This window comes from Astatotilapia calliptera, chromosome 7 (genome assembly GCF_900246225.1).
Source record: "Astatotilapia calliptera chromosome 7, fAstCal1.2, whole genome shotgun sequence".
NCBI lineage: Eukaryota > Metazoa > Chordata > Actinopteri > Cichliformes > Cichlidae > Astatotilapia > Astatotilapia calliptera.
The window spans coordinates 1-112,681 of NC_039308.1; the positions used below are offsets into that span (position 1 = coordinate 1).

A 112,681-nucleotide genomic window follows, 5' to 3' on the forward strand; every position below is an offset into this window, starting at 1 on the left:
AAGAGAGATAGAGAACGAGAGTGCAGCAGTTTGGTGAAAGGAACAGGTGAAGAAGAGGTGAGCATCCAAGAGACGAGCAAGAGGACAGTTTCAAAGCAGACATTATGGCACAATAAAAGCTGTGAGAGCAGAGATTCATTCATATCTTTACTATTTTTCTTTAGCTTCTACTCCCGCTGCTTACAATAAATCTGAGATAAAGAACAAACAAGAACAACTCACATGGCATTGATTGTTTAGTTCAGTGTCACTCTGTGATTGTTTGACATTTCATATAAATGTGACTCTAAAATATAGTCAATAATATTAAAAAGCTGCTGTTACTGAATGAAACTTGAAGGATTATGATAAACTTCAGTTCTTACTGAATCTGTAACATTGCTTTTTTTTAAAAATTGTTAAATGACTTTTGTGTCACTGTGCACAGTGAAAAGCTCACCTGATGTAGTGGTGAGGCCATGTTCACCACTAGATGGAGACAACCTGGCACAGGTATTTTCTATACACTAAATTTCACACTGAAAAGCCTTGGTGGGAATTGTTGTTTCATAGAAAGTAAAGGAAAACATGTCTTGAGGTCTTTTTCCAGTGTTTTCAAAATTGTGTTTTTCACATACACATCAAAACTTCACACAGACAAACACACACACAAAACAACAAAATATGTCAAATTAGGGAGGGCAGAGAGGGCAGCCTTTACATTGTTTTATTGTAGAGTGACAGGAACTGCCTATGAGCTTCTAATCAAGCAGAAGTGTTGACGGAAAATCTATCAAAGGAAATACATTGATGAAACTCAAAGAAGAGAAATATTTATATGATGTTCCATTTTCCTGAGAGCTGATTGGCTTTGATGACCCCTTCAAGTACTACATGCTACTTTGTCCTGCTAGTTAAGCCTGCTGTCTGTTCTCAGGCCTCCTCCTGTTTCACTGCCATATATCCACCACCAGAGGGCTCCACTGACCTGCCTGCCGACATCAGAGCACACCCCTGTGTCATGTGACCTGGCAGGAGTAGCAAAGCTGGACTCAGACCTGGCCAGGCAAGTTCAAAGGCAGCTGTGGTAGAGAGAGTATATGGGCTCAAATTGTGCTCATAAATATTTTGTACTTGTAAATCAATTTGTGTGTGTATGGGATCAGAACGATGCCACCTTGAAATGAAACCGAAAAAAATATTGAAACTGAAAAAAATATTGAAACTGAAATAAATGTACAGCGCGGCTGCGGTCACGGACAAACTTGCATGTGTCTGTTCGGGAATGGCAGATGCTGAGAGGTCCAGCGTTTACATTACCGGCTATTTCAAAGTGACAGCCTGAGGTGTTCTTCAGTAAATTGGACTACCAGACAGGAGGACCTGAGGCCCCACCGTATTCTTTTCGGTAAGTTAAATGTGTGTGTAAGCTAATCCGTAACTTAGGTCCTTAGGTGAGCACTCGGCTGTCGGGGAAACTTGTTTTGTAAAGTTCGTTTAGCTAACCCGTGCAGGTGAATGAATTTACCCTGACTAAAGAAATCAAGAGAAACGCACCGGGCTGCTCAGTGACTAACCACGCTTACTGTACTTTTATTATGAGTATTATACTGTAAGAGCAACAGGCTGGACTCTGCTTCTGCTCCTGTGCAGAGCTGATTATTAATAAGAAGCTCGGTATACAGACAAGGATAACGCAGTACCCGGGCTAGAAAGACAACTCCAGTTTGAGGCGCATGTCCTCCTGACATTTGGTGTTTGTGTTAACGATCCAATGGAAAAGCTTTGATGGGAGTGAGCTATTCACTTGCACTATAGCACACAAAACGCTGCGCTGAGCACTGAGTGTTGCATCCGTGTACACACTGCATTGCTTCATATTTCACTCGTAAAGTAGGAAATGGGTGGAGCAGTTTATTAAAAGGGTAAACGTACATGGGTTTGATTGTAAGGCCCAAACAGAGCTGGCACAGGTCTAACAAGCTTGTGCATGAAGGGACAAACTGAGTGTGACATAAGGAAATGCTTACATGTGTAATTATCTTGATTACTGGTGAAGGACTACGTCACATGTAATCAAACATGACTCATTACTTATAAAAACCCTTTAACTAAAAGTGTATCAGAAACTCTCCTCTACTGTTTACTCTGTTTATCACCCAACAGTGACCTCGACCCTCTTCAAGCTCCTCACTGGTCAGTTCGAGTCAGGACGGCTGAAAATCCTCAGTGTTTACTGGGTAAGTTAAACTGATCAGTGGGACACTCAGGAACGGAGACCATGATGCTTTGGGGCTGACCACAGAGGTTTTACTAGTCAGTACAGATTTCAAACACACCGCTACATACTACATTAAGGTCAGTGCATTAAGTGCACTGACCTTAATGTTGTATTTTTCTGGTTGCTAATACACTTGGATCCATTACAAACATACACATTGTTGTGTGATGTGTGAAGACTTTTTATGGCTTTGTTTTTTGTCCGAACAGCACAGAGGAAACTATTTCTATGCCAAGAGGCTGAAATTCATGCACCAAATGATACGCAGCAGATAAGATGGATGTAATCAAGCTACCGATAGAAAGAACATAATAAAGGACAAATAAAGTGTCTTTTTTTCCTCATTGTTCTCTGTGTGGGCCTCCTACTTCCTCCGTCTGGTAGTTTGACTCGTACTGATGTGGCTCCTCTGCTTCTTTTCACAAACAGTTTTTCCTTCCTGGTTACTGTTGAGCCCGTCACACTCAGCAGCTCGAGCTCGAGCTAAGACAACCTTGAATCTTAAAACTACAGCCGTAATTGCATTTATGTCTTAGAGTGCTGGCCACAGATATTGATCCCATCTGACAGCAGCTCAGTAAAGCACAAGAGCGTCATCTTAAACAGGATATCAGGCAGCGTTCTTATTTTTATTGTCTACTTCTGGTCACATCCTGCTTTTGCCACTGAGCGATCAGCATCCTGTGTTTTATCATGAAGTGATGACTACGTGAGCTCCACTTGTTTAATTCTTCTAACATCTATAAAACAACAGAGTTTCTAAATGACAGACTTATTTATTTGTGTTTGTGTCTCTGTTTCCAGATGCTGCTGTGGAGAAGTCTGACTTTAAGAATAACACTCAGCTGTCCAACTCCAGTGGGACATCGGAGCAAGGGAAAACCTCTGATTATGTATGTTTGCCTCTTCACCACTCGCACACTCAAGGTTACACTCAGGTCAGGTCCAATATAAGTTTCAGAGTGAAGACGGGCTCAGTGCTGTCAGTACTTTGTCAGGATTTTTATTAGAATGTATTAAATTTAGTGTCCTGCTGTTTGATTTCATGCTGGTCTTTTCCCTCGTTGTAGAACCTTTTCCACCAGCTGAAGTCAGCCCCCAGTGACAGTCTGACCTACCGTCTGGCTCTGTGTGTGTGTCTGGTCAACTATTACTACGGTGGGCTGCGGGCTGTTGGACACCTCTGGCAGGAGTTTGTCCTTGAGTTGCGTTACCGGTGGGAAAATAACCATGTTATTTGTGGGTGGGTACCTCACAGGCTCGTGCTGCTTTGATTTTAAAGATGTCACACATATTAACATTTTCATTTTATAGCAGGTAAAATAAGTATTGAACACGTCAGCAGTTCTCTAAGCAAATATATTTCTAAAGGTGCTTTGATGTGAAATTATCACCAGATGTCGGTAACACAGGGACATTAAACACACAGACATTTATTTATTACTTTATACAAATGTTGGTGATGACAGTTCATGGCAGCTTCTGTATGGAGAAACCAGTCCCATCATTGCTCATGACTTTGACCCACTCACCACACAAACAGTCTATAAATCCCGAATGCTCCGTGGATCCTTCCCACAGATTCAGCTCAGGTGATTGGCTGGGCCGTTCCAGCAGCTTTACTTGATTCCTCTGAAACCAACAGTTTCCATTGGCTGTGTTTGTGATCATGGTCTTGCTGAAACATCCATCCTTGTTTCATCTTCATCATCCTGGTAGATGGCAGCAGATTTTAATCAACAATGTCTCCATTCATCCTTCCTGGAGTTAGATTTAATGGCTCAGTCCCTTTTGCAGCTTGTTATAAAGTTTTTATGCATAACTTTTCTAAGCAATCACACATTTTTTTGGGAACATCAAAATCATAATGCTCCCACCTCCAGACTTCAGTGTTGCTGTGGTGTTTTTGGGATGCAGCCACCCAAACACGGTGTGTTTACAGCATTCAAAGAGTTTTGCTCTTAACAAAGGCAGTCGCACTTTTCTCCTCTCCCTTAGCTTCCCTGCTTAGCCTCTTGTGTCCTTGTTTACTCTCGTGTTTTTTGTATTACTTTTTCCCTGGAACACTCTCTCACAGTCTGTTCTCTAAAACCTAAAAGAGGAATTATGGATTTGATCAACTGGTCCCTGAATGCAATTGACACCCCTTTCTCAACGAGAAGTCTCGGCTCGGGTGAGCCTGAGTGCTGAAGATATCTACCTGTTCGGAACCATGGTAACAGGGTTCTGGCTGATCGGAGCTAGCTTGGCCCTGACTTATCGAAGAATTAAGAAAGCGGAACCGGCTGTTCAAACCCCCACAAGGCTGCCCGCTGGGATTCAAACGATGGGAAGAGGCGTGAGTTTCTCAAAATGAGCTCATTGAGTGCAGCATGGATAAGATCTAGGAGAGGCTTACGGCTGCTGTGAATACTCAGAATAAGACTTCTGAGTGCAAATTGGATCACATCTTGGAGAAGCTCACTGCGGTCGTTGTTAACTTGTTATTTTCTGTTATACTGCGAGAGTACTGTTGCCCGCGAAGGGTTGTTGTTGGTGTGGAGAAAAATGGCGTAACAAATAAAGCGCTTGGAGTGAGACTACGACGTCGTGTCTTTGAGTTCTCAGAATCGGCTCTCTGAGCACAAGAATGACAACATCACGGAGCGCAAGTTTGATAACATCATGGAGAAGCTCACGGCTCTCCAACGGGAGATTGAGAGACCAGTGTCGGAGTGTTAGAACAGCTTTGAAATTCATATGAGCTGTTCGCACTAAAGTAAAAACCTCCATCACTTATGCGGATACCCCTTCGGCCCCAGCCGTGGGCTCAAGGCTGGAGCCGAACAACAACTCCCTGATAACGACTGTGTTTAGACTGTTCTTCCCACTCCATGCAAGGCCACCTGGGTTGGCTGGAAGACTGTTTACTTAGCCTGGCAGGGAGGAGGACACTGTCTCAGCTGAACTCTGGACACGCACACACTTACACAGACATATATACACATGCAGATGTACACTCCTCCCCCCTCCAAACGCCTTCGACGCTTATTCCCCTCCGATGCTGACGGTGGATCAAGGAGACCAGCGCACGCAGGCCTGGATGTACTGTCTACACTGGCTGTCTCTCACCCTTTACCCATCCCTGTTGCTTGTCATGTGTTTCTTTCGTGTATTAAGAGTTTTTTCATGTGCAGAGGTGTTTTTTTTCTGTTCTCAAACTGATCTCCCTGTTGGAGCTCAGTCTGGGGGGAGTTGTTTTTTTCTCCTTATCTTTCCTCATGTGGTGCATTTTCCATTGTTACACCTCTCTGACCTGTCTTCCCCATGTGATGTTTGTGTCATGTATGTATGGTCAGAAGGGTAAGATGGCGCTGGCAAAGGTCGGCAGCCTTAACCCAATTTCCATCGGGGTCAGCCTTCAGGATCAATAAAGTTTTATTGAATTGAATTAAGTGACCAAACTATAAAGTTAAAGCGTATTGTTGTACCTATGCATTACACTGGAGCAGAGCTTGCATACATTCTTACCTGCTTACACTCATCATTCATTCGTCAAACTGAATAAAATAGCAATAAAATAGGGTGGCTGCAGCTCAGGTGGTAGAGCGGTTCGTCTACTGATCGGAAGGTTGGTGGTTCAATTCCTGGCTTCCCCCAGGCTGCATGCCAAATATCCTTGGGCAAGATACTAACCCCAAATTGCTCTCCGATGCGTTCATCAGAGTGTGCGCGTGTGTGTGTGAGAGAGAGAGAATGTTACTTAGAAAGCACCTAGAAAAATGTGCTTGTGTGAATGGGTGAATGCACAAGTTGTGTAAAGCACTTTGAGTGCTCAGAAGAGTAGAAAAGCGCTATATAAGAACCAGTCCATTTACCATTTAACCAGAGGAGTATTGCACTGGTTGGATGGCAGCAGCCATGGAGGGAGGGTGTAATTGTCCCGTGTTATGCTGGTGTTTTGTATTAGATGTAAGCTTACATTTGGCAGCATTAGTGAACATTATACTGAATGTTACACAGGAGTGTCTCAGGTAGGAGGGAGGCTCACTCGGTCCGTTCACTGAGCTTAGTGTTCAGTGATCGATGGTCCAGGGGAAAAGCTGTTTTCTTAGCCTGGCTGTCCTGTTTCTTGAACAGGTGCTGTCCAGGATGAGATGAGATTTGATTGGCTCTCCTGAGACAGCGAGTGCTGACCATGTCCTCCAGGGAAGGAAAGGGACAGGCACTATTCTTCTGTGCTGTCTTAATGACCCACTGAGCAGTTAGCATACCAAGCTGTTAGCAGTAGGTGGGGACACACTATGGTGCTGTGGTAAAAAAGCCACCAAGACTTTCTTCTCCAGATGGTTCCTCCTCCTCCTCAGCATCCTGAGGTGGAGTCTTTGACTTTGGACCATGAGAGGTCCTCAGCTACGTGAGTCCCCAGGAACGAGGACACTCGCTGAACACAGTCTGCTTGATGTGGAGAGGAACGTGTTTCCCTCTGCTGAGGTCACATCTCCTTAGTTTTGATGGCGCTGAGCAGACGGTTGTGTTCATTGCAGCAGCCTGTCAGGTTTTTAACCTCCTGCCTGTTCGCCGTCTTCTCCGCTGATGATTGTCGCATCATCAGCAAATGTAACGATGGTGTTAGAGGGGCAGGTAGGTGTGAACTCATGAGTGTACAGGAGAGCAGGCAAAGACGCCTGTGGATACTTTATGAATGCAGATGATAATATTCTGCCAGCGTTTCACAGACTTGTTCAGCAAACTTTAAACACACTTCACGCTTCTCTTTTTTTCTGTGGCTCTTGCGCACATATTGTTTTCTTTGAAGCAGTCGTACCTGCTGATTCCAGGCCTTTCTGTGGCTCTTCATAACTGGGCCTTGACTCTTCTGATAATTCTTTTCACTGGTCTGTGTGAAATCTTGTGGGAAGCACCTGGTCGTGGCCCATTTATGGTGAAATAATATTCTTTCCACTTTACCAAAAGTGCGCTGGAACCTTCAGTAGTTCTACTGTGACCACTGCCACCAGCATGTTTTGCAAAAGTCTTGAGAGAGCTCGTTGTTTTTACCCGTCATGAGAAGTTTCTTGTGTGAAACCTGAATAATGAGACCATCAGTTGGGACTGAACCAGCTGATATTTGATTTGATATTAATTGACGAGGTCTGTGACGAGTTACATGACTCTTTGGTGGCAGGACTCCTGGGCTGGAGGTGCGAGTCCCACTGAGTCTGTGGATGTTGTTGGACTGTCCTGGTTTCCCACCTCGGGATAAGCAGACTACAGTAGCGGTTTCCCTTTCTAAGAAGTGGGACTAGGGGCTGAGCTTGAACTTGGGAATGATACTCCAAAGCCTCCCTGGAAGTCTGTGACTGGGTCAGTTCGTTAGTTGAACCTGAGGTTGAGGATATATTTTCAGCCCTGGAGCTCCTCTGTCAGATGGTGACGGCATACAAAGTATCTGGTACCACTGTCCTCTGTGTGCTGCTGTTGGTCCATCAGCTGTGGAGAGAGTGAAGAATAACTGATAATGAAAAGTTGTTGTTCTCGTTGAACTCTGTTATTGCTGCTTTATTCGTGGCCAACACTCAGCAGATATTGGCACCAGCCGATTTCAGTCGGGATCTCAAAGGACTTCGTGGAAGAGCAGAACCTATTTGCAGACATTTGTGGGACCTCGTTAGACTGTTGACTTGGACACAGACAGAAGACAGAAACACATTTTGAGACCAGAGGAGATGGATCTGTCAGAGTGGGGGCCCCCAGGCTGTGGAGTGCTTTGCCTCCATCATTATGTTGCTTTGATTGCATTTATTTTTATAAACAGCAGCTTGAGACTCATTTATTTAGCCTGGCTTTGAACTAGATTTGTGCTGTTTCATATTATTGTGAAGCACTCTGTGTTTCTTATCCTGTGCCATATAAATAAAGTCAAATGCTGGATGTCTGTACTTTGTCCAGCTGAGCCGACACTTTAGAATCAGGCTTTGGTCTTGTTGTCAGTCATGTTGGATCTCCGTCCGTCTCTAATAACAGACAAATGACCAAAATGTAAAAATCCAAGTACATAATACCAGGCACAAAAGCCCCTGCAGTGTTTGTGCCGTGCTCTAACTAAAACTTTGCTTGAAATTGTTTAAGCAGTATTTGTTTCTCTGTTAACACACTGGTGTTCACTCATATCCATCTCTGTGCTTCCTAATCTGCAGGCTGGCAGGTGGAGCTCCTGATCTTCGCTGTTGTCTTTTGCATCAGAAGTTCCAGGTAGCCACACAGTGCACAAAGTGCAAGGACTAATCGAACGATTTAAAAGACAAAAAACAACATCATGCACATTTGTAGACTTGCAACTTTAATTCCAGTGGTTTATCAAAAGTGTTGTGTTAACTTTGATAATTGGAATGATGTTTAGGTGATAAAGAGAAAAATGAATTCTGAGAGCTGATGCTCAGTGTGATACAGCATCTTCAAACTCCCAAACACCTGTTTATGTCGTGTTGTCTGTTGAACACAAGTAGCAGTGTTATGTTTCCATGTGTGAAAAGAGTTTTTGTTCCTGGACAGATGCTGAATTGTTGTATCGAAAGGAAGAAGGCCAGAGATGAATCTCACAAGGTACCCGAGGGGAAAGAAAAGGAACACAGGGTCTCAGGTGCCTGCCAGAAGAGCCGCCAAGGACCAGAGTGTGCAACCAGTGCTTCCAGTTCAACAAGAGAGATGTCTCAAGGAAAATCCTGGGACTCGTGGAGTGACAGCGAGGAGGAATTCTTCGAGTGCCTGAGTGACCAGGGCGAGACTGAGGCGACACAAGCTGAGGGCAGAGCTGAGGGCAGGCTGCACCCCCACAACAACATGACTCTGCTCAACTCTGCAGAGCCTCTCTATGTTCCCGTCACACAGGTCAGAGTCACTGCCTCACTGTGCAAACACATCATATGCTGTTATTTATTCCAAATACAGCATGTTGAAAATAATAGTCGGGGTCACACGGGGTGGAGCCTATCCCATACCATAGGGCGAGAGGCGGGGTTCACCCTGGACAGGTCGCCAGTTGCAGGGCGAACACAGAGAGACAGACAAACATTTAACCCAGGGGTGGGCAACTCCAGGCCTCGAGGGCCGGCGTCCTGCAGATCTCACCCTGTGTCAACACACCTGAATCAGATGGTTAGTTCAGCCTCTGGAGAACTTCCACGATAAGGATAAGCTTTATTTGTTGGTTGCCTGCAACTGAGATGACCTAATCGACCATAGATACAATGTACAAACTTAACATTGGGGATACAGGTCAGACTAACTAGCAACAAAGGATAGCCCTAACCCAAGACACTTTGAGGAGGTCATTTAGCCATTTAAATCAGCTGTGTTGGATCAAGGACGCATCTAAAACCTGCAGGACACTGGCCCTCGAGGCCTGGAGTTGGACACCTCTGATTTATGCTCTCATTCACACCTGTGGGCAGTTTAGAGTCAGAGTTAACCCAACCCCACTCGCTCCATGTTCAAAGACGTGCAGTTAATAATTAGAACTAAAAGAAAGCGGTTGTAACAGTACAGAGGCGGCCTTTGTGTGACAAAACCATGAAAGCAGATCTCATATAAGTGGTTCACAGAAATGTCATTAACCTCAGCTGAAGCTGACTGAGTCTGATATCTGTGCATCAGGTTTCATTTTCAGGAACTTCAAAGTGAGTCGGACACACTCTGGGTCAGCTGTCTCCTAAGTTTCTTAGTGCTTCCTGTCTAACATCCACACTTAGACGGACACATCGGAGAGCAGCTTAGGGTTAGTATCTTGGCTATGGGGCGATTGTGGCTCAAGAGTTGGGAGTTCGCCTTGTAATCGGAAGGTTGCCGGTTTGAGCTCCGGCTTGGACAGTCTCGGTCGTTGTGTCCTTGGGCAAGACACTTCACCCGTTGCCTACTGGTGGTGGTCAGAGAGCCCGGTGGCGCCAGTGTCCGGCAGCCTCGCCTCTGTCAGTGCGCCCCAGGGTGGCTGTGGTTACAATGTAGCTGCCATCACCAGTGTGTGAATGTGTGTGTGAATGGGTGGATGACTGGTTGTGTAAACCTAGGGACTAGTAAAGCACTATGCAAATACAGGCCATTTACCAAGGATACTTGGCCTGCAGACTGGAGGAACCAGGGATTGAACCACGACCTTCTGATCAGTAGATGACCTGCTAATGAGCTACAGCCACCCGTTAGCCTTTAGCATTAGCCACATGTTGTGGAAGTTTTCCATTAAATAAAGCCTGCAGACGAGCGGTAGCTAACATTCTTTAATCAAAACAAAGAACAGAAAACCAAGCTTGGTGGAGAGCCTGCATGATCGCGGGGCAGACGGTCAGCAGAGTCTCCCTGAGCCTAGCATGGCTCTGTGTTAAAAGCCTTCTTCAGGAACAAAAGGCAGTGCACAGCTGTTTCACACCTTAAGGTCCACACTCCCTTGCTGCCTCCCAGAGTCCTCGAAGAGACAAAAGATTCTTCCTGTGGAGTTCTGCTTCCCCCCAACTTCCTTACCAGACTCCCACCATCTGTCTAACTGCATGAGTGTGAGACATGCTAAAATCCAGTGGCACCAAGGCATCATACAATAACATAATATGAATAATACATAAATAAAATAAATTCTTATACACACATTAGCGTCAGTGTGCCCTCGAGTTGCTACATGTCTGCGTCTTCTCTGTGCAGTTAATGAATGGGATATTAATGAATTAATAAAAAATGTCATGTAGGCTTTTACAAGTAAACTAGTGTGGAATAAGAGGACTGTTGATCAGCCTACGCTGTGGAAAGTTGTGACTCTGTCACTGACACGTGTGGCATGATGGATGCAGTCATGCTGGGAGAAGCTACGTGAGTGCAGAAACCTCTGATCACCAGACGATCACGTGGTCGTCAGTTTTCAAACAGCTCATTGCAGTTTTATAAATCATCTTCAGAGGTTATTTGAACCTTGTCTTTGCAGAGACCTGCAGATCTGAGGCAGTAATGCAGTGATAATGACCAGCACACAGTGTAAGTCATGCTGCAGCTGCCCTGAATCTACAGTGTTGGTTATTCCCACCATGTCTCTGTTTCTGATCCAGTGTGGACGAGCTCTTTATTCAGTCTGAACTGGTTTTAATACTAAAATACAATTGATTTGTTATTCATAGATTTTCAGATTTACTCTTACACAAAAAAGTAAAACATTTTTGTTGCCAGATCACACGTATTTACTTCCAGTCCTGAACAGAAGGAAATCGTTTTGATGCCTAAATGACATTTTATGTTCAGTGACAGCCTGGTGTGCTTGGGTCCATGAATGCAGTGGTGTCGTGAGTGGGCCCTGTTCGAGTCGTCAGTGCCAGCATGAGGTGTCAGTGAATATATTTACACATTACTTCATTTAAAGTACGAGTTTGTGTCTCTGTCCACAGGCAGCCAACCCCGGCTGTGTCCTGGAGGATTTTGTGCGCTGGTATTCACCTCGGGATTACGTAGAAGAGGAAGTGGTTGATGAGAAGGTCAACACAATGGTGATGGGGACACTCAGTCCCAGGATGAAGATCCCAGGCAACATGTGGGTGGAGGCTTGGGAGACTGCCAGGGTCACACCTGCACGACGCCAAAAAATACTTTTTGATGACACCAAGGAGGCCGAGAAGGTCTGAAGCAGGTCGTTCGTTTTGCCACATGCATGTTTTAAGCCAAACGTGTTTACTAAGTGGATCACAAAGTGTTTTCATGAATGTTTCTGCTGATTTTCAGGATCAGCTTCTGCCATGGGACCGTTTTGGCTCATGTATGTTGAAGAAGTCAGTTTAACACAGATCTGTGCTCACAGACATGTTGAAGCATTTTCACATGTTGATGAAAAAGGATCTGATGCTGTCACACACGATGTTTAACTGACACACAGCAGCTTTCTGTGGTGTGATGGTGTTAAATGAAGAACAACTTTAAACCAGCTTCTATTAATGATCCGGTCGGCTTTATGGGAAAGGGACAAACAGTAACTGGGGTTAGTTGTTTCCTCACCCAAAGAGGGTCCTGGATTTGGACCCGGGCAGGTCCCTGCCAAGCGTTTGCATGTTCTTCCTGCACATATGAAAGCAGAGCTCGGAGCTCCAGTTTGCACCGTCACTGAAAATGTTGCCTGTCTTTTAAAGACATTGTTTATCCAAAAAGAGAAAGTTAAAAATAATGCTCACTGATAGTCTTATGACAGATTTAAAGATCTGGGTATGACTGGTCCCTCTGTGAATAACCATCATAGAGAAAGGTCACCGTTTATCTGGAGTCTTCTTCAGAGGCAGCCTGTTGGCTGTGCAAAAATATTCTGTTGATCTGAAAGAGCAAAAGGAAAACAGAAGCCAGGCAAACTAAACTTTTTGGGGGTTTGTCTTTAGGTTCTGCACTACATGGCGATGCAGAAACCTGCAGACCTGGCCCGTCACCTCCTGCCCTGTATACTTCATGCAACTATTCTGAAGGAAGAAGGTAAGTCCTCACCGTTTGGTTGAAAAACACGTTTATATGAAATAAAATCAGGGAAAATAACTCTAAGCCCACAGCAGGTAAATTACAGTAAGACCGAAATACAAAAAACTAAAGATATTAAAATAAGTACTAAGAAAATGAAATGCAACCTGAGATGTTAATGGAGAAAAAAAAAACAGAAGCTGCATGAATGAAAAAGTAGAAATCTTGGACGCTGCCAGCATAATGCACAGCCTTTTGACGGGGCTCGCACACAAACACAAAGCAGAGGATGAAGCATCACCAAATATGTTTCCAAGCCAAAGAAGATAAGATGAAGCATACCTGCGCAGCGGTGGGTGATGAGGAGAGGCCGCAGCGTGTCTGTCTTAAAGTGCAAGTTTGTGACAGTTTAAAGCTTAACAAGCTAAGACGCCAAACATCCAGAGCACAAAGACAAGTCAGAGGGCTTTTTCAGACACACACTTCTAAACCGTCGTGCTCAACAGTGTCTCTGCTAAAACTGCGTCTATGCTCTGCTCCTGTAAAGTTGCCTATCGAGTGCTTAATGATAAGGTGCATGGTAGCTGCTTTCCTCTGCAGGTGGACAAAGGAATGACTTCTCTGCAGACAGGCTCCTGGCAGAGCCACTGCAGAGGAACTCTTTATAATCACTGACTGTGAAACGTGAGGACTGTGTGGGGATGTGCAGACGGGGGCGCGACGGCTGGGAAACGAGGAGGGCTGCAAGTGGATGCACTGTATGATACACGCTGGCGTCTACACAGCTCAGTCCTGAGCTGAGTGATGTAATGACTGATTGCATCGACACAGTCATTACATCAAAATACAACCCCTTTTTTTCGGCACTGAAACGAAACAGGCTCCGCCCACACAGCCGTTCTGTATCACAGCTGTGATGCAAAAAGATTTGGGCACCACTGGTATAGAGTGACTGGAACCCAGAACCTGGAAGTGTCCAGTGATGTGAGGGTAAAGGACGTCTCACTGTGTACTTTGGTGCACAGATGAGTTTGTGGTCGGTTCAGTGAATGCAGCCCATGAGCTGCAGAAAAAGCCCAAATCCTGAGCCCCCCAAGATTTGGGCTCAAGATGTGTTCTGCACTGCAGGCCCTTGGACTCCATCAGGGTTTGGGCCAGTTTTGAGCTCTTATAAGTATCAGAGATGGACACGTGATGTTTTCAGGGCTGCGTAGGCATGATGGGTAGAACATGACCCTGGTGTTAAAATGCAGGTAAATGTGATTTAGTTTGTTTACTCTAACTAGCTACCCAACCCTCACTGTGAAAGGAGCCTGGAAAGTTTCCCCAGCATGAATTTCTTTCAGTCAAGTTTTCTCCAGTAATGATCAGAAATCAGATAAAACCCACTCTTTATTTTATTCTACACACAATAAATTGATAATTATTCCAGGATACAGAAAAGTCTAGATTTCGTCTTCAGACTGTCACATCTGGAGCAGGGCATAATTTGATTTGGTTTTTAGAAGAAGCTAAAGATCTTTCAGTCGTGTTGCTATTGTTCCCTGACACCTGCAGTGCAACCATTAATTTAGCTAATGAGAGTTCACGTATAATTATAACAGGTCTTAGTTTCTGGATCGTCTCTAAGTTGACGGTATACTGCTAAGACCAGTTCTGAGTCTAGAGACAGCCAATGGTAAGGACTAGTAAGGACATCACTGAGGAGAGTTTTCTAGTACTTTGGAGAAACCTCAATCAGCTAACGTCCTGCTGTGATACTCAGACCTTTTCTCTAATTAAACCAGAAAGCTAGTTTTCATTTATTCTGTAATATCCCAGAATGTTTCAGCAGGTCAGAAATGCTTTGGTGCATATCCAGGTTGTATGCAAATTAATTCTGATTAAGTCTGGACTACAAAATACAAAACATAGCTTGGACACAACAATAATGTCCTCGTTTCACTTCTTTAAAAAATGTATTTTGATCTTATGACACTTACTAAAAGCTTTACTTCCAGAGGTTGACAGAGACGCTCCGTGCTGATAACACGTGAATGTGTGAAGGTTTGGATCATATCTATCTAATAGACTCCAGTTTGTGCATGTAAATGGAGAGTCCTCTTCACACACTGAGGTTAATTATGGAGTTCCACAGGGTTCAGTGCTAGGACCAATTCTGTTTACATTATACATGCTTCCCTTAGGCAGCATCATTAGAAGACATAGCATACATTTACACTGCTATGCTGATGACACCCAGCTCTATCTGTCCATGAAGCCGGATAACACACACCAATGAGTTAAACTGCAGTAATGTCTTAAAGACATAAAGACCTGGATGGCCGCTAACTTTCTGCTTCTTAATTCAGATCAAACTGAGGTTATTGTACTCGGTTATTGCAGATGGCCCCGCCCCTCCCTGAGCCTGGCTCTGCTTAAGGCTTCTTCCTGTTTAAAGGGAGTTTTTCCTTGTGCCAAAGCACATGTGGGTATATTCCTGGACAAAAGGCTTAGTTTCTATTTGCAGATGTGTTCTGTGATCCTCTGAAATAGCTGGATTAATTAACTCCAATAATAATCCATCAAGACTTTGTGGATATGTTTTAATCTCTGTAAAGATTATTATAAAATGTTGTGAAGGTTTTGTTTATTTCAAAAGGATCTGTATTAGTAAGATAATAGTTTGCAGGTTTACTCAATTTTAGGCTTTTTCTCATGTTAACAGTAATTGAGGTTACAAACGTGGCAGGTCTTTCTTTTAATCACAGCTTTCTGTCACTCTGGAAACACTGTCATTTCTTCTCTTTCAGAGTCTGCTGAAGATATTCCATCAGTGCAAAAAACCATTCAGCAAGCTACAGTTCAAGCGAGCAAGCTCCTGCAGTCCCCCAACCAGGACTACAAGAAGTTAGAGGTCAGTGAAAACTCGACCGGACTTTCCACAAATGATTCAGTTTAAAAGAAAGTATCATTAGATTCACCCAAAAAAGTTTTGTTTTTAAATAAATTATTGATTGATTGTTAACTGTGTTTTTGTTGTAGTTGAGTATGTGCTGTACATGAGGTGTACGTAGACTGGACAGTGTGCACCATGGCTGAGAACTTGGCTGATAATTATTATGGCCATTGATGGTTGAACCATGAAAACAGGGGTGTGGTGCAGTGGGATTGTAGTGGGAGCTGGAGTAACAAACTCCAGTGCTTCCTCAGTGATGGCTAACTTTTTTCTAAACCTAGGTAATTCCTTCGGCTGTTCCCACCTGGGCTCAAAGCTTTTATACTCTGCTGATATCGGATGTGTTTATCAGTGATCGAAAGCAGAGACTGAGATTGTTATTATTGAGTTTGATCACACGTTAGGTGCATTAAACATATGCTTTAATACTGTCCTAAAGTCTGAGAACAATCATCACTTCTTCACATATAAAAATGTTCTTCTCACTAGCACTCAGTATCCATACAGCCCCTTTTCTTTGAATGTCACTGTACAGCTGCACAGCTAAACCCCACCATGTTAGTTTTGCTTGACTGGACAGTCTTGTTGTGTAAAAGTATTCTTGGCTTTCTCAAAGTACATTTAAGTATGCCATGTATCCACTGTGACTCCAAACACGCCTTTTACACCCCGAGACTCAGCCTATAACGTTGCCACGTAGTCTTGGGGTCTCATGCTGTCAGGATTGAGCAGACAGTTGTTCTTGTCCTGTGTGCAGGATTTCATTAACCAGCTGCTGAGCATGGAGACAGTCATCACTCAAGCTCGCTCGCTCAAGGCCAAGTTCTCCGTTCCTGAGGACGACAGCGGAGAGGCTGCTGATGAACTGAAGAAGTGAGTCGCAGAGTTTGAGCTGCGCTCACTGACAGCTTTGTTTGTGCTGTTGGTAACATGTAACCGTCTTCACCGTCACTATAGATAGTTAGTCAGTAACAGGTTGTCACGATGAATCTGTTTCACAAAGACGGCGTCTGAAGGATCACAGTCAGTTCACACGTTTCTTTCTCGCTCATGTTGGTGGTCTTATTTTATAGTTTTGGTGTCTTCAGGTTTTACATGTTCTTATTTAAGTGTTTTGTTTTGTGGGAATATTGTAACATTTTCCACATTGTGTGTTGTCTCTAGGTTTGTGAGCTCCCTGCTGGAGGAACCAGAGGTGGTAGTGACAGGAGCAGGCCAGGGCCTGGCTGGCAGTATAATCCACGGACTCTTCATCAGTGCTCAGAGGGTAACTCTCACTCTGCCTCCGTGTCCTTCCCACGTCTTGCTGTCAGTTTCATGTATACAGTCATGTATTTGTCATCTATAGAGACATCTTTAGAGGTACACACACACACACCAGTCAACCACTTATTCAATATCAGCATCAAGAATAGGTCGGTGTCCCGGTCCTAGAACAAGACATGAAGTCAGCGCTGTTTTATTTATATATACTTCATGTAGATGAAACTGGAAGGACGTGGTCAGCACTGATGTAAAGACGCAGTGTTGTCTGTCAGTGTCAGGAGAGTCTGCTCTATTGTAACGTTGTTTCTTCCTGAAACACACAATTACTGCTGCTGTGCTGTGAAGCACGTTCAGAGCTATAAGAACCAGTCTGTTTAACTATCAATGAAAAATGAAGAATTATCAGTTTGACTGTGTGACAATTCTGCAGGAACAAAGTTGTGCAGCTCTCTCCACAGTGGAGCAGATCTCCTTCCTGTCTTTGACGCTTCTTTTTCTCTTTCTGCAGTAACAACTATTAATGTGCATTTGTATATGTTTACAGTGTTAGCAGAAACAAAGCTTTGGTGGCCGTGACTCCAGAGATGGAGCCGAGTATCTAATCGAATCATCGGTTTGTTCTTTAAGCCTTAAAAGTGTCCATGTGCTCCACACTGGATCCCAGATTGACTCTGATGCATCAACTGGAACATGAATCCAAAATCCTGCTCCTCACATTCAAGGTCTTAAATAATCAATAATAATTTCAACTGTATATTTGATGATTGTCAGCACAAAGAGGGAGAGAGAGGAACAGAGAGGGAGAGAGAGAGAGGGAGATGCAGAATGAGGACAGAGATGAACAAGAGCAGGTGAGACTCACATGTTAGTCAAATGGTTGTTTACCAAGAGTATCACCGTATCACAGGTCCTCATGTATCTCGTACCTAGTGTTTCTTTTTAGGTTTGTTATTTTTCAAATTATATATTTATTAAGTTCTGCAGCTTGTTTGCACAACAAGGCTGAATAATTATAAATGTTTCTCAATCTAAATAGTGGACTTTGGTAGAATTAAAAAAACAAGTGTAGTGCAGGTCTATGATGATTTTTAGTGCTGCTATCATCTAGTTCTGATTCTGGTTCTGTCTTTGTTAAATCCTATATGTCCTGATTTTGAACTGTTGTAGTCCTGTTTTAATTCCGGATCAGTTCTGGGTCTGGTTGAATCGGGGTTTAGTCCTTGTGTCTTGATACAGCCTGACTTTGTTCTGCCTCGCTGCTTAATTAAAAAACTAGTTTAAGGTGTCCTGCACATGTGATATGTATTTTCCCCTATATGAAGTCATTCTTTTTTGAACAAAACTCAAAACTCAGCCAATTAATCTTTCAGTCATTTCTAACCCCCCCCCCAAAAAAAAAAAATACATCCCACATGCATAGGGCTAAGCCCCGGGTGTTTCAAATGTCTGGCTCCGCCTCTGGTAGAGAGAGTATATGGGCTCAAATTGTGGTCATAAATATTTTTTACTTGTAAATCAGGATTTGTGTGTTAGGTGAGCACTCGGCTGTCGGGGAAACTTGTTTTGTAAAGTTCGTTTAGCTAACCTGTGCAGGTTAAAAAAAAAAAAAAAAATGACAAAGGATGAACTGAAGCTCTGCCATCACGTAATGTCGCATACTGCTGTTTCTGATGTCATTTAAGAAAGAAAAAAAAAACCAAAAAAAAAAAACCTGTGCAGGTGAATGAATTTACCCTGACTAAAGAAATCAAGAGAAACGCACCGGGCTGCTCAGTGACTAACCACGGTTACTGTACTTTTATTATGAGTATTATACTGTAAGAGCAACAGGCTGGACTCTGCACATATTTAATAATCAGTTCTGCACAGAAGCAAACAGCTGCATGTTTTCTGTCGCTTTCCACATGTGGAACGACATTAACGCCAACTTTTAAAAACCTGGCACTTCAGTAACCCCTCATTAGTCAATAGCTACGGATTAAATAGCAAAGCCCGATACTTATGTACTGAAACCAACTACTTCCGCTTGGCAGCTTAAGTTAAAATGTTACATTTTCCCCTGATTATTATTATTTTTTTTTTTTACTGAGTTTGTTACAAATATTCAGGTTAAACTGTCCAAATTATTATTCTTTTTTTTTTTTTTTTTTTTTTTTTTTTTTTTTTTAATACTTTCTCTTTATTGATTTTCATCTTATTTTACATACAGAACTAAAGAGGGCAGGGAGAACCAATACAGTCACATATGTTCGCATATTCCAAAATACACAACGCCTTGTTTTACTTACACATATTACATATTACACAGGTGCATGTTCCATTCAAACAAATTCGCAGCTGTCCCTCTGCATCACAGAGGTATCAGTTTCTAGCCTCTTGACATAATGATCCCATCGTTCCCAAAGTCTCTCTCCTTTCTCCTTCTGTAGCCGCAGTGAGAGGGTAATCAGTTCCATATGATGAATTGCGTTAATAATGTCTATGACCAGCTTCCGCGTGGGGGGGCTTGTCTGTAACCAACACCTAGTAATTGCCTTTTTGCATGCAACCATAATTATTTTCAGTAAGTATAAGTCTCTGTTATTTATATCCTCAGGGATATTCCCAAGGTACATGGTACTAAAGGAGAAGTCCAGTATTACTTCCAGCACATCCATCACCATTTGTTTAATCTCCTCCCAAAAGGTCTTCAGTTTAGGGCATGACCAGAAGACATGGAAGCAACCTGCAGCGACCTCCCCGCACTCCCTCCAGCATGAAGCGCCTGAACCACTTATTTTGGATTTCTGCTTTGGTGTGATGAAGAATCTAATTAAATTCTTCCATCCAAAATCTCGCCATGTTAAAGAATTTGTGGTAGACAACACATTCTTCCACATCCGCAACCAATCTTCCTCTGAGATAGTTATACCTGCTTCTTTTTCCCATCGATGACTGACATATCTTGTTGAGGTCTTTTTCATGGCTGTAAAACTTCTGTATATCTTGCCTATAGTACCTCTTATAATGTTCTCACCATAAGCATCCATAAATATTTGGATCACCCCACTAGCATCTGCGTCAAGCATTCTAATTTCCTTCCGGAAGAAGCTCCGAACCTGCAGGTAACGATAAAAATCTTCCCTGCCGATCTCGTAAATCTGACACATGTCCTCAAATTTGATCAGCTCCCCATGCTTAACTATCTTACAGATCACAGTGATTCCATGCCTGGACCACTCCCTGAATTTATGGTCTAACAATGCTGGAAGGAAGCGTGGGAGATACGCTGGCCATCCCAGCAACCCTATTTCCCTATTAAGACCAAAAATTTTAATCACATCTGCCCATTTTTTCAGGGAAAAACTTACACATAAATTTTGCATCTGATATGCCTGTGGCAAACTCTCAAGAGACCCCAGAACAGACTGTATTGGGAAATCCATCAAGGAAAGCTCAATGTGCTTCCATTTTGCCTCAAACTTAGAGTTACACCAGCACACTAGAGGTCTGATCTGGGCTGCCAGATAGTAATCCTCAAAGCACGGTAGAGCCATGCCCCCCCGCTCACCAGGCAGCTGCATTGTTGCATATTTCACTCTCGGCCTTTTATTTCCCCATATGAATCTTGAGCAATGCATATCCCATTCCCTAAATTGTTTTGCTGGAACCTCAACTGGAAGTGCTGCAAACAAATATAGCAGCTTTGGGAGGATATTTATCTTTATCGCTCTAACTCTGCTGCCCAGATCGAGGGGGAGCAGGCCCCACCTCTCCAGATCTTCATATATCTTCTTGTTCACCCGATTATAATTAACTTCATATAACAATGCAGGGTCTTTTGTCAGCAGGATCCCCAAATACTCCATTTGAGATTGATGCCATCCGAATCTATATCTTGCTACCAATTGTCTTGAGGGGTTAAAGGAGAATGCCAAGATTTGAGTTTTTTGAATGTTCAGTCTATAACCAGACAGTCTGCCATATTCTTCCAGTATTTCCATAAGCAGAGGAATTCCCTCTTCCGGGTTTCCTAGCGCTACCAGCACATCGTCTGCATACAAGCAAATTTTATTTTCCACATTCCCCGTTGTAACCCCCTCCAATCGCGTATCTTCCCTGATACATTGAGCCAACGGCTCAATGAAAAGGTTAAAGAGCAATGGGCTCAACGGGCAGCCCTGCCTGCAGCCACGTCGTAGCGTTATCCGATTTGAGAGGCTTCCATTAACTTTGATCCTCGCTGTTGGAGACAAATAAATCATTCTTATACACTGAATAAACCTGTCACATAGCCCAAATCTCTTCAACACATGAAACAGAAATTCCCACCCGACTGTATCGTATGCCTTTTCCGCATCAAGCCCAATGAGAACTGTTCCAGTTTTCCCTTTAAGTATCCGGTCAATAATATGAATGGCCCTTCTGATATTATCGTGTGTTTGTCTGTTACCTATGAAGCCTGTTTGATCCTCCTCTATCAGCGTGGGCATCAATGTACTCAGCCTCCTAGCCAAAATCGCGGCAAATAGTTTATAGTCTATATTTAACACGCTAATAGGTCTATAACCTCTGGGGTCAGTTTTATCCTTCCCTGCTTTTGGTATGACAGAGATATACGCCTCCCGCCACGATGGTGGGAGCGCCCCCCCACTCAGAGAGTAATTAAAAGAGGCCTTTAGTAGCGGGATTAAGGGTTCCCTCATCTGCCTATACCACTCTGGTGGAAATCCATCACATCCTGGGGCTTTAAAAGTCTTGAGTTTTGAGATCCCAATGTTGAGCTCTTCTGCTGATATTTCTCTGACGAGTTTTTCATTCTGCTGCTTACCTATAAACGGTAGATCTAGGCTGGATAAGAAATTCTGAATCTTATGCTCATCTGCTTTGTCCGGTTGTGTGTATAGCTCAGTGTAATATTCTTCAAATGCTCTCTGAATTTCTTCAAGTTTATTAGTTATCTTATTTGTTCTTAAATTTCGAACTTTATGAATAGTGTTCTCCTGTTGTTGCCTCCTGAGTCTCCATGATAATAGCCTAGCAGCTTTGGGTCCTGCCTCATACCACCGTTGTCTATTATATTTTAATTTTTTTTCAAGTTCCTCACTTAAAATTTTGTGGATCTCTTGTTTAACCAGCCTCATCTGCTCCAATACCTGGGGGCACCTTGTAACAGTGTGCAATTGTTCCAATTTTCCTAAATTTTCCTGCAAATCTGACAGCTTTTTTGCTCTGACCTTCTTTAGGACTGCACATTTTGCAATAATTTTACCCCTAAGGTATGCCTTAGCCGCATCCCATAAAATCGTAGGATTAACTGTTCCATTGTCATTGAGTTCTAAATATGTTTTTAACTCCTGTCCCATTTCTCTTTTAAACAAGTCATTATTTAACAGACCTGTGTTAAGCCTCCATAAGGTGTTTTTGGGGCTAGCTTTAAACCCAATCTTCATAGTTAGTCCCGAATGATCAGATAAATCTCTTTGTCCTATTATACAATCCTTCACTCTGTGGAGATCTTTACTAAAAGTAAAGAAATAATCAATCCTCGAGTACATATCATGTCTCGCTGAATAAAATGTAAATTTGCGTTCATGTTTGTGTAAATATCTCCATATATCTATAAGCCCCAACTCAGACAACATTGTTTTTACTTGTTTCTCTAATTTAGTTCCCCTCCGGTCTCGGTTAGTTGTATCCCATTTTGGATGGAGAAGTAAATTAAAATCTCCTGCACATATACATGTACCAACACTTTCTGCGGCGATAAGACTGAATATCTCCTTAAAGAACCCTGTACTACTACCAGGGGGTGCATATATATTACACAGCGTGACGTCTTCCTGTTCCATCTTCCCTTTCACCAACACAAATCTTCCCTCTTTATCTTTATGTTCTCCAGTAAACTCAAAACCAACCTTGTTCGGTATCAGAATGGCCACTCCTCTTTTTTTGCCAGATCTATGTGAGGCATAATAGATATTTTTGAATCCCATTCTCTTCCACTTCTCATGTTCTTCCTTTGAGAGATGCGTTTCTTGTAGAAATGCAATATCAATTTTTTCCCTTTTTAGCTTTGAAACTATCTTACTCCTCTTAATGGGATTCTTTATACCATTTACATTCAAAGACAATACCTTATAATACTGCATATGTTCTATATATTTCCAACTTATTTTCCTGCACCAACATGCCAATACTCCCAGCCCTCAGAACACATAATAAACACACATGAACAAAGACAGAACTTGTCTTAACCAAATAAACCAGGTCTTCCATAAGAGAGGTTTTTTCTCTCCTCTCAGTCTGGGGGAAATGCCACAGTGTGGGGCCCCTCTCGTTTCCTATTTTAAAAGAAAAAGGGAAACTAAAAAACAAAAACAAAAAACACGTGAGTCACCTGCATCGGCCCCTCACCACTCTATGATCAAAGGGATATCGACGTGCCATATTCCATCACGGCCAGGGGAGGAGGCCATCCAACCATATATCCCCCTGTATTGATCAGCAGCCCGGCGCACCTGTTGTTCCGTTGGTCTTATGATCATCTTAACAGCGAAACGGGGCGGGTGGGGCGCAGGTGTTACTCCTCCGTACCGACGTCCTCCGTGCGCTGGAAAACCTTCAGCTTTTCCCGTACGCTCCCGCGTAGATCAGCTGTATCCCCGGCGCGTCGCGGCCCAACCACGCTCGTCGGTAGGATACTGCTGATCATCTCCGCCGTAACGCCTTTGGGCTTTCTTGTGGCCACCGGTCCCACCGTGTATCCGCGTCTTCTTAGATCCGCCGCAGCTTCCTCCGCGTTATTGTATAGGACCATTCCCGAGTCAAAATGAACCCGCATTTTAGCAAGCGGGGTCTGGAACCGGATGGCGTTTTCTTTAAGTACTTTTTTAACCGGGCCATACTCTTTTCTCTTCATTTGTATGTTTTCGGCATAGTCGTGATCAAAGAAAATCCGTTTCTCCTTTATATATACAGGCTTCTTCCATGCAGCGCGTAGGATTTGTTCTTTAATATTGAACTTTAAGAAGCGCACCACCGTTGATCGAGGGGGCGCCCCCGGCGGCGGCTGCACTCCCAGCGCCCGGTGAGCTCTCTCTATCCCCAGGCTCTTCTCGCTGCCCAAGTCCACACCGTCCCCCAACTCCGATATCATCATGCTTTCCACATACCTTAGCATGGAGGTGCCTTCTATGTTCTCAGGGATGCCATATATCCGTATGTTATTACGGCGTGAGCGCCCCTCCAAATCCGTAACCTTCTCTTGGAGCTGCCTCTGGTTATCCAGCAGCTGAACAATGGCATCCCTCACTCCAATGTCCCATTTCTCCTTCCCTACCATGTTTCTTTCCATTTCTTCCAGACGTTTCCCCACCTCCTCGATCCTGCTTGTGGCGGCGGTAACCTGTTGATTTATCTCGTGTGTTAACTCGCTCATTTGGGCTTTCATGTCCTCTTTCAAACTTGTTCTCACGAGCGATAGCTCCTTCTTCATCTCTGCCTTAAGGTCTTGCATGCCCTCCGCCACTACTTCACTCACCACTTGTCTGAGGGGGCCTAGCGCTGATGTTGCAGCCTCCGCCGCCATCTTCTCGCCCTCTTGCTCGGAGCGTGTTTCATATGTCTTACTCTCAAGTCGCGTTTCTAAGCTTCGGCCTGGGGCTCGTCCCTTCTTATTTTTATCTCCGCTCATTATTCTTAAAGGGGAAGTCGCTTTTAATGAATTATATTCTTGAATTGCGGATTATTTTAGCTATCGATGCAGGAGCTCCTGTTTATGCTGCTACTCTCGCCACCATGACACCGGAAGTCTCCAAATTATTTTTAATGAATTATGTTCACAAAGTCACATGTGCAGTACTCTGTACAGCTTGCATCCTTTAGGACAAATAATTTGAAACATTAATATTTCTTGTTCAATACTGAGCTGATAACACCTCTGTATGTTGTGACCAGGATGCAGCAGCAGACTGAACCTCGACTGAAACCTGCTCCATCATCTCATCTTTGCAGATGTCCATTTATAAAGCATCACCAACTCAAAGGTAAACATGATATTAGAAAATGTGTTAGTAAGGCCTTTAAAACAAATAAAAAATAAACAACTGTCGGCAGAACTGTAGGACTGAACAACTTCAGATCCCGAGTGTGTGAGGACGGAGAAGGATCAGCTCTATTTCAGATTTGAGATAAACTTTATATTTCAGTTTGTGATGATTCAGGAGCCGTCCTCAGATTCAGACCTCAGCACCACCCAGTGACAGCAGACAGATCATCTTATATCTTCACTCTTTGTAGTAACTCCAAAATTAACTGAAGAAAACAGTACAAAGGTTAAAGTAAGTAAGTAAACTTTTCACAGATAAAGATCACAAAGTGCTTTACAACACAGAAAATGGGAATATAAAAACAATATAACAGTAAATAAAACAATGTAAAACAATAAAACTATAAAAACAGCATAAGAAGAAATTCATCCATGCTTTTCTAAATAAAAATGTCTTCAGCTGTTTCTTAAAAGAATCAATGGAGTCCGTGCAGCGAAGAGACAGTGGGAGAGAATCCCACAACCGTGGTGCCGCCGTCTGAAAGGCCCGATCACCACGAGTTTTAAAATGAGTGCGTGGTACCACCAGCAGTCTCTGATCTAATGACCTTAAAGCCCAGGGAGGCCAAGACTGGAGTGATATGCGATCTTCTCTTGGTGCCTGTTAAGAGACGTGCTGCAGCGTTCTGCACAGTCTGAAGACGATTTGTTAAACAAGTAAAAAGGCCGTTACAATAGTCTAAACGAGAAGAAATAAAAGCATGAATAATCATCTCAAGTTCAAGCTTTGATATCATTAGTCTGAGTTTAGAAATATTCCGTAAATGATAAAAACAGTTTCAGACCAGCTGCTTAGACTGCTGCTCGAGCGACATGTCAAATATGACACCGAGGTTTCTAAGGCTTGATTTTACAGAAGGGTCTAAGAAGCTGATACGCTGCCTGATTTCTGGGACCATGTGGTCTGGAGCAATAATTAGAGTTTCTGTTTTATCAGAGTTTAGTTGGAGAAAATTGTCATATAACCATTTGTTGATTTCTGTCAGGCAATTACTTAAATTAGACAATTTATAAAACTCAGACATTTTGAAGGAACAGTATAGTTGGATGTCGTCAGCATAGAGATGATAGGAGATATATTTATAGCGCTTAATAATTTGGCCTAGGGGAGATACATAAAGTAAAAAGAGAATTGGACCCAGGACAGATCCCTGAGGTACCCCACACGGCAAAACTGTTGATTCTGACGTGACATGATTCATGCAAACAGTAAAAGATCTCTCAGACAGATATGATATAAACCATTTTAAAACAACACCAGTAATCCCAAACAAGTTCTCGAGTCTGTTTATCATGATGCTGTGATCTACAGTGTCAAAAGCAGAGCTGAGATCCAGCAGGACCAGCACTGTGTGCTCTCCAGAGTCTGCTGCCATCAACATATCACTGGATACTCTAAGTAAGGCCGTTTCAGTGGAATGCAATTTATGAAAACCAGACTGGAAAGTGTCCATAACAGCATTTTTATCCAGGAAATAGTTAAGTTGTTCTAGTACTACTTTTTCTAAAATTTTTCGATATAAAAGGCAATTTTAACTTGTAATTCTATGTTATAACAACAACTTCAGTCATCTATCGTCAAACTGATATAGAACAATATGTTGAAATAACAAACGTCTAGAATTACATTTTACAGTGCACAAAGACATAAACACAAAGCGTTTATGGATCACGGATCAGGATCAGTGAGATGTGGCTTTCTCACCCGACAGCACGGACACGGTCGTGGCTGAAAGCCGACAGCTCGCTGATTCTGATCCGTTGGCCGGTCCGCGTTTTGTGTTTACGCCCTTTTTGCACTGATTCTGAAGCTGCAGCTTTTATCTCTGTCCAAACAATATTGACTGAACTGTGGTGTAATCTATATGGATGTACATGCATGCGCCACTAGGCGGCAGTACTTACCCACAAACAGGAAATGGGTTGGCACGTGAACAGCCACGAGAAAAACTGCATTAAAGATTGTTGTTGCTCCACGTTATCACTTGAGCAGGAGTTTTATTCAAGAGCCCAACACAACATGAAGCAGCAGCAAAAGAAGATCCAAACTACGCTTCACATAAACATCGTCATGGATTCACTCTGACTTTTGCTGTTTCGCTTCGAGCGCGGTAAAAATCACACTTCATGCACAGCTCTCTCGCTCTCTCTCTGTGATGGATGCATGCAACCACACAACTGAGATGCTTGGTAATATTCATTTGGTCTTTTGTCTTATGTTTACGTTATGCTCTAAAGCTTCTGTGATCATAAGTTAACTAATTTGATATTTTGAGTTTACCTGTAATGCATGACAGCACTAAGCTATAGCCCAAATGGTGGCATAGACTTTGCTTTGCATGTTATTTTATATAGGTATGTTATATTGATTATATTTCTGCTCTTTCGGAGTTACCTGACCTCCGCTCCAGTCCTTCCTGGTTTGGCTGAAAGAGGAGGCTGAGGGTGGAGCTGGTTTAAATGCAGAAGCCAATAAAGTGGACTGGACCATCTATTGTGATCATGCAGGGGGAATGGGGTTCTTCTTGAATGATGGTTAGCTGTTATCTCTTTAGTTTTCACCTTTGGTGTATATAATGGTTTATTCATTTGCTATATAACTGGAGCTGTTTCTCATTTGGGCAGGTCAGTTTGTTGAGTTATGTTTTTGTTAAGTGACTTTTGAGTAGCATTCTGTTAAGTTAACCTCTTTTATGGGCCCACTTGGTTCCTAAAAACTTTATTTTTTGTTATTTTGAATTTTTGTAATCATGTTGTCCTTTTTGGGCGTATAATAAAACCCATTTTTTTGAAGATTACATTTGTGCCTGTGTTCCTGGCTGCTTGGATCATGACACTCTCTCTCTCTGTATCCCGTCTAAAAATCTGTTTTCTGCATTATTCGCTTGCTTGTTACGCACAAGTCTACCACTGTTTACAGCCTGTCGGACGCTGTTTGTTTCCTTTCACTTACTTCCAAAAAGAAAGCCTAATTTCTGCTGTTAAATACTGAACATATTTAAACTTTTTAAAAATTAGAAACTTTTGCTGTGTCTCTAATCCAACCTCTGTAACCTTGTTTCACTTCAGCAGCATCAGGTAATGTTCAGATGTTGATTCATGGTTTTCTTTCGTTTTTGATGTACTGCAGAATATTTTTATAAAATCCAGGGCAGGAAAATCACCTTCATGTTTCTCTGTTTTATCCTCAGCTACTTTGACACAAAGGCCTCTGCTGTGACGCTCACACCTTTGATAAAGTCTGGCAAGTGTCAGCTTTCTTTTTATAGATATAAAAATATGGATATGTAGTGATGCATGATCAGAATCCAATCGTGGAATCGATTCTAGAAATCAGTGACGATACCGAGCCCTAACAGTTACACAATCATATCAAAAGTTTCCACTTTCTCTTTTGTATCAGACACACTGAGAAAATATTCGGGATAAATAACCATGAAAAGAATGTATATATTCAGTTTAGAGGTTTACACATCACATCATTATAATCACAGAGCCTGTTTCACTAGAATCGTCCACTTGATGGCGCAGTAGAGCAAATGAATCATCACAATGCTTCAAACCATAAATCGACCAGTTGGATAGAAGCTTCAGTTCATCACGAAGCTTCATCTCACTAACACTACTCACCAAGTCCCGTTCAGTTATGTTCTTATTATAGTTGTAATAAGAGTCTGAACACATATTTTACCCATTTTACCTGAATTAACACGAAAACAGTGAAGCAGCAAGTTTAACCTTTCACATGTTTTTAAACACAAATGAAACACTATATCATGAATTGCATCATTGTTGATGTTTTTTAATTAGTTTTTTAACCATTATGATCTATTTATTGATTATTTATCACCTGTAATCTATTTCTTATGACTGTTTTTACTAGCAGGCTTTATTTATTGACAGCTATGTTTACCAGGGTTACATAGAGCTGCTCAAAGCTCATTCCTGTCTGGAGAGCTCATAGTGCAGGAGGCCAGCTCGTCCACTAGAGGGCGCTGTTACACAGGCACACACTCACATTCAAACATTTAACAGTAACGTGTGAACGACAGAGACTTTAAACGAGAACCTGAATATGAAAACAGAAACACTGTGACCACAAACACCGATGACACACTGTGGATGTGACGTCACAGTGGGCAGTTACACACTCTTTAACACACACCTCTCTGATTTCACCTGAACTCACACTTTAATAAATTCACCTGCTGATCTTTATTCACACACGGACCGGGCCGCACCTCCACAGAAGAAAATACAGTCAGATGATCCTGACTTCTCAGCAAAGGTTCACATCATTCATAAACTCATTAAGACAGTGCACCATTTAAAAAATATTTCGGGGGACGTTCCTCCTCCCTCTCTGAACAAGATAGTTTAATAGTTTAATTATTTTACACTGTTACTGATGTGATGTTCTATAAAGTGGTTTTAATAAAATAAAAAAAGAGGCAAAATTTAGTTTGTTTCTTTATTCAACTTTTGAACAGTGGGACTCAGTCAGTACATATTCAGTTAATGCAAATTATTTACACGGCAGTGCACTACAAGCATACATCTAGACTCCACAGTAACAGGTGGGGGTTTTCTTTTTTGAGGACGGCTCCTTTTACCTGTCACTACAGATGGTCTGTTTATGTTTTGATCAAGAGCCTTTTTTTGGGCAGCTGAAGAGGAGAAGTCTATCTTATGGCCAACCTCTGGCTGTATCTTGGTCACATTACCCAGCAAAACCCAGTATGCAGGTTCATCTGTAACAGTCCTTTTGCCACGGATCAACACTGTTGCTTCTACTTTAAACAGAAGAGCAGTGACGTGGCTGCAGGTCTCTGCGACTCCGGCCATACAGGTGCAGCGGGCGGCTTCAACCTTCCCTGTGATGCTCACAGTGACCCATGGCTGCAATGCTGGTTCATTCAGGCTTAGAGTGCAGCACCTGAAACACACACAAAGTTCATTTAAAGACAAGAACTATGAGCCAAGGCTGACACAAATGTGTTTAATCTACTTTATCATAAATGTAACAAAGTGTCTAGAAAGTTAGCACATGTAATTTTTCATTTCTTTATGTGTCCATCTATAGAACGCTGCAGGTTATAGTGTAAACCTGCCTGTTCTGTCAGAAACCTGCCTGCAGAAAATGAACCTAAAGTATGTAATGCAAGGATGTCATCACTGTAGAGATGGAGAAAGCATAAAGTGACAATTATGAATCACTTAATATGATAAGGAGATTCTGCAGGTCATTGATCAATATATAAAATTAAAATAAAATGTATTTTTAGTGACACAGGATACAAACATGTAAGCAAGATGTGTAATTAGGATTATTTATAATAAATATGAATAAATTAGTGCAATTTCTTTAACCATAAAGAATAACTAAATCCTTCAGGACAATGTCTCATCAATGCACTGAACTCACTATGTTATCCCTCTAACAGCCTCCACATGTTCTCACTGTAATTTCCCCTCATGAATGAATTTATGCTGCACTAATCTGAATGTTTGCAGGGAAATCAAACGCATTTCACTCGCAGTACTCGAGCTGACTTACCTTTGTTTGAATGACGACTTGTACGCGCTGACTCCACAGACAAGGTACAAAATAGCGCTAGGTGTTCGGGGTTTCTACTCCACGGCCGTATTTCATACGGGTCCACATTTCCAATGCACGCTATTTTCTGCAAGTACAGCTGCTTTGCCTCTGAATGAAATCGGTCTCTATACAGTTCATTCTCTTTTGAGCTGCTTTTAAGCATCTTTCTTGTAGTCGTGGTTCCAACACAGTGTGTTTGTTTTAATTCGTAGATTGGCGCTGCGCTCCCACAATGCATCTGTGTGACGTCAACTCCAAAGCCCTATATAAACCTAGTGGGAGTGACCCCCCACAGAGGGACAAAAGGACCCCTGATGATCCTCTAATCGCCTGAGCCAAGGTGTGAAACTGGGTGTGGGTCCCAATCAGCCAGAGTTTCGGGTGGGTTCATTGTGAAACCTGGCCCCACCTTATCATGCGAATTCCTGAGGTCAGATGGCCCAGGATGTGAGTGGGCGTTAAGGCGTCTGGGAGGGATCTCAAAACTGGATTATAGATGGCAGAGAGTTGGTGTCGTAAACCCCCGCCTCTGTTCAAAGATGGTCGCTCACAGTGGACATAGATGCTTCTTTCACTCCTCTTTCAAACCATCTGTCCTCTCTGTCCAAAATGTGAACATTGGCATCCTCGAAAGAGTGTCCTTTATCCTTAAGATGCAGATGGACTGCTGAGTCTTGTCCTGTGGAGGTGGCTCTTCTGTGTTGTGCCATGCGCTTGTGAAGTGGCTGTTTGGTCTCTCCAATGTAGAGGTCTGGGCATTCCTCGCTGCACTGTACAGCATACACCACGTTGTTAAGTTTGTGTTTTGGCGTTTTATCTTTCGGGTGAACCAGTTTTTGTCTGAGTGTGTTGCTGGGTCTGAAATGCACCGGGATGTCATGCTTGGAGAAAACTCTCCTGAGTTTCTCTGATACACCAGCTACATAGGGGATGACAATGTTGTTGCGTCTGTCCTTCTTATCCTCCCTCGCTGGTGTCTGGTCTTCTTTTCTGTGCCTCTTTGCTCCCTGTAGTCGTATGAATGGTAAACTACACTCATTGGCAGCAGCATAGGCACATTTAAAATTTCTTCTGAAATTTTCCCTCTCTAGTTGTATTTATACTGGTCTGGAATTGCACACTAATAAGCACTTCACTGCATGTCTTGCTGTGTATGATTGTGTAACTGACAAATAAAATTTGAATTTGATTTTATTTTACCTGCTCTTTTTGTTCTGGTACAACATGACAAATGCGAAGATAAAAAACCCTCCCAATCCCTCTCCTATGAGAGTTATGCCTGTGCAATATTCTCTCTTACACACACCGACTTTCTCACTTTCTCTCTTTGCCTTTTTTTTTTATCTCTCACACTGATAAGTACAGCCTGAGGCTGCATATGTCTCAGGTGTGCTGTTACTTGCCCAGATGTGTTCTTTCTTTTGCGATGGAGGCAGAAGTAGGTATGTTCCATATTTACTCTAATTAAGTCTATCAACTATCTTTTAAGTCAAAACTCGACCTGCTGTTAGAAAAGTCAGGCAGCTTTGTACCTCATATGATCAGCTGATTTGTTCAATTTAACTGGAATAATTCGCATTTCATAGAACTGTAAGCCTGCAAACAGTATTTTGTGAAGCGTTAATTGCTCTGCACTGAAATGTATTTGGGGTTGTAGATATAATTGGTAATTAATAGTTGGTGTGTTAAATTGTGAACCTATGAATTTGTTTTATCGTTTCACTATTCTAAAGTAGAAATTAAAGGTTGGTGGGTATTTTCAGTGTACATATAAATGTTACCACCAAGTTTTTGACAGTTTTTGTCATTCGACAATTGTACTTTTTAAATATGTTCAAGGTCCTGTCAGACCATTCTAATCGATTGTGGCTATAAGGATGTGTGACAGATCACATCAAGATATTTATCACTTTAAGTTCATACCTATAAACAATATTCCCAGGAGCATGATAAATATTCAGTACTTCATTCCATTACACACACACACACACGCACATCTTGAAATGTAATTTGCAAATCCTATTTAACTTGTGCAAAATTTGTGAGCATGAATATTTAGAGTATTTGTATTTTTCGTGTTAGGCATTCTAAGGAGTCCAGAGAAAGCTTTGTTTTTGCACATCACTAACACGATTAAGTCAGTGTTTTACATGTAAATCACGGAGAAGTTTGAATGATGAGAAACACTAGCTCCCATCTGGATTATGCCTTTTCCTGGGAAAATTGTTTTTGTTATTAATTTTTTACCTACCTTTTTAACCTTTACAGTGTTCCAACTGTTTCGAAAAACAAGTTGGAAATCTGTTTATATTTACTATGTTGTGAACATACTGATCCAACATACCTATCCACTTCTGTTTCCCATAGCACTTTCCCTGCAGGGGACAATAAAGCTAACTTAGAAACAACACAAAATGATAACTTGCCTCTCCATAAAGAACTTGTGCAATAAAACTGGCTTAAACGCATGGAAGGTGTTGAAATGTTCAGCAAAACTTCATTTTCCTTTCATTCCTGTGAAAGTGCATCAGTCCCCTCAGGGGGTTGCATTTGATTGCTCTGTGAAAACATACTGCTCTGTCAGGCTCTTTTATTTAAATGGGAGGAGGCATATTATATTCAACCAATACCCCACTTTCTTTTATTCAGTTTGAAAAAAAAGAAAGAACTAGCATTTAATCGAAGGTTAGCAGATTTTTCATAACCATTTTCTAGTTATAGTACATGAGATTACTATCTTATTTACAAATCACTTTTTCTTTATTTTGTCATATATGGTGACATTAATGATGACATATTTGTCATGTGCTTACTAGAATTGTTTGTCTCATAACACAATTAAAATACAATATCTGTTTCAACTTTTCCAGGGGACTCCACAGTGTAAAGATAGAGACTCAGTTAACAGAGCAGCCAACAGCAAATGAAATGTTAAGAGGCTGGATAAGAGTCAATTCAGAAGTGATTATTGTTGTGAACTGCTCTATCAATAAAACAGAATTGAACTGTTTATTGATAAGAACATGAAAAATTATCGGTGTGATTTTTATTTGTTTCCCTTAAATGTGTTTGGTTTTGTTAAATATACATTTTATTGTTTATGCAGATAAAACTGACCTTAGATTAGCAATCACGAAATGAGTAATTTAGCAATAAATGTGATGAAGATGTTTACATGTTTTTGTGCTCAGAGTAAGAAGAATTTGCTAGAGATCTGTGGAATCTACCTGACCAGCCTCAGCACAACATGATCTTTCACTTTTTCATCGGTAAGTTCAGTTTCTAATCACTGCCATATGTTTTCTGAACTTTCACTCAGTGAAGGAAGGACCATTAAAATCACTAGAGCTTGGAAACAAAGCACCTGGACTTCTTTAAGTTTCCTGAAGACAGTTCACCTCGCATCCAAGAAGCGTCTCCAGTTATAAAATGAAATGGTGGAGAGCCCTGGGTATTTAAACCCTAGTAGGAGTGATCCCAAAAGAGGGCCTGGGAAGGATCTCAAAACTGGATTATAGATGGCAAACAGTTGGACACTTCCAGTGCAGGACCCCTGGGGTGTGGGACAGAGGGAAAGGGTGTGGTGGTATTCTCACTCACTGAAATGAGGGAAACAGGTGTTAGAATGGGTTTCAGATGCTGATCCAAGGTGTAAGTTGTGAATTGCAAAGTCTTTTCACAGGCGCAGGTGAAGCATAGAGGGATAGGTGGTCAGGGTGAGGTGCAAAGGTAATCCAATGAGTGATCTGTTAAAGTCAGAGTGCTGGGTGGGGAGCAAGGCAGGTGAGCATAGTTGGAGAAACTGCGAGTTGAAGCGATTGAACCAAGGCAGGCTATGGCAGTGAGTCTCAGCAACATCCGGAGATTTTCTGTGAGAAGAAAGTCAAATTTAGGAATAACTATAACCGCGACTAATGAGGGCTAGCAGACAATCTGGGCTGCCGGCTTAGGTGCAGCCTTTCAGCAGTGATGCGGCAGCTCTGCCCAGAGGTGGAAATGCCAGGATTGTGAAAAAAACCCAGCACTCACGCAAACCATGACAATTCCAATCACTTTCTTTTCAAACTCTTTACCATGACCTGGATAACAAAACATTAGAATTCAATGTTTAATCTAACAATGAATAAAACTTCCTGTAAAGAAAGTGACATTGCAGTTCTCATGTTGTGAGATGTGATGTCCAACACCTGCAGGTGCACCTCCTCTTTGAGGAAAAGTCCAAGTTGTTATGGCCAGGGCAGGGAGCAGTTGTCAGGTTGATCAGGTGTGCTGTTCAAGGTATTTTAGCTGAAGATTTGCAGACATGCAATCACTTGTTGAAGGTTTTCCTCTTGTTGTCACGTGTTTTTCTTCCCAATCTATTAAATTTAAACTTATTTTTAGTTCTCATCATAACTCTTGTAAAAACAAAAATGTGAACACCTTTCTCCTTCTAGAAAGCTATAATTTAGAAAAAAAACACTTCACTGTGACGCTTTGGAAAAAAGGATCGATTTAACGATATGCTGAAATATTTAAACTGCAGACAACTATTTTATTTTTATGTCTGTTAAAAGACCTACTTTCCCGAGTCTGGAAGAAATGTCCAATACCTCAAATGTCTTTGGTCAGTTTGTCTCTCTGCAGCTTTCCTTCCAGCAGTTCACCTTCAGGACTACAAGGACTTCCAGGACCCATGCCCCATCAGCTCCTGTAACCCCCAGCTGGGTGACCTGTTGGTGGGTCGTGCTGCTCAGCTCTCAGCGTCATCCACTTGTGGTCTGGATGGACCACAAAATTACTGCATCATCGGATATCTGGAGGTCAAATAGAAAATTCATACACACAAAGTGTGTGTGTGTGTGTGTGTGTTAAGTGAAGCAAGATATGTCAGCCTGTGTGTGAATAAACTACAGCTGAACTCATTTTCTCTTTGATTGATGTTTCTGGCTGGTCTTCATACTGAAGCATGTTCAGATCTGTGTCTTTATTATCTGACGCTGTTCTCTTCACCCTGAGGATCATTTCCACCTCTCCCGTCGTGTATGCTTTTCTCTTTATTTTCTTTTCCTTCTGATGTATCGTCAATCTTTGCATTATTTCTCCAGCATTCAAAGTTCTTCTGACTGGTGAATCACCCGAGCATGAAAAGGCTCAAAGGATGAACAAGTAAAAATAACAGACAACTTGGCAATGATCCAGTTTTAAATTGTATGTTCAGGCTCTTCAAGCACAGCTTAAAGCATGACTCTGTCTTCTACATTGATCAATAACAAAATAAATTTGTTATATCATGGAAGATGCTATTTTTGCCTGGGCTAATAGCCTGTTCCATGATTTGTAGGCGTTGGTATAATGAAGAAATAAGCATTACCTCCTTTATGGTGATTGAAATACTTAATAAATGAAATTAACTACAATAAACTACATGAAATATCATTACTACTAAAGTAATGATATTTCATGTAGTTTACTTGTAGTATTATAAACCCAGAGGTAATCATTGATCAGGCTGGTTTATGTTTATTCATAGGAGGGGCAGAAATGTTTCACATGTGACTCTCGGCTACCATATCATCGCTACAACAGCCCAAACAGCCATCGTATTGAGAATGTCATCACAAATTTTGACCTCGAGAGAAAGCTGAAGTGGTGGCAGTCGGAGACTGGTAAGTTTGAGTATTTCTGCAACAACAAACTGTCCAATCAGAGGGAGAAGGAAAACTATGTGAAATCAATATATTAGTTACAAAAAACATTTTGTTTAGGTGGCAGAATGTGTTTGGGTAAGAGAAAGCACTTAGCTGTGCAACTCTACCCCTACTGCTCTGTGTGTGACAAAGAAACACGACTTACTGTTTGTGGAACGTTACAGTTAAAATATGCTATCACAAATAATCTGCAACACTGTAAGTCTGCTCTGTGTTTGCCTTCTGTGCAGGAGTTCATAATGTCAGCATCCAGTTAAATCTGGAGACTATGTTCCAGTTCAGTCACCTGGTCCTCAGGTTCAAGGTATACCTCTAAAGCGTACTGAATTTAATGTTTTTAGGGAATTAACTTAATGTTAGTCAAAAAGTCGTATGAATAGAAAAGAGCCTACACCTTTAACATTTGCCTAATCAAACATTAAAATAATGCTAATCTGCTCTGTGCAGAGTTTTCGGCCAGCAGCCATGTTGGTGGAACGATCAAGGGATTTTGGGCGAAGTTGGACAGTTGTCCGTTACTTTGCAGAAGACTGTTCTCTTCATTTCCCTTCAGTGTCGACTGCGCCCGCCAGGAGCATCGATGACGTTGTCTGTGACAGCAGATACTCTGGATCAGAACCATCCTTAGTTGGAGAGGTAACAATTGTAACTACAGCCAGTGTGAACATGAGCTTTTTTCTATAGCTCCCCTGGGCTTCAGTCATTCTGGACTTTGTCATAAGAATTCATTGAGACAAAACTGAAACTAATTCACAGGAATGATAAAATGATGAAGTAATATAACAGCAAAGCATTAATGATGCTTTTTTATACTGGTTCTGTGTAAGTAAATATGTTTGTATTTCTTATATTTGTCCTCTAGGTGGTCCTGAAAGCTCTTGATCCTGTCTTTAAAACAGAAAACCCTCATGCACCGAACATCCACGGTGAGGTTTTCCTAAATAGCTGTCACTGTGTTTATATGTAATAATAATAATAATGGATTGCATTTATATAGCGCTTTTCTAGACACTCAAAGTGCTTTACAATTCCACTATACATTCACTCTCACATTCACACACTGGTGGAGGCAAACCATAGTTGCCCTGGGGCAAACTGCGGGGGGGGGTCAGGCTTATTTCTTTTATAACGTTTTAACATGGGAGTCTAAGGCTACATTCACACTGCAGGCGAAAGTGCATCAAATCTGACCTTTTTGACCCTATGCGACCCATATCCGATCATGGTATGACAGTGTGAACAGATCCGATCTGGGTCACTTTCGTATGTGGTGCTGAATCTGATACATATCTGATGTTTTAGAAAGCGACTGCAGTTTGAATGATCATGTCGCATTAAATCCGTCTTTTACATCACTGACACAGGACAGACGCCAATTATTAGCACCGGAGAAGTGCACGAGAAGACATCGTGAACACTTCCTGGCCAGCAAGTGTAGATGTTAGTAAAACTGTTGGGAAGACAACGTTGGAGAAACGTGAACATTTTATTTGTACTGTATAATCTGCAGATTCTGACAGAAATCTGCAGCTATCCTTTAAAGCACCGCTCCTCTCTAAAACAGCAATAAGGATAATTACTAGGCCATATGTAAATAACAAAATAACTTTATAACTTAAAGCAAAATTGGGAAACATAAGGTCTGAAACAAGTCTTTATATTAAGGTCCATCAGTCAAACAATATTGCTTGCTCTGGGTCTAAACGGAGCGCGTTGTGTGTGACATCTCTTTGCGCATGCGGGCCGCTTTGAGGGTTCACACTAGGGCGTGTTTGCTGTCACATTTTATTTGTAGTGTGAACGAGCAGACCAAAAAAATCTGATTTGATCAAAAAATCGGAATTAAGCATTAAGACTTGCAGTGTGAACATAGCCTAAGGGGACCAATGTGCTGCGAACATTAGAGGAACTGCAGGTTTTAGTCTTTCACCCATTTTTTTGCCTCAGGGGTTTACGCTCTTTAACAAGAGGTACAATAGATGTCTAATGAGCCTCCAATAAATGTATCATTCACTAGCTGGGCCCACGTCGTTATTTGAGGTTTAACAGCTTTTTTTGAATAGATAATAGTGAATGGCTTAAACATGAATTGAACTGCAGTTTGGAGTTGAACTGGAGGCGTCTCCTAGGCCTGGCAGATCCCTCATGTACTAATGTGAAGTGAAGAAGTGAAAGACTTGAAAAAGGAGAGGGAGAGTGGTGCACGAAAACGAGACAAAAGAGCTTGTAGAAATGTATATATATATATATATATAAATATATATATAAATGGTTATATATAGATAAGAGCTGGAAGGGGCGTGTTTAGAGGCGTAGTCCCCCTCCTGAAATTCAGAAAATGTATCTCCAATTATGTTCTCTGCATATTCATCATTGGGAAAAACTTCCCAGCGACAGACTGAAGATAGACCCTAACAAATGGCGCTCAGCAGCCCTGACACTTTTAATGTGTCTGTCAAATGGAACATTTTAATGGGAATAGGGGAAACGTGTAAAACTGAATATTGTTCTGATCATCATCCTCAGATCTGACCACCGTGACAAACATTCGGGTGAACTTCACACGTCTTTTCACACTTGGTGACACACTGCTGAGTCGAAAACGCAGGAACCCTCAGGACAAATATTACTATTCTGTTTACAACATGGTGGTTCAAGGAAGCTGTTTCTGTAACGGACACGCCAGCCAGTGTGTGCCCATGGCTGGAGTCCACAGGGACGTTTTCACCCAGCCTGGCATGGTATGGAGTAGAGCCGGTCTGAAATTATTCGTCCTTCAGTGATTAACTTGATTATTTAAAGTGATTAGTGCTTCCCATCTGTTAGGATTAGTACTAGTACTTGTTTTTGTACTTTGTTAATATTTTATAACAATGACTTATTGCATTATTGTGAAGCACTTTGGTTTTAAATGTGCTATATAAATAAAATTGTATTGTATTGTGATTTAATCAATGTTAACGTGCTGGGTTTTTTGTTTTTAACAAACAGCTTTGAAAGGCGAATCAAGAACTTGAAAGTCAGTAAAAAGAAATTAAAGATGAAGGCAAAAATTGAGAGAAAAGATTATATGTATTTGGGCAGCTGTGGCTTAAGAATTAGAAAAAGTCATCATGCATGTGTGACCTCTGCTATCCACAAATCAGTGGTCTTTGGGTAAAACTGGTGTTCTGGCCAGCAGGGGAAAATAGATGGAGTCCTAATATAACCTCTGCACATTTTTAATCAAATGTGTGTATGCATCATTTTTCCCTCGACATCACACTACACCTGAAACTGCAGTTGAGCTCAGCAGGTAAAGATATTTTCTGATTTCAGGTTCACAGACAATGTGTTTGTAAGCACAATACAGCTGGAGAAAACTGTGAGAGATGTCAGGATTTTCACAACGACTCCCCCTGGAAGCCTGGAGGAGAGGGTGCAGCAGACATCTGCCGAGGTAACTCAAATTGACATAAATGTATCACTTTTTAATGTTTTATTTAAAAAAAAAAGAGATTGTTGGAAACATTATCAAAAATATTTTTAGGTTTTTGGCTAATACACAAATGTCATTGTGATTCAGTTGTCAAACTGATGTTTGCAAAATGTTTGCATATTTGCAAAGCCTGAACGTATAAAAAATAAGAAATCAGTTTTCCCTTTCAAAGAACTTTTGCTGAGGCAGCAGAAGGTCAACTTCCTTCTGTAGAAGCTACATCTGTATTACAGATTCATTTTAGATATCAGAATACCTCACATGATATCAAATTACAACTAGAGTAAGTAGTAAGTAGAATTGCTTACATTTGTGGATAGCATATGATTATTAGGGATTTTCAATCATTCTTAAACACATTCCTTTGATGTGAAATGAAATTTTGCTGTCTGGTTAAAAGTCAAAAGTATATGTCCACTTTAATGACTGAATTATTTCTTTTGTTCTGATCTATTTTAGATCCAGACAAAGGTTAAATTAAAATAGATGAAAGACACAAAACTAGAAGCTCAGGTGATGCATTTGATGGTTTTTTGTCCCATTTTAAAATTGAATATCAGCACTTTTCAGTAACAATAAATGGTTCTGTGTGTGGTCATAGAACAACCTTGCACAATTTAAGCATGATTTAGACTTTCTACCACCTATTTTTTTTTATTAATGTTATAATAAAATAATATTAGTAAATTATAATACATTATTTCAGTCTAAATTTTTATTCAAATCATTTTAATTCTAATAAATGTGTTCACCTTGAATCAGAAAAGTAGAACATGAGCAGCGAAAAAGAAGTAAAATAAAATAGCTCTGTTTCCTGTTGCCTCGATTGTAGAGGGGGACTTTAAACAGGAAATAAGCAGGGAAGAGGTCAGCGCGGATTCAGCAGGTAGGGAACATAAAATCAGCTGTAATGTCTCAGTGTGGGGAAAACAATCACAACCATTTCTGCTGAGAGCTTCAGTCCATTTTCTTACACAGCTGAATTCAACCAGATGTGAGCAGATGTTTCCTGACCTGTCCTGGCTGAGTCCATCCTCTACCCTGACAGTACCCTGTTTATGCTGTATTTATATTACACTATAGAGTTGGTATGAATTCAGTCAGTGAGTCTCTGCTGCAATTGATGGAAGCTAACTGTGACCATGATCCCACAGCCACTGTGCAGCAGTCACACTGTTCTTTACTTTGAACCCATCACAGTGCAGTAAACTCTCCTGTTCATCCTGCACTAACCTGCAGCCTTTAAATAACACAGTCTGCCTCAGTTTGTTTAGCAGCAACTTTATGAACAAACATCATGTGTCACGTACAGATTCAGAGACATGAGGACTTCCATGTAGGGCTGCCACAAATGATTATTTTTGCGATTAGTCGACTAATCAGATCATCACCCATTGGACGTAAAACATACAGCTTATTGCACCAGCAGCATCTGCTCTTATATAACTATCATTAGCTTACAGCTGTAAGTGTTTAAGGTCTGTGCTAACTAAAAATAAAGACAAGATGATAGTTTATTAAATTTTAATGAAATTTGCAGATTGTTTCGGTGAAGTTTAATAAACTCCTTGCTATCTAAAATATAACAGGACACCAGAGTAAATTCTGGAGCATCTCACACTTCTGATAATCAGCTGTCTGCTTGACGTTTATTCAGCTGTGTAAAAACTATAACTTTAATCTCAGACAAACCGATTTACTCAGGAACAAATAAAACACTAAAAAAAAAAGCCAAACAATAACATTTTTAAGTTATCTAAGTGACTCATATATCGTGTTTAACCTGAGTAGTGAAAGACGGCGGTGGGTTTGAAAATGATTTGCCGGTGTTCTCACGGGCTCTAGTTAGCCTCGCCCCCGGCTAGCTATCAAGCTAGTGGGTAACAGACGTCTCCAAAAACGTCGGAGCGCTTTTGAAAATATGCGGTGTCCTGATAAACTGAGCAGATATTTGAGGTTTACACAGCTACATTCTCGCCTGAAAATATGTTAAACGTTTATTTTGTGACCCAGAAAGAATAATAAGAGTAACATTAAAACTAACTAGCTGCCGCCATTGTTGGAAACTGAGCTGGGCTGCGCTATGAATTCTGGGTCAGAGCTACTTTTTCTTCTTCGGGGTTTAACGGCAGCTGGCATCCTTGTACATGCAGTGCTGCCATCTTCTGTTTCAGTCCGTTATTACACTCTTAAATCCTGCTACTTATTCCTGCGTCTTTTGGGATCTTACAAAGCTTCAAACGACGCGTCAACTATTAAATCAGTCGTTGAAGATTTTGATAGTCGACGTAGTCGTGACTAGTCGACTAACCGTGGCAGCCCTACTTCCATGTGAGCTTTAAATGAGGATCCTTCCTTTAATTCTAACCTCTCTCCTTTCTCTCCTTCTTTCTTATCTGTCTCCATCTCTGAGTGAAATTAGCTTTCTGCCTTTTCTCTCCCATTAGAAATAAACCAGCTGGACCTTTGACATTATTTATCAACATAAATTAATACAAATTAAAAATAGGAATAGGAGGAATAAAATTCAGTAAAATTTTACACTCCAATCTCATTTTCTGGCAGAATTTTTGGAGTTTAAAATTATAAACCTCTGACCATTATTGTCTACAAGGTTAAAATGTGAATGTTAAACAGCACTTCCTGTTCTTACAGCAAAGAGGTGGCTGGGCAAAAGGAACAATAAAGGATTGTATCAGTTTGGCCAGAAAACATCTTGATGATCCCCAAGAATTTTAGGGAAAATACTCTGGGGACTGACAAGACAAAAGTTAAACTTTTTGAAAGGTGTGCACCCCATTACATCTGGCATAAAACTAACAGCATTTTAGAAAAGCAACATTATAGCTTCATTAAAATATGGTGGTGATAGTGTGATGGTTTGGGGCTGTTTTGCCTTCTCAGCACCTGGAAAACTTGCTGTGGTAAGTGTAACCATGAAATTTGCCATCTACCAAGACATCCTGAAGGAGAATAGCAGGCCATCTGTTCATGACTTCAAGCTGAAGCGCACTTGGTTTCTGTAGCAGGACAATAATCAAAACCCAGCAGCAAGTCCACCTCTGAATGTCTTAAAAAACACTTTGGAGTGGCCTAGTTAAAGTCCTGACCTTAATCCAATTGAGATGCTGTGGCATCACCTTAAAAAGGCAGTTCATACTCCAAAAACCTCCAGTGTGGCTGAATTACAACAATTCTGCAAGGATGAGTGGGCCAAAGTTCCTCCACGGCTGTAAAAGTGTCATTGCCAGTTAATACAAATGCTTGATTGCAGTTGTTGCTGCTAAGGGTGGTCCAACCAGTTATTAGGTTCAGGGGGCAATCACTTAATCACACAGGGCCATGATGGTTTGGAATTGCCCCCCCGTAATAATAAACCACTAAATTTAGAAACTGCGTTTTGTGTTCCGTTTTGTTATCTTTGTTTTATACTTAAATTTGTTTGATAATCTTAAACACCTCTGTATCTTGTTTGTTGACATGATTATTTTTTTCCATAACTTTTATACTTTAAAATGCTGTTTTCTGTCTTTCTTAGCATGTAATTGCCACAGTCACTCGGACTCGTGTCACTTTGATGCAGCTCGTTACGAAGCGACTGGAGGTGTGAGCGGCGGTGTGTGTGATGACTGCGGCAACAACAGGATGGGGCCTCAGTGTGAACAGTGTCAACCTTTTTTGTATCAGGATCCGCAGAGAGCGAAGGATGACCCACAAGCCTGCATACGTAAGCTTTTATTGTTATTTTACTTTTTGAATATTCATGCTCTCACTGTTCCTGTAGAAATGAGTCTCACCTTTTTCTGTTTCTATTATTTTCTTTCATTGCTGAAGTGGTGCGGCTGGATGTTTGTCAGAATGCAGCTCTTTATGGGATATTTTCTATGTTAACAGTAATGTCTGAATGTCAAACCCAGTGCTTTATGACTTTTACCAACATGGTGCAGTAACAGTCTCCATTAACTCAGTGAAAGCTGATAGTAAAATATGTTTATGGTACAGGTATTCAGATATTCGTTAAGTTGCTTGAAGACATTTCACCTCTCATCCGAGAAGCTTCTTCAATTCTAGGTGGAGAATCCCAGAGTTCAACCATTTGACCTTAGAACTGAAGAAGCTTCTCAGATGAGAGGTGAAACATCTTCAAGCAACTTAAAGAAGTCCAGACGCTTTTCTTTCCAAGATCCTTAGACTACAATGACCTGGATGACTGAGAACCTTCACAGACAGTTGTTCTGGTAATTAAATCTCAGCAAGTTTGTGGCTGATGGAGTCGTGCTTGGTCCATGAATTTGACTTGGTCCATAAGCTGTTTTCTCATCAAATGGGCTCCTCACCACAGCCCATAATGACGCTTAGGCCGGTGTCCCAGTGGACCGATAAGTCCACTCCTGGCTCCAGTATAGCACTACATTTCTGGTCAAGATGGCAGTAGATTTGGGTGTAGTGTTTTTTTCAGTTTATCACAGCTATGGTATCATGCATAACTTTTGTCGCAAACAGAATGTGTGTAATTGCCAATTTCAATCACAGTTGTAGCAGACTGTCTATCTGTAGTTGATGGCACAATAACGAGAGCACTGTTTATGTTGATATGACTGTAGCCTCAGGAGGAGGGTGATTACCCAACACAGATCAGCCCCTTGTTTCTCAGGGAAGCTGTCTCATAACAAGATGATGATTATTGTATGGTCTTTAATTTATAATGTTGTTTTGATCTGGTCCTTTAGAAATAAATCTGCATTGAGTGAAATGACGTAACAGCTTTGGGATGATGATGTCATACCATGTAATGGTGATGTGTTTCAGCATGTAACTGCGATCCAGCTGGTTCACGTGGCGGCGGTCAGTGTGACGCTCTGAGCGGTCAGTGCGTATGCAAAGAAAATGTGGAGGGTCAACGTTGTGATCGCTGCAAACATGGCTTCTTCAGCCTGAGGCAGGATGACCCCACGGGTTGTCAGGGTGACCAAACAACTTTATTTGTCCTGTTGTCATTCTCAACAAAGGAGCTCCTGCTTGTGTGTATATGATGATTTCAACGAGCTGAAGGTATGAGCATGACAGAAACTTTCAGGCTGACTGTGTGTGTGTGTGTGTTTCAGCGTGCAGGTGTCATCCTTTGGGGAGTGTTGGGTCATGTGATCAGCTAACAGGAACTTGTGAATGTGACCCAATGGCAAGTGGACCGCTGTGTGATCGGTGTCTGGTAGGCCACATCTGTAAAATAAGTAATTTACTCTTTAGCTTCCTTTCATCCTCATTAAATTTAATTGATAATAGAGCTGGGAAATAATTCAAACAAATAATAATCCCAACCTAAGGAATATAATGTACACAGATAGGTAATGCCAGGATTCAAGTGCCTGTGTCCTGCCTGCTTTAGATGTGCCATGGATCCAACACAGCTGATTTAAATGGCTAAATGACTTCTTCAGCATGTCTTGAAGTTCTCCAGAGGCCTGGTAATGAACTAATCATTTGATTCAGGTGTGTTGACCAGGATGAGATCTAAAACCTGAAGGACATTGTCACTTGAGGCCTGGCGTTGCCTACCCCTGTACACTGTTAAGTGCTGATTTTTACAACCAAACAACCTCTGGCTAAGCAGATGCCACAACACAGAGGAACTACCTGGTTAGGCCAGGACGCTGCAGTCTATTTACACCTACAGGCCAGTGGACACTCTTTCAATGGTGAGGATGTATCGTGGACAGGGAGGAATGCTGGTTTGAGCATGGAGTCAAGGAGGCCATTTACAAAACTGAGCTCACAGCCCATTGTTCCTTCAGTGGTTTTAGTTTTAATCATTGTGCAGATGAACTGCTCATAAGGTTGGAAACCTGCAATCAGCTGAGACTGAGAAGTCACATGATGATGACGAAATGTGTCTCCCACTGAAAACATTTCTATAGTTCGTGGACCCCATGGGATTTTCTGGGACTTGGAGATGGCAGTCATAGAAAATAGAGTGGTTGCTGTTGAAACTGCCCCTAGTCATAAAAAAGAGAACTGTGATACACAGCATCAACAGGCTTAAGAGCGCTGGCAGTTAAAGACTGCACAAATTTTTTTGTATACAATATTAAACCCAGTATTTAGTTTCCTCATCAGTTCCACAACACAAGTAATAAAATCTCAAATTTCATCTAAGAAGATACTGAAGTACTAATAACATCAGTTACTGTCATGTAGTGAGAGCATTTTCCATCCCGGATGTGGTAACACGGATGTAGGTAGTGATAACAATGGAAAATCAAAATATCTGAATCACATTAAAACTATCTAATAAATATAATGCTGTGCTCATTCCTGAAGCAGCAAGAAGAAGAAGAACAAAAACTGTATGATTTGAAGGCACATAAAAACTCATTCAAACTCTGAAAGCATTGTCTGAATTTTCAAAATAAATGATGAATGAGTTTTAAAGCATAAAACAGTGTTTAAGTAAACTATATTTTGTCCTTAGTTTGAAATGATTGCCTGGACACAGTGATTCTAAAGCAAATATCACAACATTTTAGCCAGTCTGAGTGAAAGAAAAGTCTGATTTTAATGTCTTTTAATGTGTTTGTGTTCAGCCAGATTTCTGGGGTTTGGGAAACTCTGTGTTCAGATGCTCACCTTGTAACTGTGATATTGGCGGAGCTCACGGCAGCACGTATGTTTTCTTTCTGTCTTTATTTTGTGTGAAACATAATAAAAAGTATTGAATAAAGATCAACAGTCAGTTTGATCTGAATCACAGGTTAGTTTGAGAAAGAAGAAAAATTAACAGGAAGCACCAACTGAATACCAGTAAAATAATCAGAAAAAACAGTTTATTACCTTATAGGTATGGCACGCTGTTGTGAGCTGGAAATTCATCATAAAAGCAGTAATTAGACTCTTAATAACTGACACCATAGAGCCTCCAGTGTGTCACTTCCTGTCTTTTGGGGGGATTTCCTGTCCCGTCAGGTGTTCTCCAGAGGATGGACAGTGTCGCTGTTTACCCAACATGATTGGTCGGCGATGCTCTGACCCTGCACCTGGGTACTTCTTGCCTGCACTGAATTATTTCCTCTATGAGGCTGAACTCACTTTCCCACTGCTAGGAGGAAGGTCTTCTACAATTCCTCCTCCATCGCCTTCTTCTTCTGCTGATCCATCATCTTCTTCTCGGGTGTGTAACAGATGACAAGCCACCTGACACAGAGCTTGGAAAGAAAGTGAATGGAGTTCTTTAAGATAGATAGATAGATGCAGCATTTTGTGAGAAAAGTTGCGAGACATGTAAAGAAGGTAACTAAAAGGAGTATTCAACTGACAATTCTATGTCAACTATTGCAGATGATTTTAAATAAATTTTTAATATCTTGTAGATTTTAGTACAACATGGCGGTGCACATAGTCGCAGTTGTTTAAGGGCCCCCAATTAGGTGATCTTCTTTTTCTTTTTGTTTCCTTTTCTTTTTCTTTTGTTTCCCTTATTGTGTAGCCAAATTCACCTTAAGTCATTGGGAATTATACAACATCAGTTATGACAGCCAGAACCCCGTTACCAGCGATTATCAGTGGATCAACAACATCCCAGAGAACTGCCTGCGGTGCTAATAACAGCAGTCTACATACCACCAGACGCTAATGCTAGCACAGCCCTTGCCTACCTGAACGACACGATCTCCGAACAGCTACGGACATATCCAGAGGAAGTACACATCATCGCAGGGGACTTTAACAAAGCATGCTTAAAAACTGTGCTGCCTAAATTTGTACAACATGTGAAATGCCACATGAGAGGGAATAACACCTTGGGCCATGTTTACTCAAATATTAAGCAAGCCTACAGATATGTTCCCCTCCCCCACCTGAGTATGCCCGACCACCTCTCCCTGCTCATTGTCGCGGCATACACACCACTCAGGAAAAGGACAAAGCCCACCATCAGAAACATTAACACCTTTTCTAAGGAAGCTCTGGCTCAGCTGCAGGACTCTTTTGCCCTCACAGAGTGGCATGTCTTCGAACATGGCGACCTATAGACCCACACATCTGCAGTGGTGAGTTATGCACTGCATGGACACTGTCACCACGGAAAAGTAGGTCCAGGTCAGCCCCAACTGTGAAACCTGGATGACGAGTAAAGTTCAGGAATTGTTAAAAGCACACAACTCTGCATACAAATCTGGGGAGCACGATATGTATATCAGAGAAAGAGCAGACCTTAAAAAAGGCATCAGAGCAGCAAAACCGGACTATTCAAATAAACTATCGGATCACCTCTCAGACAACAACTCCAAGAAGGTATGGGAGGGCCTGAAACACATCACCAACTACAAAGGCAATGGGACAAATACGGATAACATGGACATCTCATTAGCAGAGGAACTTAACCACTTCTTTAGCCGCTTTGAGAGAACTGTAGACACACCTACCATGCACACCGCTCTGCCACAGCCTTCTCTGAGCACAGCCCTCACACATTTACTCTTCAAGAAAACTAGGTTTGCAGAGCAGTACCAGAGAAAAGCTGCTGGCTGAGATGGAATACCTGGGAGTATCTTCAAAGCCTGTGCCGACCAGCTGGCTCCTGTTTTCACCAGACTATTGGACCTCTCCCTGTCACATGCCACTGCCCCTCATTGCCTGAAATCAGCAACAATAGTTCCGAGTCCACCACCATCAGTGCTCCAGTGGTCGCAAAGTTCTTCAAGAAGCTGGTCTTAAAGCACATAAAGGACTGCATCACACCTAGTTTGGACCCCAACCAGGGTCGGCAACCCTGGGCACGCGTGCCACAGCTGGCAAGCTAAGGGTTAACTGATGGCACAACCATAGCTGGACTGGCCATCGGGCATATCGGGCATTTGCCCGGTGGGCCAATAGTGAATTTTGTTTTTATGGGCCAATGTTTTTTTGTTTGTTTTAGTTTTTGTAACAGTATAAACAATGAAAGGTGGTGTATTGGCCAGGTGCTGGCCAATGTGTAAAAATAGCTCAGTTGAAGTTATGAACTGTTTCTGACAGAGAAATAACACCAGGATACTTTTCTAAGCACCTGACACCTGGTAACTGTGCAGGGGCATGTCTAGCAAAGTTTTGCCAGGAGGCCAGGCAGGGCATTAACAGGGAAAGGGGACACATACTTTTCTTTCTTATTCTCATTAAAAATGCCTCGCTTTAAGTTTTTATCTGATGTAAAATGTATAGAAATCATACCAACAAGATGTTGGTGTACATCACTGTCACAACAGTGTTTATTTTCATTAAAAGGCTTTATGATTTTCCCTGCAATACCTGGGGGGCTGGTCTGTAGTCAAAATGACCAGGCTGATTTTTATTTGTCCCAGTCCAGCCCTGGGCACGACATGCAGTGAATTAATCTGAGAAGGTGCATTAAAAAATAAATGGCCGGGCCAGTGGTACACATTGCAAATTAACTAGCATAGACACATTAGTTGTGTCACTTCTTAATGACGGTAACTTGGCTAACAACCCCAACTACCAGGTTCAACGTGTAATTGGCTAAAAATAGCTTCGCCTACCAGTGAGAGGGATGTTGCTAGCTGGCAGTTTTTTCAAGCGATGTTGAAATTTCTACATTCCAACACTTCGAATGCTTCAGGAGCTCGACTCTATGAGGGTCAAAGTTTGCAGAACTACGAACGCAGCGGAAATCCATAGCTGTGCATGTTCATGGAGCTTTTTCACCTGCTGGACATCACTCCCAGTCAAGTTTTACTGTCTTCAGTGTTACGGCCGAGCGGGCCAGGCTGTGGGTGTGGACTCAAATGCAGACACAGAGGGAAGAAAAACGGGTGTGAACACAGTGCTTTATTTGCTGTGCCTAGTGAACTTAAAAAGCAGGAAACTATGAATGGTATGAACTGTGGAAGCTATGAACAGAGAACTGTGAGGCCAAACTGTGAACATGAAACTCGGAGTGCTATGACTAGGTGCTAGATTTCACGGATGGATCCGGGGAATGGGAAAAAGGGGCAGCGGCTTGGATGGAGGTACGCAGTCACTATAATGAGAGGAGACAAGTTGTCAGTGGCAGTCTAGTGAATCACAGCTGAAGGATTAGACTATGGTGGTTAGGGCTTACGCGTTGCAGGTTTAAAGTGTCATGCGAGGAGGGGGTGTCCAGAGAGGATCCAGAATATGCTTGGAGTGAGGGGCTTGGCAGGGAGGCAGGCAGGTGTAGTCCTATGATGGAAAGGAAGCAACCAGATGACAGAACCAGCGTCCAGGCGGAGATGTGAGTAATCTAGGTTGGGAAGCGCGACTGCCAGGTGGGTCCTATGACAAAGAAAACACGGTGAGGAGAAAAGCAGTAGTTAAGGGTTCTCACAAGGGCTTGGCGGCCTAGCACTAACATGAGTTAGCAGAAGATCTGGCAGAGGTCTGTTGTGAATGCTGGTCTTATATGCTGGTGACTTGATTGGAACCAGGTGTGGAAGCTGATTGGAGTCTCTGCCTGAAGGTGGAGCCCAGCGGAGTGGAAAAACCCCGTACTCACCTGGACCATGACATTCAGAACATTGCAGAGGCCTTATTGACAGTATTTGGCTCTACATATCTGTGTGAGCAGATTTTCTCTCACACAAAAAGTGTCGTGAGGTAGCCATCTGAATGGTGGACACTCATAGACCTGTGTCGCTGATTGGAAGACCAGAGATCACATTAACATGTTTATCCCTGTATTAACAAACATGCCATATTGGCCCAGTTTATTTCTCTTATCATTGTTGTGAGGAGACCATAAATAGCATTTATATTTTCTTTTGTACAGTTCATTTGCTGTTACTTTTTATCCATAACAAGAACTCTGTATCTTTTTTTGTTTCAAAATAGCTGATAACTATTCGCTGATAGCTGCCAACATCTGCGAACAAATACTGTATAATTCTATTAAGTTGTTCTATACAGTGTGTAACTGTCAATATAGAGCATTGTTAAATTTATTGCTAATGCAATCATGCAGCACACTGACTTCTGAGGACATTTTAGATGGCACTCATCATCTGAAAGGTTGCCGACCCCTGCTATAAGGCAAACAGGTCCACTGAGAAAGCAATTTCCACTGCCCTCCACTCTGCTCTGCATAACCTGGAGAATGCTGGGACTTCAGTAAGGATGCTCATCATTGATTTCAGCTCAGCCTTTAATAGCATCATCCCAGACATTCTTATAGTCAAGCTGGTAAACTTAGACTTCCCCCTTGCTACATGTGCGTGGTTCAAAAACGTTCTCACAGACCAATCACAAAGAGTCAAGGTGGGCAACCAGAGATCATCCACCCAGCACTGGCTCACCACAAGGATGTGTGTTGTGTCCACTCCTATACACCATCTATACCAGTGACTGCACCCTCACACATCCCTGCAACATCATCATCAAATTTGCAGATGACTCCACTCTGATGGGGCTCATCACCGATGATGACGACACCGCCTACAGAGATGAGATCCAATGTCTGACAGAATGGTGTGACTACAATAACCTAACCATAAACACCAGGAAAACCAAGTAAATGGTCATGGACTTCTGCAAGAAAAAAAACTCATCCCCCTCCCCTATCCATAAAAGGTGACCACATTTCCGAGGACCTATACTGGACAACTAACACATCAGCCCTGGTGAAGAAATGCATGATGCAACCATACTGTTCCAATGCAATGTGTGCACACGTGTGTATGTGTGCACAAGTCTATGTTTGTGATCGGGAATGAAGGATAAAAAGCGCTGCCGTAAAGGCTGGTGTAGAAGCACAGAAATGATGGCTCACTTGACCGCGGTCTGAATTTTAATTGAATTAAAGAAGTCCAGTTGCTTTCATTCCAAGCTCCTTAGGCTACCATGACCTGAATGACTTAGAACCTACACAGCTATAGTTCAGTATTAATATGTGTTTATAGGTAAAATTGTCTTTTTACAGTGCATTCAGCAAAGTATTCACAGCATTTTGTTCGTTCTACATTGTGTAATGATACAGCCTCAGTCTAAAATTCATTGCATTCATTTTTTTCAACTCATAATTCTACGCACAATACCCCATAGTAGCAAAGTAAAAAAGGTTTACTCGAAATATTGCAAATTTATTAAAAATTAAAAAAAATGATATCATGTACATAAATATTCATAACCTTTCCTCAATTCTTTGTTTAAGCATGTTTGGCTGCAATGGCACCTTCAAGTCCTGTTGAGTACAATGCTACAAGCTTGGCACACCTGTTTTTCTGCAGTTTGTCCCATTCTTCTTTCCTAGACTATTTAAAAGTGGAATGAGAGGCAGAGTGTTGCGACTTTCATCCGTAAATAAAGCTGCAGCCGGCTGAGTTGGTTGTGTCCCTGTGACGCGCCTCCAATAATCCATAGTGAGTCATACTAGTACTTTGCGCATTTATTTTAAGAACAAAACAAGAACAAACATTTGCGCTTTCAATCAATTTCCAACTAGCGCATGGATTAACTGGTGTGCCAAAAAATGACGGTCAACAGAAAAGTTTGCCCACAAACCACTCACCCAACACACCTGCTGCGAACACCGACATCAGGTGAATACCTGTGACCACACCCACATACCATCACCTGAGACGCAGGTAAAGCTATACACCTGTGCCACCAAAACAAAAAGGAAAAACATAAACATTGACTTTGGCTCTTACACAGAGCCTTCAGTTTTCAAGCCCCTCTTCTGTGGAACCAACTTCCAGGTTGGATTCAGAAGACAGTGCTGTGGAGCAGGCAGGATAAGGGACCCAAATGCAGGACTCAGAAATGGAAAGTTAAACTCACAGCACAGATTTATTGCTGGGAAAACTCTTCATAGAAATGAACTCAATCAGAAACACGGAAATAGACACTAAAGTGTGCAATGGAACCTAAAACAAGAAAAAAGGAAATGAACCAGAACTAAAAGCAAGTCTGAGCTCTGTCTGGACAGCACCTTTCTTATCTTAGCTGTGTGCTTAGAGTTGTTGCACTGTTGGAAGATAAACCTTCGTCCCAGTCTGAGGTCCAGAGTGTTCTGGAGCAGGTTAGGATTTCAAGGATATCATTATACATTGCAGCATTTATCTTTCCTTCAACAATTACTAGTCTCCCAGTTCCTCCTTCTGAAAGTCATCCCCATAGCATGATTCTATATCACCGTGATTCCCTGTAGCAATGGTGTTGAGCATATAATGCGCCGTGGCTGGTTTCTTCTAGACGCGATGCTTGGCAGTCAGGCCAAAAAGCTCAATCTTCATTTCCTCAGACCAAAGAATTTTGTTACTCATGGTCTGAGAGTCCTTGGTATGCTGTTTAGCAAACTCTTGATCCTTTTACTGAGGAATCTCTTCCATCTGGCCACGCTACCATACAGGTCTGATTGGTGGAGTGCTGCAAAAATGGCTGTCTTTCTGGAAGGTTCTCGTCTCTCCACAAAGCAACCATGGAGCTCTGTTAGATTGAGCATTAGGTTCTTGGTGACCTCTATAAGTAAGGACTTCTAGCCCATTCCTTCAGCTCCCTAACCGTTTGCTGAGCAGCCAGGTTTAGGAAGAGTAATAGTGGTTCTAAACGTCTATTTATGAATAATGCAGGCCGCTGTGCTCATTTGGGATCTTTAGAAATGTTTCTGTTCCAGATCCGTGCCTCAATACAGTCCAGGCTCAAAGGTCTACAAACAATTCCTCCTTATAGCTACATGTTATTTGTTTGTATTTTAATTTTTAATAAATTTGCAAGACTTTAAGGGAAACTCATTTTACTTTGTCATTATAGGGTGTTCTGTGTAAAAATTTGAGGTGAAAAATGATTTTAATCCATTTTGGAATAAGGCTCTAATATATGGGCAGAAATCTGTGCCATCAGAAACTGAATTTGAATGAGTTCAATTTGAATTTGAATTGCTCAGATTGAATCTGAATTGTAACTTGAATAAATGCTTTTGAAAACTGAATTTGAATTAGTCTCATTTGAAATTGAATTTATGGTTTGAAAATGAATTGATTTGCTTTGAAACTGCATTTTATCCTTTAAAAATTCAGCTCTCGAATAATTTCAGATTCACTTCTCACCATTCAGTTTCAGTTCTACAATTCAATTTCAGTTCCAAAATTCAGTTTTTTGGAACTTACATCCGGTTCCGGTTCAAGCGCAGATTAATAGAACTACGTTTTACTGGCGGACCGAGAGTGTTACTGACGGGAATCTACAGCGTCTTGAGCTGAATTAAGACTTCAGAAGTCATTCGTCATGTCGAATGACCAGCGGATGAACTCTCAGGTTGGTAATAAATGTATTACATGTATAAGAACAAGCGTCATGTTAACAAATGATAGCCGTAAGGTAACTTTTATGCTTATTGTAGCTGCTAGCTAAAAACGCTAATTTAGCGTAGTTTGCCCTGGATTCAGCTTTGAAAAACAAATATGATCGACTGTTTCTAGTAGAATTCCAAAGTTGTCATCTTGGACCCTCTCAGAGTACCCCCTCTGTATGCTTGCAGAGACCCCTACAGTAGAGAAGCATGCAAAACAGTGTCCAAACCTTTGTATTTTAGCTTTATTTATGTCTTACACAGCATCCCAACTCTTTAGCTAACTTAATAACTTTAGCTAACGTGAATAGTTAGTCTAATTCATTAGTGCAGCATTACTGGATCATCTCTGTTTGAAGTGATATAATATGATATACAACTATCACTGAAACAGCAAACTTTGTAAATAAGCAAACACCACTTCTCATTCTCTAAACGTTTGGCCACAGCTGTAGATTACACTATCAGTGCTTGTTCACTCTTGACAATAATAACATTTCTAAATTTACTTTGTGCATTTACAGGTAAACAATATCTAATATTTTATTTAAATGACTGCTTTGTCTTTGAAAAGGGTGAAGAGCCTGAGGCCGGTGACAGTCCAGTTCTACTCTAAGTACATCCTTATAGTGGCTCACAGGACAAGGCCACATTCCTGTCCTGCCAGAAGAGAAGACAAACTTCAGAGTCTTCATGCAGTTCAACCACACCTGTCATATTCCATATGACAGGGGTCTCAAACTTCAGTCCCCAAGGGCCAGTGTCATGCAACTTTTCCATGCCCTCGAGGACTGGAGTTTGAGACCCCTGCTGTATGGTGTTCATGCTGTTTTCTACCCCACAGTTACAGCATGTCTGACTGCCTGTGCAAAAATATGCAAAAATATATGATGAGTTTAAGGATGTGATGACTAAGGCCTTCCATTATGGTGTTTGTCATCACATGTCACAGACATCTGGATGATCATTTGGAATAAACAAGAAACTAAAAACTTGTTACTTTATCTTTTATCTTTTATCTTTATTAATATTATTATTTTACACTTTTCATTGTTAGGCATTAGGTTTATTTGTAGTAGTCCTTTCCAACGTCTTTCCCTCTTCCATGTTACTGTGGCAGCTTGTCAGCATCTATTTGGGTTTGGGAGTGGAACAAAAAGTAAGGAAATCCAAAGTGCCATTAAAACCAGGAGAGGTTCTTATATTTCAGAAGGAGGGATTAATTCAAAAGAAATGACCTCAATGCCATATTTTATTTAGGAACCCTAGAGAGCACTTTGCAAAATAACACATTCTTATAATTTCACCCTCAGATGAGCCAAGCTATGACTGTCAGGGAAGGTGATGTAGGTACAGAGCATATGAGAGTGGTGAAGTTTGTCTCTTGTCTAGATGAAGGCACAAGAGGGATCAAAGGCAAGGCGTAGAGATTCAGTATCTTCAGTCTTCAGTGGACACTCCATTTCTGGCACAAAACACCTGTAAAAGATGGTCGATTTAGGAGGTGACCCGACAACTTCAGCCTGTCAAACATAGTAATGGAGCAGTGTGTTTAAAAAAAAAAAAAAATCTAATTAAGCATGCCCTCAGTACCCTAAGAATTATTATGGTAGTTAAACACAGTGATAGTTGTATATCATATTATATCACTTCAAACAGAGATGATCCAGTAATGCTGCACTAATGAATTAGACTAACTATTCACGTTAGCTAAAGTTATTAAGTTAGCTAAAGAGTTGGGATGCCGTGTAAGACATAAATAAAGCTAAAATACAAAGGTTTGGACACTGTTTTGCATGTTTCCCTACTGTAGGGGTCTCTGCAAGCATACAGAGGGGGCACTCTGAGAGGGTCCAAGATGACAACTTTGGAATTCTACTAGAAACAGTCGATCATATTTGTTTTTCAAAGCTGAATCCAGGGCAAACTACGCTAAATTAGCGTTTTTAGCTAGCAGCTACAATAAGCATAAAAGTTACCTTACGGCTATCATTTGTTAACATGACGCTTGTTCTTATACATGTAATACATTTATTACCAACCTGAGAGTTCATCCGCTGGTCATTCGACATGACGAATGACTTCTGAAGTCTTAATTCAGCTCAAGACGCTGTAGATTCCCGTCAGTAACACTTTCGGTCCGCCAGTAAAACGTAGTTCTATTAATCGGCGCTTGAACCGGAACCGGATGTAAGTTCCAAAAAACTGAATTTTGGAACTGAAATTGAATTGTAGAACTGAAACTGAATGGTGAGAAGTGAAACTGAAATTATTCGAGAGCTGAATTTTTAAAGGATAAAATGCAGTTTCAAAGCAAATCAATTCATTTTCAAACCATAAATTCAATTTCAAATTAGACTAATTCAAATTCAGTTTTCAAAAGCATTTATTCAAGTTACAATTCAGATTCAATCTGAGCAATTCAAATTCAAATTGAACTCATTCAAATTCAGTTTCTGATGGCACAGATTTCTGCCCATACTAATATGACAAAATGTGGAACAAGTGAAGCACTGTGAATGCTGTCCACTTGCACTATATAAACAGTATCTGCGTGTGTGTTTTCAGCTGAACCCACGAGTGTTACCTCAGTGTGAGCAGTACTTCAAAGAGCAAGGTTTTGACACCAAGTTCCAAAATGGACGAGTTATTTTAGTTCGGCGGGCTCGCCAACTTGCCCAGCAACAGAAAATGAGAAAGAGATTGGTGAGATCCATTTTCTGTTACACTTTAATGCTTTGATTATTTGGAGACTATAGGTTGTGTCCAAATTCAGGGGCTGCATTCTTCAAAGGCAGCGAAGGCCAGAAGTGCAAGGCTGTGAACTTGGACGGTCTAGCCTACAACATGGGGTTCCTGTTGCCTGGCAACCATGACAGTCGCAGCTACTGCTGTGGTGGTCAGCTTTATGTTGTTTTTTCATCTACATGTGAATCTGGGTACTGAGTCCCCTTAACCAACAATGAATCTAAGTTTAGCTAGTTTGCTAGAGTAGAGCATGAGACTAGTCTCATTTCATTTTGACAGTACAAATATAATAGGTCTCATCAAGCATTTGGTAACTTGCAGGATGAAAGCACAATTTTCTTATTAGAATCATGGGACGTACTTTCATTTTAATCAGAGAGAAAAAAAAAACTAAGAGAAATGGGAAACAGGACATAAGCTCAGGCGGTAGAGCAGGTCATCTACTAATCGGAAGGTTGGTGGTTTGATTCCTGGCTTCCCCTAGTCCGCATGCCAAATATCTTGGGCAAGATACTAACCCTAAATTGCTCTCCGATGCATCCATTGGAGTGTGAATGTTAATTAGAAAGCACTAAGAAAATATGTGAATGCACAAGTTGTGTAAAGCGCTTTGAGTGCTCAGAAGAATAGAAAAGCGCTATATAGGAACCAGTCCAGTCCATAAGATCAGCATAAATGTTGGGCTTTATAACAAAGGTTCAGGTTATAACTAACCAAAGTTTGCATGACCCGATTAAGTAGCAATATCACTAACGTCATGTAACTTAGATGAAGGTTAGCTAAGTTTGATGTTCTAAGATTCTTTGGTGTGCTAACATTTGTTCCACTGGATATTTGGGTGAGATAAAAACCCAGTACTCACTTTTTTATTTCTGGACTGCTTTGCTACAACTGTTTGCCATGTTTTTTTTTTTCCAAAAAATTGCTTGTACCTTAGACTCACAATGAATCCTGGATTCAAACACCATGTTAAAACATAAGATCGTCCATAAGTCCACAAAGTGCAGAAAGTTCTAGGCTGATCGTGGCTCAAGAGTTGGGCGTTCGCCTTGTAATCGGAAGGTTGCCGGTTCGAGCCCCGGCTTGGACAGTCTCGGTCGTTGTGTCCTTGGGCAAGACACTTGACCCGTTGCCTACTGGTGGTGGTCAGAGAGCCCGGTGGCGCCAGTGTCCGGCAGCCTCGCCTCTGTCAGTGCGCCCCAGGGTGGCTGTGGTTACAATGTAGCTGCCATCACCAGTGTGTGAATGTGTGTGTGAATGGGTGGATGACAGGATATGTAAAGCGCTTTGGGGTCCTTAGGGACTAGTAAAGCGCTATATAAATACAGGCCATTTACAGGCCATAGGTCGATGATCGATTTTGTAATCGTATCACCAGACCTGCGGCCATATGTTCTGGACCCTCGGGTAAAGAGAGGGGCTGAGCTGTTAACTGATCACCATCAGATCAGGTGGCTGGGGAGGACATTGGACAGACATGGCGCAGCTAAAGGTATAGTGAGGGTGTGCTGGGAATGCCTGGCAGAGGCCCCCAGTCCGCAAGATCTTAAACACACACCTCTGGCAGAGCTTCAACAGTTTTCCAAGAGAATCTGGGGGCACTGAGTCCAAATGGACCATGTTCAGCACCTCCACCGCCAAAGCTGCTGCACTGCGCTGCGGTTGGTGCCTGTCATGGTGGTAACACCTAAACCAAATGGTGGACACCAGTAGGGATGGGTATTGATAAGATTTTCATGTTTCCGATTCCATTTTCGAGTCTGTTTAACGATTCGATTCTTTATCGATTCTCTTATTGATTCTTATTTTTTAAAAAGGAGAACACTAAGGTTGATTAGCTTAGAACTTTGTTTTATATCTTCTCTAAGTAAGAGTAACATGGCCTTACAAACCCAAAAGTGAGATCTTAAGAGATCCACAGCCTATGGCTCTTCAATGGGTGTCACAGGGTCCCCAGGAAAAAAAATGTAATTGTAAAATAATAAAATAAATATTCTTCTGTAGCAATAACAAAGCATAACACAAATTATTCTGTAGCAATTACACAAGAATATCCAGTAATGTCCCTGCCTACAATTAAACACATACACTTACTGAAAATCATCTGCTGTGGCAAACAGCTGCAAGCCTTTGACCACAAACTGAGTCACTGCTCTGTGACATTTGTCTATCCTGGCCTGAAAGGAGACGCTACCGGTAGACTGCAGCGAGAACTGCCAGCATCTGAGCCAGCCAGACTTTGTCTCTCTCATCTTGGTCACCTAAATGCACAGTAATGGCAGGTTTTGTAATAAGGCACATCGTGCTAACATAATATGCACTGTTAGTTGATTATTTACCTGCCGCATTAACGGGAGAGGACGTGCAAACGTTACCTCTGCTGCTGGGTTGAGATTCACGAGTCCGGAGCAGAATTAAAAACACGACATTCATTTGAGGTTATTGCGTGTTTTGTGAGCAAATGCTTTTGCATATTCGTAGTGTTTACTCCCTTAAATGAAGTATCTACTTTACAAGTATTGCAAGTTGCCCTGTTGTCATCCGTTCTCCTAAAGTATAACCAAACTTTTGAGTGTTTGAGCCGCTTAGGCGCCATGTTACCCGCCAGGTAAATGACACTCTGCAACGTGGTGACGTCATTCGGGGCGACTGGAATCGATAAGGGAATCATTTGCAAAAATGCCAAACAATTCCAAGGAATTGAAACAGTGGGAACTGGTTCTCAACAAGAACCGGGTTTCGATACCCATCCTTAGACACCAGAGGTGAAGGGAGCCACCCGGCTGAAGAAGGAGTCCTATTGAAGGAGTCCTTGGTTCGCCTGTGGGACTTCGGAGGCAGCTGATATGTACTAGTGGTGCAACGGATCACGGTTGATCCGTAATCCGAACCGATCCCACTCCACGGTTTGACACCCACGTAATCCGAAGATTCGAAAAAGAAGGAAAAAAATTATGTGTATGGTGCGTCTGTCAAGCGATAGTTATGGCCAGCGCTAGCGGTCCAGGTGGAAGAGCAGAAGAGTTTTCTGTATTTAAGCAGCCCTTTGCTGCCCAGTCCGATCGGGCTAAAGCTATTACAAAAGCTATTGGGGTGTTTAGCTGCAGACGGCAGGCCATATTCCGTTGTGCAAAACAAGGGGGTTAAACTATGATGAACGTGCTTGAGCCATGCTATGATAACATGATAAAAACCAGATAAAGGAGGAACAATGCGGTTTTCGTCCTAGTCGTGGAAAACTGGACCAGCTCTTTATCCTCTGAAGGATACATGAGGGTGCATGGGAGTTTGCCCAGCCAGTGTTTTGGCTGTGGGCATTCGACCGTGTCCCTTTGAGTTTCCCGTGGGGTGTTCTTCAGGAGTATGGGGTGTTTGGCCCATTACTACAGGCCATTCAATCCTTATACAACCATTGGAAGAGCTTGGTTTGCATAGACGGTAATTAGTGGGACTCATTCCCAGTGGGTGATGGACTCCGCTAGGGCTGCCCTTTATCACAGATTCTGTTCAAAATTTTTATGGACAAAGTTTCTAGGTTTAGCCAAGGGGCAGAAGGCTTTCACCTGATGGTCTAAAAATCTCATCTCTGCTTTTCGCGGATGATGTGGTTCTATTGGCTTCATCAGGTGATCGTCTCCAGCTCACACTGGAATGATTCACAGCTGAGTGTGAAGTGGTGGTAATGAAAATCAGCACCTCCAAGTCTGAGGCCATGGTCCTCAGCCGGAAGGGTTGGGGTGCCCACTCCAGGTCAGGGATGAGTTACTACCCCAAGTGGAGGAGTTTAACTATCCTGTGGTCTTGTTCACAAGTGATGAACAAGTGGGCATCTTCCGAAGGGTGGCTGGCCTCTCCCTTAGAGAGGTTCAGCCATCTGGCAGGGGCTCAGAGTAGGGATGCTGCTCTTCCACATCGACAGGAGCCAGTCTAGATGGTTCAAGCATCTGACAAGAATGCCTCCTGGGCGCCTCCTGGGTGATGTTCCATCAGGAGGAAGCTCAGGGGCAGACCCAGGACACGCTGGAGAAATTGTATCTCTTGGCTGACTTGGGAATGCCTTGCTGTTCCCCCGGATAAGCTGGAAGAGATAGCTGGGGAGAGAGGTCTGGGCTTCTCTGGGACACAAAGGATACACCGGACTCTCTTCAAATCCGGGGAAAAGGAAGACGCATTAGTGGGCCGCATTTGGAGCAGCCTTTGGTGTGCTGTGATATAGTCGTCCCACAAATGTGGTCTCCAAAGGATGCAGCCCCTGAATTTGGAAACAGCTCAACTCATATGTTTCAGCTAATCAGATCGTCCTCTTTCCTCAGTGCATCTGTTGTTTATTTCCATCCAGCAGCAAACCAGCATACCTCTGGTCCCTGGTTACACCCTGCAAATCATTCCCCGTCAAAGGGCATCTCACCAGCCAGTAACCTGGACTGGCCTAGGATTGGTCAGAGTGTTTGAGGGGGTGGGGCTTAGATTTACTGTGGACAACCTCCATTCTTCGACTGATTACCAGCTGGCGATTTCCTATGAACCGGAGGTGAGGTGATTTTGAATGGTAAACTTCATTTAAATGTACATGTTTAATAAAATTGACGGAATTGTCTTTCTATAACTCATGTCAATTTATTATTTTCTCTAGTCTGCATCTGATTGGATGGCTATAGTCAGTATCGGCAAAGTGTCACCAGGCGATGGTGGCTGCAGCAGCAATCCAACAGGAAGTAAAACTGTGATTCTACCTGGAAACTCCAGGTGAGAATAAAAAAACAGGGCATCTATCCATGAATGTCACATGACTATTGTTATAATTTCACATCTGAATAGTGTTGTGGCAGATTTCTGATGTGATATGATTAAATATGTGATTAAATCATATCCTTACTAGTAAGATTACTATACACCAACGACCACCTTAACTCAAAAACACAACTACAACTACTTCAGGCATGACAGCCTGATTCTTTAATCAGTTGTCATCTGCATTCATTCGCTGATCGCTCTTGGGTGGTACAGGGTCTGCTCTGCAGTCGCTGAGTTGGAGCTTGGCACACCCTTGTTGGAGGAGGGTGCTCTTTTCACCCTTCACTCTCTCGTTCCAATGCAGCTGTAGGTTAAAAGGGCAGAGATCATCTGACACCCTGTTGTCTTCCTCAGTGTCTAATGCAGAGATCTTTAACCTTTATGGTTATTTCTGTGGTTCTGGAATCTTCTCATGATGACTAGTAGGGCCCCAAACCGCACGACCTTTGATCTCAACCACTGCCTGGGCTGTCAGCTGTGCTATGAATGATCCCTGCTTCTCGCTGGGTCTCTGAAGACTTCTGATCAGCACCCAGTCTCAATCTCAGTCTGGAGATTCCACCCTTGGGATGATTTCTTCCAGCAATACTCTGGCTACTGCACCTGTATCTCCTTACTAGGAGGAAAAATTTCTAACCATTTGGAAAACATGTCAACCATCATCAAACCACATTTTCCTTTTAGTTCAATGAAGTTCAACCCTTATCTAGGGCTGTTCGATATAACAATATATATCGAATGACGATATAAAAACGTCTATCGTTTCATTTTACGCTATTGTTTGTTTCGTGGTGTCACAAAATAAACTGTTTACTTCAATATTTTTTCATCGTTTTCATGGTGGCTGTAGTGGCTATATTAATTTCTTAAAGTTTTCTCTTTCTCTTATATTTAATATAACTACACTACGGACGGACAAGCGCCTGCTTTTATGCGTTGTCATTAGCAACAACGACGGCAAAACCATTGCGTGTCCCCTGGTTTAGTTTCCACATTAACCTTTCACAATAAAGTTCAAGATCCTGTTGAGACTTTTCAAAATAAACTCAATCACGTGAAAGAGTATGCAGAGTATTTACGGATGAGAAGCCAAAAAGAGCCGTCAGGTGCTAAAAGACTCAACGTTACAACAGGCTTTTCCCCGCAGCACGATGGGTAATAAATACTCACAAAGAAAACGGCGGCAATTACAACTTGTGTCTAAAAATGTATCGTTTCATGCATCGGTTAAAACACTCGACTCCAGGTACATGACGCCCACCTGGAAACACTTCACGCAAGTCAAGCTGCCCGAGATTCATAGAATATACAGAAAATATTAAATTATTGTGATTTATATCGTTATTGGGACGATAGATGTCTTATATCAGGATATGAGATTTTGGTCATATCGCACAGCCCTACCCTTATCTGAACATGTCTGTGCCCCATGTAGAGGTTTCATACCTATAAATGAACTGTTAATCCCACAAAAAGCCATGGAAAAATTATCATGAAAAAACTCAGAAAACATAGAGAACATTGTTTCATGTTAAACCTGGATTCCCTCCTTTTGACACATGGTCTCTCCCATGAGTCAACTCATCAGAACTAGGAGAATAACAACACAAAAGGGTAGTTAGATCATTTCTCAGACAACATCAGGGCTTCTCCTCCTGAGTAATTTCGCTCCAGCCCTTTAAACCCTGTGTTAGAGAATAAAATTTGTATTAATGTCATGTTAAGTAGGTCTAATTCTTGGCTCTGCCTGGAGCCTGCATCCACACCACGATTACCCAGAAACCAAAATCAGTGAGTAAATACAAACTTCACACTTGCAAACAACTGTAGGTTATAAGAGTAATAAGGCATCCCACACCACAGACACAAGTGTGCCTTGCGCAGTTTATTTCCCCAAATCATTAAAAACACTACTGTTGCCATAATTTGCCAAATGTGTTTATTCAAAGCTACTGTAGCCAGTGACCTTTCTTAAGTAATGTCACTCACTTGTTTTAAACACTGTGGGCTCAACACCTTAAAATGAAAAAAGATATGATAATGAGCCCCACACTAAGATGTTCTGTAATAACTGCAAAACCTGCTTCATTTCACTTATGTCTGCCTGTGTGATGCCAAAACCCTTAGAGAGGAAAAAAAACATTAGCCGGTGGTGTGTCCTCGCAGGTCGGGCCTAGATTAACAGATTCCAGAGGTGCTGCTGTAAATCATGTGGTCAACCCTCCTTTTCTGCGAAAGGAGTGATACTGATCTTAACACAGTATGTGTTTCACACTGAATATACATTTTCCCACTGTAACATTTAACATTTCCCAACACTACAATGTGGTACCATAACCAACAAGCAGCCAGTAAAACCACAGTTTCCTTCACACAAAAATCAGTAACACAGAAAAGTGCTATGTAAAGGATTAAGTCTGCAGGTTCCACACATATTAATGTGAACCCACAGGTCTCCCCCTCCTCTGGTCTCTGCCATCCTCCTGCTCCTGCAAAAACAAGAAAACAAAAAAACCCCCCACATACATCCACCCTTTTTTCACTGTTTGGGGTGGATTAGGCATTAGAAGTGACTAAGTGACATCATCAGTCCAGCCACAGTCCAGTCATATGCATTCATCTCAATCACATGCATTCATCCAGTCATATACATTCGTACAAATCATTGCTGATAGTGGAAAACTGCGCATGAATTTAAGTATCCATTGGCAGCAATATTACGTCATTCCAAAAATAAAAACAATTCTTTTTGCTTTTGAAATGAATTGAATCGCTACAATCCTTTTAAACACAGGACTTGCCATCTAATATGGTCCTAGGTAGGTGTATTTCTCCTAAGCCATTGTAATCTGGAGAATCTCACTTTGTATTTGCTCTCAGTAAAGTATTTTATAGCACTTTTACTTCCAATCTTGCTGCCTGCTTAAAGAGAGCTGATTATTAAATCATCAACACACAAAATATCACACCCAGAGGGGTGATACCTGGCAGGTTTTTTCCTAAGTGCACTGTTACAAAAATAAAACCCATATTGGGCCCAGTTTGTACGTGCAAAAAGAAAAAGAAAACAACCCAAACCTAACTGGCAGAATCAGTCTGGTACTAAAACAAAACCCCAAAATCTGCCAGAAAAATCACAGGAAACGTTTTGCCTTCAGGTGAAACAACATGCTGTAGGGATTAGAACCTGCCATGCAGTCACTGCTCCTGGCTTTACTTTAATTTATAACTGATGCTTACATGGTCTAAAATCAGACTTAAGGGTCACTGCCTTTGTTCATTTTCCCCACATCATATTTACTGGTTGCCCACAAGAGCTCCAGAATATCACACAATCCTGGAAAGTCTGGGGCCAACAAACATAGATCCACCTGCTAAATACACAGAGAAATCTCCCTCTTTTTTATTAGCAGCTGCACAGTTCACACAACACTAATGTTCACCATTAAACGCTTCCTAAACACTTCATATCAATGTTTTATCACTGGAATGTGAATTTCTTCCCCAGGTCACTCATTTGTCACTTTCACAGACCCAATCATTTCATTTAGCTTTTCTCCTTTTCTCCCCCTCCAAAAGTAAACGTGTAACATGTCATCATGTATTTCACAAAACAAGTTTGTTTTATGTATTCAGTGATGTGTATCTGGGTGCAAGTTTCACCCACACATCAGAAACAGGAAACTCAACCCTCTGCTACATCTTATTCACTTGTTTTATAATCCAGTCATCTTTCCCTGATCTAGTAACAAAAAATATTATCACAAAAGAGAATTTCCTTCATACAGTAAATTAATTGTGCTGCACCAATCAAGCAGAAAACATCTCACAATTTACTGTATCAACAACTAAATTTATTGTCTGATCACTGGTTGGTCAAACCAGAATCTTTTTTCCCTTCACAAAAGGTAAACTGTTGTCCTGCAACCCTAGAGAGTTAAATAATAAATAATTTCCCCCAGGGATCAATAAAGTATTCTGATTCTGATTCTGATTCTGATTAATTGTCAGCAGTGGATACACTCAGCATTTGATAACAAGTGTCTGTTAAATTTACACTATTTTAACACTGATGAGAGATAACAAGCTGATCTTCATTGCATGTGTGTGTGTGTGTGTGTGTTAGTAGGCAGGTTCAATGCATGTGTGTGCAGTGGAGCTGCAGATTCAGCAGGGCTTTGTCCTTAGAGCTGCCTTTCCTTCACATTTCTCTGTGTGCGTTTGTGTGCATTTTATTTTTACCTTTGTTGCAATCCTACGGACTCTTTCTCAACCTCCACAAGACAGTCGGCCACAGTTTCCCAACACAATTTTCATGTGCTCTCACATTAACAACAACGGCCTTCATTTTTCCTCCATGCTCCCACTTCTCACAGCTTCTGTCTTTCTCCTGCATCTGCAGCAGTTCATGGTTGTGGCGTGTCAGAGGCCAGTGGGCCGTTCTTCGGCTTTGCCTTTTGTCTTTCACTCTTTTCAGTCTCTTCCTTTGCCATTTCAACTCCCAGTATGGCAAATGTGAAACTCAGACAGTCTTCTCAAGTCCATTCACACACAGTGATGTCGCTGGTGAACCTCTCAGCTTGTGATCAGGAGCGCATGCTTCCATCCACTATGGCATGTGTACATGCTGCTGAACCCTTTAAGGTTTAAGGTTTAGGGCAGTGTTGCTGTCTCTTCACCTTGTTGACTCTTGAAGTCGACGCCGTTGCTCTCGAACTGCATTTCGTCTTCAGGGAGAGATTGATTGTCTTCGAAGCATGTTCTTCAGGTTAAGATGTGCATAAAGTGAAGCTGTGAAATATTCAGCCAAAACATGGGCTGTATGCGGTTCCAATTACGTTGATCTATCATTTTACTCCGGCCGCTGTGCTTGTGGAGGGCGCTGATCCAGTTCCGTAGCAACCTGTACTAACACACTAAAACATTTATTTAATATCATTTTCATCACTGCTCATTAACACGTTCCCTCTCTTATTCTTCTGTCCACATTTTAACACATCTCTTTTATACACACACCCACAGCACTCCTCACACACACACACTTCTCTTCACTGCATTCCTCAGTTTCTACACACTTCATACTCCATGTATTCTTTCCCATATTTCTGAAAGAAAAAAAATCATACAATCAAAACCTGGATTTGTCCAGACCACCTGAAGGGATGCCTCCTACAGCCTCACTGGCCGTACTGCTGGGCTCAGCTTTGTGGACAAGCGCGTTCACCGTCTGGCCTTTTCCTTCCGATGCAAAAGTGTTAAACACCATAAACTAAGGACAGAGTCCTTCCCACAACAGTCCTGAAATCAGGCGTCGTATTTCTGAGGTTTCCCTCCCAGTGGTCCATCTAAAACAAATAAACAGAAAACCCAACAACAGCAACAACAAAAAACTACAAACAATAAAAAACTCTTATCCCTGTCAACATATCTTTTGTTGAAATCTCCCAATTCTTTGAATCTTTGGGCTGAAGGAAGGACAGTACTCGGTGTATAAATGCTCAATCAACAATCATTTATTTCCATACAATTCAACACTTAAGAGCATTAAAACCATCATGATGGGGAGACCTGCCTGCAGAGGGTCACAGCAAGTCTCAAAATGGTGACGGGTTACTCAGCTTTTTATACCCTCTAGTGGCCCCCACCTAGTCGTAAAAGCCTAAACATTCACATTCTTTCTCTCTTACGGCGCCTAAGTTATGACCTCGGCTTCCTTATTTCTCTGCTCTCTGTAAGGTGGGGGTCTGGAATGTGGTCTGTTTCTTCTATTATCTGCACAAGGTCCTCTGCACACAACATTCTCTTCATGATTCAGCAGTATGAAATGTCAAGAAACAGTGTAACACATTCAACAGTGTCGAGTAATACAGGTCAATCCAATAGATCTAATGATTTTCACACTCTTTTAAGTCAGAAGTAAAATGCAAACTAAAACTACATACTGATCACACACTCTATGTTAAAGGGTATAATATGATCTACAGCAGTATCATACTTCAACTACTTTGATTACATATATAAGGTAACATATGATAACAGAATAATATCACACTTTCCATCACACAACCATCTTCCACACACTTGGAGTTTTCAACCAGACAACGTGGAGGAATGCCTCCCACTGCTCCAGTAGCCATTTTTCTGAGCCCAGCTTCCTTTGTACGAACAAGGCCTTTCTGCCTTTTTTCACTGGTGCAAAAGTGCTAAACTGCCATACACTAGAATGCTCAAATTATTGAGCTTCTAAGATCCTGCACTTACTACCACAACAAGGTGCAATTTCTCACACTAGGATACCCAAATTCGTTGAGTTTCTAGGACCCTGAATCTACTTGTTGCAGTAATAAGTAACCAAGGCTTTTCCCATCTGTCTGGTTAAGAACCCTGCCCAAATCAAAGCAGCTAAATCATTTGCAGTCCGTCTCTTGGTTCATTAAAAAATTCCTGCATGTGTGAGTCGCTGAAGCACATCTTGTGGTTCCTTCTTTTTTTGAAAACAAAGGAATGGTGGAACTAAGGCAATTTTACCTCAGGAAATTCAAATTCAAATTTTATTTGTCACGTACACAGTCATACACAGTACGATATGTAGTGAAATGCTTGGACAACTGCTCATGACCTAAAGAAAACAAAAAAGGAAAAGGCTATGAATAAGATAGGAAATAAATATGAAAAATTAAAAAGGGTAAATTTAACTAGGAAGGAATAAAATATAAATTAATGTTAAAAATGAAATAACTGTACAACACAAATTAGAATGAAGGGTAAATTTAACTGGGAAAGAATAAGATAAATATATAAATTAAAGTTGAAAATAAAATAACTGTACAACAAAATACACAGTATAGAACTATATAAGTATGTATGAAGAAATATAAATAAATATATACACAATAACAGCAGCATATACACAATGACAGCAGCGTGATTTAAGTGATGAAGTGGAAACAAAGTCCAGAATGTCCAGTGTGTGTAAGAACTGTATGTGTGGGTCAGTACTGTGTGGTGGTGTGATTGAGAGACCGTATCGCCTGCGGGAAGAAGCTCCTCCTCAGTCTCTCTGTGTTGGTCTTCAGGGAGCGGAATCGCTTTCCTGACCTCAGCAGAGAGAACAGTCTGTTGTTGGGATGGCTGAGGTCCTTCACCATCTTCCTGGCCTTGGTCCAGCACCGCCTGCTGTAGATTGAGTGCAGGTCAGGGAGCTCGGAGTGGATGGTGCGCTCAGCTGATCGCACAACCCTCTGTAGAGCTCGTCTGTCCTGCATGGTGCTGTTCCCGAACCAGGTTAAGATGTTTCCCGTCAGGATGCTCTCTATGGTGCACGAGTAAAAGTTCCTGAGCACCTTGGAGGGCAGTTGGAAGTCTCTCAAGCGTCTGAGGTGGTAGAGACGCTGACGGGCCTTTTTCACCACGGAGTTGATGTGACAGGACCATGACAGGTCCTGCGTGATGTGAACTCCGAGGTATTTGAAGCTGTCCACTCTCTCCACTGGGCACTCGTTGATGACGGGGGTCTGGTAGTTCCTCTCCTGCTTAGTGCTGAAGTCCACTATCAGCTCCTTTGTCTTACTGACGTTTAGAAGGAGGTTGTTCCTCTGGCACCAGTTCTCCAGATTCCTAATCTCCTTCAGGTAGGCCGTCTCGTTGTTATCAGAGATCAGGCCCACCACGACGGTGTCGTCAGCAAACTTGATGATGGTGGTGGAGCTGGTAGTGGCCACGCAGTCATATGTGTACAGAGAGTACAGCAGGGGGCTCAGAACACACCCCTGGGGGGCTCCAGTGCTGAGAGTGGTGGAGGCTGAGACATGTCCGCCCATCCTTACTGCCTGTGGTCTGCCAGTTAGGAAGTTGGAGATCCACTGACACATAGATGAGCTGAGTCCCAGATGCTCCAGCTTGGTGGTGAATGTGGAGGGAATTATGGTGTTAAATGCAGAGCTGTAGTCTATGAAGAGCATTTTAACATAATTCCCCCTTCTAGTGTCCAAGTGAGTGAGTGATGTGTGGAGGAGATGAGAGATGGCATCATCTGTGGAACGATTTGGACGGTAAGCGAACTGTAGTGGGTCCAGTGTGTCTGGTAGTGAAGAAATGATGAAGTCTCTGACCAGGCGTTCAAAGCACTTCATCACTACTGAGGTGAGGGCTACAGGGCGATAGTCATTGAGAGAAGCAGGGTGGGGTTTCTTCGGGACAGGAACAATGATGGACTCTTTGAAGCATGTGGGGATCACCGACTGAGATAAAGAGATGTTGAATATCTCAGTGAACACAGGAGCTAGCTGGTATGCGCAGTCTCTTAGGATACGACCTGGGATGCCGTCTGGTCCTGCTGCTGAGGGCCAGTCACTGTGTGCCCGTAGTTCAGCGAAACTCACCGGAGGAATCCTGCCTGACAACGGCAAATTGTTATGGAAAATTTAACAATTACCTGCAAAACACCCAGTGAGCTTGATTTGAAGTGGGTTTAATAAACACATTGCAATATGGAGAGAGCATCCCAGTGAAACACCAGGACCATCTCTGAATTGTGGCCACCGCCCTTACATCATATATACAGAGACACAGACAAAGAACATTCACAAACTCTTACATGTTGGCCCCTCTCACGTGGAGCAATACCTCCTCCCTCAGAGAGAATTATGACCTTGTTTTCTGCTTTGGCGTCACCTAAGGATTTACATCCCTGATAAGCAGGACTCCCACTATCTGTTTAACGGCCTCACTGTGTTTACGTTCCACATGCATGTAAACTATGGACAGGAGTGCTCTTACTATAGTAAAGTGAGAAAGTGATTGTCATGTTTCGGCTGTGTGGCAGGCAGGAGAGGACCCAAACGCAAACTCACGGGGACAGAACTTGAACTCAAAAGCACAGCTTTAATTGCTGGAAAAATAGAACACAGGCAATACAAAACTAAACTGGGAAAGCTAATCATAAAGTATACCAGGAAACACGGAGAGCATCACACACAGCATGAGGGAATTTACGACACTGACAAAGAGAAACACAGGGCTTAAATACACAGAGGGATAACGAGGGAATGAGACACAGTAGGAGAGCACAGCTGGGAGTAATCAGGCTGGACGAGACGAGCAAAGCAGGACACATTCACATAAGACACGGACCATCAAAGTAAAACAGGAAGTATCATACAGAGACGCAAGCTTGGCACAGTGGAGAAAGCAACTAAGAAACAGAGACATAAACCATAAGGCAGAGGACTCTAAGAACCGAGGGACAGAGGGGAACTCAAACATGCCGACACAGACTTACACAGAACAGAGGGGACACAGAGAAACATGAAGGGCAAGGGATCGAAACTAGAAACCATAGAATAACTCACACAAGTACAATATTACAAACATCACAAGGAACTAAAAATGCTGGGTCAAGGGACCCAGGACCGTGACAGTGATATTACTATAAATAATGTGATATGATTAAATATGTGATTAATACATGAGAAAAGAAATCTGCCACAACACTATTCAGATGTGAAATTAAGCAGGTTCTTTGAAACTAGCAAATTGTACAGGATATTGCAAAGAAAGGCGTCTGGACTTCTTTAAGTTACTTGAAGACGTTTCACCTCTCATCCGTCTTCAAGTAACTTAAAGAAGTCCAGACGCCTTTCTTTGCAAGCTCCTTTGACTACGATGACCTGGATGACTGAGAACCTTCACAGACATACAGGATATTGTACAGTGTCTGTGTGAGTTGTTAATAGAGGCCATGATCAGGTGGCCTGTGGGTGACATCATGTTTGTGGCTGAGGCAGCAGGCTCTGTGTGCATATCAGTGACAGGGCGTAGCTGCATGTGTGTGATGATTTAATAAACTTTGCAGCACTTTGTTGTCAGTCCTAGTGCAGCTTGTGAACCATACCAGGATGTACTGAGAGAGGACTCTCAACAGAACATCTATAAAACGACAGCAGACAGCCAGCAGCTACAGCTAACGCACATGAGCCAAATGTTGTGCCTTTGTACTCCTGGTTCCACGTACAGAGACATTCTTACACATTTGTACTTATGTGAGCCCCAAGGTTCTCTGAAGCCTTAATAGTGTACTTGTGTCAGAGATTGTGTCTCAGTAGCAGCAGTTTTTGTTTGTTTTTTCTTTTTGTTTTTCCAGACGAGGTATTCTGGACTCTTTGCTCTGTCTAAATGCTGGAGGTCAATATTTTGTGGATATCACCTTTTATAAACAGCCCAGATCTGATAGTTCACACATCCTAATTGACTCGGTAAGGAGGTCTTCATCTATTCAGATAAAGTGATTGACATATTCCCTGAAATCCTCCTACTAACAGTAACTGTCCAATCATAGCTGAGGAGATAAATAAATTTGGGAAGATTGCATGGTTTCAATTTTCAATTTTTCTCTTCAAAATTAAATGATGGGATGTGTCTACATGAGGTGATTTCTACATGTTTAATCATGCCCCCCTTTTTTCAGATTAGTCTTTTTAATAGAATTGGGTCAGTCCAAAATTTCTGCTCCCAGAGCGACCTCGACACTTTTCACCAGTTTCACTGTACTGGATTGGCTGTCAAGCCTGGCCCTCAGGAGTCGCTACCTGAAGTCTGCGAGGGACTCATCGTGAGCCTTTCAGCACAAATCCACAATGGAGCTGTCCGTAAGTAGTTGGACTGAGATGATCCAGGACTGAGACAATGGAAAAGATGAGTGTTTCATATGTTTATATCTGCGTTTTACCTGTGGTCAGTTTGCAGGTGTAATGTTATTGGCTCTACTGGACCATCCTGCAGTAAACTGGGTGGGTTTTGTGACTGTAAGGCCAATGTGATTGGTCGTTGCTGCGATGCCTGTGCCCCAATGACGTTTGGCTTTGGACCTGAAGGCTGCAAACGTAAGAAACCCAAACCAGAGGGGAAACACTGCCTTTCGTTTTCTCTCTGAGCGTCTGACAGTTGATTCACAATGAATTCTCACCTTTTTGTAGGATGTAATTGTGACCCCCATGGCTCTGTGTCAGAGCTGTGCGATCAGGTCAGTGGTCAGTGTGCATGCCGTTCAGAGATTACGGGTCAGCGCTGCAAACGCTGTCAGATGGGATTCTGGGGATTCCCTTCATGTCGATCGTGTGAATGTAATGGGCTATCAGAGGTGTGTGATGGATTTACCGGAGACTGTCTGAACTGCAGGGAGCACACTACTGGACCCAGCTGTGAAAGGTTAGTCACTGACAAACAATGGACTGTGAGGTCAGGTCCTTAATCATTAATATGCAAAATTATCATGATCAATGGCCATGAGTACCATTCACAGAGAGTTCGGGAATGGCTGCAATCACAGCATTGTAAGATGGTGACAGATGTACCCTTAGGCCCTCTCCTCGACTCAGAGATGTAGTACATACTATACTCCATAATGATGAAGAACAGAGAGAATTAGACAAAGGGCTGGGTTTTCAGTTTTCAGCTATGCAGCTTTTATCTGCAAGTAGATGCAATTTCAAAAAAGGAACCTTTGTTTACTGTAACTCAGCTGGGTTTTTTTCAGCTGAAAATTTCCCTCTGAAAATGTCTTTGCTACGTCTCTGAGTAAATTTATATAAATTAGATTTACTCAGGAAATAAGTGTGCCAGTACTTACTGCTGAGGGTCGGTACCTGTTCAGGTAATCATGATAAACCTATTTTGATGCAGGTGTGTTGAGGGTTACTATGGTGACCCAATCTCCAGACAGGCCTGTCAGCCATGTTTGTGTCCAGATGTTCTGAGCAGTGGACGATTCTTCGCCACTTCCTGTCAGCATGACCCACAGTCCCTCAGGCTCATCTGTAAGTGCCAGGAGGGGCACACAGGTAAGAGCCAGTATGTTTGCATTACTTACTTTTACCTTCTTTACATAAAAGAGGCAACCAGACAGACAGACAGCAGCGATGCTAAGAGTCAGTGTTTATCAGCAGATTTTTGGAAAGACACATAAAATATATCACTCTCCATTTCCCTTTTAGGTGTAAGCTGTGACAGCTGCAGCCCTGGTTTCTATGGTGATCTGACATTGCCAGGTGCAGTCTGTAAAGAGTGTCCCTGCAACAACAACATCGACCCTGATGATCCCAACTCATGTAACAGCACAACAGGAGAGTGTCTACACTGCCTTCACAACACAATTGGCCTGCACTGCCAACACTGCAAACCTGGCTACCATGGCAACGCCTTAACCCAGGACTGCAAAGGTGACAACAAAACATAGAAACTTCATCTATCATCCTTTCATCCGCTTACATGTATGCAAAACCTCATCGGGGCACCAAGTATTCCTGTGTCCTCTAATGTGTCCCTTTTTTGGTGGAACCCACAGTCTTCACCCAGCTGGACACCCAACCCACTAAACCTCCACTGAGAGGCAACTTAAACATGTCTTGATCAGGTGCCTGAGCTACCTTAACTTTCAGTGTAAAGGAGCGCTGGTTCTTGAGTGTCTGTAAGGCTGAGTGAATTGAAAACTTTAAATTCAATCTTGACTAGGGATTCGAATTGATAAGAATTTAGCAGTTTCAGTTCTATTATTGATATCACTTATCAATTCAATTCCTTCCCTTATCAGTTCTCACTGGCTCCACTTTGAGAGTCACCACCATCAATAATCAGCATATCAAAGAAATTACACTCATGCACATTCACTGCATGCTGCGGGTCACATGTTTGTGCATGTTGGAGGTGCTTCCCTCTGTTGTGATCAGTGTTGGTGTCGTCACTCAACAAAGTAATTATTACACATATTACACAGAGCAATTTTCTTCAAAGTATTGCAGTATGTTACTTAATTACACCCAGAAGAAAGACATTCGTTGGTCTACTTGTTACGTTACTTTCATGTTACTCTGTAAAAATATCTGAAATGCACTGCTTCATGATCACCATTTAATAATATGAACCTGAGGCCACAGCCCCACACACTAAAACAGATCTCTACCCTAATAGAATAGAGTAGAATCCTTTTTTTTTTTCTATACACATGTACAATCTCCTACTCAGTGCAGACATTTGGGAAAATAAAAGCCCAGTTCTGCACCACTATAAACATACAAATGGTATTAAAAAAAATATATACTATTGGAAAAATAATATGTTGGATCTAAGTTTCTCTGGTCCCCTCCCCAATCAGACCAGGAGTGACATGTTTAGCCGCATGTTCTCCTTAAATTGCTGGCTGTCTGAGTGGTGTCCCAGAAACGATGTGGGCTTCATAGATAATTGTCAAACCTTCTGGAGGAAACCTGGTCTTGTTAGGAGAGACGGCATCCATCCCACTTTAGATGGAGCAGCTCTCATTTCTAGAATTATGGACAAATTTATTAAACCCCCCAAAATATGACTATCCAGAGTTGGGACCAGGAAGCAGAGTTGCAGTCTTACACGCCTCTCTGCAGCTTCTCTCCTCCTGCTACCCCCCCAAAAACCCATCTCCATAGAGACTGTGTCAGCTTCCAAACAGACAAAAAACAAACTAAAAACCAGCAACAAACAACTTAAACATAAACAATCACAAAGAAAGAACAATACAGTATCCACATCTGAACCAAAGAGTAAAACAGTGAAATGTGGATTATTAAATATTAGGTCTCTCTCCTCCAAGTCTCTGTTAGTACATGACTTAATAATTGATCAACAAATCGATTTACTCTGCCTTACAGAAACCTGGTTGCAGCAGGATGATTATGTTAGTTTAAATGAATCAACACCCCCGAGTCATTCTAACTACCAGAAATCTCGAAGCACAGGCCGAGGGGGAGGTGTGGCAGCAATTTTTCACACCAGCCTATTAATTAATGAAAGACCAAGACAGATTTTAAATTCATTTGAAAGCCTGATGCTTATCCTTGTCCACATCAGATGTAAAAAGGCCAGTCTTGTTCGTTATCATCTATCGTCTACCTGATTTCTCAGACTTTTTATCTGATTTAGTGCTCAGCTCAGATAAAATAATTAATCAAATCAAAATTAAATCACTTTTATTGTCACATCACATGTACTGGTACATCTCTCTGAAGAGCTTTGCAGTTGTAAGCGGTGCTGTTGCCGTACCAGGTGGTGATGCATCCAGTGAGGATGCTCTCAATGGCACAGCAGTAGATGGTCCTGAGGATGCGGGGGCTCGTGCCGAATCTTTTCAGTCTCCTGAGAAAGAAGAGACGCTGCTGGACCTTCTTCACTGTTTTGTACTGACCATGTGAGATCCTCTACCAGGTGTACACCTTGGAAGCGGAAGCTGCTCACTCTCGCCACAGTTGATGGTGGTGGGGGTGTGTGCTTCTCTGCACCTCTGGAAGTCCACTATCAACTCCTTTGTCTTTGCGACGTTGAGGGTGAAATGGTTGTCTCGACACCAGTGGGTCAGGGCACTGGTTAGCGCACCTTTGGTGATAAGACCCACCACTGTAGTGTCATCCGCAAACTTCACAATGATGCTGGAGTTGCTAGTGGCCGTGCAGTCATAGATGTAGAGTGAGTACAGGAGAGGGCTCAGTACACACCCCTGTGGAGCACCTGAGTTCATTATGATGGGGGATGAGGTGAAGCTGCCAATCTGACCACTTGGCGTCTCAGACAGGAAGTGAAGGATACAGCAGCAGAGGGAGCTGTTCAATCCTAGATCCTGCTGTTTCCTGTCCAGCTTCGAGGGAACGATGGTATTGAATGCTGAGCTGTAATCTACAAACAGCATTCTCACATACGTGTCTCTCTTCTCCAGGTGTGACAGGGCAGTATGTAGTGTGAGGGCTATGGCATCATCAATGGACCTGTTGTGGCAGTATCTGAATTGTAGAGGGTCCAGTCAGTTGGATAGTGCAGAGCAGATGAAGTCCCTGAACAGCCTCTCGAAACATTTGCTCATGATGATGATGCAACTGGTGTCTTGGTGCAAAATCAACAATCTTGTTCTCAGTACTTCAAAAACCAAAGAACTTATAATTGACTTTAGAAAGAAAAAGACAGAGTTTTCACCCCTAACTATAAAGGGAGACTGTGTGGAGACGGTGACGGACTTTCGTTTTTTGGGAGTCCACATGGAGGAGAACTTGTCCTGGAGTATAAATACCTCTGAGCTACTGAAGAAGGTCCAAAACAGAACTGTACTTCCTGAGAATTCTCAGGAAGAATAATATCACACAGAAACTGATGGTGTCCTTCTATAGCACTACCATTGAGAGTGTAACCCTGACTCGACCCAAAAGATAACTGGTTGCCCTCTCCCTATGGTGAAGGATTTACATTTCAATTCAATTCAGTGATGTGGGTCAGGGCTACCGGTTGCCAGTTGTTCAGTGATGAGATGGTGGAGGATTTGGGCACAGAATGATGGTGGCCATTTTGAAGCAGGCTGGGACTACAGACAGAGTCCAAACAGGCACAGTTTTGGTGAGCGGCCACGTGGCCAACAGCTGAGCCAAAACAGTTCTGCTGGGCGGCTGTGTGGCCAGCAGCTGAGGCGAATGAGCAGGTCCGGAGGCCGACCACGTGGAAGGCATTGGTGGCAGCTGAGCAGGTCCGGAGGCCGGCCACGCGGAAGGCAGTAGTGGCAGCTGAGTAGGTCCGGAGGCCGGCCACGTGGAAGGCAGTAGTGGCAGCTGAGCAGGTCTGGAGGCCGGCCACATGGAAGGCAGTGGTGGCAGCTGAGCAGGTCTGGAAGCCGGCCACATGGAAGGCAGTGGCGGCAGCTGAGTAGGTCAGGAGGCCGGCCACGTGGAAGGCAGTAGTGGCAGCTGAGTAGGTCAGGAGGCCGGCCACGTGGAAGGCAGTAGTGGCAGCTGAGTAGGTCCGGAGGCCGGCCACGTGGAAGGCAGTAGTGGCAGCTGAGTAGGTCAGGAGGCCGGCCACGTGGAAGGCAGTGGCGGCAGCTGAGTAGGTCAGGAGGCCGGACACGTGGAAGGCAGTAGTGGCAGCTGAGCAGGTCCGGAGGCCGGCCACGTGGAAGGCAGTAGTGGCAGCTGAGCAGGTCTGGAGGCCGGCCACGTGGAAGGCAGTGGCGGCAGCTGAGTAGGTCAGGAGGCCGGACACGTGGAAGGCAGTAGTGGCAGCTGAGCAGGTCCGGAGGCCGGCCACGTGGAAGGCAGTGGCGGCAGTTGAGCAGGTCCAGAGGCCGGCCACACCGGTGACAAGGTCCAGTCAGCGGCCTGGAAGGTGGTCGCTGATGCCAAATCCAACGTGTATGAGGAGGCTGCGGCGGAGCAGCAGCTGCAGACGACACCGTGGGAGCCGGCGGAGGAGCAGTTGCAGGCAATAGCGTGGGAGCCTCTGGCTGGAGGCAGGCAGGGCCAGCGGGTGCAGAAACCTGGGCTAGTAAATCTGGTGCTTGAGCCGGAAACAGATCAGCTAGCCTGACCAGGGATAGTGCTAGTGCGTGAAAGGCTGGATCAGGAGGTGGATGAAGTGGTAGACTGACAGGTGGAGAGGCTAGCTCTTCCGAGCCTCTAGGGAGGTCAGACTGGGTTCTAGCTGCCCTCAGCCTGGGCGCTGGGACAGGCACGGGAGGTGGTTGGACATCAGTCACACCCACCCGAGGAACATGAACAGGTGCAGGAGCGGACTGGGTCACAGCTGCCCTCAGCCTGGGCGCTGGCACAGGTGTGGGTGTTGGCTAACTGATAGAGATGGAAATAATGACAGGGTGAGTGATACTGGCAGGTTTAGGTGCATGAATATTTTTAAGAGTGGCCTGGGCTGATGAAACCGGAACAGGCTGACAGGTAGGTGAAGAAGCCGGCTTAGATAAAACAGTCTTAGAATAAGCAGACCTAGGGTTTGCGTACCCAGGAATCGTGACAACAGATTTATCCAATATTATTCTGGCCCTTCTGCCACCACTATTCACAGTCTTTAACTGAACAGTCTTTGGGGGTGTTGAAGTGCTGTTATTGTCTTAAATAAATACCAGCTCAGAGGGAGCAGAGCAGAAAACAACTTCCCAATCCACATCCTCATCCAGGAGGGAAACTCACCATGAATCAGAGATAAGTCTATTATTTGTTTTAAGTGAGGAAACGGATGACGAGTGTGGAAAACAGTCACTGGAACTCACCACCGGGAGTTCCTCAAAATAGTCCATTTTATGGTGGCGTTTGCGCCGCTTTCTCCGGGAAGAGGAAGCGGGCAGGGTAAACAGCTGAGCCTCTGGCACGGGAGCCTCCATTGAGCGGAGGTGGGAGACGGAGCCGCTGTGCCGTGGCGAGGCGGAGAGTCTGGTGAGTGAAGCAGCCGACTTGCCCGTCGGCTGCCTCCCTCGAGGAGCAGAGCAGTGAGGGAGTGAGCAGCTGAAGCTTGGCCAGTGACACCCACTCTCCGCGGTGAATGCTTCGATGCAGGAGAGGCAGCAGGCGGAAGAACACGGCGTCCCCGAGGCCTGCCCAGAGCCAGACGAGTCCCTGCAAAGACGTGCTCTCTCTCCACGAAGAGCCGCTGTTTTCCCCTAATCTCCTCCGTCCAGTGAAGGAGCGCTGCCTCCTGCCGCTCGAAAAGTTCAGAGTCCGCTGGGTCCACAAGGCGGGGTCGTGTCATTCTGTCAGTGGTTGCAGTGTGGGTGAAGAAAGGAGGACCCAAACGCTGGACTCACAGGTAGGTGAGAACATCTTATACATACATACAGTTTACAAGACACTGCAGAGGGTCGTGAAAACTGCCCAGCGCATCGCCGGAGCACCACTTCCTGCCATAAAAGACATCTACAGGAAGCGGTGTCTGAAAGAGGCTAGGAAAATCATCAAAGACCCCAGTCACCCATCACATGGACTCTTCACCCTCCTGCCCTCTGGGAGGCGCTACAGGAGCCTCCGGACTAAGACCACCAGGTACCGGAACAGCTTCTTCCCCACAGCTGTCAGACTCCTGAACTCTGCCTCCTGACATCTGACCCACGTTAAACTCATGGACTGAACATACACACACCCACAATGGACAACTGTACCCTCAAACACAATAATAACATGGACTGAACCACCACTCACAACCACTAGCACTTTATATAGCCTCTGTAGAAACTATCCACACCCTCACTTATCTTAACTGCACTACTGTATAGCTCTGTGTAAATAATCATTCTGTACATTCGATAATCTTTAATCCTACAACTGTTTACAACTTGCATAGTTCCCATTTCTGTATAGCTGTATATCCCAGATTCTGTAAAGTTATTTATTTCATATTCTGTATAGTTTTTCATATTTATATCCTTTTCATAGCCTGTACATAGCTTGTACTCACTACAGCCTGTACATACTTATAGTTATAGAATATTCACAACATACTTCATACCGTGTACATTATAACATACCATAATAGACCCATTTCTGTAATATACTTACATATCTATACTATTGCTAATATATATTGTAATATATCTATATCACTAACTACAACAAGTGAAGTCTTAATTTAGGTTTTTTGTTATTCCAAATAAATATATCAAAGATACTGTTTAACTTATCAAAGAATTCTTTTGGAAAAGGCAGAGGAAGTGACTGGAACAGATATAAACATTTTGGTAATATGTTCATTTTTATAATGTTTCTATGGCCATTCACTGATATGGCCATTGTCATTCATTTATTTAGAGATTCCTCCACTTCACTAATCAAGGGTCATAGTTTGTTGCTACAATGGTGTCAATGTCTGGGGTGATTTTAACTCCAAGATACACAAATCCTTTTTGCATTAATAAGCGAGGTTTGTATAATAGGATTTAGCCTTTCATCCTTGTTCAGAAATAGGATGGAGGATTTTGAATCATTATAGCCAGAAATAACTCCATTAGTTGCATTAATTTTGGTATACTAATGGAGAGCCTAGTCAAAAAAATCTATCAGGTCATCAGCATAAAGGGCCAATCTATGCTCTTGATCTCCTAACTGGAAAACAAATATGTCAGTTCTCATTCTAACATCATCGCCAGCTAAGAAAAATAGCATTGGAGATAACGGGCACCCCTGGCGTGTGGAACGCTCCAATGTGATAGGGTTAGAAACTTGTTATCTGTTAAAACATTAGCTTTGGGATTTGCATACAAACATTTAACCCATTTGAGAAAAGTGTTTCCAAATCTATATTTTGGAAGAACATTAAATAAATATGACTCCTGTATTCTGTCAAAGGCCTGACGAGCATCAAGTGATAATAATGCTGTATCTTTAGCATCAAATTTCTCATGAATTATAATCAAAATCCTTCTTATGTTGTGAAACCCTTGACGTTTTAGTACAAAGCCATTTTGATCATCATGAACTAAATGTGCGATACAGGAGTCTAATCGTCTTGCTAAAACTTTACAAAGTATTTTAGTGTCAACCACCATTAGTCTAAATGATGAACTCTCTGCAGGGGCTTACCAGGTTTCAGTAGCAAAGTAATCATTACCTGTTCCAGAGTAGGTGGGAGAGTTTCATTTACGCTTCTTCAGGGTAAAAAGAGGAAATGTTAATTTTTCTTGGAAATTTTTACAAAATTCGACCGGAAAGCCATCTGGCCCAGGTGCCTTACCACTGTTAATGCTTTGATAGCCTGTGATATCTCTTCAATAGACGTCCGTCTAACTCCTGCTTTGTGTTTTCCATTAGTGTCTGGAACTGATTTTGATCTAAGAATACGTCCTGTTCTTCTGAGGCATAAGCACATTCTGATTTATACAAATTTTCATACAATTCTCTAAAGCTGTCATTAATTTCCAATGGATCTACTGTTACATACCCTGAAGAGGTCTTTATACTATTAATTGCTCCTTCACTCTGCATTTTCTTAATTCTCCATGCCAAAAGTCTACCTGCTTTCTCTCCTTGGTCATAATAAGATTGCTTCAGCCACATTAGACTTTTTGCTGCAGGGATTATTGTATTGTTTTAGGGTCTACCTTACAATGTAAACGCCTTGAAGCGACTGTTGTTGTGAATTGGCGCTATATAAATAAAATTGAATTGAATTGAAATATGGAGACCAGCACAAAGAGACTTCAAAGCAGTCGTCATGGTGATCCCACTGTAGAAGCATGAACAGGTAGAGGCTGCAGCCTGATTGCAGCAAGTTTTTTACTTGTTGTTCAGGCTCTGGCTGCTGGGCTGAGGTCTGCATTTACTCAGCTTTAGCATCACTCTGGGTTCTTGGCTAGCTTAGCATTAGCATGCCATCTGTGAAGGTGCTTGCAAAGAGCTGAAGTTGTGTTAGCAGAATAATGCAGCTGTTTCTGTTCTGGAGCAGTCTCCACTTTACCATAAAATATCCATATTCATGCTGTAGGCTGTGCCACTATTTTCCTTCTCCTGCACACAAACTGAAATTAGCTGATTGTCCAAGTGCAAGCAGAACCGATAAGTGTGATCGATAGGCAAAGCATTTTTCCCCTTTTTCTTAAGGACATGACTTCATGATATCAGGTACTGTTTATCTGCTGTAGATATCGTTTTAGGCCTCACACTTCTTCTTTAGGCCTTCACTTTTCCATTGTCCTCAGTTTTTTTTTTTACAAAGGCACGCTGCTCACAATGCCAAAATGTGTAAACTTTTCAGCTAACAGGTCTGCGAGAATAAACTTGCTGGTGCAAAAGTACTATTTCATGCTGTCAAAATGTGTTGTTTTTTTCAATTAAAGCTGTGAAAATGCTAAGGAATGTGTTATGTATTTTTATGACAGGCTGCTAGTAGCAAAGTATCTAAAGATCCTGTTTAAAACCTGATTCTTACTATAACCATTTTAAAGTTAAACTGCAGTTTTGAAAGAGGGATGAATGCTTCCATCATCAATAATCTTCTTGCATAAATTTTCTTCTTTATTGCTCCATCTATACTGTATACCCTGTATTTCTTTTCTATATTTCACAATGGTCTGACAAACACTAAAATAAAAGTATTTTCCAGAATGCTCCTGTGATCGACGGGGGACTCAGGAGACTCGGTGTCCTCTGGGGAGACCCTGTTTCTGTGATCCCAGGACAGGACAGTGTCCCTGTAGGACAGGTGTGATAGGTAAACTCTGTGATGAATGTGAGGACAGATACTGGAATCTGAACATAGCCTCGGGATGTCAGCCCTGCAGCTGTGACCTCATCAAATCTATCTCCAACATCTGTGACAAGGCAAGAGCTCCACAGCCACAGACAGTGTCGGCGTGTGACCACAGGGTTCAGTTTTCATTTATCATTTAGGGTGTGAGACTGTCACTCTGCTACTCCTCTCACCTCAGAAAAACAGCCTTGTGTGTTTGTGTGTCCATTTCAAGGTTGTTTTTATTTCAAATAAAAAACAAAATTATAAATAATCACCTGCAGTAGATGCTGATGGTTAAACTTTGAATGAATGTGCTGTGACATATTCAGGTAACTGGACATTGTCCATGCCATCCTGAGTTTGGAGGAAGGCACTGTGATGAATGCAGAGAAAATCATTTTAGGAATCCAGACCTGCAGTGTATCTGTGAGTAATATTTCAATGTTTCCTTTAAGTGGACAATTCTTCTTTTCTTTTCTGACATATGTCTCCAGTGGTGTTTATTCATATAAATCGTTCCAAAGTTTCAAATATTGAGGGCAGTGAACCAAAAACCAAAAAAAGGGTGCAGACTGTTCTGAAGACTCATTTTATCACACTTTTTATACTCTTTGATCTGCTTGATGTCGCAGGATGGGGATATTCTTATATGGTCACTGAAAGAGCTGCACTCAAAGCACAACATCCACATCTACCACTTCTGTCTTATTTGGAAACTTTGCACTGTTCCAGGAAGAACGCAGGTCAAAGACAGGGTGTGGAAGAGAACCAGACATTAATATTAACTAATAATTAAATGCAGACAGGTGTGTAAATACATTGGTGCATCCTGAGAATCCCCCAGCAGCCTAGACAACTGATCCAACCCTATCTATATGCTTTAGAACAAAGGAAAGTTTGAAGCCTAATCTTAAAAGTAGAGATAGTGTCTGTCTCCTGAATCCAAACTGGAAGCTGGTTCCACAGAAGAGGGGCCTGAAAACTGAAGGCTCCGCCTCCCATTCTACTTTTAAGGCATAGACACACTGATTTATTGAGTTTACAGTTTATTGGGGGAAAGTGTATTCTAAGTAGCAGCAGCGCAGGTCCACTTTAACCTTTTCTAAATCCCCCTTGTTTTCATGCGAAGATACCATGTTTTATCTTGTTTTCAGCTTGTGACTGCAATCTGGAGGGAACCAAACAACCATCATGTGACCCTGAGACTGGCAAGTGCATCTGTCGGGCGGGTGTAAGCGGTATATTCTGTGATGAGTGCACGCCCGGCTTCAATACATTATTCCCAGCCTGTGAACCGTGCCATCCCTGCAACGCACTCTGGACTCAAATTGTCACTGATGTCCAGCGAGCTGCCCAGAAAATGAGGACCCTTATCCCTCATAACAATGTACAGCCCACAGATAACCAGCACCTGCAGGAGATGATTAACATGCACTCTATGCTGGACAGCCTGGCCAACCTGAGAGTAATCTCCCCACCAAGCGTGGAGAAACTGGAGAAAATGTCTTTGAAGGTTAGGTAAGGCATGAGAGGATGAACTTAAAAGGAACTCCACTAATGCTAAATGTAAAAATATACAGTATACTGGAAAACTCTTGAGTCATCCCTCATTTCTTTATATTTTGCTTCCAAGGAGCCAGACTTTCCCGTAATTTTGTAAAGTGTTTTTGAGCATAGTTTCTGAAGGTCTTTCAAAGTTTTCCTTTGGACATAGGCTGCTTTTTTACTCATTTTCAGTCCAGTTCTTGTAACTTACCAGATTCAGAGGAAGGAAATTTGATATGTATCTGAAGTGCCAGGCCTAAAAAATTTGAACATTTCAGATGAACAGTGTCTAAAACATCATGTCCTTAAGAAATGCCAAAAAATTTATTAAACTAAAATCTGACGGACTGACAAATTTAAAGGAGGTGGTCAGAATTAAGATCTTTGATAAAACTGATGAATGCAGAAAAGTACCATCAGCTTTGATCCACCATACAAAACCATGTAATACCAAAACACATAACAGAATACTGTTAGACATGGAGTTGCTTCCCCATAGCCTGCACATCAACAATATTTAAGCAGTGTGGGATCATCATCCAAAGAAGCACTTTGGATGTCCTTCAAGAAGCGTGGAGAACTCTTTCTGTGGACTAAAACAAATTACAGAAAGCTACCTCAGAGAGCTCAATCTGTGCTGAAGAATGAAGGTGATCATACCAAATACCAGAGGTGGGATCAAGTCATTGTTTTGCAAGTCTCAAGTAAGTCTCAAGTCTTTATCCTCAAGTCTCAAGTCAAGTCTCAAGTAATGTCAGGCAAGTCAGAGTCGAGTCTCAAGTCACTGGTGTAAAAGTCCGAGTAAAGTCACAAGTCTGAAATTTTGAATTTCAAGTCCTTTCGAGTCTTTAAAAAACCCCGAAAAAAGCATGTTGCCATTATATGCTAAATGTAAATATTAGACCATGTAATTTTAAAATCTGTGTTTTTCTCAACACATGACAAAATAGTGAACTTGGAAAATATACACAAATTGTGAAATTGCACCTCTTTAAAATGCAGCTCAATTAAACTTAGCTCCAAGAATAATTTTCACCGACAGTTCTGAGATAAGCTGCATGTTATTCTTGGATGCGCTTGTAGGACCAGCTTTAAAATCGCATGACAAAAATATCATACACATTAAAAAAAACTGTATCACCAACGGAGCCTGGACAACATTTGCCAGTTAGATGAAGTCAGCTATCTCATCGTAGCATATTTATATGCATATTTATAATCATACGGTTCTTGGAGTGAGTGCATACACTCATGAAGTTTAGTAACTTCAGGTCACTGCAACAAGCCCAGGTACAGTTTACCGACGGATGGGTACAGGACCTTGAAATGCACCGAACGAAGGACCATCGTACGTATCATAATTTTACCAGTCTCACAAATCGTCTTCATAAATACACATTCGTTAACCGTTTATTAATATAACCTTTGAGCTCAACGGTAATTAATTAGTAGTGGAAATAATTTCTGGTAGCATCACAGAAATGTAGCAGTGACAATAATATTGTATGCTGTAATCGTACTGGACAATTAGTGATACAAAACAACTGTTTTATTCTGTGAATAAAAGTATATGTTTTTGTCAATGTACCACAATAACAGAAGCGAAACGCAATATTGTGTCAGGACAATTCACTATTTATGCACAATAAACAAAGGAGCATAGCGCAACAATTTCTGTTCAGCGCCAGACTTGCTTGTAACCTATATCACCAATTATGTTATGAAAATGACGCATTAACTACAACAGCAGACTGACCTTTGTGGAAATGCTTGGAGCAGACTAACCTGTGAGCTGGAGTGTTCTGGGACGTTATATTTGGTCTTTGAATGGCTGCAATCCAGGCCATCCGTCGCCTCTTTGTTACTTTGGAAACATGGGTCGAACAATTTCTCTTCAACGACGTAATCCGATAACAACCGATCTCTTTACCCGTCGGCTTCCCGTGGCTGTCATGCGACCGGCTATTGCAGTTAATAATACAACAGCTTCTTGCCATTTTTGTGTTTCTTTTTATCGCTGTGTGACTGATTTCAATTGAAAGCCTGCATGTGCTAGTACCGCTTGCCACGAGTTCCCAGAATCCTTTGCGGTTTTACCCCTGAATGACGTCACATTTTCAATCTCTATATAATATGCATGTTAAATTTTATATTTGGGGTGAAATATCAAGTCTTCTCAAGTAAACCAGTTCAAGTCCAATTCAAGTCCCAGGTCATTGGTGTAAAAGTCCAAGTCAAGTCACAAGTCTTAGAACATTTTTTCAAGTCAAGTCTAAAGTCATAAAATTAATGACTCGAGTCTGACTCGAGTCCACACCTCTGCCAAATACTGACGTTCAAGTTTGTTAGAATTGTGCAGTCTGTTTTTATCTATTTCAATTTATGGCTGCATGTTTCAATAAATAGTCACATATTTGCCTTTAACTTAGCAAAATATTAAGAAATGAGGTTGACTCAAGACTTTTTCACAATACTGTACAATCAAAGAGCACTCAGGAAGATTTAGCTTATGCTGAATAATCAGAGTGTATTCATCTCACAGGAAGGTGAAAGATGCCATCGACACAAATGTGATCCTGATTGACATGTCTCCCCTCTTCAACACTGAAATTGACGACATTCATCTAGAAATCATGAACCTTAAGAAGAAACTCACCAGTGTGCCAACTGATAACGTAAATGACCAACAGAAAGGTACATTCCTTTTTTTATATGTTTTGTTTTTAAAATCACATCACATCACATCAGAGGATTTTAAACATCTTCAGATAAACTACACAAGATCCTTTTCTGAGTTTTTGAAGACTCCACATTTAAATTAAAGATCAGGACATGCACGGTCTTAATGTGAAGCTAAATACCTAAAAATGTTCACTTATCTCTAACAGAAAGTGAAGAAACATAAATATTCTCAGAAACTGCTTTCATGGTTCAGTTAAAAACAGAGCAGATCTATTTGTCAGGCAATGAATTCATCTTTTTAAACATAAACCTTTGTTTTCATCACAGAGCAGACTTCATGTTTCATGATTTCACTTTCTCTGCTTAGCGCGTGTCTCATCTGAACCTGTTGTAGAGCTGTTGGATGAGATCCAGACGCTTTACAGATTCTTCATGTTGGAGGATGAGAGGGTGGGAAATGTCAGCAAAGCTGTAGAGGACTCCATGGACACCAGACAGGAAGTCAAACACAAACTGAGCATGTGCAATACAGGAGACCTTGCACTGCTGAAGAAGAAGGTCACAGAGCTGAGTGTGGTTCAGCTCAAACAGAAGGTGACTATCTTTACCAAAAGATAGAGATAAAGATATCTTTATCTTTACCAAAGAGGTTTGAGTTTGAACCTGTGGTGAGGTCACTGACTGGGAGCAACTCAGCTCCTATAAAACTGGAGGGTATGGTGATCAATAATTTTTTAGCCAATGATTAAAACGCAATTCAATTCAGGTTTATTTACATAGCACCAAACCTTAAAGCTGTTGTCTCAAGGTGCTTAAATCACAATCACAGTTCAGCAGATCAGAGTTGATGCCAAACTCAGCAGACATGTTTAGTTTACAGCACTCTCCATTAGAAAACCCGAACACTTAGACAAAATGTCGAGCGTCTCCTTGCTTTGAGCAAACCACACCTGTTTTAGCCAGTACCGTTAGGTCACACAGGTACACCTGAAAACCACTGGCACATTTCCTACAAAGAACAAACCTATGAATTTCGTTTGACCCAATGATGTTAGGCAAGACATCACCAACACCAAACCTACCTTTCATTAAGTCAAGATAAGATGATGTAAACATGGAAATTGTTCTTTGTTGGAAAATGACCAATCTAGAACAACCAGATGCAGTTTGTCAACAAACAAACAAACCAAAAACCCTACAATGTAAACATTGAACTGTAAGGTCATATGACTAATATATCACATGAGTAGCTGCAGGATTAAATGAATAGCTGATTGTCCTGTTGTCTCAATGCTGCTGTGAAAATCATTGATTCCATATAATCAAATCAACAATGACCGCTGGGTAAATGTGAATACTGTTTAAGCAATTTGTTGTGATGCGATAAAGGTCTGTGGCGATCCAGGTTTGGAGGACTGTTCAGGGTGTACTGGAGCTCTTTGTGGGCGTGATCTGGGGAAGAGGAAGTGCGGAAGTCCAAACTGTAAAGGAGCTGTTCATGTCAGTGAGGATGCTTCTAAGACTGCAGAGAAGCTGAAAGACCAGCTCATGAATTTGCCTTCCAGACTGCAGGACACCAAGAACAAGGCAGGTCTATACTGGAAACACTGGTGAATGCTCTACTCTCTATGGGAGTGGGTGAGGGTTAAACACAGGTTAAACCTGCAGGCCTCTTACCAAGCACCACGTTGGTTTGGAAGTGTGTTGGTGGTGTGTTGTGGTGTCATTTGACGAGACCAGTGAGTTTTGCATCTACATTTCTTTGATATTTGTGTGTGATCGACAGAACAGTAGAGCTCTTCCTGTTTTACTTTTTTGGATGAACAAACAGAAATGTTTTTTTCAATTTGATGACTCAAATCACACTTTCTTTTCTTCCTCACAAAGATGTTTTTAATTTTGCAGATGCTAGTGTTGTAGCATTATAAACTTACGTGTAGACCAATTACCATAGTGTAATATTTCACATCCCTCTCCACAAACTAAATCTTTTAAAAGGTGATTTCTTTTGTCAGATCAATAATGCCAATGAGATGACTTGGGATGCCAAAAACTGGGCCAGAGATCTGCAGGACCAGATCAACAACAATACAAACTCGTGTGAGAGAGAGAAAAACAAAATCAGAGAGCTTATTCAGCAAGTCAAAGACTACCTGATGGGTCAGTGCTCACTCCACATTCATTAACTTATTGTTTAAAGTTGTAGAGCAATCATGTACAGTGTGTTCTTTCTCAGCCTGCAATGATCATCAGATCATCTCACTTTCCTCAGTGAGACATAGATCATCATCAAATCAACAGATTTAAGAGACAGTAATTCAGATCATTTATAAGCCACATAAAAGGCAGATGTGGAGGTCCTGTACAGCCAGAATAGAATAGAATAACCCTTTATTGTTGTTGTACTTGTACAACAAAATTGTGGGTGCTGCACACCAACTGTCCCAGAATAAAATATAAATAGTAGACAAATAGAACTAAATGATGAGTCTCAGTGTAGGTCCTCAGTCAGGTCACGGAAGCCTAAGGAGTTTGGAAAGAAAACAACTGGACATCTTTAAGTTTGTGAACATATTTCATCCAAGAGGCTTCACCAGGTCTAAAATTAATTGATGGATCATCCCATGTATTTAAACTGTAGTGGGGGTTGTTCATTAAGAGGGTCATGGGTAGATTCACCTGATCCAGCCCTAACTATATGTGTAAACATACACGGCAGACCCAGTGGCATTTTAATACTTTTTATTAATGCTTTGACGGATGCTGTCCACAATACTCACAGAGCTGCAGCTCTACTGCTGCCCGCTCAACATTATCACAACAACAACGCCAACCACAGGACCCAGTACAATATTCAATTCGTGATTGCGGATGCCGTGCAGGTGCGCCCACCTCCTCTGCACGGCACCGCAATCACGGGTGTCATGATACGTTGTGTGGCAGGCAGGGGAAGGACCCAAGATGCAGGTTCACAGACACGGAGATAAACTCAAAAAACACAGCTTTATTGCTGGCCACGGGAAGCAATACAGAATAAACTAAAACTGGGAAAACTAACGCATGAACTGTACAAGGAACCGAACCACGGGGAGAATTACACACAACATGAGGGAGAACGCGACGCCGAACAGAGGAAGACGCAGACAGAAATACACAGAGGGTTAACGAGGAAAGTGGGAACACACGGGGAACACAGGTGACACAGATAACCATAACGAGACAGGGCGGGGTGAACATAACGCTGACGGGTACAGGCACAGAGGTTCAGACAGGAGGAGAGAGAGCACGGGAAGAACGCAGACATAACGGGCTAGGGAAAACATAGAATAAAGCACAAAGAGAGACGAGGGCTCATAAATACACAGAGGGGCACACAGGGGGTAAGAGTCACGAAGGGAAAACACATGAGGAACAACGTAACAGATCAACCCAGGAAGCATGGCCTAAATAAAGAACAAAATACAAAAATACATGAAAACTAAGAATACTGGGCCCACATGGCCCAGGACCATGACACCACCCCCCCCCTAAAGGGCTGGCTCCTGACAGCCCAAACCCGAGAAACAAAAACAGAAAACAACCCACCCAGGGCGGGAGGCGGGGGACCAGGACGGAGGGACCAGAACGGGAAACAAAACAAACAACAGAAAACACAGGAGCACCTGACTGTAGTCAAAATAAAGTTCAGGGGGCCGACCCAGAGCCCACAGGCACAAGAGTTCACGGGTCACACGGTCGGGGGGCCGACCAGGCGGGTGGCACAGGTGGCAGAGCTGGTCCGGAGGCCGGCCGTGCGGAAGGCAGCGGCGGCGGCGAAGGAGACGGAGCAGTTCAGGGGGCCGGCCGCGCGGAAGGCAGCGGCGGCTCTCCAGTGTCAGGCGTGCTGGCCATGGCCCGGTGGGCACAGGACCAGACGAAGCACAGGCCGAAGCCGCAACAGACGAGGCTGAAGACTCGGAGGCTGCTGCAGCTGACGAAGGCTCGGAGGCTGCTGCAGCTGACGAAGGCTCGGAGGCTGCTGCAGCTGACGAAGGCTCGGAGGCTGCTGCAGCTGACGAAGGCTCGGAGGCTGCTGCAGCTGACGAAGGCTCGGAGGCTGCTGCAGCTGACGAAGGCTCGGAAGCTGCTGCAGCTGACGAAGGCTCGGAGGCTGCTGCAGCTGACGAAGGCTCGGAGGCTGCTGCAGCGGACGAAGGCTCGGAGGCTGCTGCAGCGGACGAAGGCTCGGAGGCTGCTGCAGCTGACGAAGGCTCGGAGGCTGCTGCAGCTGACGAAGGCTCGGAGGCTGCTGCAGCTGACGAAGGCTCGGAGGCTGCTGCAGCTGACGAAGGCTCGGAGGCTGCTGCAGCTGACGAAGGCTCGGAGGCTGCTGCAGCGGACGAAGGCTCTGAGGCTGCAGCGGATGAAGGCTCTGAGGCTGCAGCGGACGAAGCACAGGCTGGACCAGGCGTAGCAGAAGGTGGCTGGATGGGCTCCTCGGGCCCTCCAGCTGACGAGGCTTGAGGCTGAACGGGCCCCTCGGACCCTCCAGCGGAGACAGGTGGCCGAACGGGCCCCTCGGACCCTCCAGCGGAGACAGGTGGCCGGACGGGCCCCTCGGACCCTCCAGCGGAGACAGGTGGCCGGACGGGCCCCTCGGACCCTCCAGCGGAGACAGGTGGCCGGACGGGCCCCTCGGGCCCTCCAGCGGAGACAGGAGGCTGAACGGGCCCCCCGGGCCCTCCAGCGGAGACAGGAGGCTGAACGGGCCCCTCGGACCCTCCAGCGGAGACAGGAGGCTGAACGGACCCCTCGGGCCCTCCAGCTGGAAGAGACGGCTGAAGCAGAAGGCAGTCTGAGGCGGAGAGAAAGCTCACGCCATTCCTAGAAGGCTGAGAAGCAGCCTGTACAGCTGACGTGGAAGGAAGCTGAACGGGCTCCTCGGGCTCTCCAGCTGGAAGAGATGGCTGAAGCAGAAGGCAGTCCGAGGCGGAGAGAAAGCTCACGCCATTCCTAGAAGACTGAGGAGCAGCCTGTACAGCCGACGTGGAAGGGAGCTGAACGGGCCCCTCGGACCCTCCAGCGGAGACAGGAGGCTGAACGGGCCCCTCGGACCCTCCAGCGGAGACAGAAGGCTGAACGGGCCCCTCGGACCCTCCAGCGGAGACAGGAGGCTGAACGGGCCCCTCGGACCCTCCAGCGGAGACAGGAGGCTGAACAGGCCCCTCGGACCCTCCAGCGGAGACAGGAGGCTGAACGGGCCCCTCGGACCCTCCAGCGGAGACAGGTGGCTGAACGGGCCCCTCGGACCCTCCAGCGGAGACAGGTGGCTGAACGGGCCCCTCGGACCCTCCAGCTAACGTGACGTGAAGCGATGGTGTCGCCGCAGGGTGCCGGATAGGCACACCTGGGAGTCCAACAGCAGATGCAGGACAAACAGTTATGTAGGCCCCTGGCTGGACTAGGAGCTGAGGAAACACAGGCTGCTGAGGCACAAACCCAGAGAGAGAGAAAACAGGTAGAAAACAGTCTATAGGGCTTAACATCTTGGCATGAAAAACCGTGAAGTGAACAGTGGTAGGGACCACCAGTTCAGAGCCAGCAATCATTAGGTTCCCAGAGTCTGCATCAGTCCAAGGTGGCTCGCAGGTTACTGGCCCAGTCTCAGTAATCCTAGGAGAGGCCAACATAAGCTGGTTGGACTTAACCGATGGTAGTGTGCGGCTCAGAGGAGCTGGTTCAACCATACGGAAAACAAGAATTGCCACTCGATCCACAAAAACAAGGCTTAGATCATCAGGAGCTAACTCCTGAAAAAACAGTAAACACACAGGTATGGACCTAACCAATGTCACCGTGGTAGCATGACTGTGGTGTGTTGGATGGATGTGTTTGTTGGAACCTGCACCCGCAGTGATCTGTGGCGTCAGAGTGATGACTATATTGAGTGGAGAGACAGATACAGGCAAAACGGTACGTAAACCATTAACTGAAGCAGGTGACACTTCAGGCTGAGAGTGAGTGGTTACAACATTGTTCGAGGCTAAAATCTTATCCAGTGATGAGTTCACAGAGACAGGAGAAAACGGTGTCACATTAACCCTGATCTCAGCCTCCATCTCCTGAGTGGAGGTACTGGTGCAAAACAGTTCAGAATCACCCTGTGTATGACCTTCAGGAAGACAGAATTCATATTGTGACGTTACACAGTCCAGGTTACCATGATCAGCATTTATGTTTTCATCTTGACAGGTTAGAGTGAGTTTATGATCGGCGTTCACCGTTTTCAGTTCATTAAACACAAGAGTAGCAGGGAAAACAGGATCACTAGTCATGTTACACTTTAATCCATGATTTGCCAACTCTGCAATATCCTTGCTTACTGTGGCTTCAGAGGGCCCCGGAGTTGAGAAAACACAGTTCTTGAGGTCAGGCTCAGAAACAGATAGCTCAGACTTGGATGGAACCTCAGACATGGTAAAAGACACAAAAGGAAACACCTTCACCCCACTACTCACACTATTACCCTGAGAATCAGTGGAAGTCTCTTTCAGTCTATGTGTAGATTTTGTGGTCCCTGCAGGATTGAGTGAAGCAGTCATAATCGGCTGAGAAGGACTGTCCCTAGCCTGTGGCTTGGTGAATAGCTCATTGCTAGCCATATCACCGGCTAAGTCTGTAGTTACTTCACATGCCGCCCGCTCAGAGGAAACTTGGCTTGACAGAACAGGTTCACTCACCTCCGAGCATCGGGTGATGCGGTGACGACGCGAACGCCGTTTTTTCTTGGCCGTGGGCCCCGTTAACGCGGAAAGTGGAGCCTCCTGCGGTGACGCAGAGGCTGAGGATGCGAGTGTTGGCGGAGCGTCAGGTGGGAGCTCCTGGCAACTCCGGGGGCCCCCAAAGGCCAGGCGTGTCCCGCGGAAAATCTCACCGTAGTGAGGAGCGAGCCCTGGCTTCCCCCGTTGCTCCTCCTCCAGTTGCGCGCATGCGGCGCTCTGCCGCTCCTCGAGGTCGAAATCCATTACCTCCACAGCCTCCTCGTGTCGTTCAGTGGAGGGCGAGACATGCCGTAGCGATGAGCGACGGCGACGTGAACGCCGCTTCCGTCTTGAAGTGGACGCGGATGGAACTTGGTTTTCTGTGATGACTGGCTCCTCGTCTTCCGACCACATCCGCGCCAGAAAGGAAGCGGGAGAAGAGTAGTCCGATCGAGGCAGCGAGGACGGGCGGCCGGTCCGAGGCGGGGCGGCTGGCGGAAGCTCCTCCTCGGAGATAAGCCAGGGCTTCCAGCGTAGCTCATCCTCCCGATACGCTCGCAACACCTGCTGCCGCTCCTCCTCACCGAAGTCAACAGCCTCGGGCATCTCCGTGCAGGCAGGCGGTGGCGAAGATGCGGAAGCTGATGAAGTGTGAGCCAATGGTGTGTCCGTGGTGAGCCTCACCGTTCCGACTCTGACCGCCACTGGCTCATGAGGCGGCGGGGCAACGGCGCGATGGCACGGCTCTGGTGAAGGTGCACGCCCACCGGGCCGCTGCTGCGGACGGAGTCGGAGAGCGGAGACGAGAAGGTCGCTGACGAGGGGGTGCAGCGTCTCCCATAACCAGGGGAACACAGACACGCACACCCCTACCTGGCGGGCGAACTCCTCCCGTTCCTCCTCACTGGAACAGTGCAGCCACTTGTCGCACAGCGACTCCACTGTCCGGACAATCTCCAGTCTTTGTGTCGCTGGGTCCGGCATGCTCGCGTCGTACTGTCGGTCCGCGGAGGGGTTGTGAACTGCTGGGTCCATGTTGTGGTCGCGTTCTTCTGTCATGATACGTTGTGTGGCAGGCAGGGGAAGGACCCAAGATGCAGGTTCACAGACACGGAGATAAACTCAAAAAACACAGCTTTATTGCTGGCCACGGGAAGCAATACAGAATAAACTAAAACTGGGAAAACTAACGCATGAACTGTACAAGGAACCGAACCACGGGGAGAATTACACACAACATGAGGGAGAACGCGACGCCGAACAGAGGAAGACGCAGACAGAAATACACAGAGGGTTAACGAGGAAAGTGGGAACACACGGGGAACACAGGTGACACAGATAACCATAACGAGACAGGGCGGGGTGAACATAACGCTGACGGGTACAGGCACAGAGGTTCAGACAGGAGGAGAGAGAGCACGGGAAGAACGCAGACATAACGGGCTAGGGAAAACATAGAATAAAGCACAAAGAGAGACGAGGGCTCATAAATACACAGAGGGGCACACAGGGGGTAAGAGTCACGAAGGGAAAACACATGAGGAACAACGTAACAGATCAACCCAGGAAGCATGGCCTAAATAAAGAACAAAATACAAAAATACATGAAAACTAAGAATACTGGGCCCACATGGCCCAGGACCATGACAACGGGTGTGCCATGGGCTCCCCAGTTTCACCCATTGTGGCCAATTTGTACATGGAAGAAGTGGCAAAGAGGGCTTTGCTATCCTACCCTGGAACACCATCAAGCCGTTGGTTCAGATTTGTGGATGACACCTGGGTGAAAATCAAATCTCAGGACATACCACATTTTACGGATTACAATAACTCGGTGGACCGACACATCAAATTCACCAGGGAGGATATGAAATAATTGCAGGTTAGCCTTCTTAGACTGTGAGATTTCCATCAGTAATGGGGGACATCTAAAAGCTGACGTGCACCGTAAACCTACACATATGGATAAGTATTTAGTCTGGTCAGAGGGCCCGGTGGCGCCAGTGTCCGGCAGCCTCGCCTCTGTCGGTGCGCCCCAGGGTGGCTGTGGCTACAATGTAGCTGCCATCACCAGTGTGTGAATGTGTGTGTGAATGGGTGGATGACTGGATATGTAAAGCGCTTTGGAGTCCTTAGGAACTAGTAAAGCGCTATATAAATACAGGCCATTTAAGGCTTGACTCTCATCATCCACTGGAGCACAAACTGGGTGTCATTAGGACGCTACAGCACAGAGCTAACACCATCCCCACTGACACAGTGGCCAGGGAAGCAGACGAACATCACATGAAGAAGGCCCTGAGTAAATGTGGTTATCCCAGCTGGACTTTTGTCAAACCTGGGAAGGCACCTAAACAAAGCTCCAGCCGATCCAGGAGAGAAGGACAACTGCTGTCTAAGTGAAAACCTGTAGTAGTGATCCCGTAGGTGACAGGAGTATCGGAGCAGCTGAGTTTTTTCTAAACACTGCGTCTCTTTGGCTTTTAAAAATTGGTCCACCCCAAAGATCGGGTCCCCCGACACAAACAGAGTAACATAGTGTACGCTGTTAAGTGCCAGGAGGATTGCCAGGATTTATACATCGGGGAAACCAAACAACCTTTGGCGAAGCGGATGGCAAAACACAGAAGAGCTACCTCGTCAGGCCAGGACTCTGCAGTCTATTTACACCTACAGGCCAGTGGACACTCTTTCAAGGATGAAGATGTACACATCCTGGACAGGGAGGAACGCTGGTTTGAGGGCGGAGTCAAGGAGGCCATTTACGTGAAAAGGGAAAGACCATCTCTGAATTGAGGAGGGGCATAAGGGTACATCTGTCGCCATCTTACAATGCTGTGATTGCAGCCATTCCCCAACTCTCTGTGAATGGTGTAAATTAGGCTTTATACATGTTGTTTTTCATGTCCACTTTGAGGCAGTACCCACCAGATGGTAGCAAAGTACAGGATGGATCCTTTGAAGTCAGAGACAGAGAGCGTGGCTTTACAGAGAACGTTGGTGCTGTTGTGATGCTGCTGTATGTGAGTATGTAATGTTTCTCTGCAGGAAACCTTTTCATTGCTCTTCACATTTCCTCCCTGACAGATGACATGGTTCCTCCAAAGGACACTGAGAAAATGGCACAAGCAGTTTTGAGAATCGAGCTCCCACAGTCACCTGCTAACATCCAGTCCATGATCAGCAACGTCAATAATTTGCTGAAAAATGCCACCAGATTCCTGGAGGACTTAAAGAACCTGGACAAGCAAGCCAAGGCAGCCATGGACCTGCAGCAGGAAGCTTTGGAACTCAAGTCAGTGCTGAGAGCATAAAAATGACATAAAAGCTTAATTCAAACCAAAAACTTTAAACTAGAAACTAGAAATGAAATGCAACCTTTAGCCTAAAACAGAGGTGGGGGTGCTCCAGGCCTCAATGGCCAGTGTCCTGCAGGTTTTAGAAATGTCAGCTGATTTAAATGGCTAAATGACCTCTGATAGCTTTAACTAGGCACAAACCTATTGCTGCAACAACCGAGACAATCCACTACAATGGCAAAAACAACACACCAGACACCAGAGCTATTTGTGTGATCTCGTGCATGAGGGAGGTGACCGGGACGAGCGCTGTTCCTGCCGCTCAAACGCCAGTCACTATATGTCAGCCCCTCTGTAGTCTGCTCTTTATTGTGGTTACATGAAAATGCATAGTCTCATTAACATATAACATATCAACCAGGCATGCGGTCCGCCTAAACAAAGGGCTCTTATACTCAAACAGATAAAGTAGGTGTCCTCCTATACTATATATCAGAAAGAGAAGGTAAGACCTCTATCATGACCTTAGGACGTGTGGTATGCCAGAGCATTCTGGAACGCACAGAGTCTTTGCAGACTACTGAGGATCAGGCATTATATCATTATGCAATCGATTATATACCTCTCAGCATATATGATTATATGTTTCTAAGAGCTAACAACCTCCTCAACATGTCTTGAAGTTCTCCAGAGGCCTGGTAATAAACTAATCATGTGATTCAGGTGTGCTGACCCCGGGTGCTATCTAAAACCTCCAGGACACCAGCCCTTGAGGCCTGGAGTTGCCCACCCCTGCCCTAAAACCACCATCAGCTGCAGTCCCGCTGACATCCAGCAGAGGCTCCAGCAGGGAGTCATCCCCATGTTTTTTTGTTTTTTGTTTTTTTGTTTTTTGTTTTTTGTTTTTCCACCCCCATGGATGGGTATCGTTTAGGTTTTATCCGATACCGGTGCCAAACCAGTACTTTTGAAACGGTGCCGGTGCTTAAACGGTGCTCGAACCGGTGCTTAAAGAATGGAGAACACAAACTTTGTCCAAAAATCTCTTATGTTATTATTTTTAGCAGTCTCTTTTTTTCTGCAAAATGATTACCAGGTTAGCCTTTTTTGCAGCTATAGGGCATATATGGTATCACTCTATCAAACAAGAAGACAGCCGCATGTAACTACGACGGTGTTTGCTAGTTCACCTTACGTGCATTAATGTAATAACGTGGTTAGCCTACTCAATGTAAATTACACACGAACAACATTAAGCTACTCACGCAGAGAAGAACGGCTGCTGCTGCATCATCATCCTCATCATTTCTGCTACACTGGCAGGGCTAGGGGGCAGGACTCTCCTCTTCAGGTGCTTGGGGGATGTTGCTAACTCCGGGTCCAATAACAGGCAACCCACCCACAGTAGTTGTGCTCGGTGTGAGGTCTCACAGCAAGCTATCAAATACGGTGCATTTCTCAGCTTTTAAAAAAATGCTATACGTCGCCAGGTGTTTCATCAGATTTGAGGTGTTACCTCCTTTGCACAGTATCACAGTATCACCTTAAAGCACTTGTTGCAGACTGTTGAGTTTGCATCTTTTGCTGTGAAGTACAGCCAGACTTTTGACTGCTTCGCCTTGGGCATTTTTAATCTGTAGCTCTGCAATAAAAGACTGTAAGTACCTGGACCCGCCTACTATCCTCGGAAAGGTAAAATGATTGGCTAGAATCCAAAGTGTATGACATCTCAAGAAAAAAAAAAGCACCGAAACCAAGCACCGAAATGTGCGCTGCTTTTCGGCCTGGTTACTACCGTTTATGTCAGTGTCATAATGGCACCGGATACTGGTACCCATCCCTAGTTAAGACTTTACCACAGATACGTCCATGTTTACTCTTTTGATTTTAGATCATTTGCTCTGTCTCATTTGTGTTTCCCCCATTTTTGTCATCAATGAAAGACTCTATAACATTTCAAAATGGAAAAGGTAAGGACACAACTTCTCACTACAACGCTGTCCAACAGGAGCTTCATGATGTCATGAACAATATAATACCGTGACTGTGAAGATGACCTCAGACAGTATCAGAGGCCATTTTTCATTTTTAGTCTTTCAGACGAACACTGAGGAGTTTTGGACACATCCACAGCTGATCTGTGACTGCATGAAACATTATTTTTCTTCATATGTTTTAGATGTTTTTCTCAGGCATAGTGAGATGCTTTCAGTGCTGAACTGGTCCTTCGGATGTTCGGCAGCAGGAGCAGAATCAGCTTTCTGAGTCTGAGTGTCACTGCTCTCTGATGTTTTTACTTCCTGTCCTTCTGATTAGTGATTTATAGGTGGAACACATATTTGTCCTCTTCGTGTTCTGAACCTTAATCGTCTTTGTTTATTGTATTTAGGGAGCAGATGGAGAACACTGATGTGAAGAAGATCATTCAGGATATTTATGAAGCAGACAAAGCTCAGGCCAAAGCTAACAACCTCTTAGAGAGAGCGAGCAGAAACAAAGATGAGACCAAAGACAGGATCCAAGATGTAAAACATCCAAAATATTTCACATATGACCTCTGAGACGTTTGTTCAGCCTGATGCTGATGTGCTCGTGTTTGTTTTCTGTTTCAGGCTGAAGACACACTGGACAACATCGAGGCGAGGCTCATGATTCAGACCAAAGACCTGCAGAAAGAGATTGAAGCTATGAAGGACAAAACTGAAGAGAACAGAGAGACAGCGAGAGAAGCCAGAGAGGTGGCAGAGAGTGCTTTAAACATGACCACTGATGCAGAGACGGTAAAAACACCAACAGACACATTTATATGTGTTTGAGGCTTTAAGATAAGAAAAATCTATGTAAAACTTTGCACACAACTTTGAGTCTCTGTTTTTAGTTTCAAGTCTCAGATGAAAATCTGAACACTGTTTCTGCCCAACAGGAGCTCAGTGATGTCACTAAGCAGTTTGAGGTTTTAAAGCAAAATCAACAGAATCAGGAGGTCAAGGGTCAAGCTGCTGGTCGACTGAAGAACATCATGATGGAAGCTGAGGACATGAAGAGACAAGTGGAGGACAAACTCCAGCAGATACAAGGTCAGAGCGCTGACCTGCTGGTGTGTTTGAGGCGTGATAGGTGTGACCTTCACTCTGAGGCACTGAAATGTCATTTCTGTCGTCACTGGACAAAGTAAAATCCCTGTCCCCATCACAGCTTTGCTTCTGTGTTTAACTATTGTATGTTTCCGGTCATGTATCTCCACTCCCACTTCTATATATAGATGCATAAATACAATAATGTTTATTTCGTAAATATAACTGAAATAACAAGAAAAAAGAAAAACCTTAACATCAAGTTTCGTGATTATCTCTATGTCTACACAATGTGTATGCTAGAAAATGAGTAGGATAAAGTTTGCACCTTTTCTGTACCTACCCCCTCATTTCAAATTCCAGTATTTACAAATCAGTATTCAGACTTCGATATTATATAATCCATACATGTTTAACTGTATACAAGTCTACTCATATACAACACACACATAATTTAAGCTAATTTAACCAAAACAACAAACTACAATTTTACATAAACTAAGCACCCGATGGTTAACACCCACTAAATCTCAAACTAAATCAAGTGGCTTTATTGTCATTCCAACTTTGTGCTGTGGTACAGTACACAGTGAAACGAATTCCTCCATATGGTGCTACATATAACAGACAATAAGCGCAGGACTACATAAGGTGCAATGTGCAAAAATTATTAAGAGTAATGCTAATAATAATAATGATACATTTTATTTCTAGGTGCCTTTAAGGCCCTCTAGGTCACCTTACAATAGTACAATAACAGTAACAACAATACAACATATTAAAATATAGTAAAACTAAATAAAAACACAAGTTAAATGAGAAAAAAAACAAGCATGAAAGTATAAAAGCTAAGAATGGTAAAAATGTACTAAGACAGAGTCATAATGAAGGGAATGCAGTTCTGAATAGATGGTTTTAAAATACAATTTAAAAGTGAAGAAACAGTTTGTGGTCTGGAGATCTGGTGGAAGTACATCCATAGTCTACCAAAGGCTCTGAGTCCCATCAGGCGGGCAAGGTGGAACAGACAGAAGGGAAGCTGAAAAAGAGCCGAGTGTACGAGGGGGTGAGTATAGGGCTTTGGAACTGATGTAACGGCACAATGTATTGTGGGTGCACGGCGCCACATTTGAAGGGCACGTATCAAAACAAACTGTGTTGGAAGGACGATTGCTACCAACCATGCTTTAAAAACAGCTCAAGAGAAAAAGGACGGTATAGAGACAGGTTGCGTCTGGATGCAAAGAGATTGCTCCAAAGCCCTATTGAAGGACAAGATCAGATAAATATGGAGGAGCGAGGTTATGGAGCACTTTGAAAGTATGAAGCAGGATCTTGAAATTGGCACAGAGGTGAACTGGAAACCAATGGAGCTGTTTAAAAACAGCTGTTATATGTTCAGTGCATCTATTTCTGGATACAATACGAGCAGCTGTAATTTTGAACTAAGTGCAATTCATGGAGGGATTTATGAGGTAGACCACAGAGAAGAGAATTACAGTAATCTAAAAGAGATGTGACAAGAGCATTGACAAATATGGCGGTACTGTTTGGAGTGAGTGAGGGACGAAGGCGGTTAATAATATGAAGATGAAAATAGGAAGACTGAGTGATATTATTTAAATGTAAAAAATTGAAAAAAAAAACAAAGACAGTGCAACACCAGACAGAAGGATACAGGCACAAGACAGTGCAGACACAACGGTGTTAAAGAAACATGCAAAAGACTATGGTTTCTCGTTTGGCTCTTGGCGAAGGCGGTCGCACTTTTCTCCTCTCCTCTCTCTCTTATCTTCCCTGCTTAGCTCTTATGTCCTTGTCTAGTCTCGTGTTTTTTGTATTACTTTCCCTGGAACAGTCTCTCACATTCTGTTCTGTGAGAGACTGTTAATGCCCTACCTGCCCCCCTGGCAACACTTTACTAGACCCGCCCCTGCACAGTTACCAGCTGTCAGCTACTTAGAAAAGGATCCTGGTGTTATTTGTCTCTCAGAAACAGTTCATAACTTCAACTCATTCATGTCACCTAAAAGGTAAACCTGTTTCTCCATCACAGCTCTGATGATTCAGTAAGGACATCTCCTGGTTTCATCTTCATGTTTCCCTCTCACCACATATCCAAACCGACATCATGACCAGCAGCTTTACAGCTGTGGCTCCAGCAAACATCAGCTGTGTCATGGTACTAGGCCATGAGGCCCAGGGTTTAAGTTCTAATGCATATTTTTGTATCCACATGTGTAGTTTAACGCATCTAGTTGTTTTCTAGTTTGCAGTTTAGTCCTTGGTTTCTTAGTCCCTTTTGTCATCTCTCCCTGGTCCGTGTGTCTACCTGTCATGTTTCATGTCTCTGGTTAGGTTAAATTCATGTTCTATCTCCATGTCTATGTCTCTGTGTTTCCTGTTTTATTTTGAAAGAGTATGGTGTTCTTTGTTCATTGTAGTTAGTGTTACTCTCCCCTGTATTGTCATTATGTTTCCTTCTAGTCAGCTGTGTTCTCATGTGTCTCCACTTCTCCTGATCACCTCATGTGTGTATTTAAGTCCTCAGTCTTGCTTTGTTCATCGCCGCGTCGTCTGTTCAACTTCCCCCATGTTACGCCAGGTTTAGGGACTCTGTGCTGGTCATGTCCATGTTACTTACGTATATACGTTTCATAGTTCCTTGTTGTTCCAGCACAGAGACCTGTTCACAGTTGCCTCCGTCATGTGCATCATTGTCACCCTGTCTTAGCCTTCCCTGCTGTCTGAGTTAAGTGTCAGTTCTTAGTTTTCCCAGTTCAGCTTCTAGTTTAGTTTTGTCTCAGTGCTTTCTGTTGTTTGCCACGTTAATCAGCCCAAATAAAGGCACTGTCTCTTCGTCTGTGTCTGCACCTGGAACCTCAAGCTGATATTATTAAATACATTCTAACAACAGCTGATCAAGCTCAAACGTGCTGCTGATGTTTAGCGCGACATCCACTGGTGTCCTCTTTCTGGCGCAAAGTGGGAGATAAACAAACGAGAGAAAAAAGCTGATCAGCTGATCATTAATCAGTTTCATGATTGAAGTAGCAACAGGAGAGGGAGAGGAGAGAATGAGAGAAGAAGAATAACTCCAGCTTTGTCTCTTTTTCCATTCTAGCTGAAGTCCGGGACAAACTGTTCCATTTCACCTTAATACAAACGCGTAATATTTTCTCTGAATACGGGACCGCCTTTTTACGGGACGGTTGGCAACTCTACTAACCTTTTGAACAAAATAAAGTTCACTATCAGTAACATCACAGCACCCACCCAGCTGTATAGAAACTCCGTCATGCTAGCTAGTACGCAGTACGAGTTATTGCAACTGACTGTAAAAAGTCAGCACAACAAAAATAAACTCCACCTAAACTTGGTTTATATCTGACCCAGATAGACTGCAGGTCATAACTTCTGAAGTTCAGTTCACCTGACACTCGGACCGGCGGCCGCCTCGGGTCTCTCCTCCTCCTGTCTCACCTTTCCCTCATCCACCTGCTGGCCTCTGTGGCAGCTCCACGATAGCCACCACCAAACATTTAGAGTTATTTTTACACATCGGCCACCACCTTTCATTGTTTATACCGTTACAAAAAAAAGAAGAAAAAAAATCATCGGCCCATAAAAACGAAAAATCACCATGCGTGCCCAGGGTTGCCACACCCTGATACATACACAGATAGATAGATAGATAGATAGATAGATAGATAGATAGATAGATAGATAGATAGATAGATAGATAGATAGATAGATAGATAGATATGAATTCAAATGAGTTTCTTTGTGTTTCTGCAGACATGGAGCAGAAGATCCAGCAGCTGCTTCACAGAAGAAACCAGAAAGCTGCTGAAGTGTCCGACCTGCTGGAGATGGCTGAGTCAATTCGACAGGAGATCTCCACTCAAGTATACACTGAGTGTACTGGATAAATATACTGTGATAAATACCAGTGAGTACTGCAAACAGCAGTGCTGCCCAGAATCAGCTGTAGCTGAATTTAATCAGAATCTTATTCACTGTTTTTTACCTTTTTTTTCCCTTTGTTTCAAGTTTTCAAACTTTTTAAAGTTTTTCTGATGAGGTTTTGAGTTGTTTTTAAATACAGTATGTTACAATACAACTGAAGACATGCCTTTAGAAATATGACGACAGAAAACTACACAGATGAACATTTTTCAATTATTTTGTAATAAACTCTTAATCAAATAGCTTCATGCCTTATATGACAGAAATGTCCAATTAAAACTTTATGGACAAAACAAATATTAAGACTTGTTATATTTATGTTTGGATTTGGTTTAAATCAGTAAATCTGACAGACACAAATGCCTGAGTGATGCAGGAGTCTCTCTCCATTATCTCTGGGGAAGTTGAGAACAATCCATTACCTTTCCTCTCCTACAGTTACTCGTTGATGTAGTCACCTATGTAAGATCAACTTTTTAGAGCACTGAACTCCTCCTGCTGTTCCTTTCTGATAATAACTGTAACACATTTCTCAACCATTCTGAGAAAAAAGGCGATTGACATGAAAGATGGTCCTCAGTAGTGTGAGTCATTTATTCCCTTTGCTCGAATTGCACTCAATGACTTAACTACAGTAATGAGTAAAATGAATTTTGTGTGATTGACCAAGAAAACTTACATAATGAGCTAAAAGGTTTGCCTGGTGTCTCCTGTTAGACTGGGTTTGTTTCTACTGGTGGGACCTCTCACACTGCATCTCTAACCTGTAGGGTTCCACAAGGTTCAGTTCTGAGTCCATTATTTTCTTTCTGCTTTCTGCTTCCTTTAACCTCCTAAGACCCGAACTCTTCCACAACATGCATTTTTAATTTCTCTTTGATATTTGGGCATATTGGGGCCCGATGAATGTAAAAAAAAAAGAATTACCGGATTTTTTTTACCTTATTTTTGTTTTTAAGAAAAATGAGAGCCACAAATGAGGATATTCATTTAAAATTTTGATAGAACAGTAGCAGTATAATGTCCTCGTAAGTGGATATCAGGCCCATGTAGAGCAAAATTGAGTATTTTGGTCTAAATAACCCAAAATGTGATGTCCACATATGTGGACAGCAAGTCCTAGGAGGTGGCATCATTCAATCTTTTAATAACATTTTTCATTATTTCTATGCTGATGACATTCAGCTGTACATGTTTTTTAAGCCTCATGAGCTGGATAGGCTGTCCACCCTAGTTCACTCCTTAACTCAGGTTACTGATTGGCTCTCTAGCAGTTACCTTGTTTTAACTCCCAGAAGGACTGAGACCATAATTATAGCCCTTGTAAACTAAATCCAACATCAGTCAGCTCCTTGCTTCTTTTTGTTTAACTACTAAATGTTGGTGTAACAATTGATTCTTCTCTGGGCTTCGACTCTCATGTAAAATCTTTGTCTCATTCTTATTTATTCCATTTAAGGAACATGTCTAACATTTCTTCTCTTCTTTGCATTCAGATTATTTTAATGCCCTGTTTACCAGCTTAAATAAATAATTTCTTTCAAAAAAAATTATGTGGGCTTCATAGATAATTAAGATTTAATAAACCCCCCAAAACGTGACTATCCAGAGTTGGGTCCAGGACCCCAAGTTGTTTCTCTCCTACTGGTATCCCCCCACAGAACGCTAGACCCCTTAGAGAGTGTGTCTGCAAAAGACAAAAGACAAAAAACAAACCAAAACTTAACAAACCAAACACAACACAAAAATCACAAAGAAAGAACAATACAGCGTCCTCAACAGCACCAAAGAGTAAAACAGTACCATTAGGTCTCTCTCTTCCAAGTCTCTGTTAGTACGTGACTTAATAATCAATGATAATGATCAACAAATCGATTTACTCTGCCTTACAGAAACCTGCTTGCAGCAGGATGATTATGTTAGTTCAACACCCCCGAGTCATTCTAACTACCAGAAACCTTGAAGCACAGGCCTGCTTCATGCCCTGGGGGACGGGGCTATGGCTCGCTACATCCCCTTGCAGACCATTACATGTGGAAACCATTTGAATACAAGCACGCTGATCCACACAGGTGTGCACACGGGTGTTCACTGCTCGTAGACTTAAATTACACCTTTCTTGGCTGCTACTTCAAAGCACATTGTGCGCTGTCTGTCCTGCGTGCTGCACAACAACATTGAATATTTAGTATTTACTGCTGTTTACACTTAGCTAGATTGATGCGATGGTGTTGTGTTTAGTATGTTGCTTTGTTTGTTTTTTTGTTTTTTTTTTTGCTTGTTTTCTCTTCTTCTCTCAACAGCTGATCCAGGAGATTTTTTTTCTCCCCCCCTTTCTCACTGTCCCTCTCCCCTTCTGTTTTTCTTTTCCTTCCTCTTTCTCTCTCCCTTTCCTATCCCTCACTCATGTCTGTCCCGTCTGTAACATCTGAAAATAAAATTTAATAAATAATAAAAACAAAGGTCGATCAAATGGACCAATACGGCAATGCCACGATGATCCATTTGGCAAAGTAAATCCATTGGGTATCCTTGTTGGTCTTCAGACAACAATTCTGACGGCTAAAGAACCAAATGGGACAGGCAAAAAAAATAGTCCTTCAACCTGTCACACTCTCCCCCACTCAAATAAATGTCGTCCCGACATCATACCAACAAGATGCTTTTCAGTCTATATTCTCTTGTAGTCAGGACATTGTTACGAGTTCAAAATTGGGGATGGAGACAAGAGAAAAAACCACAATAACAACACTGGTCTGGCAGGGTTGAGTCAAACGATGATTTTAATGATCACACGCGTGGGAGATGGACAATGTATGCAGACAGCATCAGATCTCAAAATGGTGGAGCATTGATCAAACTCTTATAGCCTCTGGTGCCTCCACCTTATCATAAAAGCCTAAACATTCACATGCTTTCTCTCACACGGCGCCTAAGCTACGACCTTGGCTCCCCGTTTATCTGCTCCTGCTGAGATGGGGCAGAAAACTCCAGCATGTTCCGTTCTCTTCTAATCAGACAAATAAGGCGATGACTTTCTGCAAACAGTATTTCTTATAACATCATAAAACAATATCATTATTCCACAATAAATCAGCAGTCTAATGTAATGCAAATCAGTTTAACTAATGTAATAGTTATCAGCTTCTTCTAATTCAGGAGAATAATGCAAACTAAAACTACATAATAATTCACAATCTTTAATTAGGGGTCTAACATGGCATAAAATAATATTATAATCTAACAACATCAACAGTACGGTGAACCAATGTCCTCAATTCTGTGGGTTTAACACCTGTTTCACCACAGTCCATCACTGGTGACTGAAGACAAAGTCTCTAACCAGTCCATATGTGAGTCTTCACAAAGTCTATTGTCTATGGTTATAATCCACAGATGGGAAAAAGTTCATGTCTTTTTCTTGATGACAGTCTGTAAGTACAGTTCTCAAGTCATCAGTGAAAAAGTGTCAACTTATATTTGCTGGAGTCCATACAAACCAATGGGCTGGGTGCAGTATGACTGCACAGCTGGAAACCATGGAACCAGGCCCGGGTACACAGGAAGCAGTTGCGGTGCTGGCTGAACACTGTAGCAAGATGGGGTGCCCAGTTGGTCATACGTCATCCGTCTTGGCGGGTGTCTCTCTCGCTGTGGCCGCTGAGGTGTCTCCTCCTCAAGTCTCTCGAGTACAACAGGTGGAGGAGGGGCAGGTATGTCACCTGCAGTGGGCTCTGCCTCCTCACCAGTTGTCTCCACGACAGCTGGGTCAGGCGCCTCCAGATGGTCTCCAGCAAGAAGCTCTGGTGTTGGTGCAAGAGCAGGGACTGAAGCTGCGAGCTGAGACGTTGCTGTGAGAAGTTCTTGTTCTGATGGCTGGGACACAGGTTGAGGTGGTGCGTAATGACAGCGGTATTCATCAAAACTGCCCTCATCATCAGAGTCTGGCACAACAGCGACAGGTTTATCAGTCTTTTTCTGTTCATGTCTTGTACGATTATCTTTTTCAGGCACTTTTTCAAAAGGTAAGTGGTCACATGACATAAGCAAGTTTCTGTGAAGCACTCTAGAGCGCCCTCTGCCTCTCTCCGGTCTTACCTCATAGATAGGGAGGTCAGGCCCCATTTGTCTGGCTACTGTGTGAACAGTGTCCTCCCAATAGTCTCTCAGTTTCCCTGGGCCTCCTCTAGGTGTCAGGTTTTTGACCAGAACTCTCTCGCCAGGTTGTAACACAGAACTCCTTACTTTTGTGTCGTAGTGTCTTTTGCCCTTTTCAGCAGCTTTCTTTGCATTCTCATTTGCTATAGAGTATCCTTGTTCCATGCCCTTTCTCCATTTTTCAACGTAGTCTCTGTGGTCACTAAAATCTGTTTCTGAGTACAGTCCAAAGAGCATATCTACTGGTAGCCTTGGTGACCGTCCAAACAGTAGGTAAAATGGGGAGTAGCCAGTGACTTCACAATGTGTGCAATTATATGCATACATTAGCTTATTGATAGATTCCTTCCAGTTTGACTTTTGTGTTTCGGTTAGCGTTCTAAGCATTTGCAACAATGTCCTGTTCATACGTTCAACTTGACCATTCCCCATTGGGTGATAGGGTGTTGTCCTAGAACCGGCCTGACTTTGAGGTGGTGGCATAGGCTTGGGCAAAACGTGTGAAGTGGTCAGTTATCACTAGAATATATTCATAACCGCCTTTGCATTTTTCAAGATGGAGAAAGTCTATACACACCAGCTCAAAGGGCTGCGTAGTTACGATGTTTGTTAAAGGAGCTCTTGTTTCATGGCTGGGCTTTTTCTGCTTTACACAGGAACAAACGTTGGTCACATAATGCTCGATGTCTGCCTGCATGTGTGGCCAAAAGAAGCGTTCACGTATCAAAGACACTGTGCGATCAACACCTTGATGGCCCATATTATTGTGCAGCTCTTCAAGTACAGTCTTTTTGAACTGATCTGGCAGGACTAGCTGTTTCCGGGCAGAAGTGAGTCTGTACAAGATGTCATTGTTATCTAGTCTTAACTTGCCCCACTCTCTGAACAAACATTTTGTCTTAGGGTCAAATATTCTTAGTTCTTTGGGCAGTGGTTTTGAATCTGTCTGTTTACACTGTAATACAGGGCTTATAACAGGATCAGACTTTTGCGCTTCATTAAGCTGTTCTTTTGGTATGGGTGTGAATGTTGCTTCTGCTGGCTCACCGTCTGCTGTGACTGACATTGCTGCAGCTGAGAGTGTCCATGCGGCAGGTGTGTCTTTCTGTACCTCAATGGCCTGGATAGCAGCTGCAATAGTGTCCGGTGGCACTTCCTCCGAGCAGTCTCTCATCAAGGTTTCGACATCAAGTGGCATTCTTGATAAAGCATCTGCATCACTGTTTTCCTTCCCTGGTTTGTACTTAATGGTGAAGTGAAAATCAGCGAGCTCAGCGACCCATCTTGATGTGGTGGCATTCAGTTTGGCTGTTGACAGAATGTACGTTAGCGGGTTGTTATCGCTGTAGACAGTAAATGTTGGGGCATAGTACAAATAGTCTCTGAATTTGTCAGTGATAGCCCACTTCAATGCTAAAAATTCTAGTTTTCCTGCATGGAAGTGGTAGTTTTTTTTCAGCCGCTGTTAGAGTACGGGAGCCATAAGCAATAACTCACAGCTTACCATCTTGTCTCTGGTACAACACTGCGCCTAGCCCTTTGTGTGAGGCGTCTGTGTGAAATCTGGGAACCCCAGCACTGGTGGGTGGAGCAAACAGTGTCATGGTCTCCGTGCCTGCCCGGCCGGCCCCACAAGGCTACATTTGCTGGCCCTTTTGTGGTGTCTGAGTTCTCTGGGGTTTTGTCAGCTTTTAACAGTTCATACAAACAACCTGCTTTTCTGGAGAAGTCTTTTATGTATTGTCTGTAGTAGGAGAGAAGGCCTAACATTTTTCTGAGCTGACCAACATTTTGTGGTTTTATACCTTTGAGTGCTTTGACTGCTTCAAAGTCTGCAGGATCCACTTTACTGCCCTCTGCAGACACTATTCTGCCCAAATAGCGCACCTCAGACTTAAACATGTCGCACTTACTTGGCTTAAGCTTTATACCAAAGCCTCTCAATCTCTGGAGCTCTTTTCTCACGTCCTCCAAGTGATCTTTGAACGTTTTGCTGTAAACTAATGTGTCATCCAGATAGGGGATGCAGATGTTGTCGCGCAGCCCATCCAGGCACTCTTCCATACAGCGCTGAAATGCTGCAGGGGCATTCATAAGTCCAAAGGGGATGCGAATCCACTCATATAATCCCCAGGGGGTCACAAAAGCAGTGAGTGGACGACTTTCTTCTGACATGAACCCCTGGTGGTACGCTTTCCCCTGATCTAAAAGCGAAAACCAGGAGTTTCCACCCAAACTGTCCATAATATCCTGGACGCGTGGGATGGGCTGGTATTCAATTACAACAAACACTGTAGCAAGATGGGGTGCCCAGTTGGTCATACGTCATCCGTCTTGGCAAAAAAACGATCTGTCAGCGTCTCATTCACCCAGCGGTGCAGAAAGAGTTAAATTAAGTTCTCTACTGCAGTCCTACCTCGTGTGACAATTATGGCCAATGTGATTGGCTGAGCCTTTCAGGGAGCTCTGTTTAGTTTTAGCAGCGGCAAGCCTGCGCTGCCAGGAGGAGAGGAGGACGGCAGCAACAAGGAAGAGCCTGGATATAAAAAAGTATTTTGGAAACTAACTGCACAACAAGCAGCACTATTAGTTCTCTCAGTCTCAGAGCAGCGTTTCTAATTTTGATTGAAGCTGTCGGAGAAAACAGCAGCCTCGAGCAGCCAGGATATTAGTTTACAGAGGCTGTTAGAATTATATGTCTAACGTCAAAATGTTGGTGACACAATAATTTCATCCTAATGGCACTGACATATTCATAGGGTTCATTTTTGAGACAATATATCATGAGGTAGTCATGATTTTGCAAATATCCACCTTGTAGTGCAGTTTGCACAACTTGTTTTAAAAATGCACTCAGCCTACAAACATTACTGACGAGTCAGGATCTGCACAAAGTGACAGAAACACTGAAGCAGCTCCACATTTTATTCTTATTGTCCTGTTTGTCAGGTGATAGAGAGTAATGGTGACACAAGATCACAGGTGAAACTGGAGGATGACCTGGTGGTTCGTGACTGTATTTGAAGCACATGTGTGGCTGCATGTATGTGGAGTGTCTCACTGTTATTCATCAGGTGACAGAGGCAGCTCTGCCATGTTGTAGCTGAGAGGTGAAGAGCCGAGGTCGCAGGTGACTGATGATTCGGTGCTGTAGATTAACTAGTATTTATTATCATGACAGTTGTTAGGCTGCTGATGTAAACTGATTCATTAGTGTATGTTTGACAAAGAATCTGAATTGACACGTCTCACTTTTTATATGGCACGAATCCATGTGTTATTTTATCAGGTGGCAGAGGGGAGGAGCCAGGGCCAAAGGTGAGGCAAAGCAAGCACATAATAATACTTTTAATCTGAGGATAAAACGCAGGTACTGAGGCTGAAAGAAGCTTCAGTGCTCTCAGAAGACTAAAAACAGGGCTAAGGTCAACAATGACTCAAATGAGATTAAACAATGCTGCCGTATGTCCACCAGGAGACACTGGACAGTATAGATGTAAAACAAATATGCCAGCAGTTGATCTCAGTTAACGAGAGGAGCAGGCATGTGTTTGGCTGCTTCACATAGTGGACATTGAGTTGTTGTGTGGGTCCATGTCTGTTGCTGCAACAGTAGTTCATGTTGAGAATAGAAAATCCCAGCTCACTGATCTGATCGGGGCAACAGTGCCTAAAATGTTGCATAATTTTGCTGAGAGGTCTTTTACTCTGTGCTAATCTTAGATGAGACAAAAACCAGCAGGTCATTCAGTGTTCCCTTAGTGCTGATGTATCAGCGATGTTGGTGTACTAACTGAAGTAATGATGTTAAGTCCTTCAAGTCATATTCTTTCATTGTCACGACTGTATTTGAAGCCATTTTTATTTTTGTATGATACCTGATTTATATGGAATATGGCTGCAGTAAACTAAAGCCTGAAATACTTAGTCAGTTGTTTAATAGTAATTTAACATTATATAATTCACATATAAAACTGTCACAGGCTGGGTCTCTGACCCAGCGCTCTGAGTTCTCATTTTGTTATGTGAATAGTTTTTGTGTTATTTCCTATTTTGCCTTTAGTTTAGGCAGTTATTGTTCCTGGTTTTTCTATGTTTTGGGGTTTTGTATTTATTCATCACGTATTAGGTCTGTTAAGTTGTGTTGTCATGTTTAGTTTTAGTATTTCCTGTTTTATTCTGACAGTGTCATGTGTTCTTTGTTCATTGTATTTAGCTTTCCTCCTCCTGGTCCTGTCATTAGGTTTATGTCAGTCAGCTGTTCCCCCATGTGTCTCCACTTCCCCTGATCACCTCATGCATGTATGTATGTATGTATGTATTTAAGCCCTTTGTTTTCTGCATGCCATTGTCGGGTCGTCTGTTTATTTGACCTCAGTCTTAGTTACGGTTTTCGTCTGTTATGTATTATTAGTCTTAGTTATGGTCTTTGCTTGTTATTTTCCACCACAGTCATAGTTTAGGTTTTGGTCTCAGTACCGTTTAGTATTTTGTTTCTTAGTGTCTTGTCAGTTTACTTGGATTTCCTGGTTTACTCCTGCCGTTAGTGATGGCCAAATGAAGCTTTCCGAAGCACTGAAGCTTGTATTGAAAAACGGTTCATTACT

At 42.9% G+C, this 112,681-nt stretch overlaps 2 protein-coding genes and 1 long non-coding RNA gene across 7 annotated transcripts; all 3 read left to right on the forward strand.

The window, feature by feature from the left end:
- Positions 1-15: 15 nt before the first annotated feature.
- LOC113024980 (uncharacterized) lies at positions 16-1,039 on the forward strand. The gene is made up of 3 exons (XR_003272748.1): positions 16-121; positions 428-492; positions 917-1,039. It is a non-coding gene; the product is annotated as an uncharacterized LOC113024980 (long non-coding RNA).
- A 174-nt stretch (positions 1,040-1,213) lies between these two features.
- LOC113027201 (rab3 GTPase-activating protein catalytic subunit-like) lies at positions 1,214-24,892 on the forward strand. Its single transcript, XM_026176825.1, has 13 exons — positions 1,214-1,231; positions 1,320-1,387; positions 2,146-2,219; positions 3,065-3,153; positions 3,331-3,503; positions 8,440-8,494; positions 8,795-9,130; positions 11,659-11,886; positions 12,631-12,721; positions 15,496-15,599; positions 16,399-16,514; positions 16,806-17,629; positions 24,846-24,892. Exons 1-12 carry the CDS (start codon positions 1,214-1,216, stop codon positions 16,987-16,989), a joined length of 1,536 nt encoding a protein of 511 aa, XP_026032610.1. The 3' UTR covers positions 16,990-17,629; positions 24,846-24,892.
- On the forward strand, positions 24,889-104,489 carry lamb4 (laminin, beta 4). 5 transcript variants are annotated; one of them, XM_026172276.1, is made up of 35 exons: positions 24,889-24,934; positions 33,787-33,864; positions 35,207-35,397; positions 36,108-36,243; positions 36,516-36,589; positions 36,733-36,921; positions 37,148-37,211; positions 38,812-39,026; positions 39,604-39,724; positions 43,302-43,490; positions 44,573-44,728; positions 44,869-44,972; positions 46,345-46,424; positions 46,724-46,928; positions 56,625-56,762; positions 61,144-61,335; positions 61,438-61,550; positions 71,740-71,851; positions 72,064-72,244; positions 72,335-72,478; positions 72,572-72,803; positions 73,278-73,435; positions 73,589-73,813; positions 82,479-82,696; positions 82,937-83,033; positions 83,762-84,125; positions 86,695-86,846; positions 87,202-87,428; positions 88,224-88,421; positions 88,850-88,994; positions 96,662-96,869; positions 99,263-99,398; positions 99,486-99,653; positions 99,797-99,950; positions 103,746-104,489. In XM_026172276.1, exons 2-35 carry the CDS (start codon positions 33,843-33,845, stop codon positions 103,877-103,879), a joined length of 5,442 nt encoding a protein of 1,813 aa, XP_026028061.1. In that variant the 5' UTR covers positions 24,889-24,934; positions 33,787-33,842; the 3' UTR covers positions 103,880-104,489. The 5 variants fall into 5 exon arrangements, with proteins under 5 accessions (XP_026028061.1, XP_026028065.1, XP_026028064.1 ...); XM_026172280.1 differs by having other exon boundaries at positions 87,229-87,428; XM_026172279.1 differs by having other exon boundaries at positions 61,147-61,335.
- The last annotated feature ends 8,192 nt before the right edge of the window (positions 104,490-112,681 follow it).

What these genes read in the sequence shown, in the direction of transcription:
- LOC113027201 (XM_026176825.1), top strand. An exon ending in GCCCCACCGTATTCTTTTCG is followed by an intron (nt 1,388 to 2,145) that starts GTAAGTTAAATG and finishes ATCACCCAACAG; the next exon opens with TGACCTCGACCCTCTTCAAG. An exon ending in AATAACCATGTTATTTGTGG is followed by an intron (nt 3,504 to 8,439) that starts GTGGGTACCTCA and finishes CCTAATCTGCAG; the next exon opens with GCTGGCAGGTGGAGCTCCTG.
- lamb4 (XM_026172276.1), top strand. Translation starts at nt 33,843, where the DNA reads ATGATCTTTCACTTTTTCATCG. An exon ending in AACCATCCTTAGTTGGAGAG is followed by an intron (nt 36,922 to 37,147) that starts GTAACAATTGTA and finishes TTTGTCCTCTAG; the next exon opens with GTGGTCCTGAAAGCTCTTGA. An exon ending in AAAATGTCTTTGAAGGTTAG is followed by an intron (nt 84,126 to 86,694) that starts GTAAGGCATGAG and finishes TTCATCTCACAG; the next exon opens with GAAGGTGAAAGATGCCATCG.